At 47.4% G+C, this 109419-nt stretch overlaps 3 protein-coding genes across 3 annotated transcripts; all 3 read left to right on the forward strand.

Moving 5' to 3' along the window:
• The first annotated feature begins 21478 nt into the window (after nucleotides 1-21478).
• Nucleotides 21479-58388, forward strand: RORC (RAR related orphan receptor C). The gene is made up of 11 exons (XM_030187787.1): nucleotides 21479-21555; nucleotides 44782-44867; nucleotides 46723-46864; nucleotides 49126-49427; nucleotides 49515-50382; nucleotides 52926-53047; nucleotides 53229-53361; nucleotides 53612-53719; nucleotides 53987-54097; nucleotides 56251-56360; nucleotides 57629-58388. The coding sequence occupies exons 1-11, from the start codon at nucleotides 21549-21551 to the stop codon at nucleotides 57785-57787; spliced, it is 2148 nt and encodes a 715-aa protein (XP_030043647.1). The 5' UTR covers nucleotides 21479-21548; the 3' UTR covers nucleotides 57788-58388.
• Nucleotides 58389-66435: 8047 nt separating this feature from the next.
• LINGO4 (leucine rich repeat and Ig domain containing 4) lies at nucleotides 66436-67923 on the forward strand. Its single transcript, XM_030187789.1, has one exon. It carries the CDS (start codon nucleotides 66436-66438, stop codon nucleotides 67921-67923), a length of 1488 nt encoding a protein of 495 aa, XP_030043649.1.
• A 12727-nt stretch (nucleotides 67924-80650) lies between these two features.
• LOC115457458 (semaphorin-7A-like) lies at nucleotides 80651-100691 on the forward strand. Its single transcript, XM_030186872.1, has 14 exons — nucleotides 80651-80732; nucleotides 81128-81267; nucleotides 86749-86811; nucleotides 87941-88039; nucleotides 89759-89861; nucleotides 95902-96000; nucleotides 96652-96791; nucleotides 97376-97551; nucleotides 97644-97752; nucleotides 97878-98082; nucleotides 98714-98829; nucleotides 99472-99644; nucleotides 100162-100217; nucleotides 100351-100691. Exons 1-14 carry the CDS (start codon nucleotides 80651-80653, stop codon nucleotides 100689-100691), a joined length of 1902 nt encoding a protein of 633 aa, XP_030042732.1.
• The last annotated feature ends 8728 nt before the right edge of the window (nucleotides 100692-109419 follow it).

Raw genomic sequence — 109419 nt, forward strand, 5'->3', positions numbered from 1 at the left:
AGGGCAAGAGAGCCTGGCAGCTTCAGAGACTGGAATCCAGAACCATGTGTATGTACAGCACTTCCTCACCAGAGGGCGCTGCTCCTCCATGAGTCTCTGATCCTACACACAAGCTATGCAGCTGTAACAAGGCAGCCAACAAGCAGAAGGGGTCTTTCTGGGGACGGTAGAAGCAAAGAGCATTTCACCAGGAAAGCTGGGTGCAGGGACTGGTTCACCAGGAGTGGAGGTGCATAGTAACATAGTAAATTATGGCAGACAAAAAAAACATGGCCCACCCAGAGTGGAAAGTTGAAATTCTTCGACTTTGGTAAATTCTAGCTTATGTAGTTATCAATAGAAATCAAACAAAATAAAACATGGAAAAGAAAATAAGATGATACCTTTTTTATTGGACATAACTTAATACATTTCTTGATTAGCTTTCTCCACTGTGCCTTTTCTCTCATCTTTGTACTTTTTTCCTAGCACTGCCCTGGTAGACTTCACCTTCTTACAAGACCGATTGTGGCAGCCAGAGAAGGCGCAAATGGGCAGCTAAAGAAAGGAACAGTCACCACGGTCTGTTCTGTGTGTCATCCCCCCCCCCCCCCCCCACACACACACACTTCCCCAGCCATTACCGAGAGTGACAGGCCACTTCAGGGACTTGGAGAATGGAAAGGAGATGGAGAGCTGAGACAAGAGAAAAAAATAAAGCCTGGTGGGTATTTGAGACACAAGTCAACACGGGGGCATATGATTTTGGGGGGGGGGGGGGAGGAAGGGTGAGACGGGCCTTAGGGATTAGCAGGGTGTAGGAGCAAGGTCAATATGGGAGAAATAAGAGTAGCCCATCCTTAAAGTTTACCTAAAACCTCAGAAGTGGTTAAACTTGAACAACTTAAATGAAATAACCAATGAGATCAATCAGAGCTTCCAGACCATGCACTCTTGGGCGGACTCATTCAAGTTAAAACTCAACGCAGAAAACACTCAGTGTCTAGTTCTCACCTCCCAATACAATATAAACAGCTACCCCACAATAACCACACCCTACTGCACACTTCCTATCTCAGAAAATCCTTGGAGTCACCATTGATCGAAACCTCACTCTCGACACCCACGCGAAGAATACGACGAAAAAAATGTTCCAATCGATGTGGAAACTCAAAAGAATAAAACCTTTTTTCCCAAGAAACATCTTCCGCACCCTAGTACAGTCATTGGTAATAAGCCACTTGGACTACTGTAACGCTCTGTACGCAGGCTGCAAAGAACAGACCATCAAGAAACTCCAAATAGCCCAAAACACCGCAGCCAGACTCATTTTTGGAACACCTAAATACGAAAATGCAAAACCCCTCAGAGAGAAACTGCACTGGCTCCCACTCAAGGAACGAATTGAGTTCAAGATCTGCACGACTGTACACAAAATCATTCACGCAGATGCCCCACTCTATATGTTAAACCTAGTGGACTTACCGCCCAGGAATGCCAAAAGATCGGCCCGCAAATTCCTCAACCTGAACTTCCCCAGCTGTAAAGGAATGAAATACAAACAGGCTTATGCTACGACCTTTGCGTACAAAAGCACACAGTTTTGGAACGCTTTACCCATGGCCCTGAAAACCATGAACAATCTAACCAGCTTCCGCAAAGCTTTGAAAACACATCTCTTCAACAAAGCCTACAAAAGTCATCCTCAATGAAACAAATCATTCCTTAAACCACCCAAGTACACCAAAAAACACCTCTCACATGACCTTAACCTAACACCTTTCCATCTAAATCCTCTTATACCTCAGCTTATGGTCGACTGTTTTCTTAAATCATGTAATGACGTTCTCATTTCCATACTCTGTAAGCCACATTGAGCCTGCAAAAAGGTGGGAAAATGTGGGGTACAAATACAATAAATAAATAAATAAATAAAGCAGCTTTTGTGGATTATCTTTCTAGGGAGGGCCAGGAGTCAACTTTTCAGATCAACTGATTGTGGGTGGGAAACTCCGTGGATATAGTAAAGGAGGAGGTTAGACAATAGCGGGTTGCTCAGGTGCCCCCAAAAGTGAAGGAGACAGAAGGACGTGGTTACACCAGTGGATGAGTACAGTATGGACTGCTGCAGAGAGATCTTAGGGGAAGCCAGGGCAGCCTAACTATTAGGCAAGACTAGACTAGTCAAAGAAAACTGCTAGTCCTGTCAAGAGGAAACAATGAGTCACGCATAGTTACCTGATGCTAAGGTCCACCTTCGGCACTCAAGAAAAAGATCTGGGTGTCGTTGTAGATAATATGCTGAAATCTGCTCAGTGTGCGGTGGTGGCCAAAAAAGGATGCTAGGAATTATTAGGAAAGGGATGGTGAATAAGACTGAAAATACGATAATGCCTCTGTATCACTCCATGGTGTGTCCACACCTTGAGCATTGTGTTCAATTCTGGTCGCTGTATCTCAAAAAAAAAAAAATAAAAAAAAAAAAGATATAGCGGAATTAGAAAAGATTCAAAGAAGAGCGACCAAAATGATAAAGGGGATGGAACCCCTCTCGTATGAGGAAAGGCTAAAGAGGTTAGGGCTCTTCAGCTTTGAAAAAAGAGACAGATGAGGGGAGATATGATTGAGGTCTACAAAATCCTGAGAGGTGTAGAACGAGTGGAAGTAAATCGATTTTTTTTTACTCGTTCCAAAAGTACAAAGACTAGGGGACACTCAAGGAAGTTACTTTTAAAACAAATAGGAGGAAATATTTTTTCACTCAACGAATAGTTAAGCTCTCGAACTCTTTGCCGGAGGATGTAGTAACAGCGGTTAGCGTATCTGGGTTTAAAAAAAGGTTTGGACAAGTTCCTGGAGTAAAAGTCCATAGTCTGCTATTGAGATAGACATGGGGAAGCAACTGCTTGCCCTGGGATTGGTAGCATGGAGCGTTGCCACAATTTGGGTTTTTGCTAGGTACTTGTGACCTGGCTTGGCCACTGTTCAAAACAGGATACTGGGCTAGATGGACCATTGGTCTGACCCACTATGGCTACTCTTGTGTTCTTAAGTGAGTCATAATCAGTTGATAACGTAACCTCCCCCCCCCCCCCTTATCCACAACCTGCCTATAATCAATGACAATTCTATAAATGCTCCATACATTCCCCTTCGAAATGAATACAATGAATTAATATGTGAAATTGGTAGGCCTCTGCTTTAAAAAGATGGGTCACATTTTGAATATACAGACCTGTGACCCATCTTTTGCTCTGGTCCCCGACAGCTACACAAACTCAAGAACCATCAGCAAATTTTTTTAACCTGTATTTTTAGAGGATTAGTGAAATGATCAGGATTGGAGGGAGGAGGGGTAAAGCTGAAGGGTTGCCCAGGACGCCTGCCACCCTTGCACTGGCTCTGGGGGAGCAGAGAGCAGTACTAGAGATGCTTAAACTGCGAATACAGCACAAACAGCTGAGGGAAGACCTCAAGGGAAGATGTTATCTCAACATTTGTGCCAGGTTCCATCAGCTTTAGCAATGAGTCAGACAGCTGACAATTCTTTTTCAAGTTTATTTTTTTTATTAAATTTGAAATCTGCTTTACCATCTGTAGCTGAAAGCAGTTGCAGTAAAACCAGAAATCCACCTACGGTACCATGTGTCAAATAAAAAATACAGAATGGATCGCTAAATACTGTTACAGAATTAATGATCGGTCTGTAGATGTGGCTTGAATCCATCCTTCCCACTATCGCATAATTGCTGAAAGAAGTGAATCCAGGGCAGGTGGGCTTTTGGGGGACAGGATGTACTGGGATCTTTCTCCTGGGTGCTAGCTACCTGCAGGAGCTGTCACATGTGAGTCAGTGCTTATTGGGGGGGGGGGGGGAGAGAAAAAAAGGTGCGCGCGAGGGAAACTTTTGCAACTGAATCTCCTTCAAGTGGTTTTGGTGGTACTGGAAGGTGAGCTGCAGTGAGTAAAGGCTGTTGATTTTCCGCTGGGTTTCGCATGCTCACCGTTGTGGAGATGGAAGCAGGAGATAAGACAAAGTTGTTCATGTCACGTTTTAACCAGTGAAGACTAAAGGGAAAAATTACTGACACTTGTCTCCGTCACTGAACATCACCTCAGGGGAAAGCGTTCTGGCCTGAGCGACATGCTGTGCATTTCTCTGTCCCATCTAAGTTTGTAGCTGAGGCAAAGGAGGATTAAGGGGTCCTTTTACTAAGCCACGGTAAAAAGTGGCTTGCGATAGTGTAGGCGTGGGTTTTGGGTGCGCAGAAATATCTTTTCAGCGCACGTACCAAAAATCCCTTTGTGTTTTTGCCGAAAATGGACGTGTGGCAAAATCAAAATTGCCGCGCGTCCATTTTGGGTGTCTGATCTTACCGCCTGCCATAGACCTAGCGGTAAGGACCTGCGCGTGTCCGAAAATAAAAATAATATTTTCCGGACACACGCCAAAAATGAAATGACCACAAGAGGCAGGCGGTAGTCGGGCGGTAAGTTCATTTTGGCTCGCGTAGACCCTACCATGGATTAGTAAAAGGGACCCTAAGTGACTTGGCCAAGATCACAAGGAGCAGCAGTGGGATTTGAACCGGGCTCCCCAGCTCTCTCTGCTTCTACCCCTCCTGCCCCACCTATGCGGGGAGCCTGTTTTTCTAAAATCAGCACATGATTATAAATGTCTTGTAACTAGTATTCTGTGTTTTATGATTGTCCCAACTGTACCCCCAGAAATGTAAACACGTCTTGAGTAACTGTACACGAGAAATCTTCTGTGCAAGTAAAATCCAAAATTTATTTGTAGCATTTGTATCCCACATTTTCCCACCAATTTGCAGGCTTAATGTGGCTTACATTTGCCGTAATGGCGGATGCCATTTCCGGGTAATAGAATTGCAAATGTTATTGCGTATGGTGCATACATACATGATAACATACATGGAACATAACATATATGGAATAGATCATGGTATATATATATATATCCAACTAATTAACTATAGGGATTTTTGACACAACCAGAGTCAGTATTAATTTATAATTACTATAGACTCCAGAACATATGAAAATTATTTCACTTTTATTAACAATAAATATCAATCGTCAATACAAACATACATACACTATAATATCTCCCTCAAACATTCACACGCTCCTGCCATCCATCCAAATGCTTTATACCCAAAGTGTACAAATTACAAATTACCTCCCACGAGGATAATACAGCTGGTCATAAATCAATACAGTATACGTGTACCAATCGAAGATTGGTTACCCAATAGATTCATCATGAATACTGGTACAATATATCTTTGAAAAACCTACATATAGTCTGTATTCATTGTTCTTAACGTAGCTGAAACAATTTTGTAAATGTACACCGTATACATGAGTTGTGGAACTGTTCCTCCAACAAAAATGTTGTTTCCTGTGGAGGACTAGTGTCACTAAGGACGTCCAAAACCCACAACTTGAGGAGGCTGGGAACGTGTATCCAAGTATGAAAACATCACATCGCCGGTTCCCTTAGTCCTTAGTGACACTAGTCCTCCACAGGAAACAACATTTTTGTTGGAGGAACAGTTCCACAACTCATGTATACGGTGTACATTTACAAAATTGTTTCAGCTACGTTAAGAACAATGAATACAGACTATATGTAGGTTTTTCAAAGATATATTGTACCAGTATTCATGATGAATCTATTGGGTAACCAATCTTCGATTGGTACACGTATACTGTATTGATTTATGACCAGCTGTATTATCCTCGTGGGAGGTAATTTGTAATTTGTACACTTTGGGTATAAAGCATTTGGATGGATGGCAGGAGCGTGTGAATGTTTGAGGGAGATATTATAGTGTATGTATGTTTGTATTGACGATTGATATTTATTGTTAATAAAAGTGAAATAATTTTCATATGTTCTGGAGTCTATAGTAATTATATATATATATATATATACCATGTGCGTACATACATGGTAGAGAAGAGTAATTATGGTATTGCATGAAGGTTTCAGAGTGATACATTGCATTATAATCTCCATTAGGTCATCGACTGTAGAGAGATCTTGGTTTACATAAGGTTTAGGGTGGTGGTGTCTGTCATGTGATAAGAGCTCGGTTTTGTATAACTCATATGTAGTGTTATTATTTAGTATTTAAGATGGATGTTTGTGGTATGCCTTCTTGAAGAGATCAGTTTTCATTAGCCTTCGGAAGATGGTTAGGTCTTGCGTTGTTTTTATGGCCTTCGGTAGTGCGTTCCATAGCTGTGTGCAGATGTACGAGAAGCTGGTCGCGTATATGGATTTATATTTTAGCCCTTTACAGTTAGGATAGACTTTACATAGAGCAGTTGCTGGCAGCCCTGAGAAGGAAAGAAGGCATTCCTCCGTCACTCTGGCTAATGGGATTCTCCTTGGCACTGACTTAAGTGACAGATGTCGGGGCATCTTTGCTCAGCTAGCTTGAAAGTTGAAATTTTCTGTGAAGCCTCAGACACTTCTGGGTTGCCAGATGTCCACAATGAGTTATTCCATCAGATCAAGGCACCGACTTTCCAAAACAAGGACTTTTTCAGGTTTTGAGCTGCACAAGGCATCAGATGTATTTATGTGTGTGTGGTGTCAGCATAGGAGCCAACTTTTCAAAATTATTGGGGGTGCTAAGCCCAATGAAAATAACCCCTCCCTGGACACATACAAGGAATTTTCTCAAGCACCCACAGAGTCAGCTCCAATGGGTGTCAGGACGTGACCAGTATCCTGAAAATCTGGAATGGACTGCCTGGCTTCTGCAGGCAGTAGAGACTGAGGCAGTGGAAGGGCTGAATGGTTTTCCTGTGACTCACTTCTTTAATGAGATGGGCTAGTGCAGGTCTTCCCAAACCTGCCCCACAGTCAATTGTGTTTTCAGGGTGTGCACAAGAAAGATGCACCAGAGAAATTTGCATACAGTAGAGACCCAGCATACTCTGGAAATCCTGAAACCCAGCCTGGCTCTGGGGACCCCGGAACCAGTTTGGGAAGCTCTGGGCTAGTGGCCACAGGTGAAAAAGTGAAGCTAACCCTTGCATACAGATCTGGGAGAGCCACCGAATCTGGTTCCTTGAGATAGTCTGTGTCCTGGAGAGGTGGGAAGGCTGGCTGAAGAGCTGACATTTGGGCTAGAGATACTTCCTTTTGCCTTCATACCAGGGGTCCGCATCTCTAGGTCTGATCGCAGATTTGAGGGAGGAAACCTAAAGTTGGTTTTTGCCATGTCTGTGGCCTGAGAGACTTGTCAGTTAGTAATTCTAATGTTGACAGGAAGCCACAAAGTAAGTAACTGTCACTCTCCTTATGTAATCACCAAGACCACTGGCCTGGCCCAGAGCGAGGAGACAAAAGGGACAGATGAATGCACAGATTATCTTTAGGAGGAAACATGGGTTTAAGCTGCCCTTTGTCTCTATAAATCCACTGCCTTTCTGGAACTTTGTGTATTTCTGCTTCTCAATGGGCTTTGTGTACCTACAAACCTGAGGGGTACACATGGTCCACCAGCAACCAATGCAAGCTGTCAGAACTCAGGGACTGTTTATTTCTTTCACTCAATACGATTACAGGTGTGTAATCCTTCGTCCAATTCCTTGTCTACCTGGCTAGTGATTATTGCAAACTTTTCCACCAGGACTGCGTCCAATCTCTCTTTAAACCCTGTTAGGCGTCCTCTGGCAACGCATTCTACAGCTTAACTGCGCTGCCTGCAAAATTAGTTTCTCCAGTTTATTTTAACCTGACTTCCTGTGAGATAAGGGGACAGTTTGAAAGAGAAAAGAACTGTTTTCTACTAACCAGTTTCATCTCATTCATGAATTTATTTATTTATTTATTGCATTTGTATCCCACATTTTCCCACCTTTTTGCGGGTTCAGTGTGGCTTACAATATGAGTTAAATATTGGAAATACAATTTGTTACAGATTGGTTATGGATTACATTTTTCAGAATTATGCAAAACAATTGAGGTGTCGTTAAGGAATGTAACACTGGAGTATAAACATTGAAACATTGGAAGGAAACAATGGGAGCTTAGAGGGCGATAAAAAGGCATAAGAACATATCATATATATCTTTCTGTGATTGAAGGTAAGAATGATGTGATGTTACAGGAATGAGAGTTCAGAGGTGAATGTGTGGTGCATTCGTGAACAGTAGGTGTGGACTTGATGTGTTTTGGTCCTTTCCGTCAATTTTTTCGAAAAGATGGGTCTTCAATGATCTGCGGAAGGAGATCTCCTTGCCAACCTCTTCAGCCCCTGTGTCATTCTTGCATAAGAGTTGTATGAGAGGGGTGACTGAAGGTTTTGTCATGAGAGAAGCCCCTAAGGCCTGTCCAGCCGACCTAATTTCTTTCTTGTAGCATTGCTTCATGTCTAAGTTTATCTTTAACTAGCCGTTAAGCCCGTAACAACGGGCACGTTTTTTGTTTTCCTATGGCCTCCCCCCCCCTCCGTCCACCAACCCTGCTCTCTCCCCTCCTCTCCCTCCTCCCATCCGCTCCATCCACCCGTGTCCATCAACTGTTCTCTCCCCTACCCTCCATCCTCGGGCTCCCATCCATGTCCACCCATCTCCTAAGTGTACCGCGATTGTGACCTCCTCTGCCCTGCCGTCCCCTCCGCCGCCACCTTTGACACCCCCCCCCCGGCGTCGCCCCCCCATCTTTCCACCATCGTCGTGTCCTCCTTCAGCTGCTTTCGTTACCTCCCGTGATTCCTCCTGTCGTGTCAATTTGCCTCCATCGCTGCGTCCGTTTCCCTCAGTTCCGCCCCCTCCGATTTCCACGCCCATGTCCAAGCCCTCCTCCCTATTGGGCTGTACTGCTGGTGGAGGCGGGGCTTGGACTTCTGCACTCTCAAAGTTCAGTCTCTACTGCGCATTTGCGAGCGAGTCGGTCACTTGTCATTTATATGTTTGATTAGGGATGGTCGGTGTTTATCACAGATGTTGTTGAAGAAATGTTTCCCATCATACTCCTTGAATCCATCCTTTGAAGTCTCTTAACTGTGATCTCGCATTCTGCAGCTTCCTGTGCATTGAAAGATGTTTGTTTCCTGTGTATTTTTTTTTTTTATACCTTCCAGGCATTCAGATGTCTTTATTATAATCGCCCTCAGTTTTCTCTTGAGTATCAATATTTAGACCTTGTCCCCTATGCTTCACCTTAGCACGATATCACCCCGAGATGCACCCCTGTTCAACATAATCATAGATTATCTGAAAACAGTGACACAATGTAACAAACCAGCTGATCTAATATCATAATTTGCTCCTCCATCATTCCAATGTGTCTCACTGGGATTGTAACCACCTGCTCACGTCACTCCTCCAATGTTCTCCGTCCCCCCTCCCTCCCAGTTCCATGGGACCCTGGAACTGGGAGGGAGGGAGGAGGACACTGGAACTCGGAGGGGGGAGGGAGGGGGGCCAGGAATTCAGTGGAGGGGGCAGGGAGAGATGCTGCACATGGATGGATGGAGAGGGCAGGGCACAGAGGACGTTGCCTGCATATGGATGAATGCAGGGGAAGGAGGGGACCCTGAAACTCGGAGGGAGGCAGGGAGGGGACGACCCTGGAACTTGGAGGCAGGGAGGGGGACAACAAACCCTGGAACTGGGAGGGGGGACGACCCTGGAACTCAGAGGGCGGGAGGGAGGGGGGACCCTGGAACACACTCTCATGCTCACACACATACACACACTCTCTCTCTCTGTCACACACACAGACACACTCGCACCCAGTCTCACTCTCTCTGTCACACACACACACTTGCACATTCACTCTCTCTCTCTCACAGTCACTCTCTCACACACTCTCTCAAACATACACACGCTAAGGAAAACCTTGCTAGCACCCGTTTCATGTGTGTCAGAAACGGGCCTTTTTTACTAGTAGGGAATAATTAATTCTCAAAATCCATCACTAGCTGCAACTTGCCCTTTGTGATGTCACAGTTTTTCTTCATGAGATCATAGTGCTCTTTTGATGATGTCACAGCGCTGTTTATGTTTGCAGTCCAGTCCTCAGACATTTGCTTCTTTCCAGATTTTAGGCTACAGAAGGCACTGAGAGTTTCATGGGGCTACCAGAGAGATGCTTAAATGCCAGTCGCCTGCCCCAGTTAGTGGGAGACACTGGTACAGACGGGGGGGGGGGGGGGGGGGGGGGAGAGGCTGTGTTGATGGTGAATGTGATGGTTTTCACACGTCTGATTTTGACATTTTCTGTGCTCAGTTCAAGGAGAGCCTGTGAGTAACCCTATTAACCCAGATCGTGAGTGCTAAAGTGGGACAGGATATACCACCCACACCTTGTGTCGTGCAGCCCAGGGGTTCCTCACCAAAAATTGCCACCGTCACAAAGTGGCAGCATCCCTTTGGCCCACAGAGAAATCCGCTTTCATGCTTTCTCCCTGCACAAATGAACTGGATTGTGAATTTCTGACTGCCTTTCCATCAGGCGGAGATTCCCTATGACAGCCTGCATTATTGCTCTTGTACAGTAATGGAGAATGACAGTCAGTAGCGTTTTAGTAACCAAAGGTAGCCCACAGCCAGCATATTCCAAGCTGACCCAGGAACTGCGCACTCACGGCCTGAGTCTCACACTGTCAGCAGCATCTCTTGTATCTGTGTCTCTTGCTCCGGGCTGTCTCTCTATTTGCCTTTCACTCTCTCGCTCTCTCATACCTTGACTTTCTTGGCCTGCCTGTCTCTCTCTTAGCCTCTCATTCCTCTCTTTCTCTCTCATTGATATAGTTCTTGCTCTGTCTGCCGCTTGCAGTCTTTTCATATTCTTGCTCTGCTTTCAGTCTCTCTGCAGGTTCTGACTGCCTTTATTTGTTTAAAGATAGGATTAATGCACAGCTAAGTTCTGCAGGTGTTTTTGAGTCTGCTTCAAACTCTTACTCTGCAGCACCTTTGAACATAGAACCCATGTAGGGTACAGCTGAGATGGGGTTGGGGGTGGGGGGCGAAGGAATTACTGCAAAGGTTCACAGCCTGTAGAGCACCCAAGCGTCCTCAGGACCAAATCAGCCCCTGCATGTTACTGCTTCAAGACTTGCCAGTATCAGACTAGGAGCAATTCATCCTTATGTTAGTGTTTTAACAGACATACAGGAAAAGTCAGCAGTGGTTGATAACCATATAAGTATTTTAATTAAAAAAAATATTGGGCTGAATGCCTAAACACCTTGATATGTCTCTAAAAAGTCATGGAATATGAGGCAAGGTTCTGGTGTGGATTAGGAATTGGTTATTGGACAGAAAACAGAGGATAGGGTTAAATGGTCATTTCTCTCAATGGAGGAGGGTGAACAGTGGTGTGCCACAGGGATCTGTACTGGGACTGGTACTATTTAACATATTTATAAATGATATGGAAATCAAAAAGACAAGTGAGATAATTAAATTTGCAGATGACACAAAACTATTCAAGTTTATTAAAATACATGTGGACTATGAATGAGAGTATAAGGATTTTAAACTGGATCCCGGAATATCAGAAGCCGATGAAGTTTACAAAATGATGCAAGAAGCTTTACTTTACAAAGAAATCTAGCCGCTGTATTCTGTAAGGACTGAAGTCTTTTCAGATCGGCCTGTGCAATGCCCATGTAAACAGCGTTGCAGTAATTGAGACAAGAACTCACATAGGCATGATAAAGGGCCTGTAATATGTAGAAATCGACGAACCGAATAAAGCTGGTGGAGAGCAAAGAAGTCTCCCTTAAGAACTGAGGAAATCTGTGGAGTGAAAGCTGGTGCTATTTCGCTAACTGTGCCCCCTTATTACTGCTTATTTCTCTAGCGCTACTAGACGTACGCAGCGCTGTACACTTGAACATGAAGAGACAGTCCCTGCTCCACAGAGCTTACAATCTAATTAAGACAGAGAAATAGGTAGTGCTTGTTTTCTAGCAAAAAAGGTGCCGGTACTCAAATGCCAGACCACCCTTCAGGGGTGGGGTGATCACTGAGAGACCCACCCCACAGTAGCCAGGTCCCCTGCAACCAGTCACAGTATCTATGACAAGGCAGAATTGGTGTGTAGAGCCTGAGCTCTTTCATTAGAGGTCCATGGGTCAATTTTAGCAGACAATGGAAAAGGTGCTGGTACTCAAATGCCAGATCACCCTTCAGGGGTGGGGTGATCACTGAGGGACCCACCCCACAATAGCCAGGCCCCCTGCAACCAGTCACAGAATCTATGACAAGGCAGAATTGGTGTGTAGAGCCTGAGCTCTTTCATTAGAGGTCCGTGGGTCAATTTTAGCAGACAATGGAAAAGGTAGTCAAATGCCAGACCACCCTTCAGGGGTGGGGTGATCACTGAGAGACCCACCCCACAAAAGTCAGACCCCCTGCAACCAGTCACAGAATGTATGACAAGACAGAATTGGTGTGTAGAGCCTGAGCTCTTTCATTAGAGGTCCATGGGTCAATTTTAGAAGACAGTGGAAAAGGTGCTGGTACTCAAATGCCAGATCACCCTTCAGGGGTGGGGTGATCACTGAGAGACCCACCCCACAATAGCCAGGCCCCCTGCAACCAGTCACAGAATCTATGACGAGACAGAATTGGTGTGTAGAGCCTGAGCTCTTTCATTAAAGGTCCATGGGTCAATTTTAGCAGACAATGGAAAAGGTGCTGGTACTCAAATGCCAGATCACCCTTCAGGGGTGGGGTGATCACTGAGGGACCCACCGCACAATAGCCAGGACCCCTGCAACCAGTCACAGAATCTATGACGAGACAGAATTGGTGTGTAGAGCCTGAGCTCTTTCATTAGAGGTCCATGGGTCAATTTTAGCAGACAATGGAAAAGGTGCCGGTACTCAGTACCCCCAAGTACCCCCTCAAAAAAAGCCCTGCAAACAGGACAAATAAGGGAAAAGGTAGAAATGATAGAACACACATTGTACTGTCAGGGCTGCCGAGAGGGGGAGCAGGGAGGGCAAAATTCCCCCGGGCCTGGCCTCCGAGCAAGGATCTGTCTCTGTCCTCCTGACAGGACCCAGGTGATCGCTTTGACACAATCACCCGGGTCCCAACATGAGCAGAAGACAGACAGACTGTTGCTCTGCCCCCCCCCCCCTGCCCCCTTAGAGGCAAGGGAGGAGCAGACACAGTTTGATTCAGGTCCCCAAGCCCTGATAGCAGAAGCCTTCCCTCCGGCACTGTTCTCCACCGCATTGCCTGTGTCTGCTCACGCACATATCCGGTTTTGCTGAAACTGAGTGTGTGCGATGTGAGCAGAAGTAGTCGCACTGGGCAGGACAATGTGGCGGAAAACAGCACTGGAGGAAAGGCTTCTGCTGGCAGGGCTCGGGGACCTCCCCCAGCCAAGGTATGTGGAGTTGCAGCAGGGAGATGGGGGAAATGTGCCCCCCCCCACACACACACACTCTTTAGACTCCAGCCCCCTCAATCTGGCCTGGCTATGCGGCATGCAGGGGGGCAGCAGTGGCGTCCTGTCCTGGGCCCAGCGCAGTCTCTCGGTGGCCCTGGGTACTGTACAAGTGAGTAGGGGTTAGGAGTTAAAAGCAGCATCAAAAAGGTGGGCTTTCGGCCTAGATTTGAAGACAGTCAGAGATGGAGCTTGACGTACTGGCTCAGTCCCTTTCCCATCCTATTCCCCTGCCCTGGCAGCTCTTATGCTGTATTTCCTGTCCCTCCTTTCCTCTACCTTCCCCTTTCTCTTTCGAGTGTATCCTAGTGTGACTGTAATTCTTTCCTGTCAATTACTGTAGTTCCTTTCCATTTCTGGTGTTTTTTTTTTTACTTACTGTAAACTGCTTAGTTTATGATTGATTGATTTATGGTGTATTCCACCTTAGGCCGAAGCAGAGTACAAAATACAACATAATCAAATTGAATAAAATGCATAAAACCCTGTAAAATATCAAAAAAGCAAAATAACTAAAAAAAACCCAACAACAGGCAGGATTGCTTAGATCAAACAGTCAGCCATGAGAGTAAAGCAAATTTAATAAACTGTAAGAACCCCCAGATAAAGAAAGGACTCAACCAGTGAAAATTGATTCCCAAACAGATATGGAAGTACCACAGGGGGTGAAGAATGATTTGTGATCCAGCAAACTGTGGTTTTATCCTCGTTCAGAACCAAGCGACTAAGCCCTTAACCAAGAAGCAATCGTGTCTAAAGAACTTCGTAAAGGCTGAAAATCTACAGCATTTGGATTGATTATACAATGAACGAAAAGAATGTCCGCACAGAAATACATAGAAACGCTCTGTGACTGCTTCGGTAAAGGAAGGGGTCTAAAAGATCTCTCCCAGCATCTCATGGGACTTTGTCCAACCACACATAGGACTAGGTATCACAGGTTCCTACCATGGGTTAGATATGACAACCCCCCCCCCCCCCCCCCCCCAATTCTGATGATGATTTCTTGCACCTACCCGCCTCCCTTCATCTGTAACCAGAACATTGCAACGGGTCAAAGGTCAGCGTTAAGGGTCTGTCAGAGACAGGGAGTCCAGGTGCAAGGGCCCTGAGCACTGGTACGGGGTTGTCAATGCTGGGGCATCAAAGCACTTAGGTTTCAGATCAGAGACTCATGTGAGCACAGGAAGGTGGGAACAGCTCAGTGATAGACAGTAGGCCGACATGAGCTTCAGGCTACAGGAGGAGAACAGGTGGGTGTGAGTGCAGGGCAGTGGACGCTCTCTCCATGCTTGTTAACTTTGCATGCACACTGCCCGTCTTCCAGTAAAAACTTTCAGGTACTGCTAAGGGGAAAAACCTCTCTGAGCTCCAGTGAGCAAGAGCAGAAAGTGCTCAGTGCTGAGCCAGCAGTGACTCAGAGACATTCAGAGCTCAGACTGCAGGAAGAGCTGACACAGTCTGAGCGACTGAGACAGCTTCTCCCCAACTCGCCCCTCATTCCAAGTCGGTCTATCCCTTCTCTTCCAGCCTCTCCCTTTCTTTCAGCATCCCTTCTTCCCTAGACTTCATGTCCTTCCTACACCAGTCACCCCCCCTACCTCAGCGTCTCATTCTCCCTCCCATCCCAGCATCTGTCTCTTACACTCCAGCCTCTCCCTCCCACCCCATTCCTCCTCCCTCAGGTCCTAGTGAGTGGGCTGGATACTGATAACCAAGACAGGTTCATTGTTGGTTATGATGTCATATGAACCAATTAGATCTCAGCTCGTTTGAGGTCATCCATGATGTAGTGATGATGGGGAGGTTTCCAGGCTTACGTCATCTTCTGGTGTAAGGTAAGTGTGTTCAGATTGGATGCTCGTGGTCAGATCTGTAATCCATCAAATAGCTTGCAAAGTCTAGTTTGCCATATACTATGATTGTTTATGATCTGATCAGTGTCTAGTTCCAGTGACCATAATCACACTTTGGATTGTTTATTAATTTCCACGTGTGGAAAAGGTGTGGCCAGCGTACACGTGAGATTTCCTTTTTCTGAGCTGGAAAGAGAGATCCTCTTCAGAAAGGTCCCTTCTGGGGATAAGAACATAAGAGTAGCCATATTGGGTCAGACCAATGGACCATTTAGTCCAGTATCCTGTTTCCGACAGTGGCCAATCCAGGTCACAAGTACCTGGCAGAAACCCAAATAGTAGCACCAATCCATGCTACCAGTCCCAGGACAAGCAGTGGCGTTATCTAAGTCTATCTTAATAACAGTTTATGGAATTTTCCTGCATGAATTTGTTAAAACCATTTTTAAACCCAGATACACTAACTGCTGTTACCACCTCCTCCGGCAATGAGTTCCAGAGCTTAAGTATTCGTTGAGGGAAAAATTATTTCCTCCTATTTGTTTTAAAAGTATTTCCATGTAACTTCCTTGAGTGTCCCCTAGTCTTTGTACTTTTGGAACAAGTAAAAAAAAATCTACACCACTCATGATTTTATAGACCTCAATCATATTCCCCCTCAACCATTTCTTTTCCAAACTGAAGAGCCCTAACCTCTTTAGCCTTTCCTCGTAAGAGAGGAGTTCCATCCCCTTTATCATTTTGGTTGCTCTTCTTTGAACCTTTTCATCCATGCACGCCAATATTGAATGACAGGAATGTCCAACTCCCAAATGGAGGACTGAGCAAATATTCATCTAGCAGAAGTTGTGGGTGCTCTCAGATTACCTTGTGCTGTTTTAATGTTGTGTTGTGTTGGTGGAGATCGGCAGGCATGACATGTGACTACTTGGATGGCCTGTATTCCAAAGAGCACAATTAATCTGGATATAGGGTTTCTTGATGCGAGCGCTCAATGCCTAGACTCATGCTTGATATTTAGTGTTAGAGTGCGTGGAACAGGTCTCCGTGTTAGCTCTCCACATCGTACTGGCCCAATTCTGCATACGTTCCTCCCTTGGCTTCACCTTCTGACTTGCATTTTTTAATATGATTCTAAAAGTGAGGCTTTCTGGTTCTTCACCAGTTCTCCCAGAAGGAAAGTCCCAGCTGAGATGGTTTGTTGTGTTTGGTTTTGTTTTAGTCTTCCAACTCCGAAAAATTTCTTGTAGACATCTGACCTGTGGACTAAGGAATATTCAATAACATTTATCTGCAAAGCAACACCTGACTAAGATATTCAGAGGCGCTATTCAGATAGTGACACTGAATATCCGGATATTTTTTTGACCGTTTCAGCCAGCTTTAAAAAAACCCCCACCAACTTCAGTGGCTGAACATCCACCTGACGGTATCTGTCTTCTGGATGGCTAGGGTAACGTACAGTGTACCTAGACAAATTCCATTACACAGTCTAAAGGATGACGCTGGTAAAGGTATAAATAAGCTTGGGGATAATAGATACCCATAAGTTCTCCTATTACTGGTAAGATATAGCGAGAGGTTTTGATGACTAGACTCAAAGTGTTGGATGGCTGTCTTAACAAGAAGTACATTCTCTAGAGAGTATCGGAAATAGATGACTGGTCCACTGTGGTGGTTCCAGTGTTTTACTGATGTCGCTGTCCAAATTCATTGAAGCTGGTAAGGGAGAGGCCCCACTTCTCTGAATCTGCCCTACCTGAAAGATAGATATTTCTCAGTTGTCGGCAAGGTGCATGCCATGAATGCTGTCTCCTTGGTCTTCTGATTCTGGAGGATGGTAACCTTCACGTTGCCAACCTGTTGAGTTCTTCGTCACACAGCTACTACCTTGGAGCCAGTTGTTTTGGTTCTTTTGAAGTAGAGTATGCGTATTTATCGGGCCTGCCTGTTAGATGTATGCTAGAAATACTTCCTAGCTCAGAGAGGGTGCAAGACCTTTTTCCAAGTCTTATGAAACCAAAGAACTTTCATCTGTGGCATATGTCAGTGTCCACCTGTGAGGGAGGGATGCTGTTTCCTCACCGCCCTATGGAGCCCCTCCCCTCATTCGTCTTGAGTGAAATGAAGGCTGTAAAGAGGGAAAGAGCTGGCGGTCCATCTTTCTCTTACGGAAGGGAAAGGGGAGTTACATTCCATTTGTTTATTTATTACATTTGTATCCCACATTTTCCCACCTTTTTTGCACCCTTGGACCCAAAGCACCTGCAGGCATAAAGGAGCTGTGAATGTATGTGAAGGGGGTGCAGGCACCTTTCTTTCCACCCCTCTGTCTCTGTGATAGGAACTCTGTGCTAAGTGTCCGTTTTGGCCTGGCTAGCACTTTGCATGCTGTCAGACAGCCTCCTGAGCTTTGGATGACATTGTGCTACCTGCTCTGGGGCATAGTGGCACCCTCCCTCCCCCAGACATGTTTCCGACATCCAAACCAAGCTTTTCTGTGGGCTGCTAGCCATGAAGCCATGGATGGTAGGTCAGAGTCTTTCTCTCTATTAGCGACTGTGTGGTTTCCTGCCCCAGAAACAATGAAACGGCATTTTACCCCTAAGATAGGAAGGAAATGTGAGCTGAACAACTTGCTGGTAGAGGGGGATAGAGAAGAGTTATTTTTTTTTGGGGGGGGGGGGGAGGGAGGGAGCAAGACTTCTCAAATGAAACACATTTTAAAAGAATGATCACTTAGCAATCAGCAACCCACCAGAGAGCCTCCAACCCTCTCTGTGAACTCCCTGCTCTCTTCCCGACTACCCCGGCCATCAGCCACCCACCAGAGAGCCTCCAACCCTCTCTGTGAACTCCCTGCTCTCTTCCCGACTGCCCCGGCCATCAGCCACCCACCAGAGAGCCTCCAACCCTCTCTGTGAACTCCCTGCTCGCTTCCCGACTGCCCCGGCCATCAGCCACCCACCAGAGAGCCTCCAACCCTCTCTGTGAACTCCCTGCTCTCTTCCCGACTACCCCGGCCATCAGCCACCCACCAGAGAGCCTCCAACCCTCTCTGTGAACTCCCTGCTCTCTTCCCGACTGCCCCGGCCATCAGCCACCCACCAGAGAGCCTCCAACCCTCTCTGTGAACTCCCTGCTCGCTTCCCGACTGCCCCGGCCATCAGCCACCCACCAGAGAGCCTCCAACCTTCTCTGTGAACTCCCTGCTCTCTTCCCGACTGCCCCGGCCATCAGCCACCCACCAGAGAGCCTCCAACCTTCTCTGTGAACTCCCTGCTCTCTTTCCGACTGCCCCGGCCATCAGCCACCCACCAGAGAGCCTCCAACCTTCTCTGTGAACTCCCTGCTCTCTTCCCGACTGCCCCGGCCATCAGCCACCCACCAGAGAGCCTTCAACCTTCTCTGTGAACTCCCTGCTCTCTTCCCGACTGCCCCGGCCATCAGCCACCCACCAGAGAGCCTCCAACCTTCTCTGTGAACTCCCTGCTCTCTTCCCGACTGCCCCGGCCATCAGCCACCCACCAGAGAGCCTCCAACCTTCTCTGTGAACTCCCTGCTCTCTTCCCGACTGCCCCGGCCATCAGCCACCCACCAGAGAGCCTCCAACCCTCTCTGTGAACTCCCTGCTCTCTTCCCGACTGCCCCGGCCATCAGCCACCCACCAGAGAGCCTCCAACCTTCTCTGTGAACTCCCTGCTCTCTTCCCGACTGCCCCGGCCATCAGCCACCCACCAGAGAGCCTCCAACCTTCTCTGTGAACTCCCTGCTCTCTTCCCGACTGCCCCGGCCATCAGCCACCCACCAGAGAGCCTCCAACCTTCTCTGTGAACTCCCTGCTCTCTTCCCGACTGCCCCGGCCATCAGCCACCCACCAGAGAGCCTCCAACCTTCTCTGTGAACTCCCTGCTCTCTTCCCGACTGCCCCGGCCTTGCCCCTAGGAGTGACACCTTCTTGCCAAGACAGAAGAGAAAAGCTGGGCAGTAGACACACCACACATTTTAGCCAGCAGCAGGTGCGTGTGAGTATGGCGTGGCTTTGCCAGGTGTGAAAGGCTGTGGTGGGGAAGAACACGTGGATGGATCAGCTGAAAACCTCCCTCACTGCACCTGCACCTTGGAGGCAGATCGCTGCCTTCACACAGCTGCTGACAACGGTCATGTCAGCCTAAGACAATTTGCTGTAACTTTTGTAGTCACAGAGAACGATGCAGAAGTGTTGGGAATGAGGGGACTTCGGTGCTTATGCTGCTCCTGCCTTTCCCAGCACTGGGCCCTTAAAGGGGCCAGAATGTGCAACATTTAATTAGGCTTTATTTACCGCCTTTTTGAAGGAATTCACTCAAGGAGGTGTATAGTAAGAATAAATCAAGCATGAATAATACAGCAGTCAAAATATTCAAATAACAATATGAAGTCTGGCATAGTTACTACTTACAATGTCGACACAATATGTAATAGAATATTTTAATAGACAGCGCAGGGTATAAACAAAGATGGAACATAGAGATAGGTAAGAGAATAAGAGGAGTTAGAAATTAAGGGGACTAATTTAAAGAGAGTTGCACATGGGGTCAAAGAGGTGATTAAGTGTTAGCTAGGTTCGGAGTGGATAAACACGTCCTGCTGCAGTATATGGCATGACCTAACCTCTTCCCTGCCCCCCCTGTCCCCTTGCACCATTACCAGACAGTAATGTCTACATCTCTGGTGGGCCAGTGCCCCCCCCTCTCCTCCGTCTCATGTCAAAGGACCCACTTTTCTGGGGTCCCTGAAATCTATAGTAGCCCTAATGGCCCAAACTTTCCCCAGTTCTAGGATGGGACGAAAGCTTGGAAAACAGCCCCCCCCCCCCAACCTTCATCCTTAGAGCCCCACTCCATCCAGAAATCAAAGTACTGTCCCCAGATGCTACGCCAAAACCCCAACTCACCCTTCATATAGTGAAATCCTTGGGGGTGGGGGCAGAAGCAATCCCCAGCCTCGGGGGCCACCATTAGCAATATATCATACCAGTAGGGGTCAGTCTGCGGGCTCAGTAGTGCATGGGTAACTGCTAATATTTAATGCCCCTTTAGTAACTAGACTCCAACGGAGGATGAAGCGACTTGTCCAAGGTCACAAGGAGTCTTAATGGGATTTGAACCCAAGCTTTCCCAGTTCACAGCCCTGCTGTTCTAACACTTTTAAGTGAAGCTTGTAGTAACAATGTGAAAGAATTTTCGTAACCCACCTATATCCTGTATAGAGGATGGTGTGTGATAGAAGTACCGAATTACATTCAATTCATTCTCCAATGGGTCAGATTCTAATAGAATTCTTTCCTTTGTGCTGGTGGAAATTCTTGTGGGTTAGGTTAGAATTTTCCAATGAATGTCCTATTGGTGCATTTGATCGAGTCACGTCTGCCCTAAGCACCTGCTTAGTTCCTTGATAGGTCAGTCAGCAGAGGTGGGTGTCTCAGAGCAGCCTTACAGGGAGGCTGATACAAGTGTACTTCAGAGTTAGACTGAGGTACTGGGAGTAAGGTGCAGGAGCAGAGCTGGGACTGGCACTCTGCAGGTGACAGCGTGGAGAGTGGGAGCAGGCAGGGGACAAGGACAGGGCTGGGAGTGGAACTGTGCAGGTGACAGCATAGAGAGTGGGAGCAGGCAGGGGACAAGGACAGGGCTGGGAGTGGAACTGTGCAGGTGACAGCGTAGAGAGTGGGAGCAGGCAGGGGACAAGGACAGGGCTGGGAGTGGAACTGTGCAGGTGACAGCGTAGAGAGTGAGAGCCAGCAGGGGATGAGGACAAGGCTGGGAGTGGAACTCTGCAGGTGACAGTGTCGAGTAGGGACTGTCTCTTCATATTCAAGTGTACAGCGCTGCGTACGTCTAGTAGCGCTATAGAAATGATAAGTAGTAGTGATAAGTAGTGAGAGCCAGCAGGGGACGAGGACAGGGCTGAGAGTGGAACTCTGCAGGTGACAGTGTAGAGAGCCAGCAGGGCACGAGGACAGGGCTGGGAGTGGAACTCACCAGGGAAGAGATAAAAGTGTAGGATTGGGATTCAGTCTAGGAACTGTACCCAGCAAATGTAGTAACAATACTAGGACTGGTACTCAGGTAATGGGCAGGGCTGGGAATTAAGACGGGCCAGAGAGAGAAGAGAGGGAAGGGTAGAGAGGTTGGGCTGTGGGTGCCAGTAGTCTGCTCTCGCACTGATACCCTGCCTCTCTGTGCCAGTGAAGTAAGTCGTGTGTGGGCTCTGCAATGAGAGGTAGGTAGCAGATGCCTCTGTGATGTGACTGTGCTGTGAAAACTGAGAGGGAAGGAATAATTACATGTACAATGTGTATTTTTGCCTATAGAAGCAGAGGTAACAGGGTCTGTGCCCTTTCACTATAACATGTTCTTAGTATGTGCATAGAATGCACACCACATGTATATATGCATAGCATGTGCACAGAGATTCTTCACAAGCAGGGTAGCTATGTAATGTGTGTATGGCGTATAGAGTATACTTGGACTGTATGTACACATTGAGCATGTGTGTTTAGAGTATGTACAGGCCAGGTAGTTGTGTGTCATGTTTGTTAATAGAGTGTGTACATGTGAAAGTGTGTGTGTGCACATAGGATGTGTGTGCATGTCTATATTCAGTCTGTGTGTGCAGAATAAGCATGTGCACACATGTGTTTACATGTAGAAAGATCTGATCCATTATGAGAGAACTGAAAAGGTATTGTTGCCGCTGCTTCTCTCTCCGCAGACTTTGCAGGGTTTCAAATTGAACATTCCTGGTTACTTTCACTTTGAGTAAAAACTGTGTCTCGAGTAGCAAATGTCTAAAAGCCCCTTTCCAGGGATAAAGCGCAGTTTTAGCTGTAGAAACGGTGCAGCGATGGTGGTGGTTGAATAGGTGAGGTGTGGGATACGGGGTGGGGTCTTGGGAATTCAACTGTGCTTTGCAGTTGGGTAGAGACAGCATGGACCATTTTGCTCCTATTTGCCATCGTTTACTATGTGACTATAACTACTACTAGTACTTAACATTTCTAGAGTGCTACTAGGGTTACGCAGCGCTGTACAGTTTAACAAAGAAGGACAGTCCCTGCTCAAAGGAGCTTACAATCTAAAGGACGAAATGTCAAATTGGGGCAGTCTAGATTTCCTGGATGGAGGTACAATGGTTAGGTACCAAAGGCGACATTGAAGAGGTGGGCTTTGAGCAAGGATTTGAAGATGGGCAGGGAGGGGGCCTGGTGTATGGGCTCAGGGATGGCTTTGAGTCCCCCCCCCCAATAGATACGTTCCCCATGGGTATATGTTTGCCTACAAAGCGTGAGCCGCCTTGCACTGCAGTTAGACAAGTGGCTGTTTTTCCATATGTAACGTGTACGCATTGACGGGTAGCCGTGAATGAGGTTCACAGTAGTAGTGATCTGGCTACATGTAACTTTACCCTTCTTCGTGTGTTCCCTGATCTGACTCAAAGTAGTTGCGGATGTCCCTGTACCGTATTCCTTCGGCCATCTCTAGAGACGGCGTACGCAGGAGGGAGAAACAGATATAGATAAGGTGCGGTGATGTTTAAATGAGGTGATGGACTGTTTGAAGAGAAATGGTTTGGTAGAGTGTTGAGCAATAGGTCCGAAGGGATGGGTGGACCCAGTCTTGGGGTTACATTGCGTTATAATGTTTAATGAGTTTGAGTAGTCTATTTTTTTTATGCGATGGGTCCTGTACTATGGAACAGTTTACCACTGAGGCTAAGAAAGGGGATATTAGCGGTATACAAGAATTGATTTGAATTAAAACAGTTTAAGAGGGATTTAAAGACATCTCTTCATACAAGCCTAAGGGGAGGCTTAAGATTTGAAGTAAGATGACAGGAACTGTGTTAAGACAGAATTTAATCTGTACAATTCTCCAGATATAAGTCAATTTCCGAGTTCTGTCAATGTGTAGGAGGTATTTGCATGTTAAACCATGTGAGGTTGCTTTTATATATATATATATTATCATCTGCCTACAATGATTGTATTGGGCTGAATATAATTTTTTAAAGAAATTAATAAGTGCAAGGGAAAAAGCAGGGGTGTGAGAAGAGCTCAGGGATGGAGCCTCAGCCTCAGAGCTTAGTGGTGAATTGCAGTGGGTTTGGGGCCTTTGACCCTTCAGGTCTTGAAGACAGATAAGATTTCTCTGGCGACATCCTCTTTGGATTATTGCTGATGGGATTCCCGAAGGGTGCAGCTTGTCCGAAATGCAATAGCTAGGACTGATATTGGGGAAATCTCATAGATAAAGTGTTTCCTTGTTGACAGAGGAATTGCCTGCCCATTTTAAGTAGCATGAAATTTGCAGAGCTGATGGCAACTTTTTGGGTGGTTAGAGAGAAACCTAAGTATTTGACAGTGTAATCAGGATTTCTTATTTCAGCTCAGGGCTCAGTCCTTTTCCATAGTACTAGAAATAGGTACTGTTAAATCGGTGATGGGAGCAGAATGATTTCATGATTGGCCCCACTGGTAGAATGAATTATGTAAAGATATTTCTTTGGAACTGGATATTAAAAAATTCTAAAAACAATTGGAAATCTGGTTCCCAGTTTAGAGAGATGTCAATTTGTAAGTAAAAGGGTAGCCAGGAAGCTCACAGCGGATGCACCGTCTGTATGATTATTAGTATTATTTTCTCTGTCTGTGCATGGTTTCATTTCTTTTTCTAAACTTCTGTATTTTTAAAATATCATACGCTGTCTGCCCCTTTTATTCGCGAAGGGCGTCAGCTTGCACTAAACTGTTCGTAAATTACTTCATAATTTATGGGCTTTTACATAGTAACATACATAATAACATAGTAAATGACGGCAGATAAAGTCCTGTACGGTCCATCCAGTCTGCCCAACAAGATAAACTCATTTGACATGGTATGTGATACTTTATATGAATACCTGAGTTTGATTTGTCCTTGCCTTTCTCAGGGCACAGACCGTAGAAGTCTGCCCAGTACTGTTCTTGTACTAAGTTCTTAAACTAACATCGAAGCCCCTTAAAATTTACACTCCAGCCCATCCCCATCTATTCAGTCACGATCAGGGCGTAGACCCTAGAAGTCTGCCCAGCAATGGTTTTGCTTCCCAATTACCAGCGTCACCACCCAATCTCCGCTAAGATTCCGTGGATCCATTCCTTCTAAACAGGATTTACTAACAGGGAGGCCTCTCACTAGTGGGGACATGTTTTTATCTAGCCAGTTTGGTTTGCAGATTTGTAACTTGACCATTGAGGAAAGCATGGCGTGTTTCGTCTGTCCTTACTATAAGATTTGTTTAATAGATCACTTGGCTGGTATTGGACAGAATACTTTTAAACACTTGAAAAGCTGTGTGTATTCTTGGAAATAAATCCAGAAAAGATTCAGCTCTAAGATGTTACATACTGAAATATTTTCTTGTGTTCACACACAATACACAAGAGCCTCATAGTTCAGGATATCGTGCAACTGAAAGAGTAGCCCTCCAACTCCTTAGTGTGTCCTGATTACACAAGTTTCTGCAGCACACAGATCATAAAGTGCAGAAATGAACCGTCGGAACCCGGGTCTGATTACAGAAAAGCACTGCTACTTGTAATGAAATGTCTCTTCTGAAAGGCAGCGAGCTCTCTGTACACCTGTCAGACTGTCTCTCCTTCACATTCTCTGAGGAAGCCTGAGACTTACTAGGACTAATGGAGAATACATAGAAAAATATAGACAAATAAAGACCATAAGGCCTATCCAGTCAGCCCATCTAAGCCATCCACTCTCCCTGTCACTCCCTGAGAGATCCTATGGACTTGTCCCCAACCTCTCTTGAATTCAGATTCTGGTTTTGTCTCCACCACTTCCATTGGGAGGCCATTCCATGAATTCACCACCCTTTCCTTGAAGAAATATTTCCTCAGGTTACTTCTGAGTCTGTTCCCTTTCACCTTCATCCTATGCCTCCTCATTCCAAAACTTCCTTTTAATTGAAAGAGACTCGTCTCTTGTGCATTTATGCCTCATAACTCTTTAAACGTCTCTATCATATCTCCCCTCACCAGCCTTTCTTCCAAAGTATACATACTGAAATCTAAGTCTGTCTCCATTCGCTTTATGACAAAGACCACTGACCATATTAGTAGCTGCCCTCTGGACCAACTCCATCCTGTGTATCTCTTTGAAGGTTTGGTCTCCAGAATTGTCCACAATATTCTAAATGAGGTCTCACCAGAGTCTTATACAGGGGCATCATCACCTCCTTTTCCCTATTGGCCGTTCCTCTTCCTATGCACCCAAGCATCCTTCTCGCTTTCGCCATTGACTTCTCTACCTGTTTGGCCACGTTAAGATCATCACATATGAACACATCCAAGTGAAAATCGTTCAAGGACTACCACCCCTCCATTCCCATTTGTGTTTGTCTTCTGTGGTCCTGCTCCCGCCCCTTCAGAACTATCTGTTAAGGAATACCGCCTTATCTTTATCAGCATCTATCTATTCCTCCCCTTCACTTTGGAGTCTCACAAGGCCACTTTTGCAATTTCCTTCTATCACCAACATATCTAAAAAATGTCTTGTCCTTCTATTTTACCATACTGGCTATTTTTTCTTCCCTTTGCATCTTTTCTGTCCTACCTGCTTCTCTTAGCTTTTCCAGATATTGTCGTCTGTCTTCCTCTGTCTGCGATCTCTTGTACGTCATAAAGGCCAACCTCTTTTTCCTTACCTTTTCAGCTACTACTTTTGAGATTAGAGATGTGGTAAGCTGTGTTAGTCCACTTTTAAAAGGTAAATCTATAGAAATAAAATGAAACATAGAAAGGATTGTCTCTCACCTAATCCAGCCCACCCTCACCCTGTGAGACTGTCACTGAAATGCTTTGATGTTTCATTTATACGTACTGTTATTTACCAACATTTGCTTATTTCTGATCTGATCAGGAAGGGCTACCTTTGAACGCTGATCAAAATATGTATTAAGTTCGTCCAATAAAAATATTTTACACAACTCACAGTTGGGATTTCATGTTAATTTTAGTACAGAAACCGGATTGTGTGCACCGCTTGCAGAGATCAGGCTGCTGGTAAACTTTATTTATTGCATTTGTACCCCCACATTATCCCACCTTTTTGCAGGCTCAATGTGGCTTACAGAGTGTTGTTACGATGCAGTCATTACATGATCTTAGATACGCAAGCTGAAAGTAAATGAATAAGATGCAAGGTCATTACGTGATTTTAAATACATAAGCTGAAAGTAAATGAATTAGATGCAAGGTGCTAGAAAGGTGTTGTGAGAGGTGTTTTTGATGCACCTGAGTGATTTGAGGAATGATTTAATGCTGGTAAACTTATTGCAAACAATCCGATTTCTGTCATCACTGATCAAAGAAATCCACACCTCTATTCTAGGCTGAATCTCAGTTATATCAATGGACATTGCTTGCAGAGCTAGTAAAAGAGCTCCCATCGTGCAGTTTGACCTCTCCAGTGTGTTTGATTTAGTTAATCACAATTTATTATTATGAATTTTGAGCACTATTGCTATAACCGTGAATGTTCTGAGATAATTTAAAGGTTTTCTTCCCGTGAAATCTTATACAGTTAAGTGAAAGTAATTTATTCGGGTAAATGGACTGCAACTTGCGGAGTCCCTCAGGGGGCTACGTTATGGCCAGATTTATTTAACGTGCTGATGTTTTCATTAGGCACAAAATTAGCAAAGCCGGGGTTCCGACTTTTCATGTATGCCGATGATATCACTGCTCTTATCCCAATATCCATCGATATAACTGAGATTCAGCCTAGAATAGAGGTGTGGATTTCTTCGAATCAGTAGCTGGATGACTAATAGTCTCCTGAAATTCAACAGGGATAAAACTAAGTTCCTTGTGGAAGCTAAGGACAGGAAAGATTTGGAGAATTCTTTAATTATAGATAAATATCACATATAAAAGTTAGAACCTTCTTAAAAAAAAATTGTGAGTATCACGTTTGATCAGAACTTGACAATGAAAGCCCAAGTGAATTCCCTTGTTCAAGAGTTGTTTGGGGATTTTACATAATTTGAGAAGGATTCAGAAATGTTTACATTATTATACAGGTCCTTATTGTTATCCAAATTAGACTATTCCAATATTGTCTATTTTTGTTATGTTATCCGAGTCATAACCCACCAAATCTTCTCAAAAGGAATCTGAGGCAGGGTAACAAAAGATTCAAAACTGATACAACAAATCAGGATGTAACAGTTACATTTCCAAAGCCAAAGAAATAAACCAAATGTAATCATCTGTTTACCACTAGAGAAAAGATACATTTTCAAAGCATTCAGCAAAGCAAAACAATTAGATATTGAACAAAGCTGTTTTGGTAAACAGAAAGTAAAAAAGCTCTAGGGAATAATGCTTTAAAGCAAATACCTTTAATAGATGGAAAAACCAATAGTAAAAAAAATTCATATCCTCAACCGAACAAAATTATTTTGAAGTCGTAAAACGTCCTAAAAAAAGTCAGCAGAACAGGTTTCCATATAAAGATTTGAAAACAAAACACATGAGTTTGAATTGAACTCAAGCAGTTGTTCAAAGTATTTATTGCAGAGACTGCAAACTTTTACAGACCACTTTTATCTGTTTGATGTATTTTCTAAATAAATTTGCTAGAGTGACTCTGTTTTGTATTTATTTATTAATTTTTATTTATTGTATTTGTACCCCACATTTTTCCCACCTTTTTGCAGGCTCAATGTGGCTTACAGAGTGTAGATATGATAACGTCGTTACATGATTTAAAAGCAGTCGATCGTAAGTAGAGGTGAAAGAGGATTTAGATGGAAGGTGTTAGGTAGCAAGTGTGAGAGGTATTTTCGTGTGTTTGGGTGGTTTAAGGAATGTTTTGTTTCATTGAGGATGACTTTTGTAGGCTTTGTTGAAGAGATGTGTTTTCAAAGCTTTGCGAAAGTTGGTTAGATTGTTCATGGTTTTCAGGGCCATGGGTAGTGCGTTCCAAGACTGCGTGCTTTTGTACGCAAAGGTAGTAGCATAAGCCTGTTTGTATTTCAGTCCTTTACATTTGGGGAAGTTCAGATTGAGGAACTACCTTGGCTGCCTGTAGAAGCCAGAATCTATTATAAACTGTATTCTTTAATATTGAAAATTGTTCACAGAATTCAACTATTTTATACGCCTCGATTAATCAACACCTTGAACTCTTCTAAAAGATATGAGCCTGGAATCAGGTGGAATGAGTGTTTCCAACATGTAAGGGTGTAAAATATAGGATAATTCTCTCTGTCATGTCCTTATCAGGCAGCAAAAATATGGAATACTTTGCCCATATTTAAACAATATTATTTAGAAAATATGTAACCTCTACTTAATGTGAGTTTTAAGCTGATTCTGTTTAGATCAGGATTTTCTCAGCATTTTATTCTTAAGTATTGATGTGGTTTTGTTTTTTTAATATACTCCCAGAATTGTGTCTCTGGTTTATTTCTTTATTTTTTTTATTTGTATCCCACATTTTCCCACCTATTTGCAGGCTCAATGTGGCTTACATAGTACCATAAAGGCGTTCGCCAATTCCGGTATGAACAAATACAGTAATGTTTTGGTAGAACGAGGTTCAAGTGTAACAGACACTTTAGTGAATTTTATAGAGGAATAGGATGGTAGAGAGGAAAAGTTCGCATATATCCCTTACGAGCTTTGGTTTCCTTTATACGGAATCCACCTTGAACGTAGCAGCACAGACAGAATCTAAGAGATGGGAAATGTAGCGGGGAACTAAAACAGAAAAATACAGAATCTGGCGAAAGATGCCATCTCTGCCCAGTTTCATTCCTGGTGCAAAAGCAGAGGCCCCAGTTCTCACCTTCTGGCTACTATTGTGCTTATCTCAGGCTTTCCTGAACCTTGTCACTCTTTCTGCCTCCCCTGAAAGGTCCTTCCATGCAGGTCCTGAGCTGCATCTGGGTGGCTTTCAGGCTGTCGTGAATAGATTTTTGGTTAGGGGTGGGTGGGGAAGGGACATCTGTCCTGTTTGAGAAGGGAGCACTGAATTCAGGCAAGAGGAGCAGTGAGATTTTGAGGGGTGACTGGGTAACAACCCCCCTCTTATCAGGAAGGGAGGGGGGAATTCCTAATTCTCTGGATTTCAGAAGAGGGATTGAGGTACCTCAATAAAAATAAGGGAAAGGGGACTTGTTATACCGCCTTTCTGAGGTTTTGCAACTACATTGAAAGCGGTTTACATATATTCAGGTACTTATTTTGTACCAGGGGCAATGGAGGGTTAAGTGACTTGCCCAGAGTCACAAGAAGCTGCAGTGGGAATCAAACCCAGTTCCCCAGGATCAAAGTCCACTGCACTAACCACTAGGCTACTCCTCAACCGGCAACATTCCGTGTAGAAGCCTGCCCTTGCAGATCAGCAATGCGGCCGCACAGGCTTCTGTTTCTGGGAGTCTGACGTCCTGCACATACATGCAGGACGTCAGACTCACAGAAACAGAAGCCTGCGTGGCTGTGTTGCTGATCTGCAAGGGCAGGCTTCTACGTGGAATGTTGCTAGTGGAATAGCAACATTCCATGTAGAATCTCAACTAGGGAAAGGGAAATGGGACTTGATATACTACCTTTCTGAGGTTTTTGCAACTACATTCAAAGCGGTTTACACAGTATATTCAGGTACTTATTTTGTACCAGGGGCAATGGAGGGTTAAGTGACTTCCCCAGAGTCACAAGGAGCTGCAGTGGGAATCGAACCCAGTTCCCCAGGATCAAAGTCTGCCTCACTAACCATTAGGCTACTCCTCCGCAGAAAAGGTGAGGCTGTTTTATTATAAAATTTAAGATAAGTGTATGATATACGAGTTGAACATTTAAGCACTTATTTTCAAATGGAATCAGTGAGACACATCAAAGCAGGTTTTTAATGACTTCTGGTTATGCTTAACCACCTCTCTGCAATTGGTACTTGAGTGCTAGGGACCGAGGTCTGTTCCTCTAACACTTTTTCATTGAATAATATAAGAATTTTCAAAAGATTTTAGTTCTTGTGAATTTAATATAGTGTGGCATTTATATTCCAACTTAACCATCAGTTCAAAGCGGATTATAGTTAAAATATCACATTGCAAAACTTTTCCAAATAAAATAAAATGCAAGGAATGTACATTCTCAAGGCAGGAACATATGACCCATAAAAACATTCAAAAGCAAAGCCCTAATAGGGAAAAAGCAATATTTTCTCTCAGATAACAAATGTCACACTGTGATGCATCTCAAGTGCAGTCACTTGTAAGTCCAGGTCCACAACTCCATTGCGGGTTTTCTATATAACCTTGTTTTTTTTAATAACTTGAAATCATGATAGTTAATCAACAAAAAACTCTGTTGTCCTGGGATCTTTCTTCCTCTGGTTCACAGCATTTAACAGCTAGGTTCATACAGGGTGCCAGCTTAAGGCTTTTGCTTATGAAGCACCCTTTCAACCGCCTGAACCAGGGTCCTAACAGCTCAAGTCTCTCTCAGAGTTCAATTGCCATCTCTTAAAGAAAGCTCATTCACTACAATTACTTTTGGTAAACTCAAGCCTTTTGTACCCTCACCTCAGTTAACATTCTGAGGCCCGGGGGACCCCCCCACCCTTAAACACCTGGTATCCACCCACTCGGGTCAGGCTTGAATGCAGTGGCCAAGTTCCTAATATACTTCAAAAAGAAACAAGTTTATAATGCTTGCAGTCATTCCAAGGGCTGGGTTCCAGCGTCCTTACCTTCAAAGTTCTCTCTCTCTCTCCTGGGAGACTTCCTTCACCTTTGGATGAAATTGGCAATCAAGTTTGTTATCAGGCTTCTCTTTACCTTTGCCATGGCAGAAATGTCCATGGGTTCTGGCTCAGGTGTTACCACCTCCCCTTAAACCACTGAAACCCTTTCTATGGGCAACCACTCCATCGGTTTCTCCCCTCTCCTGCTGCTGATAATCCTTATGATTAACCTGCCTAAAAAGGTCATGAGGGACTTGGGAATTGTAGTCAGGATTAACCTCTCTGGAAGAGTCTTGTGACTTGCTCCAGGGATCTTGGGAATTGTAGTGAGGGCTAATCTTGCTAAAGGAGTCATGTGACTTACCCCGGGGAAACTGGGAGTTGTAGTGTCTCAAGTCCTCTGGGAAATGTCTAGCTCTACCCCAGGGAAATTGGGAGTTGTAGTCCCTCAAGTCCTCTGGGAAATGTCTGGCTCTACCCCGGGGAAACTGGGAGTTGTAGTCCAAGTCCTCTGGGAAATGTTTGGCTCTAGCCCGGGGAAACTGGGAATTGTAGTCCCTCAAGTCCTCTGGGAAATGTCTGGCTCTACCCCGGGGAAACTGGGAGTTGTAGTCCCTCAAGTCCTCTGGGAAATGTCTGGCTCTACCCCGGGGAAACTGGGAGTTGTAGTCCCTCATGTCCTCTGGGAAATGTCTGGCTCTACCCCGGGAAAACTGGGAGTTGTAGTCCATCAAGTCCTCTGGGAAATGTCTGGCTCTACCCCGGGGAAATTGGGAGTTGTAGTCCCTCAAGTCCTCTGGGAGATGTCTGGCTCTACCCCGGGGAAACTGGGAGTTGTAGTCCCTGAAGTCCTCTGGGAAATATCTGGCTCTACCCCGGGGAAACTGGGAGTTGTAGTCCCTGAAGTCCTCTGGGAAATATCTGGCTCTACCCCGGGGAAACTGGGAGCTGTAGTCCCTCAAGTCCTCTGGGAAATGTCTGGCTCTACCCCAGGGAAACTGGGAGTTGTAGTCCCTCAAGTCCTCTGGGACATGTCTGGCTGTACCCCAGGGAAACTGGGAGTTGTAGTCCCTCAAGTCCTCTGGGACATGTCTGGCTGTACCCCAGGGAAACTGGGAGTTGTAGTCCCTGAAGTCCTCTGGGAAATGTCTGGCTCTGCCCCAGGGAAACTGGGAGTTGTAGTCCCTCAAGTCCTCTGGGAAATGTCTGGCTCTACCCCGGGGAAACTGGGAGTTGTAGTCCCTCAAGTCCTCTGGGAAATGTCTGGCCTTTGGGCACCTTTTCCCAAAGATCTCCCCTCCAGGTCTGCCCTGCCCCTGCTCATCACACAAAGCAGAGTATCCAGATTAAGTGGTTAAATATTTCCTAAAAATGTTTAGACAACACCGAAATTTCAAATAATCTGTTGTTCCCCTTATTCCAGATGGCAGACAGTTCCAGTAACATTCTTGAAATTGATATCATTTTATTGGTTTCATTTTCTGTATTGTGGGAGGCTCTTGCACTAACTTAACACATTTCTTATCTAGCTCTTAAAGCAGTGCATCAGTGACCTTATGATCAAAGTGCTGAAACAGAACTTTTAAACTATTCCAGGAGCTTAAGACTTTATCAGGCCCCTGCAGCCAGGAACCCAGGAACTCAGTGCCTAAGCTTCCCCGGGCTCTGAGCTTGGATTCCCAGCAGCACCAGCCACAGGGTTGGCCCCATGATTGTCTCAAATTGTTACTGTAAGTCAGAAAGTCACAAGCCCTGTAGTGAGCCCCTGCTTCTTGGGTGGCTTCATGTGGAGTCACTCCAGATCCAGTTGACTCCTGGTGACCCCCTCATGGTTTCCTTGGCACGATACAGCAGTGGTTTGCCATTGCGTTCGCCTGAGGTGTGCAGGGTTTAAGTGACTTGCCCAAAGCCACACGTTGCTGCCGTGGGATTTGAACTTGGGCCCTTCACTCTACCCATTAGGCTACTCCTCCACTCTGTTGAGTCAATTGCGTGTTAGAGGTGGCGTTGGAACCACATCATGTGAGATTTACGTCACCTCTTACTCTGCTCTGGAACATTTCCCCCAAATAATACGCTCGTACACGTGTGCAGCACTTCCGCAGCAAACGTGGCTGCCGAGCTGTCGCTTTCCATTCCTTCACCACTGTCTCTCCTCGCCCACGTTATTTTCCTCGCTTTTCTACTGGGCCGGGGAGAGGTGTATGAACTTGTACACTCATCGTATCGTATCTGTACAGAAAATTACAGGCCCCTCTACTCGTTTTCCTTCATTTATTTTTAGCTATTTTAAATTATTGAAAACCGAAATATGAATGCATATGTATAGCTGTACATGCAGATGGCTAGATAGGCAGATACATGCGTGTATATGGATAAGGTACATACAGTATTTGTCCTGGGAGAGCGGAATCGGATTGGAGGAAGACCGCCAAAAGTCCTGGAAGATAAGGGGGCAAAGAGTAGGCAAGCCACTCTAGTAATAGCGAAGAAGAGCCAATCCAACACCAGCACCTGAACCATTGGGGGAGGGGAGGCACTGCCCCATGCGACCCAAGCCTCATCTGTGGCAGTGTATTTCTTTGAAGAGATAGGAAGATATGTTTATGTTTATTTATAAAACAAGATAGATATATCGCCAAAATTGCACAAGCCGAGGATAGACAATGCCCAATAAAACTCAAAGAAGGAGACATTTCAATATCTCAACGTGTATCTAATGCATGAGGAGGAGTGGCCTAGTGGTTAGGGTGGTGGACTTTGGTCCTGGGGAACTGAGGACCTGAGTTCGATTCCTGGCACAGGCAGCTCCTTGTGACTCTGGGCAAGTCACTTAACCCTCCATTGCCTGCCACATTGAGCCTGCCATGAGTGGGAAAGTGCGGGGTACAAATGTAACAAAAAAAAAAAACCTTCTTCAGTGAAAAATGTCTTCTAAAACAGGAGGTTACATGAGGAGGCTCCAGGTGGGTCAACCCAGCATCAACCTCAGGAAATATTTCTTTATGGAAAGGGGGGGGGGGCATGGAACCACCTCCAAGGGCAGGTGGCGGAGGCAGAAACATGGGACATACACAGAGTACAGTTGCAAACTTGTGAAGTATGAACTAGTGACACCGCAAGCCATGAAGGTAACCTGGCTGGTACCGAGGCCACAACTTCAGAAGAAGGATGAAAAGTGAAAAATCAGTAGTGGAGTCTCTCTGATTGACTAAACTTAGACTGGTTAAAAATGATGATGAACCATAAGAACCAGGTTGCGTTCATTAGACAGAGAAATGTAATATGATTGTCCGTGGAAGAGAGAGATTTAAAGAAGAATCTTTTTTCCATAGCCAGCAGTAACCTATGGAGTACAGGAGTAGCCTAGTGGTTGAGTATTGTGTTCAATTCTCTTTGTATCAGGTGTTCAGCGCTGCATGCGTCTGGTAGCACTATACAAATGCTAATAATAATAATAATTCTGGTCGCCACATCTCAAGAAAGATATAGTAGAATTGGAAAAGGTGCAGCGAAGGGCGACTAAAATGATAGCGTGGATGGGGCGACTTCCCTATGAAGAAAGACTAAGGAGGCTAGGGCTTTTCAGCTTGGAGAAGAGACGGCTGAGGGGAGACATGATAGAAGTGTATAAAATAATGAGTGGAGTGGAACAGGTGGATGTGAAGCGTCTGTTCACGCTTTCCAAAAATACTAGGACTAGGGGGCATGCGATGAAACTACAGTGTAGTAAATTTAAAACAAATCGGAGAAAATTTTTTTTCACCCAACGTGTAATTAAACTCTGGAATTCATTGCCGGAGAACGTGGTGAAGGCGGTTAGCTTGGCAGAGTTTAAAAGGGGGTTAGACGGTTTCCTAAAGGACAAGTCCATAAACCACTACTAAACGGACTTGGGAAAAATCCACAATTCCAGGAATAACATGTATAGAATGTTTGTACGTTTGGGAAGCTTGCCAGGTGCCCTTGGCCTGGATTGGCCGCTGTCGTGGACAGGATGCTGGGCTCGATGGACCCTTGGTCTTTTCCCAGTGTGGCTTTACTTATGTACTTATGTAAGTTTCAAAGATATGGGAGGTGGAGTAGAAACATAGAAACATGACGGCAGATAAAGGCCATATTGACCCATCCAGTCTGCCCATCCTCTGTCACCCCTAATTCTTCCTGTTCCTAAGCGATCCCACATGCTTATCCCATGCCTTTATAAATTCTGGAACAGTCCTCGACTCCACCACCTCCACCGGGAGGCCATTCCACACCTCCACCACCCTTTCTGTGAAATAATACTTCCTTAGGTTACTCCTAAGCCTATTCCCTCTTAACTTTGTCATATGCCCCCTCATTCCAGAGCTCTCCTTCATTTCAAAAAGGCTCTCTTCCTGTACATAAATGCCCTTGAGATATTTAAACGTCTCTATCATGTCTCCTGTCTCCCTCCTCTCTTCCAACGTATACATGTTGAGGTTCATGAGCCTGTCCCTATCATTTTTGCATTCAAGACCACTTACTAATTTCGTAGCCGCCCTCTGGACCGACTCCATCCTGTTTATATCTTTCCGTAGGTGCGGTCTCCAGAACTGTATACAGAACTCCAAATGAGGCCTCATCAGAGACTTATCCAACGGCACTATCACCTCCTTTTTCCTGCTGGTCATCCTTCTGGCTTTGACCGTCGCTATTTCTACCTGTTTGAAAGCTTTATGGTCATCAGACACAATCACCCCCAAGTCCCGCTCTTCCTTCATACACTAAAGCACTTCACCTAGGAGTTTTGTGACCCAAGTGCATGACCCTGCATTTTGGGGGGATTAAAAAGGTAGGGAGAGGAATCAGGGGTTAGTCTTTGTGCCAGCAAAAGGTATAATGAGGTTTGGGTTATATTCAAGTACTTCTGTTTTGTGTATTGTTAATAGAATTTCATACACCTGCCAGCCTTCTCTGATCAAGGCTATTTGCATTTAAAAAAAATCACTGTTGAGTACTGTGAACTGCGGAGCACGTTCTGTTTGCCAGTATAAAAATGAGTGTTTAGCTCTGTCTTTGCCTCGCGGGTGCCTTACATGGATTGCGTTTCAGGTAGCGTCCTTAATGTGGGTGAGGTGATTGTGAGCTCCGCATTAGCGAATGCACTTGAAGTGAAATGGATGTAGTGAACAGGACCTCACGATCGAATCTGACTTTGGTTGAGTGATTGATAGTTCTGCTCACACTTTCCTCTCGCCCACGTTTGGATTTGGTGAACGTGTGGCTCATTATTTGGGTTTTGGCAACTTATCACTTCTCATGAGTCTTCCCCAGTCTGTCTCCAGCCACAAAGAACAAGGGTTGGGGGGGGGGGGGGGGAGAGAATGTTAGCCACTGCGGATGTATATCCAAACCTTCACTGAGGTGGATTAAAGCAGAGCCTGGATCCCAGAGTCAGGGGGCAGAGAGATGCTGAAAGAGATATAGCATTAGACAGCTGTCGTATATATTGTATATGAGTTTGTGATTCATAAAAGGACGGAAAGAAAAGTTTCTAGTTTAGCAAACTTGCTTGTCTTCTATGTGGTGAGATATTTGCTGATAATTGTGGGGTTTGAGGGTTTCCTTTTGCTGTGTACATAGCTCAGCCTGCTCCCTGTTTCTAGCTCCTTAAGACTAGCTCTCACTGGGCTCCCTGGGCTCAGGACCAGCTATTTGGGGAATGGCTCTTACCTCCTCCTCCTCCACGTGTCCTGACTTTCACTGGCTCCTTGATATCCGCTCTCAGTAGCCTCCTTGCTTTAGGCTTTCTGGATCTGGCTGTTGCTAGCCCCTTCTCTGGACTCTCCGGCTCTCACTAGCCTGTTTTGCTCTGGGCTCCCTGGGTCCAAATCTCACTAGCCTCCCTTGCTCTGGACTCCCTGGGTCTGGCTCTCACTAGCCTCCCTTGCTCTGGACTCCCTGGGTCTGGCTCTCACTAGCCTCCCTTGCTCTGGACTCACTGGGTCTGGCTCTCACTAGCCTCCCTACTTCTGGAGCGCTTCATGGTCTGGAGTCCTGGGGGACTATTCACTGGTGTTGCTTTTATGTTGTCATTTTTCCTGTATTTATTTTGCATAATTTCATTTAACACTTTTATGCCACCAACCTCCGGGACCACTCAGGGCAGCTTGGAATGTCATAAAGAAGTCGCCAATGACCCTACAAATAGACCCTACCGAGCCACCTCCCACCTGCAGCTCAAACTAATCACCCTGTATCAGTAAAGTCAGTAAAGAAACCTGTATCTCATCCAGCTGAGTGGAAATAGTGGCAACGGAAGACAGTTTTTTTTTTTTCCATTTCTGCAGAATTTCCTGAATTGTTCTTTTGGGCCAGTGGAGGTCCGGCATCCCCTATCTCAGAGCTTTCCTGCATGGGACACTGAATAGCTGAAGGTCACCCCCTCCCCCCCCCCCAAAGTGGGGCAAAGCTCCTCGTACAGGAGACTGGAAGGGGCACTTGGTGGCACAGAGGGAATGAGGTTTATTTTCTCCTGAGCTCAGTCAGTTTTCTACCTGGAGTTTCATCATATGAATTAAGAAATTTTATTTTTTATTTTTATTTTTTATTACATTTGTACCCCGCGCTTTCCCACTCATAGCAGGTTCAATGCGTCTTACATATTATATATTCAGGTACTTATTTTGTACCAGGGGCAATGGAGGGTTAAGTGACTTGCCCAGAATCACAAGGAGCTGCAGTGGGAATCGAGCCCAGTTCCCCAGGACCAAAGTCCACCACTCTAACCACTAGGCCACTCCTCCATCTTGCAGCTTCAGAGTGAAGATAGATGGTGGACGGTTTCATTGTGCCCTGGAATGGTGTTAGGAAAAGTCCAGGGGGGGGGGGGTATTCTACACTATCTTTCACGTTGCACAAAGTTTACAAACATCCATGGCATCAAGAGAAGAACTCAGGTGTTTCGTGTGCTGAAATGATGTGAAGCTGATAAGGGCTGATATTCGGAGAAGCCGCCTTTCAGGGTTAGTGTTGGCTCACGTGAAAGAGAGTTGTAAGTTCCCTCTTTGATTTACAGGGTCCTGAGAAGTGCAAACTGACAGATCTGCCTTGACAGGTGGATCCTCCCTTTGCTTCCCCGGCCCCTCTACCTCCACCTTCACCTCACTCAGCTACATCTCACTTTAGTTTCAGGGGGAGATGATACACAGACCACCTCCACCTTCCCCTTCCTCCATCCCAAAATAGAGAGTCTCCTTTCTCTGGGGGAGAGCCTGGAGGTCTCTTTGAATCATTGGTGTCTGACTCTGATTAATGTGGTGAAGGTGTGACCTGCTTCAGTACTATAGGCCTTGTGTTTTCATCAGGGAGAGAAAAGGTGTTAACCAGAAAACAAATGACTTTGTTTTATCGAGTCCACTGTACGGCAGAACATTTTTTGTTTAAATCTCTGGATGTTACAGCCTGCCATCTGAAATAAGCACGGGATCCATAACTCTCCCATGCACATCACAGCAGAATTCTCAAACTTACCCCACTTTGCTTTTCATGGTTTGCACACTGAATATGCATGAGCTACCTTTGCATTTTCAATGTCTCCATGGTATACAAATCAATAAATCGTGTGGCCCTGGCACAGCCTGTGCATTTTGACCTGCAGCTATCTTGGTTATCCTAGAACATTCTTTACAAATACAGGTCATTCCAGAGGGAGCGGATGGGTGGGATGGGGGAATGGGTTCTTATTTGGAATCTGAGCAGTCATTGGACTGAATCGAGTCCTGGCCGGGAATCTGAGCAGTGATTGGGTTGGATAGAGTTCCAGCTGGGGAACTGAGCAGTCATTGGACAGAATGTAGCCCCCACTAGGGGACTGGGCAATGATTGGGTGGTATGGAATTTTATTTATGTGTTACATTTGTACCCCACATTTTCCCACCTATTTACAGGCTCAATGTATGTTACCAATTCGGTTGGTAACAGATACAAAGTTATATTGTGATCTGATGAGGTAGGTTTGGATCAGGTATCAAGGGGTCGAAAGAGGTGAAGATTATAAATTGTGCAGTGTGATCATTAGTTATGTTGTGTCGCTGGGTGCTGGGATTTTATGTTGGATCGTTGGAATAGGCTTTTTCGAATAGGTAAGTCTTGAGTGATTTTCTGAAGTTTAAGTGGTCATGGATTGTTCTCACTGTGTTTGGGAGTCCGTTCCATAGTTGTGTTCTTATGAAAGAGAAGTTGGATGCATGGGTTGTTTTGTATTTTAGTCTTTTACAGTTTGGATAATGTAGGTTTAGGTATGATCTTGATGATCTGATTCTGTTTCTGGTTGGTAGATCTATTAGGTCTGTCATGTATCCTGGTACTACGCCGTAGATGATTTTGTGTACCAAGGTGCAGATTTTGAAGATGGTCTCAATTGGGTGAGAAAGAGTCTCTGGCAGGGATCTGAGCAATAAATGGATGGGATAGGGGAACTGTGCTGGAGATCTGAACAGTAACTGGGTAGGATAAGGTCCCTACTGGAAATGTGAGCAGTGATAGGCAGGGACGGGGGAGGAGGAAATTCCAGCTGGAGATCTGAACAGTGTTTGTGTAGAATGGAGTCCTCAGTGGGGATCTGAGCAGTGATTGGGTGGGGTAAGGTTCCTGTCAGAGATCTGAACAGTGATTGGGTGGTATGGAGTCCTCGGTGAGGAACTGGTCAGTGATTGGGTGGGGTAAGATTCCTGTCAGAGATCTGACCAGTGATTGGGTGGTATGGAGTCCTCAGTGGGGATCTGAGCAGTGATTGGGTGGGGTAAGGTTCCTGTCAGAGATCTGAACAGTGATTGGGTGGTATGGAGTCCTCAGTGGGGATCTGAGCTGTGATTGGGTGGGATAAGGTCACTGTCAGAGATCTGAACAGTGATTGGGTGGTATGGAGTCCTCAGTGGGGATCTGAGCAGTGATTAGGTGGGGTAAGGTTCCTGTCAGAGATCTGAACAGTGATTGGGTGGTATGGAGTCCTCAGTGGGGATCTGAGCAGTGATTGGGTGGGGTAAGGTCCCTGTCAGAGATCTGAACAGTGATTGGGTGGTATGGAGTCCTCGGTGAGGAACTGATCAGTGATTGGGTGGGGTAAGATTCCTGTCAGAGATCTGACCAGTGATTGGGTGGTATGGAGTACTCAGTGGGGATCTGAGCAGTGATTAGGTGGGGTAAGGTTCCTGTCAGAGATCTGATTGGGTGGTATGGAGTCCTCAGTGGGGATCTGAGCAGTGATTGGGTGGGGTAAGGTTCCTGTCAGAGATCTGACCAGTGATTGGGTGGTATGGAGTCCTCAGTGGGGATCTGAGCAGTGATTGGGTGGAGTAAGGTTCCTGTCAGAGATCTGATTGGGTGGTATGGAGTCCTCAGTGGGGATCTGAGCAGTGATTGGGTGGGGTAAAGTCCCTGTCAGAGATCTGAACAGTGATTGGGTGGTATGGAGTCCTCAGTGGGGATCTGAGCAGTGATTGGGTGGGGTAAGGTTCCTGTCAGAGATCTGAACAGTGATTGGGTGGTATGGAGTCCTCAGTGGGGATCTGAGCAGTGATTGGGTGGGGTAAGGTCCCTGTCAGAGATCTGAACAGTGATTGGGTGGTATGGAGTCCTCAGTGGTGAACTGAGCAGTGATTGGGTGGGGTAAGGTTCCTGTCAGAGATCTGATTGGGTGGTATGGAGTCCTCGGTGAGGATTGGGTGGGGTAAGGTTCCTGTCAGAGATCTGAACAGTGATTGGGTGGTATGGAGTCCTCAGTGGTGAACTGAGCAGTGATTGGGTGGGGTAAGGTTCCTGTCAGAGATCTGATTGGGTGGTATGGAGTCCTCGGTGAGGATTGGGTGGGGTAAGGTTCCTGTCAGAGATCTGAACAGTGATTGGGTGGTATGGAGTCCTCAGTGGGGATCTGAGCTGTGATTGGGTGGGGTAAGGTCCCTGTCAGAGATCTGACCAGTGATTGGGTGGTATGGAGTCCTCAGTGGGGATCTGAGCAGTGATTGGGTGGGGTAAGGTTCCTGTGAGAGATCTGATTAGGTTGGAGTCCTCAGTGGGGATCTGAACTGTGATTGGGTGGGGTAAGGTTCCTGTCAGAGATCTGACCAGTGATTGGGTGGTATGGAGTCCTCAGTGGGGATCTGAGCAGTGATTGGGTGGGGTAAGGTTCCTGTGAGAGATCTGATTAGGTTGGAGTCCTCAGTGGGGATCTGAGCTGTGATTGGGTGGGGTAAGGTCCCTGTCAGAGATCTGACCAGTGATTGGGTGGTATGGAGTCCTCAGTGGGGATCTGAGCAGTGATTGGGTGGGGTAAGGTTGCTGTGAGAGATCTGATTAGGTTGGAGTCCTCTGTGGGGATCTATGCAGTGATTTTGGAGGGGGTAGGTGGGAGAAGTTTCTGCTGTCTGAGATCCTACTGACCTTTACAAGGAGTTCACGTTACTGGCAGGATTCAGAACTTGAAAGCCTGTATTACCGGCAGATATTGTTGTCTTTTTTTCTTGAGTAATATCGCGCTTCTTCCTCCGACTGCAGGTTACAGCTGCTGACTCAGCCTGAAACTTTTCCCACCTTCTTTATGTCAGCAGAGTCAACGTCAAGCTGGTTTCTATGGGTTCATTTCATTTTTTAGCACCTTGCTGAGGCCAGGAAAGTGGGTGGGTAGATGTGGCTACTGCAGGGAGAGGTGTCAGCTGGGTTAGAGGCAGATATGGCAGCTTAGGGTCCCAGAGGGCACAGTCACACAAGGGGTCTCAGAGGGTGGCAATGTAGCCCACCTCAAAAGATCTGGAGCTGCTTGGGCAGGATTTTCCACCACTGGCTGGTTGTCTCTTTTCACTTGTGACTGGACGCGAGACCGAGGACCAGTTCTTTACCAGATTCAATTCCTTCCAGCCCCTCGTTGTTCTGTAAATATTTGAAACCATGCCTCTCCACAATTTTTTGAACCATAGAGGTGGACAGTTATTGTTTTCTTATGAGATTATAACTTATTTCCTATGTTTTCATATTGTGTTTTTTCGATTGGTATTTGTTTGATGTATTTATTGTAAGCTGTCTAGATTAGCAGAGAGAGTGGTCTAGAAGAATTTTTTGAACTCTGTCCTGGTCTTGCCTTCCACTCAAACTGGATCAGGTTCTGGGCTTTGCTGTCCAGTTGGTGCTGGCTGTTTGAGGGTCTGTATGGCAGGGAGGGAGGCAGGGGGCTGCCTATTCAGATCCTTCTCAGACCATTTTCTGTGGTTTTACAGCTTTTATTTTTGAGTACAAATTGATTTGAGCAGGGGAAGCCTCTTATCTCGCTTGGCTTCCCATCTGCCTCCAAAGCTCAGGGACTGCACAAGTTGAGAAGTTGTCTTCATTGCTCCAGGAAACATTGTCACACACACTGCAAATCTAAGGCCAGTCCGTATTCAGAGGGTCCAGACTCCTCACTGGGAGAGCTTAGGCACCTTTTTTTTGTTGTTTGTTACATTTGTACCCTGCGCTTTCCCACTCATGGCAGGCTCAATGTGGCTTACATGGGGCAATGGAGGGTCAAGTGACTTGCCCAGAGTCACAAGGAGCTGCCTGTGCCTGAAGTGGGAATCAAACTCAGTTCCTCAGTTCCCCAGGACCAAAGTCCACCACCCTAACCACTAGGCCACTCCTCCACTGTTGCTACTATTTGAGATTCTACATGGAATGTTGCTATTCCACTAGCAACATTCCATGTAGAAGTCGGCCCTTGCAGATCACCAATGTGGCTGCGCAGGCTTCTGATTGTCAGACTCACAGAAACAGAAGCCTGCGGAGTCTTCTACATGGAATGTTGCTAGTGGAATAGCAACATTCCATATAGAATCTCCAATAGCAGCAACATTCCGTGTAGAATCTCCAATAGTAGCAACATTCCATGTAGAATCTCCAATAGTATCTATTTTATTTTTGTTACATTTGTACCCTGCGCTTTCCCACTCATGGCAGGCTCAATGCGGCTTACATGGGGCAATGGAGGGTTAAGTGACTTGCCCAGAGTCCCACTAGCAACATTCCATGTAGAAGTCGGCCCTTGCAGATCACCAATATGGCCGCGCAGGCTTCTGCTTCTGTGAGTCTGACGTCCTGCACGTACGTGCCAGACTCACAGAAACAGAAGCCTGCGCAGCCTTCTACATGGAATGTTGCTAGTGGAATAGCAACATTCCATATAGAATCTCCAATAGCAGCAACATTCCGTGTAGAATCTCCAATAGTAGCAACATTCCATGTAGAATCTCCAATAGTATCTATTTTATTTTTGTTACATTTGTACCCTGCGCTTTCCCACTCATGGCAGGCTCAATGCGGCTTACATGGGGCAATGGAGGGTTAAGTGACTTGCCCAGTCACAAGGAGCTGCCTGAAGTGGGAATCGCACTCAGTTCTTCAGTTCCCCAGGACCAAAGTCCACCAACCCAACCACTAGGCCACTCTTCCACTCCTTAAGTGGCCGTTTTGAGAACTTACCGAAATGTGATCCCCTCAGAGGCAGATTTAGGTCAGAGAAAATAGTTAGGAGCTTGGTGCAGAATTTTTCACACTAGGCGCCTAAATGAGACCTACATTTAAGACCATAACTTATAGGATCCTAAATGTAAGTGAGTTTTCAGCCGAAACAGGGGACACATTTTAGGTCCTTATTAGATGTTGACTGTCAGGCCCATAGCTTCTAGAATCTAGACTGGGGGTTCCCAGATCAATACTAGTTGATCTAGCCCCCTGCGTAACACTGTATTTCAGTTTCCCTTAAAAAAGAAAAAATCAAGAACCACAAATCCCTGCACTAGCTTAGCCTGATCAGCCGACCAAGGATGAGACGCCCAAAGCAAGGGAGGAGAGCAAGTGCAAGGCATGGACAGAGACATCCCCACGGGGCCATCATCATCCCAGCCATGTCCACAGTGAGTGTGAGAGCAAAGATGGATTTGAGGGGGGTGGGGTGGAGAGACTCTTCTATCCTTGTGCTTTGTCTCATAAGAATAAGGCTAAGGAAGGGACTAGCAGTCTCTTAGTGCCCCCTGGTGGTGGAAGCCGATTACATTGCAAAGGGACGAAGGCTGATGAGATTGCTCTGTGTGGGGGGGTTAGGGTTGGCATTGTGAAAACCGTGACAGCAGAAGTGTAGCCAGGTTGAGGGCGCAAGGGGAGCGGAGTGTGGACCTGCCGATGGCGCCGGTGCATATTTTAAACATAGTAACATAGCAAGCAACGGCAGAAAAAGACCTGTACAGTCCACCCAACAAACTTGACAGATGGCGTGAAAAATAAATGCTCCCCTGGGACCCACCTAGCTCCGCTTCTACGTGACAGGCGTGAGTCTCCCTCGTGGGCTGAGATCTCAGTCCCTCAGATTTACTGAACTGTAGCACAGAGCAAAACAGCCCTGAGTTTCATATCTCAGGGGTCCCCACCAAGGATCTGAGCAGTGACTGAGCCACCTGGAAGTCCCCACAAGCCAGTTGCACAAGTGGGTCAGTCTGCAGGATTTCATTCCCAATCCAGCTCTTGCTTCTTGGGCTTTTACCATGCAGGGAATTGAGCAGTTGGTTCCCACACTAATACCACCTTCCCTCTCACAGGCATCCAGCACCCTCTCAAGAAAAACCTGTTCCTTCATGTTTCCTCTGACCTTCCCACCTCTGGCATCAATTAAATCTGTTCTAATTATTATATTTTTACATTTATATTCTCTCAGCTCAAATTGAAGTGATTCCATGTAAAATTTGTGGAGACAAGTCATCAGGAGTTCACTATGGGGTCATCACCTGTGAAGGCTGCAAGGTAAAAAGACAACACCTCACCCCATCCCCTTGTCCCTGTCGGTGCCTGACACCTCACCCCGTCCCCTTGTCCCTCTCGGTGCCCGACACCTCACCTGTTCCCTTGTCCCTGTCAGTGCCTGACACCTCACCTCATTCCCTTGTCCCTGTCGGTGCCCGACATCTCACCCCTTCCCCTTGTCCCTGTCGGTGCCCGACACCTCACCTGTTCCCTTGTCTCTGTTGGTGCCCGACACCTCACCCCATCCCCTTGTCCCTGTCGGTGCCCAGCACCTCACCTCCTCCCCTTGTCCCTGTCGGTGCCTGACACCTCACGTCGTTCCTTTGTCCCTGTCGGTGCCTGACACCTCACCCCTTCCCCTTGTCCCTGTCGGTGCCCAACACCTCACCTCATCCCCTTGTCCCTGTCAATGCCCGGCACCTCACTCCGTCCCCTTGTCCCTGTCAATGCCTGGCACCTCACCTCCCCCCCTTGTCCCTGTCGGTGCCTGACACGCCACCTCGTTCCCTTGTCTCTGTCAATGCCCGACACCTCACCTCGTTCCCTTGTCCCTGTCGGTGCCTGACACCTCACCTCGTTCCTTTGTCCCTGTCGGTGCCTGACACCTCACCTCGTTCCTTTGTCCCTGTCGGTGCCTGACACCTCACCCCTTCCCCTTGTCCCTGTCGGTGCCCAACACCTCACCTCATCCCCTTGTCCCTGTCAATGCCCGGCACCTCACTCCGTCCCCTTGTCCCTGTCAATGCCTGGCACCTCACCTCCCCCCCTTGTCCCTGTCGGTGCCTGACACGCCACCTCGTTCCCTTGTCTCTGTCAATGCCCGACACCTCACCTCGTTCCCTTGTCCCTGTCGGTGCCTGACACCTCACCTCGTTCCTTTGTCCCTGTCGGTGCCTGACACCTCACCTCGTTCCTTTGTCCCTGTCGGTGCCTGACACCTCACCCCTTCCCCTTGTCCCTGTCGGTGCCCAACACCTCACCTCATCCCCTTGTCCCTGTCAATGCCCGGCACCTCACTCCGTCCCCTTGTCCCTGTCAATGCCTGGCACCTCACCTCCCCCCTTGTCCCTGTCGGTGCCTGACACGCCACCTCGTTCCCTTGTCTCTGTCAATGCCCGACACCTCACCTCGTTCCCTTGTCCCTGTCGGTGCCTGACACCTCACCTCGTTCCTTTGTCCCTGTCGGTGCCTGACACCTCACCTCGTTCCCTTGTCCCTGTCGGTGCCTGACACCTCACCTCGTTCCTTTGTCCCTGTCGGTGCCTGACACCTCACCCCTTCCCCTTGTCCCTGTCGGTGCCCGACACCTCACCTCATTCTTTTGTCCCTGTCAGTGCCCGGCACCTCACCTCGTTCCCTTGTCCCTGTTAGAGCCCAACACCTCACCTCGTCCCCTTGTCCCTGTCAATGCCCGACACCTCACCTCGTTCCCTTGTCCCTGTCGGTGCCCGACACCTCACCTCGTTCCCTTGTCCCTGTCGGTGCCCTACACCTCACCTCGTTTCCCTTGTCTCTGTCAATGCCCGACACCTCACCTCGTTCCCTTGTCCCTGTTGGTGCCTGACACATCACCTCGTTCCCTTGTCTCTGTCAATGCCTGACACCTCACCTCGTTCCCTTGTCCCTGTCGGTGCCCGACACCTCACCTCGTTCCCTTGTCTCTGTCAATGCCCGACACCTCACCTCGTTCCCTTGTCCCTGTTGGTGCCTGACACATCACCTCGTTCCCTTGTCTCTGTCAATGCCTGGCACCTCACCTCATTCCCTTGCCCCTTTCGGTGCCCGACACCTCACCTCATTCTTTTGTCCCTGTCGGTGCCCAGCACCTCACTCTGTTCCTTTGCCTTCACCTCAGGGCTTTTTTCGGAGGAGTCAGCAGAGTCATATCAGCTATTCTTGCAGCCGTCAGCAGAGCTGTCAAATTGACAGGGCAAGCCGGAACCGCTGTCAGTTCTGCCGCTTACAGAAGTGTCTGGCACTGGGAATGTCTCGAGAGGGTAAGCTAACACAGGACCGGTTATTGTGTGCTTAACTATATCAGAAATGTGTTCCAAAGGTCATTCAAAAGCCGAAGCCTTTGCAGAGAAATCTCTCATTGTAAAATTGGGCAGACATTACACGGTGGAAGAATAGGGTAATGCTACATACATTATTCATAGGAAGCAGACACATTCCTGGGGATGGATCTGGGCATGGTTTGATCTTAGGTGCATGCTTTTGGATTTTCACACATCATGTGCATAATTTTTTTCAAACGTTTGGTGCCTATTGAATAAGGTGTCACTGTCCATGGCTGCATAGATTAGGCTGTCTGGGACAATACTACCCTCTAAGGCTTTTGCAATTGAAGCTACTGCAGGGCCAACCCAGCGGAGGAAAACAAAGCTGTGTTTTTCCTTCTCCAAACAGGCCTTAATAGTCTGCAGCACTACTAACAGCACCTTCCAGTCTGTGTGTCTTATTCTCTGCCAGAGATTCCTTGTTCCTCTCACTTTCTTCAGATTACAGGTTTAGAGGGTTACACTGATAAACTGGCTTGTCAGATCAGATGGGTCCAGAGATTCTCCACCTCTACCACAGCCCTGCCTAGGGCTGCCAGGAGGTGGTGGTTGGTAGGGGGTGAGCAGGCAGGAGCTCAGGGGCCTGCTCGTGCCCTACAAAATATGGGTCATTGTGAAGAGTGTGCTGTAGAAATCTGACCACACCAGTTAGAAATGTAACCACTCGAGGTCTGTGTGTGTGTGTGTGTACTTGCGCCTGCCTGGGTCTCAGCATGCCTAGAGAGGAAGTGATTAGGGCACTGTATACTGTGCAAGGAGATGGTATCAAGTGGACAGGAAACCCATAGAATGGGGAGATAGAAACTGTCTTTACTGTACACACAGTACAATGATAGTCTAATTATTGCTCATGTTTGATCTAGTCAGTGGTTTTTTTGTGCCGGTACGCGCCAGTACGGTGTACCAGCACCTTTTTTTGTAGGTCCCCTCCCCGACCCAGTCCCTACCTGCCTACCAGCTCCGTGCCGACGACCCTCTTCTCCTGCCACCCGGCACTGTGACCCAGCCTTTAAAAAAAATCTACGAAGCAGCGGAGCGGTGCCTCGCGTCTGCCTGTAAAAGAAGAAAAATCGCCTCGTCGGCCGGCCTTCCCTCACTGTGTTCCGCCCTTGCGGAAATAGGAAGTTATGCACAGTCATACAGGCACATTCACTCATGTGCACAGATGTACAAGTACACACACACACATGCACAGATGTACAGGAACCCTCACATACACACACAGACGTACAGATACACACACACGTGCACAGATATACAGGTAAATTCACTCACACGCATGCACACAAACTTGCACAGACATAAAGGTACACTTATTCACAAGCATGCACAGACGTGCAGGCACACTCACACTCATGCACACACACAGACATACAGGTATACTCACTTACTCACACACACACAGACATACTCACACACGTGCAGGCACACTCCCACACACACACACACACACAGACATACTCACACACGTGCAGGCACACTCCCACACACACAGACATACAGGTACACTTATTCACAAGCATGCACAGACGTACAGGCACACTCACACTCATGCACAAACATACAGGTACACTTATTCACAAGCATGCACAGACATACAGGCACACTCACACTCATGCACAGACATACAGGTACAATCTCCCACATGCGTACAGATGTACAGGCACACTCACACACGTACAGGTACTCTCACTCATGAATGCACATACACGTGCACACAGACACACATGTGGTACTGTTAACACAGCCACCAGGAAGCCCAGTTCTGAATGTTCTCCTTTTCCATTTCATTTTTTCCGGAGGAACTCTGAGAAACTGAATTCTACCTGGCTTTTCATCTCCTTTTTTTAAATTCCCCTAAATCTGAGTCTAATTTGCACAGAGCTGCCAAGTTACCCTGTTCCAGATAGAGATTTCAGGCCGGTCCTGGATTTCTGATCACCATATTGATACATTCTGGTATCTAGTGAACTGATTTCTGAATGCTTTGGGATGTTCCATACCAGGACTGGCTAAAATGTCTCCCTTTCTGATACAGATTGTTCAGGGCTCAGATGCATTATTAAAAACAAATGTTTTAAAAACACCAGGACCAGTGGGGGTTGGATACTAAGCACCAAAGAGTTTTACATTTCTGGACAGAGGAAAAATCATTTTGTAGTTCTCTAGTTAAGCACCTTTTCATTAATGTGTTTCAGCTGTAAAGTTTGGGCGGATGTCAAAAAAGCAGCGAGACAGCCTGTCTGCTGAGGTGCAGAAGCACAGGCAGCAACAGCAGCAGGAAGAGGAACACAGTCACAGGCAGCGGCTGCGGTGTACAGAGTCACACAGTCACAGGTGGCAACAGCGCCATGAAGGCACACACAATCACAGCCATCATGATACAGAATCTTTCAGTCACAGGCAGCAGCAGCAGGAACAGCAGCATGGAGAGGTGGCAAGCAGTCACAGGCAACGGCACACAGAGTCACGCAGTCACAGGCAGCAGCAGCATGTAGAGGTGGAACACAGTCACAGGCAGCAACATGCAGAGTCACGCAGTCACAGGCAGCAGCAGCAGCAGCAGCAAGAACAGCAGCATGTAGAGGTGGAACACAGTCACAGGCAGCAACATGCAGAGTCACGCAGTCACAGGCAGCAGCAGCAGCAAGAACAGCAGCATGTAGAGGTGGAACACAGTCACAGGCAGCAACATGCAGAGTCACGCAGTCACAGGCAGCAGCAGCAGCAAGAACAGCAGCATGTAGAGGTGGAACACAGTCACAGGCAGCAACATGCAGAGTCACGCAGTCACAGGCAGCAGCAGCAGCAAGAACAGCAGCATGTAGAGGTGGAACACAGTCACAGGCAGCAACATGCAGAGTCGCATAGTCACAGGCAGCAGCATGAAAACATACGCAGTCATAGGCATCATGATACAGAGCTGTTCAATCACAGGCAGCAGCAGCATGAAGAGGGGCTACACAGTCACAGGCAACGGCAGAGGTACACAGAGTTGCACAGTCATAGGCAGCAGCAGTACACCGAGGTGGAAAGACTGGATAATTCCTCAGATCTGGACAATAGATCACTGAGACTAGCTTCCTCTGCAGGGCTTTTGGAGGCCTCTCCCTGCTCTGTGGTCCTGCTGAGCAGGCAGGCAAGACTAAGTTGGTCCCTAGGTGACACCCATGCTGTCGGCTACTGCAATGGACTCAACAGAGGTCAGAGCCTGCGGAACAAGGAGGAGCTGGACAACAGCTTTGCACCAGAATACAACCTGAGAAGTGAAGCAGAGGTGTGCGGAGACAGGACCTATCCAGTGGAAATGCAGCCATCCCCAGAGCATCCACAGTGGGACATGGGTAGGATCAGGAGGCACTCTGCCTGTAGAGGGTCAGAACAGCAGAACCCATGTCCTGACATGAACCACCACACCTTCCTGGAGTCTGCAGACCCATGCATGACCGAGATTGGTGAGTGTCAAAGGCTCTGAAATGTCAGACTGAACAGCAGCCTGTCTGCACCCTGGACACTTATGCAGCCTCGGGGCCTAAAGTCGCCACCTCACTTCAGATCCATAAATCAGGCTGCTTTAGTCCTGGGAGGGAAGTTGGTTCATTTTAGGAAAATTCTTTTTCCATAGCATTCTATCAGACCAATTCAGACCAATGGGTTGTGCCCATCCACCAATAGATGGAGACAGAGAATGAAAACAATTCTCAAGTGATTCGCCCCATAAGCGTATCATGCAACATAGAATATTCAGTATTTCTCTGTCTCCCAAGCGGATGGATGACAGGCTAACAGACCTTCTCTTGATCTGGTTTCTAACTAGTTTCAGCTCAGGTTTAACTACCCTTTTGGGGTTCTGTGCTCCTGAGACAGTTTTATGCAGAGTCTCAGTTGACTTGGGGTGGCCTGTTTGACTTGTCTCAGCTATGTTTCAGTTGAGTTGGGAGTGCCTGTTTGGCTTGTTCTCCAGAACTAGCTTCTTAGCTGTGTTTGTCGAGTTGGGGTGGCCTATTTGGCTTATTCTCCTGAACCAGTTTATCAACTGTGTTTCAGTTGAGTTGGGGGTACCTGCTTGCCTTCTTCTTCTTCTGCTGACCCAGCTTCTCAGCTGTGCTTCAGTCAAGTTGAGGATGCCTATCCGGTTTGTTCTCCTGAACCATCTTCTGAGTTGTGTTTCAGTCAAATTGGAGGGTGCCCTCCTGAGCTTGTTCTCTTGACCCAGTTTAATGCCTAGGTTTCAGTTGAGTTGGGGGTACCTTCACTTGCATAAGCTCCTGATTAAGAAAAAAGGGCAGCTGTTCTCTGGAGCCGAGGTAAATCTCAGGGTCTCTGAGATCCTTACCACTCCTTCCCCCCACCGGACCATCAATGTATCTTTTGGAAGTGAGACTGCATTTCATGAGCATGTTCCGATTTATTTCAGCTGTTTCAGGGCACTAGGTATTGTCTGTTAGAGAGTGAAAAAAAAATGTTATTACAAAAATATATCAGTGCATACAGGGATCGAATACAGGTGAAATCTTGGCTAACAAGTCATACATTGTACAGATGACCGGACTGAGAAATTTGAGAGGTATATTTTCAAAGCACTTAAACTTACAAAGTTACATAGAAACCTTTGAAACTTTGTAAGTCTAAGTGCTTTGAAAATAAACCCCTTGGTCTCAAAAGTTTCAATATTGGCCACCAGGCAAATTTGGAGCACTATTGCTTGACTATTTAAAATACTGAACATTCTATGCAATACGATACCGTTAAGAGGCAAGTCACTTGAGAGCTATTTTCATTCCCTGTCTCCATCTGCTGTTATACGGACACAACCCATTGTTCTGGACTGGTCTGATAGGACTAAGGGAAAGAGAGTTATCTGGTAAGACATAACTTTTCCTTATTACTCAAAATTCCTTACAAAGGGATCTTTTACAAAGGCACCGCTAACGATTAACGCGTGCTAGAGATGCCCATATGCGCATTTATTTTTAGTGCATGCTAAAATCATGTGGAAATCACTAGAAACCCATCTGTTCAAGCAAGCCTACCCAAATGAACCAATCTAATCCTAGGATCCCTTCTACCCAACACGTATCCAGAAGACAACGACAATGACTCAGACTATATCTCCCACCTAATTTCCCTATACGTTTCCCTGTCCCATCCCCCTCCTGCCCCCTCTACCCCTCCTCCAATGCTCATCTACCCCTTGCTCATTCCTCTCCTACTCCCTTCACCCTCCCTCATCTTTACCTACCTGTCTCTTTTATTATTCTGCTATTATTAACCTATATTTTCTCTATCAATACTCTGTAATCCATATTATTATGTAAGCCGCATTGAACCTGCTTTAAGTGGGAAAGTGCAGGGTTCAAATGTAATAATAAATACATAAAAACACTAGTATGCCTTTGTAAAAGGACTCCTTAATTACAAAAAGTCTTCAAGCTACCCATTTCAGCAGTGGTTCCCACGCCTGGTCCTGGAGGCACCTCGGCCAGTCAGGTTTCCAGGATACCCACAATGAATATTCATGAGAGAGATTTGCATGCACTGCCTCCACTGCATGCAAATCTCTCTCTGAAAGCTTGACTGGCTGGGGTGCCTCCAGGGACCAGGTTTGGGAACCATTGCATTTGAGTAACGCCATCCCCTCCCTCCCCTCCCCTGCGTAATACCTATATCCCAGACTAATGAAGGCTCTTGTTTCTTATAACTCCTTCCACTCAGCATTGCCTCCCCTCTGTTCCTTACTCTATTTCACCCATCTCACTGGACTCTTTCACCCTCTAGTCCTGCTTTTGGATCTGTGGTATGATGTTTACTTTGTTGTCGGAACTAGAACTCCCAGCATGCAATGCGGTAAATCCAGTCCTGGATCAGCTGTTTGGTGGAGCTGAGGTGATCTGGTGTTCTTATGAGGGCCAATTGGCCAAAGATGGTTTTATTTTCGGGGAGCCAGTCCATCAGTGCAATGGTGGGGTTCTAATCACTGTCTTCATGTCCCCTGCAGAGAACCTGACCCAGAATGTGTGGAAGTCACATCAGGAGACCTGCCAGTTCCATGTAGAAGACCTGCAGCTCTTGAGAGGGCTCATCTTCACCCGGGAGGAGGTGGCAATCTACCATCAGAAGGTGAGTGGCCACCTGCAGTGACGCTACCAGCTCTTTTGTTCCAAGAGCAAACATGGAGGATGGGGGGCACTGGGTGGAAAGGGAGGGAGAGGGGGGGGGGGGTTATACTCTTGTATTCTGGAAGTGGAAAGATATTTTGGGGATCCGGGTCTGAGTTGTTGCTTTTTTCACTTCTCTCTAGCCCATGGAGGAGATGTGGGAACGTTGTGCTTGGAGGATCACTGAAGCTATTCAGTATGTAGTGGAATTTGCCAAAAGAGTGGACGGCTTCATGACCTTGTGCCAGAATGATCAGATTGTACTTCTGAAAGCAGGTACAGGAGGGATTTCCCTGTCACAGGAGGGCTTAGCATCCTAATTTGTACCTGAGGAGATGGAGGGTTACAAGGGGCCACAGTGGGATTTGAACCCTGAGTTCTCTCATTCTCTAACCATTGGGCTTCTCACCAGGGATGTGAGACTTGCCCATCTTCTCTTCCCTGCAGTAGGGGCTGAGGAGGGAGCAGCCGGAATCTCCCCAGATAGTTCAGGTCTCCACCTTTATCATTTTCTCTCACTTTCCAGGAGCCATGGAAGTGATTCTGGTGAGGATGTGCCGAGCTTTTAACTGTGAGAATAACACCGTGTTCTTTGAGGGGAAATACGCTGGTCCTGAGATCTTCCACTCCCTCGGTATGGCACCTTCTTATAGAGAGGTACAGGACATGGTGGGGGGAGGGGATATTAGCAGGTTGGGGGGGGGGGGAGGGCATGAGGATACTCTTCAGATATTTCTGGTGTCCATTGATCTCTGCCTGTCTCTCCTGAGCTGCATTGGGATTTTATCCCTCTCCTCACCCCTTGCTAATCTCGGATCACATGAATTGTGATATTCTGTCATCCCCCCACCCCTGCTGTGTTGCTGTCTGATCTCCTGAGTTTGCTGGTTTCTTTCACCAGGTTGCGGTGACCTCATCAGCTCCATCTTCAGCTTCTCCCAGGCTCTGTCGGAGGTCCAACTCACGGAGCAGGAAATTGCACTCTTCTCGGCTCTCCTGCTCATGAACGCCAGTAAGAGGCTGCCCTCATGTGGACTCTTGGGGCTCCTGGGGTGGAGTGGGGAGGCACAGACAGCACTGAGACTGAGCAGCATTAGTACATGTGTCTGGGTTCAGAGAAGGGGTTAGGCCTGTCCCTGCCACTGGGAAGACTAGATATCAGCCTAGGGTAACAGGGTGTAGGGGCAGCAGCAGGCCAGAAGAGTATCATCTAATCTGCCCTTCCATATCCTAGCCCCGTCCAGCATGCTCCCCCTGCTGGAGGAGTGGCCTAGTGGTTAGAGCACCGGTCTTGTGATCCAGAGGTGGCCGGTTCAAATCCCACTGCTGCTCCTTGTGATCTTGGGCAAGTCTCGCTGCACCCTACGCCTGGAATAAACTTCCTGAGCCCCTACGTCTTGCCCCATCCTTGGCCACCTTTAAATCTAGACTGAAAACCCACCTCTTTAACATTGCTTTTGACTCGTAACCACTTGTAACCACTCGCCTCCACCTACCCTCCTCTCTTCCTTCCCGTTCACATTAATTGATTTGATTTGCTTACTTTATTTATTTTTTGTCTATTAGATTGTAAGCTCTTTGAGCAGGGACTGTCTTTCTTCTATGTTTGTACAGCGCTGCGTATGCCTTGTAGCGCTATAGAAATGCTAAATAGTAGTAGTAGTAGTAGTAGTCATTTAACCCTCCATTGCCTCAGGTACAAACTTAGATTGTGAGCCCTCCTGGGACAGAGAAATATCCAGAGTACCTGAATGTAACTCACCTTGAGCTACTACTGAAAAAGGTGTGAGCAAAATCTAAATAAATAAATTAAATAAATAGTCCCTTTCCCAGACCGCATTGAAGGTACTTCCTGTTAACACACGACCTTGAAGAGACTTGAACTGAAGTTCTGCCACCTCCTGCCTCCTCCCCCCCCCCCCCCCCAACAGAAGGTCTTTTCATCAAACAGAATGACAAGAACTGGAAGCACTAGAGAACTCTACTGCAAGGTCCCACACTGGCACTGAGTACTTTCAAAGTGCTCCGGGAAGAGGTGCAGTTATGGAAGCAGGCTAAGGAAAGGGAGATGAAATACTGGACCCGTGGTAGGGGGTAGGGAGGGAAAGGAGCAATGTTGGACCCAAGGAGGGAAGAGGAGATGCTGGGTCTGAGGGGAAATAGGGAGGGGAGAGGCTGGCTGCCTGGTGGGGAGCTTAGGAAGTAGGGGAGAGGAAATGTTGGTCAACTGGGGGGTAGGGCCTTGGGCCTTGAGCTGCCCCTGGGAGCAAATGAATGACGGTTCCTCTAAAGCATCAATTACTTGTAGGCTGGCCCTGGAAAGAGTGTGTTCAGTTTTTAAGGTAGAGCCCAGAGAAAAGAAGAATCTGATGTCAAATAGGACAGTAAAACCCACCCCATCTCTAGCGGCCAAAGAAGTGCGAACCAGAGCAAGAAAAAAGTTCCAAAATGTGAGGGGTACAAACAGGTGCCAGGCTTGGCCAAGTTTTGCCTCACCTAGGGCTTCCTCAGGGGCAATTAGCACCAGATTGTTGAGTGTACCTCAACACCAACACAAGCTGAAATGAAGGCGAGAGTAAAGTCATTACCAGGTTGGTGCTTGCAGGTACTCTGGTATTATTGGCCCTGAGGCAACCCTAGATGGGGTGAACCTTGGCTAAAGGTCAGGCCCCTGTTTGAAGCCTTCACATGTTGTTGTTTAAATAACATGTGGTGATCCTAAAAACCTGCAAGTGTGGGCAAGGGATAGAGGAGCATATTGACCTCAATACCTTCACTATCCTGGGAGGAAGGACCCAAGGCAGTAAAGGGTCCTTGAGTGAAGGAGTTGGCCTGTTGATTAATACAGTGGGCTGAGAACCAAGGGAAGGGGGCTCAGTTCCTACTGCAGTTCCTTGTGACCCTCAGCAAGTCACTTAACCCTCCATTGCCCCAGGTACAAAAGCCCACTAAGGGCAGAGGAAGTACCTGGATAGAAGAAATGTAAAGTGCTTCAGTTGTACAAGAGAAAGGCAGTATATCAAAATCCATGACCCTTTAACCCTTCCCTGTATTAAGAAAGCCTCTATGGTACATCTGCCCCTGAACACCTCGTTGCCCCGTCTCCCTCCTTCCTCTCTTCTGTTTGCCCTCATCCAGATGTTTTTTTACACTCTTCCCCTACAGACCACCCCTGGATACAGGAGAAAGGTAAAGTGACCCGTCTGCAGTGTGACTTGACAACGGCCTTCAAACAGCTGCTCAAAACACATTGCCGAGAAGGAATCCTTGCGAAGGTGTGTGTGAATGTCTTGCTGTATGTGTTCGGTGTGTGTATGTATGCCCCTCCAGGGCCGCTGAGAGGGGGGGGACAGGGGAGAGAAAAGTCCCCGGGCCCGGGCCTCCGGAGGGGGCCTGGCGCCACCGCAGTCAGGCCCGCCTGCCGTCGCTCCCAAACTAACTAACCTTAAACGCCTCCTTCCTTTCCTTTCACCACCTTCGTGGCAAGCAGCAGCAGGGCAGGCCACTCCTTCCTTCCATGTCCCGCCCTCACCTGACGTAACATCCGCGAGGGCGGAGCACGGAAGGAAGGAGAGGTCTGCCCTGCTGCTGCTTGCCGCGAAGGTGGTGAAAGGAAAGGAAGGAGGCGTTTAAGGTTAGTTCAGGGCCCGGTAGCGGGTAGAGGGGGGCCCCGGCGACGGCCTTGTCCCGGCCCCGGCTCTGGCTCATGGCGGCCCTGTGCCCCTCGAATGGCTTTTGCTAAGAGGAGGGTATATAAAACTTTTGAAAAATATCAAATGAATAAATATATATGTGCATATCTGTATATGCAAGTTTTCCTGTGTGTATGTTGACACATGAGTGGATATGTGGGTGTGTAAGTCTTGCTACATGTGTTCGTGTGTAGGGGTTAGTATGTTTGTGTCCCTGCCTCACTTTGTGTGTAGGTGTTTGATGTGAGCCGCTAGGCAACTGCCTATACTATGAGCTCTGCGCGCAACTAACCCACACCCTCTACGGCCTGCCAGCTAGTCAGTATAGACAGCATGCGATGAAGCTAAAATGTAGTAAATTTAAAACGAATTGGAGAAACTTTTTCTTCACTCAACGTGTAATTAAACTCTGGAATTCATTGCCAGAGAATGTGGTAAAGGCGGTTAGCTTAGCGGAGTTTTAAAAAAGGTTTGGACGGCTTCCTAAAGGAAAAGTCCATAGACCGTTATTAAATGGACTTGGGGAAAATCCACTATTTCTGGGATAAGCAGTATAAAATGTTTTTTGTACTTTTTTGGGATCTTGCCAGGTATTTGTGACCTGGATTGGCCACTGTTGGAAACAGGATGCTGGGCTCAATGGACCTTTGGTCTTTCCCAGTATGGCAATACTTATGTACTTATGCAAGCAGTAAAGAGCTTACAGCGGGCTGCCTCATGACCCAGATTGGGGAGGCAGGATAGGCTGTAACTGAGAGTTTGTAGAAGAAACTGTCCAGCTGGCATCAATGTTCAGTCTATGGGTATCAGACAATTTTCCCCACTGAAGCTCTGTTTCTTTCCTCCAACAGCTGCCTTCGAAGGGAAGACTGCGGAGTTTATGTCAGGAACACGTGAACAGAGTCCGGCTCTTCCGGGATTCACACCCTGTCATCGTGCACACGTTGTTCCCCCCACTGTACCAAGAACTCTTCTCCTCTGATCCCGATTCCCAGAGCATCACTCAGTGACTGGATGAACAGCAACGACGCCCTCCTCGTCGCCTCTCTCTCTCTGTCCTTTTCCTTCACTTCTCTCTGCCTCTCCAAGCTCTTTCCCTTTGCTCTCTCTCTCCCCCTTCTCTCCTTCCTATCTCTTCTGTCCATGACGTATCTCAGGCCATGGTCTCCTCTCTTGTTTCCCTTCTTCACTGTCTATCCTCAACATCCTTGAGTGCCTCCTTGCAGCCCTAGGGTCACTTCTGCAGAAGAAACTTGTGTGATCCCCAGTGCTCCTAGGTGACAACTTTTGAAATTCCTCCCTGATGGATTCCGGGTTCTTCTTCCTTCTGGAACTGGATTAGAGAGAGGCCATGCAGGGAGATCATGACAGCAACCTCTCCATCCCCTGCCTGGGCCTGAGCTGAGCTTCTATTGAGAAGAGAAGCTGAAATGAACAAACCTGGGAGACTTTCCTGCCACCCTGGCTCTCTGATGTCAGGATGGAAAATTCTGTCATAAATCAGAGAGAAATCTTGTACCTTAGTGAAAGAGTGGAGAATTCTTTCAGCACTTCATGATCAAACTGACTTTGAGCAGAAGTAAATCCTGATTTAATGTATCATCTGCAAAAGAGTGGAAAAAATATTAATGATTTTTACTCTCCAGATATTGAGTGTTGATCTCTGATGAGTAATGAGAAAACTGCCTTGTGTTTCAATCTTTGTTTTTTTGGGGAGAGTTATCACTTCTCAGCCCAGTCTTTCTCATGAGGGCACTGGGGTTTGTCAGCTGATCTGAGCAATGGTCGTAAAGTGACAGTGCAGGAATGATCAGTCTGTGTTCTACCTGGTGAATGACCGTGCGAGCATGAGTTTGTGTCAGCATCTTGCTTGTGTCAGTGAGTAAGAGTGAGTATGTGAGTGTGCATACATGTGTCAGTAAGAGTGATTGTGTGTGCGTGTAAGAGTGAATGTGAGCATGTGTGTGTGGGTAAAGTGAAAAAATATTTTTTGCTTATATTGGAGATATGAGGCCTAAAACTTGGGGGGTGGCAATAGATCAGAGTGGACTTGCAGACGAAACTCACGTTGCCAGATCTGCATTTCCACTAGGACTCCTAGGCCCCGATGATCAAAGTAAATGTAGGCACTCGAGGCCACCAGCGCCCGCATTTACACAGTGCCCGTGATCAGAGGGCGTCTGGAGCAAGCGTGCAGGGAATACCGCAGCGCTCATTTAAATGATGCAGCCCGGACCCCTCAAGTAAATGCGGGAGGATTGTGCCTGAGACTAATGCCCAGGTACAATCCTCCCACGCTTTCCCCCCAATGATTAACGCTAACAACACACCTAAATTAGCATGTTATTAGCGTTGCTCATTGGGGAGTTAATTCCCCACACTGTTCTAGCACTGTTTTGGAACAACGTGGAGTGGAGTGGAGTGGAGGAGTGGCCTAGTGGTTAGGGTGGTGGACTTTGGTCCTCAGGAACTGAGTTCGATTCCCACTTCAGGCACAGGCAGCTCCTTGTGACTCTGGGCAAGTCACTTAACCCTCCATTGCCCCATGTAAGCCGCATTGAGCCTGCCATGAGTGGGAAAGCACGGGGTACAAATGTAACAAAAATAACCAAAAATAAACGGGGGGAATTGATCATCGGGCTGCCAGACAGACCTGATCCTACCTCTGAATATACAGTAGAAACTTCCTCCTTCCTCCCATGACTGACCTAGAAATATAGAAACTGACAGCAGATAAAGACCCCTTAGTATGAAAACTTTCCAATAAATCGAATCTGGAGCTGTCAGGAATCACAATAGCTTCAAACATACAGGATTAAATAATGGAACAAAAAGCCTCAGTGATGTAAGAACAAATACGTTGCTCACTCATACAATCATCGGCATAGAAGCCTCCATTGAATCTCCAAATTTAAATACATCGATCTCAGCCTCAGTAATGATGCTTTGCAATATATCCAAATCTCTTGGTGCATCTGACGTTGGCCAGCGGCTCACGGTAATATTCCGCTGCTATCAAATGTTTTCATTTAAATTCCCTGAAGCAGCGGAATATGACGCAAAATGCAGGCCAACATCAGATGGACTTACAGAACTTATTTAAAACAGTTAAGCCCTCTAATTCACAGCACTAGTTATAAAAAGATCTAGATGTATTTCAAAGCATCATTACTGAGATGGAAATGTATTCAAATTAGGAGATTTAATGGAGGCTGCTATGCCGATGATTGTATGAGTGAGCAGCGTAATTGTTCTTGTGCTTACAATACTGAGGTTTTTTCCTACATTATTTAATCCTGTTACATGGACTCCACGATATTTAAAAGCATTTAACCAGCCAGGATCGGCACCTAATATCTACAATCCCTTCCTCTCCCTCAGAGATTGTCTGTACATAGAAACATAGAAACTGACACAGATAAAGACCAAACGGCCTATCCAGTCTGTCCATCCACATCGACTACTAATCTCTACAATCCCTTCCTCTCCCTCAGAGATCCTCTGTACATAGAAACATAGAAACTGACACAGATAAAGACCATATGGCCTATCCAGTCTGTCCATCCACACCAACTACTAATCTTTACAATCCCTTCCTCTCCCTCAGAGATCCTCTGTACATAGAAACTGACACAGATAAAGACCAAACGGCCTTCCAGTCTGTCCATTCACCCAACTACTAATCTCTACAATCCCTTCCTCTCCCTCAGAGATCCTCTGTACATAGAAACATAGAAACTGACACAGATAAAGACCATATGGCCTATCCAGTCTGTCCATCCATACCAACTAGTAATCTCTACAATCCCTTCCTCTCCCTCAGAGATCCTCTGTACAAAGAAACTGACACAGATAAAGACCAAATGGTCTATCCAGTCTGTCCATCCATACCAACTACTGATCTCTACAATCTCTTCCTCTCCCTCAGAGATCCTCTGTACATAGAAACATAGAAACTGACACAGTTAAAGACCATACGGCCTTCCAGTCTGTCCATTTACCCAACTACTAATCTCTACAATGCCTTCCTCTCCCTCAGAGATCCTCTGTACATAGAAACTGACACAGATAAAGACCAAACGGCCTATCCAGTGTGTCCATCTACACCAACTACTAATCTCTACAATCCCTTCCTCTCCCTCAGAGATCCTCATGTACATAGAAACTGAAACAGATAAAGACCAAACGGCCTATCCAGTCTGTCCATCCACACCAACTACTAATCTCTACAATCCCTTCCTCTCCCTCAGAGATCCTCTGTACATAGAAACATAGAAACTGACACAGATAAACACCAAATGGCCTATCCAGTCTGTCCATCCATACCAACTACTAATCTCTACAATCTCTTCCTCTCCTCCAGAGATCTTCTGAACATAGAAACATAGAAACTGACACAGTTAAAGACCATACGGCCTTCCAGTCTGTCCATTCACCCAACTACTAATCTCTACAATCCCTTCCTCTCCCTCAGAGATCCTCTGTACATAGAAACATAGAAACTGACACAGATAAAGACCAAACAGCCATCCAGTCTGTCCATCTACACCAACTACTAATCTCTACAATCCTTTGCTCTCCCTCAGAGATCTCTGTACATAGAAACATAGAAACTGACACAGATAAAGACCAAACGGCCATCCAGTCTGTCCATCTACACGAACTACTAATCTCTACAATCCTTTGCTCTCCCTCAGAGATCTCTGTACATAGAAACATAGAAACTGACACAGATAAAGACCATACGGCCTTCCAGTCTGTCCATCTACACCAACTACTAATCTCTACAATCCCTTCCTCTCCCTCAGAGATCCTCTGTACATAGAAACATAGAATGACACAGTTAAAGACCATACGGCCTTCCAGTCTGTCCATCTACACCAACTACTAATCTCTACAATCCCTTCCTCTCCCTCAGAGATCCTCTGTACATAGAAACATAGAAACTGACACAGTTAAAGACCATACGGCCTTCCAGTCTGTCCATCTACACCAACTACTAATCTCTACAATCCCTTCCTCTCCCTCAGAGATCCTCTGTACATAGAAACATAGAAACTGACACAGATAAAGACCATACGACCTATCCAGTCTGTCCATCACACCAACTACTAATCTCTACAATCCCTTCCTCTCCCTCAGAGATCCTCTGTACATAGAAACATAGAAACTGACACAGTTAAAGACCATACGGCCTTCCAGTCTGTCCATCTACACCAACTACTAATCTCTACAATCCCTTCCTCTCCCTCAGAGATCCTCTGTACATAGAAACATAGAAACTGACACAGTTAAAGACCATACAGCCTTCCAGTCTGTCCATTCACCCAACTACTAATCTCTACAATCCCTTCCTCTCCCTCAGAGATCCTCTGTGCTTGCCTCAGGCTTTCTTGAATTCAAATATAAACCTTGATTCCATCACCTCCACCATAAGGGAGTCTCATTCTTTCCTCCCACCTCCAAACTCACATACTGCCACGGACTCTCCCTCCCTGCTTGCTCTCTGTACCTTTGCCTTTGATTTGAAGTTAGCTGAGGGTAGATCTCTGTCTTTTCCATCATTCATCTTAGTAGCTGTGATTTGTTACTGGTTAGTGAGAGGTCAGAGTCCTGAGTCCTCCTGATCACCACATCTCCAAGTCAGTCTTCCTTCACAACTTCCTTCCATCATTGACAACAAAGCTATTTTTAGTCTACTGTAACCATGGTCTGGACATCTCCAATATCAGCCACCTCAGCTCTGTGAAATCCTTCTCCACAATCAATCCTAGCCGCTGAAACCTGACCCTGGACAGCTGCCTGGTTTACAACGGAGGCTTTATCAGGGAATAATGCATGTCAAAATGAGTGTTTCCATGGAAGGAGCCAGCATTCAAAAATGTATGTGGATGCTGCAGTGATAAAGCTGGGATTAGAACTCAGAGCTCTGTGAGCCCTGCTGAAATTGTAAAATTCCTGAAAAGAGTCAGCATTGATTTGAGATCAACAACGTTCTCCAGTAAAAAGGGTGGGGGGGGGGGCCCCCCCCCCCCCCCATCAGAGACCCCTCCACAGTGGTTTGTGCTTCTGTTTGCTTCAGTTCTCATTTCTGTTTTCAATGGAAGAGAAGGGATTGACCTCCACCCCGGGGGCTCTTACTCCATTTCATTTTTACAGTATCCTTCCCGCCCCTCATTTTACCCTTGATCTTCTTTAATAAAGGTAAGTGCTGTTGCTTGAGATTGGGGAGAGGGAAGGAAGTGGCCTGCCACTATCAGAGTCTTGCACACAGGTAACTGGAGATGGATATTCATAATTTTCCCTGCTCGCTCAGGGTGTCACTTGAGCTGACCCAGGTGACACTTCTTGTCCTCCTGAAACTGAAAAATTAGAAGCTGAGATAGAAGAGAAGAAACGCAGTTCTCCTCCGGATCTCCGCTGGTAAGTAGAGGGGCTTATCTTCTCCTGGGATGGGGGAATATCCACTTACCCGTCCCTTCACTTCCATGCTCCCTGCTCAGCCAGGGCATGTCCCGAAGTGAGGACGGCAGCCTGAAGCAGGAGCTGAGAGGGGAGAGAAAGTAAGATACCCTGGGACAGAAGCTGAGAGGAGGGGAGAGGACAGATATCCTTGGACAGGAGCTGGGAGGAGGGGAGGGTGAGATACCCCAGGACAGGAACTGGGAAGAGGGGAAGGAGGTTAAGATACCTTGGGAAAATAGCTGGGAGGAGGGGAGGAAGGATGAGATACCCCAGGGCAGGAGCTGGGAACAGGGGAGGGAGGGTGAGATGCCCCAGGACAGGAGCTGGGAGGAGGGGAGAGGACAGATATCCTTGGACAGGAGCTGGGAGGAGGGGAGGGTGAGATACCCCAGGACAGGAACTGGGAAAAGGGGAAGGAGGTTAAGATACCTTGGGAAAAGAGCTGGGAGGAGGGGAGGAAGGATGAGATACCCCAGGGCAGGAGCTGGGAGGAGGGGAGAGGACAGATATCCTTGGACAGGAGCTGGGAGGAGGGGAGGGTGAGATACCTCACGACAGGAACTGGGAAAAGGGGAAGGAGGTTAAGATACCTTGGGAAAAGAGCTGGGAGGAGGGGAGGAAGGATGAGATACCCCAGGGCAGGAGCTGGGAACAGGGGAGGGAGGGTGAGATGCCCCAGTACAGGAGCTGGGAAGTTGGGAGGAGGGTGATGCTAAGAGAGATCTTCCCTGAGGTTCAGTTGCTACTTGCAGTAGAAGGTGTGAAACAGGAATGACCCTCACTCAGTCCTCTGCATGCAGAAACTGCTACAGGCAAAAATGAGTGAATTTACAAAGGGCTTTAGCACGAGATGTATATGGAGACCTAACCACCACCAAATGTTCCTTGAGACCTTGAGCGAGTCACTTCACCCTCCAATGCCCAGGTACAATTTAAATTGTAAAACCTCTTTGTGCATCTGAAGGTACCTTGATATGAGATTTGGAAAAAATGAATCTGTTGAAGACTTTTCTGCCTCTCCAACTCCTGGTGCCAGTTCATTTGTCCCTGGGAAGAAATGAAAAGAAAAATCGACCATAGGTCCCCTCAACTGTGCTGGCAAAAAACCTGTATGTTAAACCTCTGACATGGATCAAAATTCCTAGCCCAGATATTCAGCTGCCAGCCAGGGGCAAGCTAGAACTTCAGGTCCGTAGCCCTAACATTCTTTGTATCTGATGCTTAGGGACTTAAATATGTTAACTCCCAGATGTACTGTAGGGTCTCTTTGCACAGCATTTACACTGAAATTTGGCAGGAAAAGGCAGAGGCAGCGGGGGTCTCTCATTGCTGCACTCGCACTGAAATTGGGTAAGGAAAGGCAGAGATGTATGTGTGTGTGTGGGGGGGGGGGGATCTCTTACCACCTCACATACACTGAAATTGGGCACGGAAAGGGAGATATGTCCAGGGGTCTGTTATCACTGCATTTACAATGGACAAGCTTTAGGGCCTTGATCTGTTTCTATATTTTTTCCGGCAGGGTTGTCTTTCAACACAGCCCAATGTTGGCCGCTGTGAAGCCCTATGAATGTGAGAGGGAGACCTGACAAGTTGCTTTCCAGGTACGCAGTTCTCCATCATCTCCACTTCCTTGCTGAGATGTTGGACATGAAGAAGGTTCCTCAGGGGTCTGGTGTTCACTCTGTTCTCTTGTCGTCAATGTTTGGATGCTACAGATTTATTTCACCTTCACTTCCCTCTTCTTCACAGTTGGCGTTACTGGTGTTGTCCAAACTCTTGGCAGCTTCAATTGAACTGTTCCCTCAAACTCAAGCCCCCAAGCCCAATCCTCCTGGCTTCTTTCCCTTAAGGACCATTCTTCTTCCTCTCCTAGCAACCTTGAGGTCTTCACTCATTTATCGTGACCCATCTCTCCTCGGACCTCTCTTCACAAGGCATTCCTCCCTTCCATTCCTTTCCTTTGACTTTTCAACTCATACAATTCCTATTTACTTCTAGATGAAATGATGGTAATGGTCTGCTGACCTTTTCTCCTCCAACCCATGTAGAGCTCTGCATCCTACTTCTACACCGCACACCCCATTTTTCCAATGCTGTACTTCTTATTCCCACTGCAGCTCCTTGTGACTCTGGGCAAGTCACTTAACCCTCCATTGCCCCTGGTACAAAATAAGTACCTGAATATATGTAAACTGCTTTGAATGTAGATGCAAAAACCTCAGAAAGGTGGTAGATCAAGTCCCATTTCCCTTTCCCATCTCTCTTCACTGGCTTCTTGTTCTCCTCAGATCCTCCCACCACCCTGCCAGTCTTCCCTCCCTCACCTCTTCCTACTGTTCCTTTGGAACTCACCCTGCCTTAGGCCAAGGAAACACCATTTCTCTAGACCTGTCTTTCCTCTTTGTCCCTCCGCTCTTCTTTAATGGAGTCAGCCTTTTCCCTACAGTTACCAGGTGACTCCAGGTCAGTAGAGACAGGCTGAACCACACCTGGGTTTGCCCCATTGTGTAGGTGTGTGTTTCCCATTGACCTCCTTCAGATGATCAGAATAAAGAATCCCCTGCAGGCAATAAGGGAGGCAAAACCAGGAGTAGCTGAACCAGTCTTTGTAAGACCAGCAGCCACTTAAACTATTACTACAAGTTTCATTGCTGAAGTGAAACAGGAGGTTAGAAGGTGCTGGTATTTTTGGTAGGGACTGAGAGACACTTCTGTTGTGGCACAAGATGTCTCCTACATGGGCAAACCATGTCCTCTTACCGTTCTTGTTCAAATGTCCCCATTAGTATTTTCCTCTTGGCTTGGAGAAGCTGGTCGGAGATTTTCTGTGTGTGAATGACCTTATCTGCAGAGCAAAGGAGCCTCTCTAGTTCTTTCCATTCAGAGCCCAAATTCTGGAAAATGACCAAAGAGGAGTTGTTGGACCTGGATACTGGCAATGAGAAAGGCAGAAATGGGTCCTGTAAACAGGACCAGCCCTCTCAATGAGCAACCCTGTTTTATGGCACATGGCCCCTGCACCCCCTCCAAATCTCCCACAAGCTTCTCCTGCCCATAAATACAGGCTGCAAGAGAGCGAACTGGCTGGTTTGCCCTAAAGCTGTTTTCATAGATGCCACAGATTGGGAAGAAAGTTCCTGGCTGCTTCCTGACCTGTCTTTTCTCTCTTTTGCAGGGCAAAAGTCCGAAGATGAGTGTGGAGACCCTTCGGCCTCAGCCCCTCCTGCTAACCCTGACAGTTGCTTTGGCTGGGCTGGGTAGCAGCTGCCCTATCGGGTGTGAATGCTCATCGCTGGATTACTCGGTGCTGTGCAGTCACCAGCACTTAAGCACAGTGCCAGCTGGGCTGCCGCCAGACTGCCAACTCCTGGACCTCAGCCAGAATCAGCTCCGCAGCCTGAGCAGGGCCATGTTCATGCAGCCCCGAGCCCTGCAGCAGCTAGACCTGAGCCAGAACCTCATTGCCAGAATTGAGCCTGGCACATTCAGCCTCTTGACGGAGTTGCGAACGCTACATCTGGGAAAGAACCAGTTGAAGATGGTGGCTCCAGGCACCTTCGCTGGCCTGCCGTCTCTGGTTGAGTTGGACATCAGTCACAATGGCATCGCTTTGCTGCTGGAGCATTCTCTGCAGGATCTGACTGAACTCCGCAGCCTGGACGCCAGTCACAACCAGCTTCTCTTTGTGGCCCCAGGGGCCCTACGCAGCCTGCAGAAGCTGCACTGGCTCAGTCTGGAACATAGCAATTTGGCCTCTGTGCCCTCAGCAGCTCTGGCACAACTACCCCAGCTGTATGAGCTGCGGCTGGGTGGCCTGAGCACCCGCAACCTGCGCCCTGGCTCCTTTCCGGCACTGCCAGAGCTGCGACTACTGCAGCTGGACTGGTGGCCAGCGCTGGGCTGGTTGGATCCCACTAGCTTGGAAAAACTGAATCTGAGCTCACTCAGCCTAACCCGCTGCAACCTGAACCGGCTCCCCTGGGCTGCCCTGGAGCCGCTGCAGCACCTGCTCTACCTTGATCTCTCCTATAATCCCCTGGCTGAGCTGCCGATCCTGCCATCTCTGCTGCCCCTGCGCTTCACTCTCCAGCACCTCCATATGTCCAGCTGCCGCCTGCGCAACCTGCCAGCTTCAGCCCTGCAGGGCTTGGTCCGCTTGCAGTTGCTCAATGTATCGAACAACCAACTGCAGACGCTGGAGGACGTGGCACTGCCACCTGCCCTGCACATGCTGGTGCTTGCCGGTAACCCACTGTCCTGTGACTGCCGCCTCCTTTGGTTGTTCAGCCGCCAGCACCAGCTGCACCTGGGACCCCGCCAGCCCTTCTGCGCCAGCCCAGCCACCCTGCAGGGAATACCCTTCCTGGACATTGCTGAGATGGAGCAGCTGACATGCGAGAATGAGATCACAAACTGCTCCTCCTCCTGCACCCCTGCCGCTCCTGGCCACTCTCCCCTGCCATGGCGCCTGGACAGCAGGGCGCTGGCCATGGTGCTGGCCATGGGCTTCCTGCCTTTCCTCACTTCAGTCAGTATCTGTTTCATCTTCATCTTCCTCTGGAGCCGAAGCCAGGGCAGCATTAAAATCAGTGCCCAAATCCCCTATGTGGCCCCACAGCAGAGAAGGGGTAGCCCAGTTGAGGAAGATGAGAATAAATTTACCATGAAGCTGATGTGAGGTGCTGGAGGTCAAATGCTGACAATCCAGGACAATGGAACCCCATCAACCAGGAAACTGATCGATCACATCCCACTCCCAGATCATGAGAGGAAGCACATTTTGTATGGATACTGAGTCCTTCATTGAAGATGCTATGCAGATAGATGAAACTCTGCACAATGCATGTGGTGGGGGGGGGGGGGAGGCTTTATTTTAAAAACACTGGCTGAGTGGAGGAGGAGGAGCTTAATGGTTAGAACACTGAGCTGAGAACTCGGGAGGGAGGGGGAAGCTGGGTTCAAATCCCACTGTGGCTCCTTGCGACCTTCAGCAAGTCGCTTAACCCTCCACAGCCTCAGGTACAGACAGATTGTGAGCCCTGTAGGGACAGGGAAATATCCAGTGTGCCTGAGCGTAACTTGCCTTGAGCTGCTTCTGAAAAAGCGTGAGCAAAACCCAAATGCCTTGGAAAAGTCTTTGCTAAAATTAGAAAAAAACTGTAAAGGCTTTTCACTTCCTGTGTAAAGTAATGTTTCCTAATTGCATTCTGAGTAGAAGGTCTGTCTGCTTCCAAGCAGTCTGATGGATAATAACCTCCTGGCTTCCATCCTGTACAAATGTTGTATCCCTTCTGCTCCTAGCTGAAAGGGCAAATCTCCCAGTACTAGGATTCAGGCACTGCTCAGAAGGGGGCAATGCCCTGAGACTGGGCTCTGGCTCGGAGATGGCTGAGTGTGTGTGTGTGGGGGGGGGGGGGGTGTTACCTTAACTGTGTTGGATGGAAAAGGAGGGTAAAGGAAGAAAAAGAAATAGGTCAAGTGAACTATTTTAAGACTATAAGCAGGCATGGAAAGGGGCGGGGCTGCCGATGCTCTTTATTACAGTGTTAGAGATGTGTCCTGGAGTGCCCCCCCCCTCCCTTGGCATCGTGTTCTCAGCAGGAAAGTCATTAGGTTACATGTAAGCAGGGCCCGTTGCCCTGAATCCTTTCATGAGTGTATGAATAAAGCATGCAAAGCTTACACGGCTGTTGACAAACGAATACAGAGCTGCCTGCTTCTGCCCTGCCATTTAGGTTGTACACATCACCTGTGTGGCTCTGCCCTTGCTGGCTGCATGCTCGAGTTTACAGATTGGCAGCGGGACAGGAATTCATTGCTGACGAAGTCACGTTTCACTCATGAATTTTGATAAACACAGCTTGGAAGACTCCAAGCCTGGAAGTGAGCAGAAGCAGAGCGACAGCCTCTGGCCTAGATATTTAGATGGCAAATTAACAGTGAGCACTTCCAGTGGAACAAAACAGCATCTGGGGCTCTTAAATTTAGACCTATGTTTCCCTCTTATTTATTTCATTGATATTCAGCCTGTCCTCCCAGTACAGCCCAGAATGGGAATAACATGTACAGAATGTTTGTACGTTTGGGAAGCTTAAAAATAAAAAAGTCTGTTATAAAAAGTAGACCGATACACATATATAAAAACAAAGAAATAATTTATTCAAACCAAGATAAAAGCAGTACCCGACGTGGCCACGTTTCGCCCTCAGGCTGCGTCAGGGGTAAAACTACAAATAAAAACATAGCGCTATAGAAATAAGTAGTAGTATTGGAGTAGACATGATAGAGGTATATAAAATAATGAGTAGAGTGGAACAGGTGGATGTGAAGCGTCTGTTCACGCTTTCCAAAAATACTAGGACTAGGGGGCATTTACAGTGTAGTAAATTTAAAACAAATCGGAGAAAACGTTTCTTCACCCAACGTATAATTAAACTCTGGAATTCGTTGCCGGAGAAAGTGGTGAAGGCGGTTAGCTTAGCAGAGTTTAAAAAGGGGTTAGACGGTTTCCTAAAGGACAAGTCCATAAACCGCTACTAAATGGACTTGAGAAAAATCCATAATTCTAGGAATAACATGTATAGAATGTTTGTACGTTTGGGAAGCTTGCCAGGTGCCCTTGGCCTGGATTGGCTGCTGTCGGGGACAGGATGTTGGGCTCGATGGACCCTTGGTCTTTTCTCATTGTGGCATTACTTATGTACTTATGTACTAAGAAACATACACCATAAATTAAAACGAACGCAGCCAGAAAAGGGCAAAGGTCAGAGCCAACGTTTTAACTCTGTGTCCTTGAAAGGAAGGGTAAATGTTTGAAATGAATTCACCACAGCGTCTTGTTCACTTGCACCTAATTCTCCTATGGGACTAGATGCAGAGAAGGCGATCGAGGGTTTCAGCTGAATTTACTAAACTTTGGACAGGTTTCTAGACAGCAGTTTCACTGACCATGATTTAGCACAACAGGACCTGATATTCAAAGAAAAAGAAAAAAGAGAGAGGTCCGTATTGAAAACAAATGTATCAGCCAGAAACGGCCTCATTTTCAGTGACACACAACCAGTTAGCAATTAAAGCAAAACCAGCTATTTTGGGGGCTTTCCAGGGCCGGAGTCAGCACTTGGCTGGTTAAGTGCGATATGCAGAACTTAACTGGTCAGGTTAACCACAAAAACAGGACCATATAAAAGTCAGTCCCTATCCTTATGCAGTTCTCCATAGTGGGTTAAGTGCTGGATATCGCTTGTAACCGGCTCCACAAAACCAGGTATTGAACACCAGAGGCCAGACATGAATTTCCAGGTTTAAACACTACTGGCTAGAAAAACGGAATAAATTGAAAATTATAATTGTAGACTGAATCTTTGCTTCTTAAACTTCCCCAGAACTCTGGGCTATACTCCTCTTGAAGTCTTTAAAAAATATTTGGTAGAAGTTTTGAACTATTCTTCAGATCTTATTCCACCAATTAACCAACTTACCTCTTCAAACAAGCCTACCCAAACGACCCAATTTAATCCTCGAACCTAGACCTCACCACCAGTACCACCCACACTCCAATCCTTTCCCCACATCTTTTACTATTGTCCCACTCTATAACTATGTTTCTCTGTGATACACTGTAACATACTCTGCACTACCTCTGTGATACATTGTAACATACTCTGCACTACCTCTGTGATACATTGTAACATACTCTGCACTACCTCTGTGATACATTGTAACATACTCTGCACTATCTCTGTGATACATTGTAACATACTCTGTATTGTATCTGTGATACTTTGTAACATACTCTGCACTGTCTCTGTGATACTTTGTAACTTACTTTGTATTGTATCTGTGATACTTTGTACCATACTCTGTAAGCTGCACTGAACCTGCTATCGAGCGGGAAAGAGCGGGGTATAAATGCTATAAATAAATATATTCCAACTAAAAATAACCAAGAACCTCTACAAAAAGAACAAGAGAAACATAACCTCAACTTAACAGAAATTTTAGAATCATCTATAACTGAGGATTCCGAAAGAATGACTTTGTTAGTTTCATTTATATTTGAACAAGATATGGAAGCAGTAAAACGTATGTTTTTCAAGAAATCACAATCCTTATTTTATGGGGAAAAGATATGGATGTATCCTGATGTTTCCAGACAGACACAGGAAAGGAGAAAAGCTCTCTTAGCTTTAAGGAAAGAGACCCTAGCATTAAATGTGTGATAAAATATCAAGGACTCAAATATATATTTTTTTCTACCAGAACATTTAACAGCTTTTGTAAGTCAAAAAAAATTATGTAAAGTTTAATGTCAGATATCGAGATTGAGATATAGTTGCAAATTGCAAAGGACTGAAATACAAAACAACTTACGCAGCCGGCTTCTCCTACATAAGCGCACAACTATGGAATGGGCTCCCAAAAGCTGTGAAAACAATCCACGACCACTTGAACTTCAGGAAATCACTAAAAACCTACCTCTTCAAAAAGACCTACCCCAACGACCCCACGTAACCCTTTTCACCTACCAACACAGCATGACTATGATCGAACAGGACATCACGCAATCTTCATCCATTCCGACCCTCCACTTATACCTCATACGATCACTATACAACTTTGTATTTGTTATCCACCAACTGGGCAAACGCCTTTGACGGTACTATGTAAGCCACATTGAGCCTGCAAATAGGTGGGAAAATGTGGGGTACAAATGCAGTAAATAAATGAATAGTTAGGGTAAGGCGCAGCGTGCAATGCTAAATTGATTTTCTGTTATTCCTTAATTTCTCTCCTGAATATGTAGCCCCCTCCCAAACTCTTAGTGGTCTAAAGAGGGCATAACCGTTTTTCTTTGTTATATTATTGTTTTAATGTTGATGGGAACATTTCTTGCCTGTATTACCTATTTCAAGTATTGTACTTGATGAAAAATTGTTATAAATCAATAAACAAATAATTAAAAAAAAACACTGCTGGCAATCAATAAAATGCTGAGCACTGCCCCTGACCTCTTACATTTATGCTCCTAAATTTGTGCCCTGTTTTCCGCCAAACTTGTGAAACAAAACAGTGGAACAACACACTTGAAGAACCAAAAACACTTTATTCCAACCAGCACCTGCGGCACCATACATCAGAATCTGACACGGCTGTGTTTCAGCAAAAACAATGCCTGTGTCGGGGTCAGAAAACGTCTAAATGAAATGTCGCTGATCTTAAACGGTGCTTCTCATGCAGCAAATTTCGAATGGCTGTATGCGATACATCGGTTTCCAGACGACCAGTTTTATGCTGCCACCTTTTAAGATTGGCGACACTTCATTTCTGACCACTGACGCAGGAATTGTTTTGCTGAAACACGGCCGTGTCTGGTGATGCTATCTGTGCTGCAGATGCTGGGTGGAATACAGTGGTTTGGGTTCTTCAAGAGCTGTCCTTCCACTCTTTTGTTTTGTCTGTCATTGTTTCCCCGTGGGGGGGGGGGGGGGGGACCTTGTCCTTCTTTTTTTTTCTAGCCAAACTCAGGAGCCTACATTTTTAGCTGAAAATTCTTCTTAGTTTATGAGCTTAAAAGTTATGCTCATAGATTTAAACCCGCCATTCGTTTGCCCGGATTTATGAGCTTAGTCATGAAATATCAGTGCGCTAAGCTCCCACACCCTAAATCCAGCCCTGCTCCCACCCACTTTTCATGCTCCTAAATGGAGGAGTTTAGCGACATTTTGAGTAGAAATCTAGGCACATCAGCCCTAGTAAAATATCGAAGAGGCCAATTTAGCAGCACAGGGTGTAAACACAAAAATGTGTGGGATAAACACAAAGGAATCCTGTTTAGAAGGAATGGATCCACGGAATCTTAACGGAGATTGGGTGGCAACGCCGATAATTGGGAAGCAAAACCAGTCCTGGGCAGACTTCTAGGGTCTACGCCCTGATCGTGACTGAATAGATAGGGATGGGCTGGAGTGTACATTTTAAGGGGTTTCGACGTTGGCTTCAGAACTTAGTACAAGAAGAGTGCTGGGCAGACTTCTACGGTCTGTGCCCTGAGAAAGGCAAGGACAAATCAAACTCGGGTATAAAGTATCACATACCATGTAAAATGAGTTTATCTTGTTGGGCAGACTGGATGGGCCGTACAGGTCTTTATCTGCCGTCATTTACTATGTTAGGGTAGATATTCTAAATAATTTAAATGGCCAGAAATGGCTTCAGATCAATTAACTTGCTTGTCCAGAGCTTAACTGGGCTTATTCAGTGGTGCTTAACCAGAGAGTACGCTGAAAATGTCCGGTCAGTGTCAAAATCCAAACCATCTATTTTGCTACCATTGCCAGGACGAAGTCAGCATGAAGCCAGTTAACCGCATAAAATAGTCCTATCTTTATGTGGTTCACCATAACTGCTTAAGTCCTAAGTATCGAACTTAACTGGTTATAATTTGGCTGGCTCCATCTACCCAGAAATTCAATGCAGCAACCCAGATGCGACCTGGCATTCAATTTCCAGCAATAATAGCACTGTAGTCAGCAAAACGCCAGCTGAACATTGACCCCCCCCCCCCCCCCCCTCAGGAGCATAAATCCTTTGAAAATTGGGCCCATAGTCTGTATCCCCATCCCCCACTTCTGGAAGTGAACACATAAAATTCAGAAGCAGAGAGGTCCTGTCCCACTGGCTCAGTACATATGTTTTGAAATGTCCAATGAGACGGGGCAAAGTCCATAAACCCTAGAAGAGAATGGAGACATGTGGATAAGAGACATTCAGACACAGACCTTTTTCAGAGGGAAGAGTGATCACACAAGGAGGCCAGGGCCCACCCACTTAGGGTTCAGGCCCACCCAACAGTAGCATACGTTTAGTGGTAGCAGGTGGAGATCCCAAGCTCTATCAGCTGAAGACTTCCCTTTCATGTTAAGCCAAGGTGGAAAGAAGCGTTTTCTCGCCAGCTGAGATATTGTTTTGGTGGTGGTGGTGGTGGTGAACACTTGGTGCCCACCCACTTCTTGCCTAGGCCCACCCACAATCTGTTGTCTGGCTACGCCCCTGGGCTGTACACTCAGGATTTACTCCTTCACAGACAGGGTAGGCAGTGGCTGGACGGAACGGATCAACTTCCCAGGGCAAGGGGTAGAAGGATAGAATTAAGGAAAACCCAACACAGACACTGAGATACCCTAACAGCAAGAATGAGAGCGGAAAGGCTGCTGATGCACGGAGGAGGGTACACTACACTGAAATTTTACTATTCCCAAGCCAGCCAGGTTTTCAGGATATCCACAGTGAATATGCGGTGAAGGTTGAATATGTGGTTCTTCCTCCCTCATGCATATTCATTGTGGACATCCTGAAAACCAGGCTGGCTAAGGAGTCCTCCAGGAATGGGCTTGAGATATAGGATTGAGCCTATGACACTAGAAGGAACGAGGCTGGGAGGATGCAGTATTGTGAACCTAAGGCAGAGACGGAGGTGAAAGGGAGAATCTGAAAACCAGAGGGAGCTGGGCCAGAGCCAGAACACTACACTTCCCCAGAAATTAGCAAGCTCCTGGGATCTGAGGATGCTGAACATACAGCATGACCATTTGCATAGCAGGTTAGATCATTACAAAGTGCAGAGAGGGAGGGGGGAAGCACAGTGTTGCACTTGATGTACTGCTCATCCACCCTAGGATGGCAGGGTACCAAGAAAGAAAAGCTGATTTGGAAAGGAGAGAGATCCTTCAAATGCTGCCACTGAATCTACCCTTGGTAGGAATGACTGGGTGGACTGAACTGGCCACATGCTCTTTCCCAGCCATCATCTGCCATCCAACTGCATAATAACTCTGAAAGAAATCACGGTAAGTACAAATGCAGCTCTACCAAAGCCCCTCACTCTTCAGTATTCCCTGATCCTTTTACCTAACCCTGGTTTGAGTATATCAGCTTCCTGTGGCTGAGGGGAGATATGATAGAGGTCTATAAAATAATGAGTGGAGTTGAATGGGTAGATGTGAAGCATCTGTTCACACTTTCCAAAAATACTAGGACTAGGGGGCATGCGATGAAGCTACAATGTAGTAAATTTAAAACGAATCAGAGAAAATGTTTCTTCACTCAACGTGTAACTAAACTCTGGAACTCGTTGCCAGAGAATGTGGTAAAGGTGGTTAGCTTAGCAGAGTTTTAAAAAGGTTTGGAGGGCTTCCTAAAGGAAAAGTCCATAGACCGTTATTGAATGGACCTGGGGATAATCCACTATTTCTGGGATAAGCAGTATAAAATGTTTTATACTTTTTTGGGATCTTGCCAGGTATTTGTGACCTGGATGTTTCCAAACAGGATGCTGGGCTTGATGGACCTTTGGTCTTTCCCAGTATGGCAACACTTATGTACTTATGTGCTCTGAGCCCTACACGTCCATAGAAAAGCTGCCGTATCTCAAAAAAGATATAGTAGAATTAGAAAAGGTTCAAAGAAGAGCGACCAAAATGATAAAGGGGATTGGAACTCCTCTCGTATGAGGAAAGGCTAAAGAGGTTAGGGCTCTTCAGCTTGGAAAAGAGATGGATGAGGGGAGACACGAGTGAGGTCTACAAAATCCCGAGTGGTGTGAAACGGGTGGAAGTGAATTGATTTTTTACTCTTTTTCAAAAAGTACAAAGACTGGAGGTCACAATGAAATTACATGGAAATACAGCTAAAACAAATAGGAGGAAATATTTTTTCACTCAACGAACAGTGAAGCTCTGGAATTCCATTGCTGGAGAATAGTGTATCTGAGTTTAAAAAAGGTTTGGACAAGTTGCTGGAGGAAAAGTCCATAGTCTGCTTTTGAGACAGACATGAGGAAGCCAGTGCTTGCCCTGGGATTTGTAGCATGGAATGGTGCTACTATTTGGGTTTCTGCCAGGTACTTGTGACCTGGATTGGCCACTGTCAGAAACAGAATACTGGACTAAATGGACCATTGGTCTGACTCGGTATGGCTATTCTTTATGTTCTAAGTCCTCTCAGGATCTGCAGCTCTGCAAATGGACATCAAAGGTTTGGAATAAATTCATGACTAGTGGGATCCATGTTTAAGAAAACTAGAGAGGAAAATATAGAGGAGAACGAGACACACAGCTAGAGGGGAAAGTGGGAGAGAAAGAAGCAGAGAGAGAGGAGGGGAGAAAGAGACACACAGCTAGAGGGGAAACGGGAGAGACTGAAGCAGATAGAGAGAGAGGAGGGGAGGAAGAGACACAGCTAGAGGGGAAACGGGAGAGACTGAAGCAGATAGAGAGAGAGGAGGGGAGGAAGAGACACAGCTAGAGGGGAAAAGGGAGAGACTGAAGCAGATAGAGAGAGGAGGGGAGGAAGAGACACACAGCTAGAGGGGAAACGGGAGAGACTGAAGCAGATAGAGAGAGGGGAGGAAGAGACACAGCTAGAGGGGAAAAGGGAGAGACTGAAGCAGATAGAGAGAGGAGGGGAGGAAGAGACACAGCTAGAGGGGAAAAGGGAGAGACTGAAGCAGATAGAGAGAGGAGGGGAGGAAGAGACACACAGCTAGAGGGGAAAGTGGGAGAGAAAGAAGCAGAGAGAGAGAGAGTGAGAGGAGGGGAGAAAGAGACACACAGCTAGAGGGGAAACGGGAGAGACTGAAGCAGATAGAGAGAGGAGGGGAGGAAGAGACACACAGCTAGAGGGGAAAGGGGAGAGACTGAAGCAGATAGAGAGAGGAGGGAAGAAAGACACAGCTAGAGGGGAAACGGGAGAGACTGAAGCAGATAGAGAGAGGAGGGGAGGAAGAGACACACAGCTAGAGGGGAAACGGGAGAGACTGAAGCAGATAGAGAGAGAGGAGGGGAGGAAGAGACACAGCTAGAGGGGAAAAGGGAGAGACTGAAGCAGATAGAGAGAGAGGAGGGGAGGAAGAGACACAGCTAGAGGGGAAAAGGGAGAGACTGAAGCAGATAGAGAGAGGAGGGGAGGAAGAGACACACAGCTAGAGGGGAAAGTGGGAGAGAAAGAAGCAGAGAGAGAGAGTGAGAGGAGGGGAGAACGAGACACACAGCTAGAGGGGAAAAGGGAGAGACTGAAGCAGATAGAGAGAGGAGGGAGGAAGAGACACACAGCTAGAGGGGAAACGGGAGAGACTGAAGCAGATAGAGAGAAGAGGGAAGAAAGACACAGCTAGAGGGGAAAGGGGAGAGACTGAAGCAGAGAGAGAGAGGAGGGGAGGAAGAGACACACAGCTAGAGGGGAAAGGGGAGAGACTGAAGCAGAGAGAGAGAGGAGGGGAGGAAGAGACACACAGCTAGAGGGGAAAAGGGAGAGACTGAAGCAGAGAGAGAGAGAGAGAGAGGAGGGGAGGAAGAGACACAGCTAGAGGGGAAATGAGAGAGACTGAAGCAGATAGAGAGAGAAGAGGGAAGAAAGAGACACAGAGCTAGACGGGAAAGGGGAGAGACTGAAGCAGAGAGAGAGAAAGAGAGAGAGGAGGAGGAGGAGGAAGAGACACACAGCTAGAGGGGAAAAGAGAGAGACTGAAGCAGATAGAGAGAGAAGAGGGAAGAAAGAGACAGAGCTAGAGGGGAAAGGGGAGAGACTGAAGCAGAGAGAGAGAGAGGAGGAAGAGACACACAGCTAGAGGGGGAAGTGGGAGAGAAAGAAGCAGAGAGAGAGAGAGAGGAGGGGAGAAAGAGACACACAGCTAGAGGGGAAACGGGAGAGACTGAAGCAGAGAGAGAGAGGAGGGGAGGAAGAGACACACAGCTAGAGGGGAAACGGGAGAGACTGAAGCAGATAGAGAGAGAGGAGGGGAGGAAGAGACACAGCTAGAGGGGAAAAGGGAGAGACTGAAGCAGATAGAGAGAGGAGGGGAGGAAGAGACACACAGCTAGAGAGGAAAGTGGGAGAGAAAGAAGCAGAGAGAGAGAGAGTGAGAGGAGGGGAGAAAGAGACACACAGCTAGAGGGGAAAAGGGAGAGACTGAAGCAGATAGAGAGAGGAGGGGAGGAAGAGACACACAGCTAGAGGGGAAACGGGAGAGACTGAAGCAGATAGAGAGAGGAGGGAAGAAAGACACAGCTAGAGGGGAAAGGGGAGAGACTGAAGCAGAGAGAGAGAGGAGGGGAGGAAGAGACACACAGCTAGAGGGGAAAGGGGAGAGACTGAAGCAGAGAGAGAAAGAGAGAGAGAGGAGGGGAGGAAGAGACACACAGCTAGAGGGGAAAGGGGAGAGACTGAAGCAGAGAGAGAGAGAGAGAGAGAGAGGAGGGGAGGAAGAGACACAGCTAGAGGGGAAATGAGAGAGACTGAAGCAGATAGAGAGAGAAGAGGGAAGAAAGAGACACAGAGCTAGACGGGAAAGGGAGAGACTGAAGCAGAGAGAGAGAGGAGGAGGAGGAGGAGGAGGAAGAGACACACAGCTAGAGGGGAAAAGAGAGAGACTGAAGCAGATAGAGAGAGAAGAGGGAAGAAAGAGACACAGAGCTAGAGGGGAAAGGGGAGAGACTAAAGTAGAGAGAGAGAGAGAGAGAGAGGAGGAAGAGACACACAGCTAGAGGGGGAAGTGGGAGAGAAAGAAGCAGAGAGAGAGAGAGAGAGGAGGGGAGAAAGAGACACACAGCTAGAGGGGAAAAGGGAGAGACTGAAGCAGAGAGAGAGAGGAGGGGAGGAAGAGACACACAGCTAGAGGGGAAACGGGAGAGACTGAAGCAGATAGAGAGAGGGGAGGGGAGGAAGAGACACAGCTAGAGGGGAAAAGGGAGAGACTGAAGCAGAGAGAGAGAGGAGGGGAGGAAGAGACACACAGCTAGAGGGGAAACGGGAGAGACTGAAGCAGATAGAGAGAGAGGAGGGGAGGAAGAGACACAGCTAGAGGGGAAAAGGGAGAGACTGAAGCAGATAGAGAGAGGAGGGAAGAAAGACACAGCTAGAGGGGAAAGGGGAGAGACTGAAGCAGATAGAGAGAGGAGGGGAGGAAGAGACACACAGCTAGAGGGGAAACGGGAGAGACTGAAGCAGATAGAGAGAGGGGAGGAAGAGACACAGCTAGAGGGGAAAAGGGAGAGACTGAAGCAGATAGAGAGAGGAGGGGAGGAAGAGACACAGCTAGAGGGGAAAAGGGAGAGACTGAAGCAGATAGAGAGAGGAGGGGAGGAAGAGACACACAGCTAGAGGGGAAAGTGGGAGAGAAAGAAGCAGAGAGAGAGAGAGTGAGAGGAGGGGAGAAAGAGACACACAGCTAGAGGGGAAACGGGAGAGACTGAAGCAGATAGAGAGAGGAGGGGAGGAAGAGACACACAGCTAGAGGGGAAAGGGGAGAGACTGAAGCAGATAGAGAGAGGAGGGAAGAAAGACACAGCTAGAGGGGAAAGGGGAGAGACTGAAGCAGAGAGAGAGGAGGGGAGGAAGAGACACACAGCTAGAGGGGAAAGGGGAGAGACTGAAGCAGATAGAGAGAGAGAGAGAGGAGGAGGAGGAAGAGACACACAGCTAGAGGGGAAAAGAGAGAGACTGAAGCAGATAGAGAGAGAAGAGGGAAGAAAGACACAGAGCTAGAGGGGAAAGGGGAGAGACTGAAGCAGAGAGAGAGAGAGAGGAGGAAGAGACACACAGCTAGAGGGGGAAGTGGGAGAGAAAGAAGCAGAGAGAGAGAGGAGGGGAGAAAGAGACACACAGCTAGAGGGGAAAAGGGAGAGACTGAAGCAGAGAGAGAGAGGAGGGGAGGAAGAGACACACAGCTAGAGGGGAAACGGGAGAGACTGAAGCAGATAGAGAGAGAGGAGGAGAGGAAGAGACACACAGCTAGAGGGGGAAGGGGAGAGACTGAAGCAGAGAGAGAGAGAGAGAGAGGAGGGGAGAAAGAGACACACAGCTAGAGGGGAAACGGGAGAGACTGAAGCAGATAGAGAGAGAGGAGGAGAGGAAGAGACACACAGCTAGAGGGGGAAGGGGAGAGACTGAAGCAGAGAGAGAGAGAGAGGAGGGGAGAAAGAGACACACAGCTAGAGGGGAAAAGGGAGAGACTGAAGCAGATAGAGAGAGGGAGGAGGGGAGGAAGAGACACAGAGCTAGAGGGGAAAGGGGAGAGACTGAAGCGCAGAGAGAGAGAGAGAGAGAGAGAGGAGGGAGGAAGAGACACACAGCTAGAGGGGAAAGTGGGAGAGAGTGAAACAGAGGGAGGAGGGGAGAAAGAGAGGAAGAAAACATAGGATAGGACAGGGAGAGAGTGAAACAAATAGAGAGGGAGGGGGAAGAAAGAGACGCACAACTAGAGGGGAAAAGGCAGAGAGTGAAGCAGATAGAGAGAGGGAGGAGGAGGGACACCTAGCTAGAGGCAGAGGATTTGCTCCTGCAGATGTGTCTGTAGTGCTTTTCCCACCCCCGCACCACCCCTAACCTACAGAGACGGCTCCGGAGACATGGAGACAGCCTTTTTCTTGCTCTCAGCTCTGGCTCTGGTCTCCAGCCAGAAGATCCCCAGGCTGAAGCTTCTGCGGACAGGTGAGCGATTAGAACTGGGAGCTGGGTTGCAGTGATGGTCCTGGTGGACCTTCCGTGATGCTCAGTGGAGAATTTGGCAGAGGTGGAAAACGTTAGTCTCTGGCTGGCGAAGGAGTGGCTGGGTCTCCTCGTCCTCTGCATTGCAGGATGCGGGCTGCAGACTCAAAGCAACCTGTCTCCTTGCACCAACCAACCAACCCTCCTCTTGCTAAGAAACGGTGCTGCAGAGAGAGCACAGAAAAGCAGAGGAAGTGGGGGGCACCCAGGAGAGAGCAGGGATGAAAGGAAAGCCCCTCACCACTTCTTCCACTCCTGCCCCCTGTGACCTTGGCCACTGCCCCTGTACAAATATCTGGGTGTCCTTGTTCACTGACCCCTTTCCCCTCTCCCGACAGATTACCCAGGGCTGAAGTTTGAACGTGCAGAGAACCATTCTGTCCTTTTCCACGATGAAGGATGCACCAAGGCGTACATCGGGGGGCGAGGGGTCGTCTACCTGCTCACCATCAGCGACAGCAGCGTCAGCCACCACAAGGTAGCTCTAGGGCTATGCAAGGGGGGGGGGGAAGGGGCTGCTCTCTGATCCTCCGAGAGCACCGCAAAACCCAGAGGAAACCCAAAAGGTGGGCTGCAAACCCAGGGGCTTGTACTGCTCATTAATGGCGTGTTTGGGAAGGGTGGGGGCAGCCCAAGGATCTGGTCAGGGGGGGCTGTGTTTTGGTTGATTCACAGGAATTAATGGGGAGGGGGCTGTGTTTTGCTTGATGCACAGTAATTGAGGAAGGGGAGGGGCTGTGTTTTCTTTGATGCACTTTAATTAATAGGAAGGGGTTATGTTTTGGTTGTCACAGTAATTAATGGGGAGGGGGCTGTGTTTTGGTTGATTCACAGCAATTAATGGGGGGAGGGCTATGTTTTGGCTGTCATATTACTTAATGAGGAGGGGGCTATGTTTTGCTTGATGTACAGTAATTACTGGGGAGGGGGCTGTGTCTTGGTTGTCATGGTAATTAATGGGGAGGGGGCTGTGTTTAGGCTATCATGGTACTTAATGAGGAGGGAGCTGTGTTTTGGTTGATTCACAGCAAATAATGGGGAGGGGTTGTGTTTTGGCTGTCATGGTAATTAATGGGGAGGGGGCTGTGTTTTGGCTGTCATGGTAATTAATGGGGAGGGGGCTGTGTTTTGGTTGATTCAGAGCAATTAATGGGGAGAGGGCTGTGTTTTGGCTGTCATGGTAATTAATGAGGAGGGGGCTATGTTTTGCTTGATGTACAGTAATTACTGTGTTTTGGTTGATTCACAGTAATGAATGGGGAGGGGGTTGTGTTTTGGTTGATTCACATCAATTAATGGGGAGAGGGCTATGTTTTGGTTGTCATATTACTTAATGAGGAGGGGGCTATGTTTTGCTTGATGTACAGTAATTACTGTGTTTTGGTTGATTCACAGTAATGAATGGGGAGGGGGTTGTGTTTTGGTTGATTCAGAGCAATTAATAGGGAGAGGGCTGTGTTTTGGCTGTCATAGTACATAATGAGGAGGGGGCTATGTTTTTGTTGCCATCATTGGGAGGGGAGCTGTGTTTTGCTTGATGCACAGTAATGAATGGGGAGGGGGCTATGTTTTGCTTGCCATAGTAATTAATGGGGAGGGGGTTGTGTTTTGGTTGATTCACAGTAATTAATGGGGAGGGGGCTGTGTTTTGACTGTCATGGTACTTAATGAGGAGGGGGCTATGTTTTTGTTGCCATAATTGAGAGGGGAGCTGTGTTTTGCTTGATGCACAGGAAGGGGTTATGTTTTGGTTGAGTCCCAGTAATTAATAGGGCGGGGGCTGAGCTTTGGTAGCTGCACAGTAACTAATGGGGAGGGGGCTGTGTTTTGGTTAATTCACAGTGATTAGAAACAGAGAGAAATGTAGGCAGATAAAGACCATATGGCCTATCCAGTCTGCCAATCCAAGCCATCCACTCTCCCTATCATTCCCTTACAGATCCTATGGACTTGTCCCAAGCTCTCTTGGTAGCATGGAGTGTTGCCACGATTTGGGTTTCTGCCAGGTACTTGTGACCTGGCTTGGCCGCTGCTGGAAACAGAATACTGGGCTAGATAGACCATTGGTCTGACCCAGTATGGCTACTCTTATGTTCAGATACTGTTTTTGTTTCCAGCACTTCCATTGGAGGGGGGTGGGGGGGGGGGGGAGTTCCACAAATTCATGACCCTTTCAATGAAGAACTTATCTTAACCTACACCTTCCCAATTGTAGAGGAATTAAGTACAAGACCTACTACGCATCCAGTTTCTCCTTTTTGGGCAGCCAGCTTTGGAACGCTCTACCCAGACCAATCCGATTAATAAACGACTTCTTGCCCTTTAGAAAAATGCTGAAACCTCATCTCTTTAAGCAAACCTACCCAAATGCCCCAACCTAATCTCGCCAACTTCCACCCCCAATTCTGTTCTGACTTAAATACCAACCTCCCATCCTTCTCTTTCCATCTCTCCTTAATTTTATCCCTCCTTACCCTTTCTCCCAAATTACACTATCCTATCCTGTCTACCCTCTTTTATCCTAGTCATATATTATCTAGCTCAACTTATCATACACTACTAAGCCCAACTTTACATTGTTTTACTACTGTTTTATTAAAATTCTATTAACTTTGTATTTCAAATTACTATGTAAGCCGCATTGAGCCTGCATTGTGTGGGAAAGTGCGGGGTACAAATGTAATAATAATAATAATAATTTTAAAAAATCCTCTTTCACCTTCATCCTATGCCCCCTCTTTCTAGACCTTTCTTTCAATTGAAAGAGACTGGCCTTTCTTCCAAAGTAAACTGATTCAGAACTTTAAGTCTGTCCTCGTATGTTTTATGAAGAAGACCACTGACCATTTTATTAGCTGCCCTCTGGACTGACTCTGTCCTGATTATATCTTTTTGAAGGTGCATCTCCAGAATTGTACACAATGTTCTAAATGAGGTCTCACCAGAGACATCATCGCCTCCTTTTTCCTACTGCCCATTCCTCTCCCTGTGCACCCAAGCATCCTTCTAGCTTTCACTGTCAACTTTTCTACCTGTTTGGCCACCTGAAGATCATCACATGCGATCACACCCAAGTCCTTCTCCTCTTTCATGTACAAAAATTCTTCACCCCCTAAACTGTACTGTTCCCCTGGGTATTTTCCATCAAAAAAGCATAACCTTGAATTTTTTAGCATTAAATTTAAACTGCCAAATTCCAGACCATTCCTCTAGCTTCACTAAGTCCTTCCTCATGTTATCCGCACCAGCAGGGGTGTCTATTGCAGACTTTGGTATCAACAAAGAGATGAACCTTACCAGACAGTTCTTCAGCTGGTAACATCCTTTTCCTCAGAATGAGATCCATTTACCTTTACCCTCTGTTGCCTTCCACACAATCAGTTCCTAACCCAGTCAGTCACTTTAGGGCTCATACTGAGGGTATTAGTCATCTATGCAGAACCGAATCAAAGACTTTGATACATCTCGGAGAAAATAATCACTGCCATGAACATCCTAGCATCGTGGGCCAACGCTTTCAAGATGAAAATAAACAAAGAAAAATCTCAATGCCTAATCCTTTCATCACAACATTCTACACTGCTCCCAACCACCCTGATCACCCCCGACATCACAATCCCAATATCTGACAATCTAAAAATCCTAGGAGTAACATTAGACAACCACCTAACTTTGGAAACTCATGCAAAAGCCACGACGAAGAAGATGTTCAACATGATGTGGGTACTGAAAGGAGTAAAACCATTCCTCCCACAGAAAACTTTCCGCAACCTAGTACAATCCACAGTACTCACCCATGCCGACTACTGCAACAGCATCTTCATCGGTTGCAAAGCCCAAATCATGAAAAAACTCCAAACCACCCAAAAACACAGCCGCCAGACTCATTTTTGGCAAATCACAATTTGAAAGTGCAACACCACTTTGCAAAAAACTTCACTGGCTCCCTATCAAGGAACGCATAAACTTCAAAGCCCATACAATGATCCACAAGATCCTCCATAGCGAGTCTCCAAGCTACATGACCAACTTGATCGATCTTCCAGCCAGAAACGGGTCCAAATCTTCACGTACATATCTCAATCTTCATCTTCCCAATTGCAAAGGCCTCAAATACAAAACCTACTATGCATCCAACTTCTCCGTTATAGGCAGCCAGCTCTGGAACGCAATACCTCGACACATCCGAACAACCAATTAACACCTACCCTTCCGAAAGCTGCTGAAAACTTACCTCTTCAAACAAGCTTACCCAAACAACCCAACTTAATTCTCGGACTTAATCCACACCACTAGCACTACCCATACTCGAATCCTCTCCCCCACATCTCTTCCTATTGTCCTACTCTTTATAAGTGGATCATCTCTTGATACTTTGTACCATACTTTGGGTTATCTCTGTGATACTTGTACCATACCTTATAAGCCGCACTGAACCTGCTATTGAGCGGGAAAGAGTGGGGTATAAATGCTATAAATAAATAAATCTAAATACACCACATCTAATGCTCTCCCTTGATCCAACTCTCTGGCCACCCAGTCAAGGAAAATAATCCGATTTGTCTGACAAGACCTACCTATCGTGAAACCAAGTTGCCTCATGTCCTGTAACTCATTGGATTCCAAAAACTTTACTATTCTCCATTTTGAAAAAGTTGCTATTAATTTACTTATCACAGAAGTTCCCAACCTCTTCCTTATTTCCGCTTTTGTGGAGAGGGACCACATCTACTCTTCTCCAGTCCTCCAGGACCACTCCAATGAGAGAGAAGCGTTGAAAAGGTCCATCAGTGGAGCAGCCAGAACTTCCCTAAGTTCCTTCAGTACCCTCGGATGTATGCCATCCAGCCCAGTTGCTTTGTCCACCTTTAGTTTAACCAGCTCCTCACAAACATAGTACTCTGAAAATCAGGGGAGGCAGCTGTGTTTTGGTTGATTCACAGTAATTAATGGGAAGGGGCTGTGTTTTGGTAGATGCAGAGTAATTATTGGGAAGGGGGGCTGTGTCTTGGTAGACCACAGTAATGAATTGGGAAGGGGTTGTGTTTCAGTTGATTTCATAAGTACATAAGTAATGCCACACTGGGAAAAGACCAAGGGTCCATCGAGCCCAGCATCCTGTCCACGACAGCGGCCAATCCAGGCCAAGGGCACCTGGCAAGCTTCCCAAGCGTACAAACATTTTATACATGTTATTCCTGGAATTTCAGTACAATTTTATGGTTTATAATGGGCTACAAAACCCAGATCTTTGTTAAGTCCTGCTTTTGTCACCCTCCTGTCTCCATGCATATCTTCCTGTCCCTCATCCACCCAGACTCTTCCTGTCTCCCCTCTATCCACCCCATCCTGTTAGACTGTCACTGGAATGCTTTGATGTTTCACTTATATATACTGTCATCTACCAACATTTGCTTATTTCCAATCTGACGAAGAAGGGCAACCTTCGAAAGCTAATCAAGAAATGTACTAAGTTATGTCCAATAAAAAAAGGTATCATCTTATTTTCTTTTCCATGTTTTATTTTGTTTGATTACATTTAAAAGTGGACTAACACGGCTACCACACCTCTCTACTCATAGTGATTTATGGGAAGGGGCTGTGTTTTGGTTGATTCACAATGATTAATGGGGGATGGGGCTGTTTTGGTTGAAGCAATTAATGGGAAGGGGGGCTGTGTCTTGGTAGATCACAGTAATTTATGGGGAGGGGCTGTGTTTTGATCAATTCACAGTGATTAATGAGGGGATGTTTTGGTTGATGCATTTAATGGAGAGGGGGCTGTGTTTTGGTAGATCATGGTTATTAAAGGGGAAGGGCTGTGTTTTGGTTGGCTCACGGCATTTACTAGGGAGGAGGCTATGTTTTGGTAGATGCACTGTAATTATTGAGGAAGGGGCCGTGTTTTGCAGTGTGTGCAGTAATTAATGAGGGGGGGCTGTGTTTTTATCTCCTTCAGATTTTGTTCAATGTAGATGAAAAGGCTTCGAAGACCTGCAAGGCCAGGTATCCAGCAGCCCAGGTAAGTCTGGCTGAGGATGGTGCTGACATAGCAGGAGGGAATCTCTTCACTTTCCTTGCATTGGCATCAGTTTCTTTTTTTTTAAGTTCTGCAGACCATTCGTGCAAGAGTCAACCTTGGCTCAGGGAGGGACCTGGATTTGATTCCAGGCCACATCTTCCATTTACTAAGTTGACTGGGGCTGGGATGTTTTAATGCTGAGGGGTGGAGGGGAAAGAGCTCTAATCATTATTCAGTAGTGACATGCTGAGCAGATTCAGGACCCCTGACTGCAGGGTTCAGGGGAGAGGATCTGGTGCACGATGGCTGGGTAAGTGAGGTGAGAAACTCTCCAGGTAGCTGTGAATAAAGAAATGCAGATCCTAACAGTATATAAAAAATGATAAGGTCTATCCAGTCTGCCTGCTTACACCATGCCATTTCCACTCTCCCTTCGAGATCCAATGTACTTGCACCAAGTTCTGTTGAAATCAGATACGGTTTTCATCTCCCTCACCCCCTCCAGGAAGCCCTTCCATGAATTCTCCACCCTTTCCCTGAAGTATTATTTCCTCAGGTTACTTCCGAGTCTGTCCCCTCGTTCCAGAGCTCCCTATCGATTGAGACTCACCTCCTGTGCATTTATTCCTCATAAGTATTTAAATGTCTCTATCATATTTTCCCTCTCCCGCCTTTCTTCCAAAGTAGGACATATTTAGGGCAGAGTCAAAGTGGAAATTGTAAGAAAGGACTCACAAACCTCACAGGGGGCTTTTCGCTTAGGTATATTTTACTGTGAAAACTGGCACATGGAATGTGGATGAAGCACTTTTCTTGTTTGCAAACTGCCCCCCCTCACCCCCGATACTGCAGCAAAACAGATTTTTTTTTAATTTGAAAAGCTCTACATACACACACCTGCATGCACAGATATTCTAACTCCCAGTGTCCCTCATTCTTGCTCCACAGCAGACCCCTGTTATTCCAGTGCTGAGACCCCCCTCCCACAGCTCTGCCAAAGTCCCTCACTCCTGCCTTGCAGCAGCCCCTGCTATTCCAGTCCTGAGACACCCCCACCCCCACCCACACAGGTAGCTCAGAAGGCAGAAACTGAGATCTCAGTCAAGGATTTGCTTTTCTCTTCTGCTAGGACGACTGTGATAATTATATCCGTGTGATTCAGAGGATAAACAGCACAACCATCATTATCTGTGGTACCAATGCCGAATCTCCAAAGTGCTGGTTCCTGGTAAGCAGTGAATGTTCCCAGAACATCTCATGTTATGTTATAAGAGGTGTCCCTGCGCATCACTGGCACATGATATATCTATCTTTCTATTAAAACTGTTTTTACAAGCTTGGACATCAATATGGAAAATTGCAATAGTTAAAGGTATTTAACTGGACAGGAAATTCTGAGGACAGAGCAGGCAATTATGTGCTTAAGTGTCCATATTTAGCACTTAATAAATCGGACTGTATTAGAACATAAGAGTAGCCATACTGGGTCAGACCAATGGTCCATCTAGCCCAGTATCCTGTTTTCCAAACAGTGTCCAAGCCAGGTCACAAGTACCTGGCAGAAACACAAATCGTGGCAACACTCCATACTACAAATCCCAAGGCAAGCAGTTGCTGCCTATGTCTGTCTCAAAAGCAGACTATGGACTTTTCCTCCAAGAACTTGTCCAAACCTTTTTTAAAACCAGAGCTTAAGTGTTCGTTGAGTGAAAAAAACATTTCCTCCTGTTTGTTTTCAAAGTGTTTCCATGTAACTTCCTCGAGTGTCCCCTAGTCTTTGTACTTTTGGAACGAGTAAAAATATCGATTCACTTCTACTCGTTCTACACCACTCAGGATTTTGTAGACCTCAATTATATCTCCCCTCATCCATCTCTTTTCATTAAACTCAACAGTGTCGCTTAGGCAGTGAAGTGCTGGATATAATCAACTGCATAACAGACAGCCAAATGTACAAACCTGACAATTCTGTGCCAATGCCTGGATATGGTCTGGCATTGAGTATCTGGGATAATGCAGACCATCACTGCTGAATATGTATCCCAAAGTGCATCGATTCAAAGTCTCGCTAGCCAAAAAGGCCCTCCCCCCTCTGATTAAAATAAAGATCTGATGTTATAGGGACAGCATTAATGGAAACAGGCAGAAGGAACAGAGCCAGAGCAATTATGCATTCTATACTCTCCACGTGTCTGTTCCGCTAGTCCTCAGGAGTCCACCCACCCACCTCCCCCAGCCTTCTTATTCCAGAAAGATCTGACATGTAATGAAAAGTCTCCAAGGCGCTGATTTCATTGCTAATACTCTGAGACCCACTGTCTAACACCTGAGGATCCCACAGCCAGTCGGGTTTTAAGGCTACCCGCAGGGAATATGTATGAAATGCATTTGCATATCCTGGGTCTGCAGTGTTACCTGGAGCAGTCTGGGGACTGCAGCTTTAATGTCAGCCTTGTGAGTTGTAGTGTGGGAATCTTTTAAAAAGGTCTATAAAATAATGAGTGGAGTGTAACGGGTAGATGTGAATCATTTGTTTACGCTTTCCAAAAGCACTAGGACTAGGGGGCATGCGATGAAGCTACAAAGTACTACATTTAATATGAATCAGAGAAAACTTTTCTTCACTCAACGTGTAATTAAACTCTAGAATTTGTTGCCAGAGAATGTGGTAAAGGCGGTTAGCTTAGCAGAGTTTAAAAAAAGGTTTGGACGGCTTCCTAAAGGAAAAGTCCATAGACCGTTATTAAATGGACGGGGAAAATCCACTATTTCTGGGGTAAGCAGTACAAAAATGTTTTATACTTTTTTGGTAGCTTGCCAGGTATTTGTGACCTGGATTGGCCACTGTTAGAACAGGATGCTGGGCTTGATGGACCTTTTGTCTGTCCCAGTGTGGGTTTCTTAGTGGACTGGAATAATGTGGTCTTTTTCTTATCTGCTCTCCAAGAACAAGGAGTCCAAAGTTCTGCAGAGCAACCTGGGTCAACCAGTGAGTGGCGACAGGATCGCTCCAGCCCTTCCTTCGCAGCCAGCAGTAACCATGGCAATAGGTAGGTGCTCCTTCCTACCCGGCGCCTTCTGCAATGAGGGCATTGGCATCTTTTTCAATTTCTGATGGTCCCTATTTGTAGCTGTGGGTGACGCTTGGTTATTGCAGTAACTCAACACCTCCAGAGACCTAAAGGTAAATTATTGTAACAGCCCCACCCTGACCCAGCCTCAACAAGAACCCCGCCCACCCCCTCTGTCACCCTGGGCAATGGACTGATGATGACAGGAGAGCTCTAGAGAACTCATCACACTTGTGTTGAGTTAATACAGTGAAAAGGTCTCAGCTACAGTCTGTTTGCTGATTGTTATTTCAGTGTATTAAATAAACCAGTGGCCTTGGGACTGAACTACAGATGACTTACTAGAAACATTATCTGTGTGTGAATAGAGGCAACTTATACTGTAAATACTGGAGATTTCAGGGGCTGGGCTTTGGGTGGCTCTTGAAATGATTTAAACATCCAGGAGAGGCTCCCGGCCATTTCAATCGCCTGTCTAGAGCTCACCAGGCATTTTCAGTAGGAGTTTACTGGAAACTGCTGCCAAAAAAAATGCCCAGTTAGCTTCTAAGTGGACACCAGCTATCAGTGACGATCCTAGGTCGGCTGCCACCTGGGGCGGATCGCCGATGCGCACCCCTCCCCCAGGTGCAGCACGACACCCCCCTTGCACAATGACACCCCCCAGTGCATCACCTCCCCCCCCTCGGGTGCATTCTTGGCTGCTGGGAGCAGCTGTGCGGCTCTCGGCTCCGCTGGCTCCCTGCTCCCTCTAGCCCGGAACAGGAAGTAACCTGTTCCGGGGCAGAGAGAGCAGGGAAACAGCAGAGCCAACAGGCGCGAGGCTGCTCTCTGCACCCTCCAGCAGCATGCACCCAAGGCGGACCGCCCCCACCGCCCCGCCCTTGGTACACCGCTGCCAGCTATTTTGTGGGCATTCTGGGGGTGAGAGTCAGCACTTAGCCAGTTAAGATAACTGTACAAAACACAGGCCTATTTTTCTGCATTTCTTCATAGCTGGTTAAGTGTCAAATATTGCATTTAAGTGGCTATGGCTTCGCCAGCTCCATAAACCCAGAAATTCAACGCCTTACACTGCAATTACGGGAATAACCGCTCTGCCACAGGCTGGACACCAGCTCAGAGGCACACAGAGATTTAAAAAGTGCTTGTTTCAGGAGGGATGAAGGGACTCGCTCTCTCTAATCCCACCTCCAAAAGTCGCCTCATCTTCCTTTCCTTGGTTTCTGTGATATTCCTATTGATCTCCTCCAAAATAAGATCACATTAACACCGCAGCCTCCCCAGAGGTGTAGCGGACTTTTGTAATATAGGCACACCGGTGATGTCGGCTGGGTGGCAGTGCCTGTGTTGTCGCTCAGGTGCAGTGGCTGTGGTCAACAACAATGATTTAACACAGGCTGCCTCTGCTGTGTCCAGCCTACGAGGAAAACAGGAAGTGACATCAGGAGACCGGCCGGAGCGGGCAGCCTGTGACCATCACCTCAGGGACAGCACACCCACGCCTTTTACTGCTCTACAGAATGTGAAGACCACTAGTCCTGAGCAATTTTACTTTTTGTGACAAGGATCCCCAAAGGTAGCCCTTGACCCAGAGCCTACTTTCAAACAGAGCCACCAAAGGCAGCCCTTACCCCCAGTGGTGTACCAAGGGCGGGGCGGTGGGGGCGGTCCGCCCCGGGTGCACGCTGCTGGAGGGGTGCAGAGAGCAGCCGTGCGCCTGTCGGCTCCACTGGTTCCCTGCTCCCTCTACTCCGGAACAGGTTACTTCCTGTTCTGGGGCAGAGGGAGGCAGCGGAGCCGACAGCTGTGCAGCTGCTGCCAACACCCCTCCAGCAGCGTGTGTCGGGGGACGGGGGGTGTTGATGCGCCCGGGGGGGGGGGTGCAGCGGCGATCCGCCCCAGGTGGCAGCCGACCTAGGAACACCATTGCTTACCCCAGAATCTACTTTCAAATAGGGCCACCAACAGACACTTTGTGAAATAACACAAAATCCTGCAAGAAGACACTCCAAACCTATACTGAAATCTTACCACACCATAACAGCCCTAAACTACTTATGAAAAGACAGTGATATATTGGTGCTTTAGGGCCCAGTATAATAGTGGAGGAGTAGCCTAGTGGTTTGTGCAGCGGACTCTGATCCTGGGGAACTGAGTTCGGTTCCCACTGCAGCTCCTTGTGACTCTGGGCAAGTCACTTAACCCTCCATTGCCCCAGGTACAAAATAAGTACCTGAATATATGTAAACCGCTTTGAATGTAGTTGCAAAAACCTCAGAAAGGCAGGATATCAAGTCCCATTCCCTTTCCCTATTTGTAGATTCTACATGGAATGTTGCTATTCCACTAGCAACATTCCATGTAGAAGCCTGCCCTTGCAGATCAGCAACGTGGCCGCGCAGGCTTCTGTTTCTGTGAGTCTGACGTCCTGCACATATGTGCAGGATGTCAGACTCACAGAAACAGAAGCCTGCGCGGCCACATTGGTGATCTGCAAGGGCAGGCTTCTACGTGGAATGTTGCTAGTGGAGGAGTGGCCTAGTGGTTAGTGCAGTGGACTCTGATTCTGGAGAACTGGGTTTGATTCCTACTGCAGCTCCTTGTGACTCTGGGCAAGTCACTTAACCCTCCATTGCCCCTGGCGCCAAATAAGTACCTGAACATATGCTTTGAATGTAGTTGCAAAAACCTCAGAAAGGCAGTATGTCAAGTCCCAGTTCCCTTTCCCTTCCCATTTATATCGGCTACTGGGAAACTGGAGCAAGCTGGACTGTTATAGATTCCTACACAGACACTACATGCTACCACAAGGGTGGGCAATCTCAGTCCTTGAGGGCTAGAAGGCTGCAACCTAGTCAACTTGTCAGGATTTCCCTAATGAACATTCATTGAGGAAATCCTGAAAGCCCAACTGGGTTGTGGCCCTCGAGGACCAAGGTTGCTCACCCCTGTGCTAACAGAATCCTTCACCTCAGAATATGGACAGACCCTCATCTGATACAAAATAGATGACCACAAAAAACATGCAGACAAAACCTGAAATGGAGACCCCCCCCCCCCCACCCAAGAAAACAATAAAATTTTCCCTGCACTTTGTAAAATAAAAATAGAAAGAAAATATATACATTTAACATCTCAGTAATTAAAAAATATTAAATAAAAATATTTTCTTTTCTACCTTTGTCATTTGGGAATTTTATTTTTCTAATTAAGCTGGTCTCTGTCTCTTGTCCACTTTCCATGAGTCACTCTTCGCCCAAATTCATTTCCAGATTGACCTTTCCATTTCTTCTCTCTTCTACCTTTCCCAAATCAGGACACTGGCCTCTCCCACCAATTGTCTTAAAGGGTATTAGGCAGTTGAAACATTTTCCCCTTACATTCATTGACCTTAATTCTCTTATCTTGTTGCACTATTTCTATCATGAACCCATAACTCCACTGAAGTTCAGATCAATGACTCTGCATTTTATGAATGGAGAATCACGTATATTTGTATGAAATGGTACTAACGTTGTGTGGCATTCTAGATAAGTCACTTAAATAAGATTTAAGTAGGAAATAAAGCATCATTTTAATCCTGCAGCAGATCTCCCTCTGGCCAGCTATCTTATTTAGACAAATTAGGCAAAATTTAATTCAGGTGCACTGCTCTTAGGAACAAGCTGTCCCCAGTTTGCAGCTCTTTGAAACACTATGAGGAACTTTACATCCTAAAATATTCCCAAGCATATCCCAGGGTCCCCACAGCCAGCCAGAATTTCAGGATATGCACAAGATCACATTTGCACAACTCAGAAACCTTGTATATGGAAATTTACCTCATGCACATTCATTCTAGATACCCAATTGATTTATTTATTTGCTGCCTTTCTGAAGGAATTCACTCAAGGTGGTGTAAAGTAAGAATAGATCAAACATGAGCAATAGCCAATTACAGCAGTAAAAATATTCAACAATACAAAGTATGGCATGCAATGTCAAGACAACTCATAATGAAACATTATAATTGATAGTGAAGGGTAAAGCAAAGATGGAACATATAGATAGAAAGTAAGGTGAATAATTTAAAGAAAGTTGCACATGAGGTCAGAGAGCTGGTTAACTATTACCTCAGCTAGGGTAGGAGTGGATTTACTGTGGCATCTCTGGGGAAATTCTAATACAGAGTAACAGAATGGAAATATATGAAAGCTGGCAGAAAGCTTCCTCAGACCTGGGAATTGAGCAGAAATTCCTGCCAGCTTTTCCCCCAGCCCTCTAATCACTTTTTTGGTTTTATTTCACAAGGCTAGGACCTGATGTACTGAGGCTTTGTCCCCATTCTGTATCTGTGGGGTGGAGGGACCTTAAACAGAAATAGTATCCAGACAAGGAGTCTTTATTTTGTGTTACCTGAGGCTCTCACAATAATTTCATCTTTCCCTCTGGCCTTTCACAGTTAACAGCAGGATTACTATTTCTAACGTAAGTGGGGTTACAATGAATGTTTGGGGGAAGTGGTGGATAGATAATTACTTACACATCAGGCTCCCTCCAGCAGCTCCAAATCCTTCCCACTGCAACAAGGACCCACCCGGGTCTGGCTAGAGAGAACCTGTTGCAATCGCTGCAATCAGAGAAGGCTCCACCTGCCCCCCCACCCCCCCATAGCTACACCTCTGAGCCTCTCTACAGGGGTGGGGTGTAAAAATGGGATGGTCACATGTGGAAGTGGCAGCTGCTAAGTCTGGGTCATTCATTTTTCTAACTTGTACATTCAGAAAATGACCACCTCCGCTGCGCGCACTGGGAAATGCACACGTGAACTCCTGCAGGTGTTCTAGAAAAGGCTCTCTGTCAGCAAATCATTCTCTAAAGTAACACTGGAAGTGGACATTTTATTTTGTACAATTGAATACACCACCATACACATCCCAATTCCAGTCTCCATGTTTATTTATTTTATTTATTTAGATTTTGCTCACACCTTTTTCAGTAGTAGCTCAAGGTTAGTTACATTCAGGTGCTCTGGATATTTCTCTGTCCCAGGAGGGCTCACAATTAGGGTTTAATGCCCTTTAGTAAAAGAGTCCTAAGTGTCTTGGTATTATTCTTTTATTTACCACCTTTTTGGAGAAATTTACCTAAGGTGATGTACAGCCAGAATAAATCAAATGTAGGACATCCTGACAGCTTGTTATACTTAGCTCACACCTTCTTCAGTAGTAGCTCAAGATGAGTTACATTCAGGTACTCTGGATATTTCTCTGTCCCAGGAGGGCTCACAATCTAAGTTTGTACCTGAGGCAATGGAGGGTTAAGTGACTTGCCCAAGATCACAAGGAGCAGCGGGATTTGAACCGGCCACCTCTGGATTGCAAGACCGGTGCACTAACCACTAGGCCACTTCTCTGGGCACCAGGTGTCTGTAGAAAGGAGGGTGATTCTGAGTTCAGATATCTGGGGATTACTATGTAAGCAGATGAGAAAGAGCCACAGAAGTCAGGAGATACAGAAATCCCTTAGAATATACACATTGCACCCAACCCTACTGATCTTCCTTTCTTACCCCCTCCCCCAGCCTCTCTCTCACCCCCTCCAGCCTCTCCCCCCCACCCAGCATTTTCTTCTGGGTGCTCTAAGCATTGTCCCAGCATGACTGGCCAAGACCCAGATGTCCAATTCTGCTGCCCGTATTAGGTCCGGTATTGGATTATCCAGGTTGTACGCTGCTCATGGTGATCAGTGCCTCTGAGCTTGCAGACCACTGTGGGCTAATTATCAGCCTGTTAGAGTGTGAGCCCTATGAGAACAGGAATAACCTTGTGTACCTGAATTTAACTCGCCCTGAACTACCACTGAAAAGATCTGAGCTAAACCAATGTTCCATATCCGTTCTGAGCTGGCCTGGCTCTGCTTTCTTGTAGTGTTGAAGGAGACAATGATATGGCAGGAGATATTGAAGGGTGTGAATGAGATGAAATCAGACCTGATTTCAGGCTTCCAAACCTCTTAACTCTTCTCCATGTTGCAGAGGGAGAGATGTATTCAGCATTATCTCAGGACAGAAGCGTGTTCCAGCGCAGCTATGGCCAGAAGAAGCTGGTGAAGACAGAGGAGAAATGGCTTGGAAGTAAGAGAGAGACTTTCCCGTTACCTTCCCAGTAATCCTAGTTCAGAGATTTCAACCACAAATGCTCTGTGATGCCCTCCCCATCTCCAGCCCTATTCATTCTACAGTATTATCATTTACAAGGTCCCTGGAATAAAGACCTCTCATTCTCAGCTTCAGGTCAGGTGCGGTGACTTTTTCAAGTGATGGAGGGGGGGGGGGGGGAACCTGGATCTCCAGTGCCACCTTTTTGTTACAGGGCTAATCAGGCTAGAAGAATCCTCCTCCCTGCTCCACATCTGCCACCCACCTCTCCCTCCATAGTTCACGTTCCCTTACTTCACTGTTCCTCATCCATCATTGTACTGCCATTCACCTCTCCCAATCCTTCACCATCCCTCTCTCACTCCTTCAATCTCCCTCCACCCATCTCCCTCACTCTTTCACAATCCCTCCATCCCTCTCTCACTCCTTCAATCTCCCTCCACCCATCTCCCTCACTCTCCCTCCATCCATCTCCCTTCATCTTTCAGTCTCCCTCCACTATCTCCCCCATTCCTTCTCTCTCCCTCTCTCCTTGTGTCCTGGAATCGGGGGCAGTTTTTCTGCTTTTCTCAGTCCCTCACATGTGCCATTTCAGCCTGACTGATGTTGAATTTGTGCTTGTTTCAGGAGCAGAATTCATCAGCATGGCTTTGCTTCCCGAGAAGGACAAGTCGATAGAAGAAATTTATGTCTTTTACAATGAAGTAAACAGGACTATTGAGCTGGACAAGGAGCCTATTAAAGCCAGGCTAGGCCGGGTGTGCAAGGTACACAGCCAGGGCACTGCAAGAGACCACAAGGGTACATCACAGACCCCAAGCTCTTCCACTCAAACTTTCAAGGACTCTGCTGAGGGATGGGAGGAGTCCTGGTTTTATTAGGAAACTCAAATCAGAACTACATTTCCCTTAAAGGAACACCTGGCTGGGGAGCACTTTGTTCGCTCTAGCTCAGGGCTTCCCAAGGGTGCCCTGGAGAACGAGTTGTCGGGATATCCACAATGAAAATACATGAGATAAATTTGCATACATTGGAAACCCAGTATGTGCTCATTGATCATGTGTATATTCAATTACAGACATTTGGAAACCCCTGTCCTAAACAGTTCTGTTTCATTTATGCTGTAGTGCATCATTCACTCACCACCCTTCTTTCTAGGATTTCTGTCCACTAGAGTCTCAGCTGAGACTCAACATGCTTATATCATAGGTGAGTGCATCTGATTTCAGCGTCCAGTTCTGCACACCCAGCATTTAATGACACCTCTCAGCATACAAACTGAAACGATAACCCCCTCTGTACTGTGATGACAGAACTGGGCAAAATCATATCCTTTCTTCTCTGGTTGCAGGTGGATGAGGGCGGGAAGAATTTCCTGGTGGATTTCTGGACCACGTTTCTCAAAGCACGGTTGATCTGTGGCAATCCTTCTGACTTCCAGTATTTCAACAAGCTGAAGGACACATTTGTGCTGGCAGGGGACAGTGAGAGCAGAGGAACAATGTTTGGCATTTTCACAAACATTTGGTCAGTGGGAAGCAAGCTTTGTGTTTCAAGCAATTATTCAGACAGAGGAGCAAGGCTCACTCATCTCCCCTCTCCTTCCTTTCCGCTTTTAGGGGTTCCACAGCTGTCTGTGCATATTCCATGGATCGGATAAAGCATGTTTTTGCCACTTCCAAATTGAAGGGCTACCAGAACCCCTTGACGGGTAGCAGGCCTGGAAAGGTATGAGTTAAGAGCTGGGTAAAAGCTTTCTTCTCCCACATCCCTCAGCCTTGCCTTTCTCTTCCCTTCTTTCAGCATTCCCTCCTCCCCATTTCTCAGCACTGACAGCACGTTTCTGCTTTCAGTGTGTCCCTCAGGCGACTACCAATGCACTGCCTAGGAATGTCCTGACTGTGATTAAAGATCACCCTGAAATTGAAGAGAATATATATCCAGAGGGGAATCATCCGCTGTATGTGCTGCCTCCAGACCAAACTTATACCAGAGTCATTGCAGACCGGGTCTGGGACTTCAGTAACAATCCCCACACTGTCCTCTTTCTGGGAACAGGTGGGGGCAGTATAGGGGACCACCATCCCCAAATGAACTGAGTAGCAGTGTGTGAAGTGTTAGTACTAGAACAGCAGGGGATGCTGCAGGGCAGGAGGGAGGGGCTTTGGGAGAAGTGTGTGTGACAGTCTCAAGACGGGGTGGTGCAGGGCGGGAGGAGGGGCATTAGCACAGCTGTGCATGTGTGCGCGTGTATGTGTGTGGGGGGGTCTCAGTCCTGTAATAGCAGGGAGTACTGCAGGGCGGGAGGAGGGGCATTAGCACAGCTGTGCATGTGTGTGCGTGTATGTGTGTGTGTGGGGGTCTCAGTCCTATAATAGCAGGGAGTACTGCAGAGCAGGAGTGAGGGGCATTGGCAGGTGTGTGTGTGGGAGATCTCATTACTGGAATAGCAAGGGGTGCTGCAGGGCGGGAGGAGGGGCATTAGCAGAGCTGTGCATGTGTGTGTGGGTGGGGGGGGGGGTCTCAGTCCTGTAATAGCAGGGAGTACTGCAGAGCAGGAGTGAGGGGCATTGACAGGTGTGTGTGTGGGGGGTGTCTCATTACTGGAATAGCAGGGGGTGCTGCAGGGTACAGTTTGCTGTTCTCTGCTGATTTCATGCTCTGAACTTTTTTTTCTCTCTTGGTTCAGATAAAGGAAAGATTCATAAAGTACTCTACAGCAAAGGCCAGGCAGGCATCCTGGCTGAGCTCAGTCCTTTCTTCAAAGCAGCTCCTGTCTCTACAATGGCTCTGGATAGCAGCCCGGTACAGTCTTGACCTAGGGTTTTCTTTACATGTATAGCTGCCTAGCAGTTGACAAGGATAATTTGCCATCTTTCCTCTTTGGCTGCTCTTCATTTAAAGCACTTGGTTACAAAAAAAGGCAACTTCTCTCTCAAGATTCTCTATTTTCCCTACTTTGATAGTATCATCCAGAGATATCTCACTTTAAACCATGTGCTGCTCAGGGATTGTCGGGTTTTCCTCCAGGGTCTAGTTTAAAAGATGCTTTATCACTCAGTCACGGGGACGGGTGAGACTCCTGTAGCTAATACACATACTTATGAAGCAAGAGTCCTTTCCTCCTTCTCTCAGATAAATCATTTCTGGTGATTCTCATCTCTTGGCTCCCACATTTCTTCCTTTCATCCTGGAGGGCCATATCACTGCTGGAAGAGGCAGAAAGTGTTCCAGGAGCAGCCTGTGAACTAAGGACCATTCTCTGCGTGTATTTACAACCAGGAATCTCCAGGTCCATCACATTTCTGAGATACATGTGGCACCCCCTCAGAACTGCTCTTAGTATAATAAGAGGGAGGTTCCCAGCCTGTGACAGGGTGCTGGAAGCAGGCAAGACTGACTATTTCCTCTCATATTCTTGAGACTGACACAGTATTTCTACCACAGGGACACCTATATGTGGGCACCACATTCGAAGTCATACGTATGCCACTGGCAGACTGTGAGCAATATGGAGACACCTGCAGAAAGTGTGTCCTCGCCAGGGACCCCTACTGCGGCTGGGATTCAACCAACAGGCGATGTTCAGCCATCTCCCAAGGGGGGAATGACACCAACAGGTCTGTTGTGAATCAACTTCCAGGCTCACCTCTTCACTATAACTGACCATCTCCCTCCAGCCACTCCCACTCACCTCCTCCCTGTAACAATATAACTGACCCTCTCCATCCAGCCACCCCATCTCACCTCCTCCCTGTAACACTATAACTGACCATCCAGCCACCCCATCTCACCTCCTCCCTGTAACACTATAACTGACCCTCTCCATCCAGCCACCCCATCTCACCTCCTCCCTGTAACACTATAACTGACCCTCTCCCTCCAGCCACTCCCAGTCTCACCTCCTCCCTGTTACACTATAACTGACCCTCTCCCTCCAGCCAACCTGTCTCACCTCCTTCCTATAACACTATAAATGGCCTCTCCCTCCAGACACTCCCAGTCTCACTTCCTCCCTGTAACACTATAACTGACCATCTCCCTCCAGCCACTCCCAGTCTCACCTCCTCCCTGTTACACTATAATTGGCCTCTCCCTCCAGCCACACACAGTCTCAACTTTTTTCCTTTCTTCCAGTAATCTCCCACAGAACCTTGACCCACAGAACTTGACAGTGTGTGAAAAGCCAGCAGGTATGTCTGTTCAAGTCTGTAAGTTTTCCAGCCCTGAGATCTCATGTCCCTTATTCTCCTTCTGTCCCTCTCTGCTATGAGGCTCTGAAATGTATTTTCCTCTCTTGCATTCTCTTTTTCTGGATCCAAGCAGCACGTCTTTCTCAGGAAAACGTGAAAGTGGTGTCTGTGGACCGAGCTGGCTACATCTACCTGCCATGCCCGGTGCGTTCCCAGCACGCTTCCTACACATGGTGGAGGGATGGCTCCAACCAATACCCATGCATAGTGGAGGGTGACTCCTGCGTTCTGCGCTTTAATAAAGATACGCCCATGCATGACGGTGTCTTCCGCTGCAGCACCACAGAAGACGGAGTGGAGGAGGAGATCACTGCATATAAACTGGTGGTGCACAGCAGCAGTGGGATTCCAAGGCTGTTCTTGCCAGCTGTGGCTGCCACCTTCCTTCTTGTCATCACCTTTGTGTGCATGTAGGACCAACCAACAGAATCTTAGAAGGGCTCCAGAAAACTGCCACTTACTGCACCCACTTTCATCACCCATCCTTCCAGCACTGTACCCAAGAACCATCTCCCCAAGGCAACTCTCTGTATTATAGCACTAGCACAGGGAAATGATGTACTGTCCCAATTAAGTCAAAGATTCTCTCTCTCCTTTTTTTTAATCACCTGCTGCTCAATAGAGCCTCCCTCAGCTTCCTCCTTTGCGGCACCTCCAACCCCTTTCCAGAGGAAAGCTTCCTTGAAAATCCTCAAGTAGCAGTGGGGCTAGAAGTGCTTTTGCCAATCCCTCCCCCTCTCTTTCTGCCCAGGAAGTTAATAGGGATGGCAGGAGAGACTCCAGCTAGGCATCGTTTCAGGTGCACATCTCTCCTTTCAGCACCCTGGACAGGGATCATAGGCTTTCAGCAGAAACTCACTGTCTTGAAATCAAGGGAGTGAGGGGTGTGTCCTGCAGGGCTCCAGCCTGCACAGCAGACTTTTCTAGAGCATATGATCTGTCCAACCCCCCCTGCTGCTGCTGCTGCATTTGCTGCTCGCCCCGCCCCCTCGGAGCCTGCTTTTGTGTAGAAATTATAAAGAACATTTGTACCTTTACATACATACCATGCGCTTTGTACAAACAGTATCATTTTCTCTTCTCGGTCCAGAAAGTGTTCTATGCTTAGAATGACATTAAAACTGAGAAACGCCAGAAATTGTCTCTGTTTATTTTGCTAAAGGGCACAGGGGGCATTAGCACCTGTACTGCAGTAGGAAAAGAGCTCTCCAGCACTAATTTAATCCCCCCCCCCCCCCCCACAATCTGGGAATCCCAGTGTGAAGCAAGAGATACCTCTAAGGCACCACCAGGTCTAGCTCCACCAAGAGGTCATATAGAAGTGTAGCAGTAATAATCTCCCAGCTGTCTGTTGCATCTCCATAACTGCTCCTCAGCTGCAAGCCTGCCAACTCATGAAAATACTTATTACAATTTTCAGTCATCCAGATTTTAAGTGACAAACTCATTTTTACATACAGTTTGTGCAGAGCTGAATTTACCATGCTGAGATTCCACTGCATGAATGGGGTTGGGGAAAGGGGGTAACTGCCTCAGGATGTTAAGCTTGAGGGGGCTAGGGTGAGTAGGGCTGCTTTTATTACACATAGCCTGGCTGACAATCTGCATAACTTTTACAATTTTGCTTCACTTCATAGAGCAAAACATCTTGATTCTTCATTCAAAAATATTCAAATTAGTTAAGACAGATTTTCAAACAGAACTAATTTTGTGATGAAGTGTAGAGGATGTTTATAGATCAATGAAACAAACTCCTACTGCCTTTACGGTTACTTGTAAGCCACACTGAGCCTGCAAATAGGCGGGAAAATGTGGGGTATAAATGTAATACACAAACAAACAAACTTATGTGGAGTGGAGGAGTAGCCTAATGGTTAGTGCAGTGGACTTTGATCCTGGGGAACTGGGTTCAATTCCCACTGCAGCTCCTTCTGACTCTGGGCAAGTCACTTAACCCTCCATTGCCCCTGGTACAAAATAAGTACCTGAATATATGTAAACTGCTTTGAATGTAGTTGCAAAAACCTCAGAAAGGTGGTATGTCAAGTCCCATTTCCCTTATATGAATAAATTATCCACGCCCTAAGGAGCCAGCTGAATATTTACCACATGATCTCCAATTAGAGCGAATGCTACATACCTGTAGAAGGTATTCTCCGAGGACAGCAGGCTGATTGTTCTCACTGATGGGTGACGTCCACGGCAGCCCCTCCAATCGGAATCTTCACTAGCAAAGTCCTTTGCTAGCCCTCGCGCGCGCACCGTGCATGCGCGGCCGTCTTCCCGCCCGAAACCGGCTCGAGCCGGCCAGTCTCGTATGTAGCAAAAGAGATACAAGGGAAGACTCAACTCCAAAGGGGAGGCAGGCAGGTTTGTGAGAACAATCAGCCTGCTGTCCTCGGAGAATACCTTCTACAGGTATGTAGCATTCGCTTTCTCCGAGGACAAGCAGGCTGCTTGTTCTCACTGATGGGGTATCCCTAGCCCCCAGGCTCACTCAAAACAACAACCATGGTCAATTGGGCCTCGCAATGGCGAGGACATAACTGAGATTGACCTAAAAAATTTACCAACTAACTGAGAGTGCAGCCTGGAACAGAACAAACAGGGCCCTCGGGGGGTGGAGTTGGATCCTAAAGCCCAAACAGGTTCTGAAGAACTGACTGCCCGAACCGACTGTCGCGTCGGGTATCCTGCTGCAGGCAGTAATGAGATGTGAATGTGTGGACAGATGCCCACGTCGCAGCTTTGCAAATTTCTTCAATAGAGGCTGACTTCAAGTGGGCTACCGACGCTGCCATGGCTCTAACATTATGAGCCGTGACATGACCCTCAAGAGTCAGCCCAGCCTGGGCGTAAGTGAAGGAAATGCAATCTGCTAGCCAATTGGATATGGTGCGTTTCCCCACAGCCACTCCCCTCCTATTGGGATCAAAAGAAACAAACAATTGGGCGGACTGTCTGTTGGGCTGTGTCCGCTCCAGATAGAAGGCCAATGCTCTCTTGCAGTCCATTGTGTGCAGCTGACGTTCAGCAGGGCAGGAATGAGGACGGGGAAAGAATGTTGGCAAGACAATTGACTGGTTCAGATGGAACTCCGACACGACCTTTGGCAAGAACTTAGGGTGAGTGCGGAGGACTACTCTGTTATGATGAAATTTGGTGTAAGGGGCCTGGGCTACCAGGGCCTGAAGCTCACTGACTCTACGAGCTGAAGTAACTGCCACCAAGAAAATGACCTTCCAGGTCAAGTACTTCAGATGGCAGGAATTCAGTGGCTCAAAAGGAGGTTTCATCAGCTGGGTGAGAACGACATTGAGATCCCATGACACTGTAGGAGGTTTGACAGGGGGCTTTGACAAAAGCAAACCTCTCATGAAGCGAACAACTAAAGGCTGTCCTGAGATTGGCTTACCTTCCACACGGTAATGGTATGCACTGATTGCGCTAAGGTGAACCCTTACAGAGTTGGTCTTGAGACCAGACTCAGACAAGTGCAGAAGGTATTCAAGCAGGGTCTGTGTAGGACAAGAGCGAGGATCTAGGGCCTTGCTGTCACACCAGACGGCAAACCTCCTCCATAGAAAGAAGTAACTCCTCTTAGTGGAATCTTTCCTGGAAGCAAGCAAGATGCGGGAGACACCCTCTGACAGACCCAAAGAGGCAAAGTCTACGCTCTCAACATCCAGGCCATGAGAGCCAGGGACCGGAGGCTGGGATGCAGAAGAGCCCCTTCGTCCTGCGTGATGAGGGTCGGAAAACACTCCAATCTCCACGGTTCTTCGGAGGATAACTCCAGAAGAAGAGGGAACCAGATCTGACGCGGCCAAAAAGGAGCAATCAGAATCATGGTGCCTCGGTCTTGCTTGAGTTTCAACAAAGTCTTCCCCACCAGAGGAATGGGAGGATAAGCATACAGCAGGCCCTCCCCTCAATCCAGGAGGAAGGCATCCGATGCCAGTCTGCCGGGGGCCTGAAGCCTGGAACAGAACTGAGGGACTTTGTGGTTTGCTCGAGATGCAAAGAGATCCACCAAGGGGGTGCCCCACTCTTGGAAGATCTGGCGCACCACTCGGGAGTTGAGCGACCACTCGTGAGGTTGCATAATCCTGCTCAGTCTGTCGGCCAGACTGTTGTTTACGCCTGCCAGATATGTGGCTTGGAGCACCATGCCGTGACGGCGAGCCCAGAGCCACATGCTGACGGCTTCCTGACACAGGGGGCGAGATCCGGTGCCCCCCTGCTTGTTGACATAGTACATGGCAACCTGGTTGTCTGTCTGAATTTGGATAATTTGGTGGGACAGCCGATCTCTGAAAGCCTTCAGAGCGTTCCAGATCGCTCGCAACTCCAGGAGATTGATCTGTAGACCGCGTTCCTGGAGGGACCAGCTTCCTTGGGTGTGAAGCCCATCGACATGAGCTCCCCATCCCAGGAGAGACGCATCCGTGGTCAGCACTTTTTGTGGCTGAGGAATTTGGAAAGGACGTCCCAGAGTCAAATTGGACCAAATCGTCCACCAATACAGGGATTCGAGAAAACTCGTGGACAGGTGGATCACGTCTTCTAGATCCCCAGCAGCCTGAAACCACTGAGAAGCTAGGGTCCATTGAGCAGATCTCATGTGAAGGCGGGCCATGGGAGTCACATGAACTGTGGAGGCCATGTGGCCCAGCAATCTCAACATCTGCCGAGCTGTGATCTGCTGGGACGCTCGCACCCGCGAGACGAGGGACAACAAGTTGTTGGCTCTCGCCTCTGGGAGATAGGCGCGAGCCGTCCGAGAATCCAGCAGAGCTCCTATGAATTCGAGTCTCTGTGCTGGGAGAAGATGGGACTTTGGGTAATTTATCACAAACCCCAGTAGCTCCAGGAGGCGAATAGTCATCTGCATGGACTGCAGGGCTCCTGCCTCGGACGTGTTCTTCATCAGCCAATCGTCGAGATATGGGAACACGTGCACCCCCAGCCTGCGAAGTGCTGCTGCTACTACAGCCAAGCACTTTGTGAACACCCTGGGCGCAGAGGCGAGCCCAAAGGGTAGCACACAGTACTGGAAGTGACGTGTGCCCAGCTGAAATCGCAGATACTGTCTGTGAGCTGGCAGTATCGGGATGTGTGTGTAGGCATCCTTCAAGTCCAGAGAGCATAGCCAATCGTTTTCCTGAATCATGGGAAGGAGGGTGCCCAGGGAAAGCATCCTGAACTTTTCTTTTACGAGATATTTGTTCAGGGCCCTTAGGTCTAGGATGGGACGCATCCCCCGTTTTCTTTTCCACAAGGAAGTACCTGGAATAGAATCCCAGCCCTTCTTGCCCGGATGGCATGGGCTCGACCGCATTGGCGCTGAGAAGGGCGGAGAGTTCCTCTGCAAGTACCTGCTTGTGCTGGAAGCTGTAAGACTGAGCTCCCGGTGGACAATTTGGAGGTTTTGAGGCCAAATTGAGGGTGTATCCTTGCCGGACTATTTGCAGAACCCACTGATCGGAGGTTATGAGAGGCCACCTTTGGTGAAAAGCTTTCAACCTCCCCCCCGACCGGCAGGTCGCCCGGCACTGACACTTGGATGTCGGCTATGCTCTGCTGGAGCCAGTCAAAAGCTCGCCCCTTGCTTTTGCTGGGGAGCCGCGGGGCCTTGCTGAGGCGCACGCTGCTGACGAGAGCGAGCGCGCTGGGGCTTAGCCTGGGCCGCAGGCTGTCGAGAAGGAGGATTGTACCTACACTTGCCAGAAGAGTAGGGAACAGTCCTCCTTCCCCCAAAAAATCTTCTACCTGTAGAGGTAGATGCTGAAGGCTGCCGGCGGGAGAACTTGTCGAATGCGGTATCCCGCTGGTGGAGATGCTCTACCACCTTCTCTCCAAAAATATTGTCCGCACGGCAAGGCGAGTCCGCAATCCGCTGCTGGAGTCTATTCTCCAGGTCGGAGGCACGCAGCCATGAGAGCCTGCGCATCACCACACCTTGAGCAGCGGCCCTGGACGCAACATCAAAGGTGTCATACACCCCTCTGGCCAGGAATTTTCTGCACGCCTTCAGCTGCCTGACCACCTCCTGAAAAGGCTTGGCTTGCTCAGGGGGGAGCGCATCAACCAAGCCCGCCAACTGCCGCACATTGTTCCGCATGTGTATGCTCGTGTAGAGCTGGTAAGACTGGATTTTGGCCACGAGCATAGAGGAATGGTAGGCCTTCCTCCCAAAGGAGTCTAAGGTTCTAGAGTCTTTGCCCGGGGGCGCCGAAGCATGCTCCCTAGAACTCTTAGCCTTCTTTAGGGCCAGATCCACAACTCCAGAGTCGTGAGGCAACTGAGTGCGCATCAGCTCTGGGTCCCCATGGATCCGGTACTGGGACTCGATCTTCTTGGGGATGTGGGGATTACTTAGTGGCTTGGTCCAGTTCGCAAGCAATGTCTTTTTCAGGACATGGTGCAAGGGAACAGTGGACGCTTCCATAGGTGGAGAAGGATAGTCCAGGAGCTCAAACATTTCAGCCCTGGGCTCGTCCTCCACAACCACCGGGAAGGGGATGGCCGTAGACATCTCCCGGACAAAGGAAGCGAAAGACAGACTCTCAGGAGGAGAAAGCTGTCTTTCAGGGGAGGGAGTGGGATCAGAAGGAAGACCCTCAGACTCCTCGTCAGAGAAATATCTGGGGTCTTCCTCTTCCTCCCACGAGGCCTCACCTTCGGTGTCAGACACAAGCTCACGAACCTGTGTCTGCAACCTCGCCCGGCTCGACTCAGTGGAGCCACGTCCACGATGGGGGCGTCGAGAGGTAGACTCCCTCGCCCGCATCGGCGAAGCTCCCTCCGCCGAAGTAGTCGGGGAGCCCTCCTGGGAGGTGGCCGCAGTCGGCACCGCACGCGGTACCGACGTCGGGGACCTCACCCCGGGCGATGGGCCAGCCGGCGCCACACTCGACGGTACCGGAGGCGCAAGCACCGCCGGTACCGGAGGGGTAGGGCGCAACAGCTCTCCCAGAATCTCTGGGAGAACGGCCCGGAGGCTCTCGTTCAGAGCGGCTGCAGAGAAAGGCATGGAGGTCGATGCAGGCGTCGACGTCAGAACCTGTTCCGGGCGTGGAGGCTGTTCCGGGCTGTCCAGAGTGGAGCGCATCGACACCTCCTGAACAGAGGGTGAGCGGTCCTCTCGGTGCCGATGCCTGCTGGGTGCCGACTCCCTCGGCGACCCAGAGCTCTCGGTGCCGACGCAGGGAGGAGACCGGTGTCGATGCTTCTTCGACTTCTTCCGAAGCATGTCACCGGAGCTCCCCGGCACCGACGAGGACGTAGAATCCAGCCGTCGCTTCCTCGGGGCCGAGGTCGAAGGAGGTCGATCTCGGGGGGGCTGTACCGCAGGAGCCCTCAGGGTAGGGGGAGACCCACCCGAAGGCTCACCGCCACCAGCAGGGGAGTGGACAGCCCTCACCTGCACTCCAGACGATGCACCACCGTCCGACGACATCAGCAGACGAGGTCCCGGTACCACCGACGTCGATGCAGTCGCCCGATGCCTCAGCGCCGATGCAGAGACTCGATGCCTCGATGCACCCGATACACTAGCAGCCGAGGAAGAAGGTCTGGACGCTGACGACGTCGATGCACTCGATGACCCAGGTGCCGATGCCGACGAAGAGCCCGAGAACAAAACGTTCCACTGGGCCAATCTCGCTACCTGAGTCCGCCTTTGTAACAGGGAACACAGACTACAGTTCTGAGGACGGTGCTCGGCCCCCAGACACTGAAGACACGACGAGTGCCTATCAGTGAGCGAGATTACCCGGGCGCACTGGGTGCACTTCTTGAAGCCGCTGGAAGGCTTCGATGTCATGGGCGGAAAAATCACGCCGGCGAAATCAAAATCCGAAATGACGAAAGTGAGCACCAAAACTTTAAGGGAGAAAAATCTCGACCGAGGCCGAAAAGAGGCCTACCCCGATGACGAAAGAAAACTTACCGGGGCAAAATCTGAAAAATACGGGAAGGGGCAAACGAAACCCGAGAGGGCTTCCGGAGCACTTCCCAAACAGTTTGAGGATTTTCCGAAGAAAAAACACGTCGAAAAAGGACGCGCGAGGTCGACTTTCCGGGGCTCGACACGGCGAAAACACGACCGTACCGAGTGCGGACGAAAGAAGACTGGCCGGCTCGAGCCGGTTTCGGGCGGGAAGACGGCCGCGCATGCGCGGTGCGCGCGGGCGCGCGAGGGCTAGCAAAGGACTTTGCTAGTGAAGATTCCAATTGGAGGGGCTGCCGTGGACGTCACCCATCAGTGAGAACAAGCAGCCTGCTTGTCCTCGGAGAAGTATTTTTACAAGATTGTTCTGGAATGAGTGGTGATGTGGTCACAAAGATTAACATAAGAACATACAATGTACTAGACTAGGTCAGACCAAAGGTCCATCAAGCCCATGAATATCTGGTGGGATCTTAAAGAGCTGATTGTTGAATTTAGGAAAATATTAAGGGGGGGGGGGGGTTGCACAGGTATGACAGGCCTGAATGTTAACAGGGAAGACACAAGGCTGAAGATTCATCTTGGGAAATGCTTCCCAAACCTGATCTGGGGGTCCTCCAGCCACTCAAGTTTCCAGGCTATCTGTAATGCATATGTAGAAGAGAACATTGCACACATTCCAATACCTTTCACACTGTGCTGGTACAAACCTGTACATACTGGAAAAAATGCATCGCACCAGACTTGCTTATGTACACATAGAGCTGTGCTTGCAGGAGTCTGCACAGGAAGAACTGCAGAAGGAGAGGAAGAAAGGGGCTGAGCAAAGGGGGAAAGGGAGCATAAGGTATTAGAGCTGATGTCAAAGGTGACCACACTGTACTGGAGCCATAGGGTCCAGCTCTGTGGGTGCCAACAAGGGCTGAGCACCCTTAATATTGAGAAAGCTCCTTCACTGTGTCTGGGGAGGAGTAATATATATATTTTTTATTTTTCTTACATTTGTACCCCGCGCTTTCCCACTCATGGCAGGCTCAATGCGGCTTACATGGGGTAATGGGGGGTTAAGTGACTTGCCCAGAGTCACAAGGAGCTGCCTGTGCCTGCAGTGGGAATCAAACCCAGTTCCCTAGGACCAAAGTCCACCACTAGGCCACTCCTCCAGTCAATCATTCTGAAATGTTGGCA

This window comes from Microcaecilia unicolor, chromosome 14 (genome assembly GCF_901765095.1).
Source record: "Microcaecilia unicolor chromosome 14, aMicUni1.1, whole genome shotgun sequence".
In the NCBI taxonomy this organism is placed as follows: domain Eukaryota; kingdom Metazoa; phylum Chordata; class Amphibia; order Gymnophiona; family Siphonopidae; genus Microcaecilia; species Microcaecilia unicolor.

Bases quoted from the DNA above. Each gene is read 5' to 3' on its own strand.
- RORC (XM_030187787.1), top strand. The intron at 44,868-46,722 runs GTAAAAAGACAA...CCTTCACCTCAG, and splicing joins TCACCTGTGAAGGCTGCAAG to GGCTTTTTTCGGAGGAGTCA. The intron at 56,361-57,628 runs GTGTGTGTGAAT...TTCCTCCAACAG, and splicing joins GAGAAGGAATCCTTGCGAAG to CTGCCTTCGAAGGGAAGACT.
- LINGO4 (XM_030187789.1), top strand. From the start codon at position 66,436: ATGAGTGTGGAGACCCTTCGGCCTCAGCCCCTCCTGCTAACCCTGACA.
- LOC115457458 (XM_030186872.1), top strand. From the start codon at position 80,651: ATGGAGACAGCCTTTTTCTTGCTCTCAGCTCTGGCTCTGGTCTCCAGC. The intron at 97,753-97,877 runs GTATGAGTTAAG...TTCTGCTTTCAG, and splicing joins CGGGTAGCAGGCCTGGAAAG to TGTGTCCCTCAGGCGACTAC. The intron at 99,645-100,161 runs GTCTGTTGTGAA...CCTTTCTTCCAG, and splicing joins GGGGGGAATGACACCAACAG to TAATCTCCCACAGAACCTTG.